General features: G+C 40.9%; 1 protein-coding gene across 3 annotated transcripts; it reads left to right on the top strand.

Annotated features, from left to right (window-relative positions):
- Positions 1-22,033: 22,033 nt before the first annotated feature.
- On the top strand, positions 22,034-88,461 carry FERMT1 (FERM domain containing kindlin 1). 3 transcript variants are annotated; one of them, XM_004276454.3, is made up of 15 exons: positions 22,035-22,370; positions 27,259-27,427; positions 29,278-29,511; positions 39,832-39,978; positions 49,036-49,249; positions 51,274-51,376; positions 61,282-61,389; positions 61,805-61,936; positions 63,820-63,869; positions 77,754-77,878; positions 78,640-78,746; positions 80,213-80,434; positions 81,043-81,167; positions 82,229-82,370; positions 86,038-88,461. In XM_004276454.3, exons 2-15 carry the CDS (start codon positions 27,277-27,279, stop codon positions 86,209-86,211), a joined length of 2,034 nt encoding a protein of 677 aa, XP_004276502.1. In that variant the 5' UTR covers positions 22,035-22,370; positions 27,259-27,276; the 3' UTR covers positions 86,212-88,461. The 3 variants fall into 3 exon arrangements, with proteins under 3 accessions (XP_033296193.1, XP_004276502.1, XP_049555958.1); XM_033440302.2 differs by lacking the exon at positions 39,832-39,978 and having other exon boundaries at positions 22,034-22,370; XM_049700001.1 differs by lacking the exons at positions 22,035-22,370; positions 27,259-27,427; positions 29,278-29,511; positions 39,832-39,978 and adding an exon at positions 40,059-40,180.
- The last annotated feature ends 20,307 nt before the right edge of the window (positions 88,462-108,768 follow it).

The following is a 108,768-nucleotide window of genomic DNA, read 5'->3' as shown; positions in this document are numbered from 1 at the left end:
AGGAGGTTCATCTACTTACTTATGTATAGACAATGGAGTAACATATTATCCTAGTAAAAATAAACCTTCTATTTGCCAGCTAGTAAGACTATGTGCCCATCTTTAGGAAAGTGGATCAATTCCAATACCACATGAAGACAAAACATGGGGGAGCACAAGTGATCCCTCCTAGAGTGCTCTCATTGATAGCTTCATCAGTTGGAAGTTTTGTTAATGCAGTATTAAACCATGGGTCATTTCTCTTGTAGGCTTTCCAAAACCTATCTGTATGGTATTTGATGTAAGGGAGTTGCTGGCATAATTTTCTTGTGTTTTTCTCTTTAAGACATTTGTTAATTAAGTAAGGAACAGAGTGAGGTGTCCTAGGGTAAGTTGTGTCAGGTCTCTAAGGATCATGGATAGTATCAGACAAAGGATAGACAAATTAATATGTTAAAGAATTTGAACCTGAAAGGTTAGGCCAGAGGGAGGTCAGTCAAGGGGGGTGGTAATGTTAGAAACATCTAAAAAGTCATGATATAGGTGTTAGGAGGGGCCAAATTGGTCTTGTACTGATGGAGGAATTTGATGACAAATCCAACAGTCAGTTAGATTGCCTCCAGGAGCTATACTCTGTGACAACTTTACTAAAGAATTTTCTTTCCCTTTTGAACATTGCATCAAAAGTATAGCTAGAAGTAAAACAATAACTTTCAATTTTGATACGGAGATGAGTATTTGGTAAAGAGTACAATTGAATTAATAGGACGAGTCTTACAGGCCCAGTCCAGATTCTTGGGTCAGCTGTCTACCATTGTTGTCATCTTTTTGTCCTGGTGTGGATGTCATCTAAGGTCAGAAGTCCTTTCTATAAAACAGTCAGGTGCAGAGGCTTTCTTAAGACAGAAATATTAATTCAAGAGTCAATTCCCGTAAGTTTCACTGTACATGAGCTACTTAAGAATACCTGATAAGGATCCTTTCATCTAGGTTGGAGTGTCCTTTATATGATGTCTTTTCCAGTAAGCATGATCTCCTGGATGCAGGTCATGTGGCATCTGATCTTCATCCAAAGATAGATTACTGTGATTAGCTTCAGAAGCAAGCTTAGAATATCCTTTCAATAATTCAATAAACTTTACAATAATGTAACATAGCAACAAAGAGGCATCTTGGATGTAGGTAGTAAATAGAAAACCTCGGTATATACAAAACTTCAATATCCACAAAGATATATTATGGAAAAATGATTTTTCTCTCTAAATTATCTTCATTTTTCACCAAATATAGTCAAATTAAGACTGATTTATTTTCAAAAATAAGTCTGATTTCAATAAACTTGGCCTGATTATTTACATAAGTGGAATTGATCGTATAGGTTCTTTTAAATTTGGCTTTGCTGGAACTTTTCAAGAGGAATCTCAAATTGAACTTTTAAAAGTCCTCTCAAGATGAGGAAAGCCATGCCAAGAACTTGCCATCAGATTCTGCCTGCAATACCTACAGATTTAGGTGTATACCTCTCTTCTTGAAGTCTAAAATATCTTGAGGTTCCTGCACCTGCCAGGAAGTGGTCTTCCTTATTCACCTGGAAATGCTGCTGGGAACCTAAGGATTTCCAATCTCTGGAGGGATCAAGTAGAGAGGAAAGATAAATGCTTCAATCTGCTTATAAAGATATAATTTACATAATTGCTGTAAGTTATAATTAGCTTAAGAGGAAAGGTTCCCTTATGTCTGGAAGACAAAAATTAAAAGCCAGTAATATTTCAGACAAAAAGTCATAAAAATTGTATTTACCAGTTCATTCAATCCCATGTAATTAATTTTTGTTCTGCTCAAGTCCAGTTTTTCCATTAGTTTTATTGACCTTGCCTGAAGATTGAAGGTGACAGTGACAGTGATAATTTCAAGAAATTTTCAAGTTTTTTTTTTTAAGACTCATATGATTTGCCCAATGAAGTGAGTGTCTTGATCACTGGGGATTGTGGAAAATATTCTCCAAGTGGAAAATACATTTTCTAACAGTTTCTTTACCATTGTGACATCATCAGCCTTGCAGAAAGAGAAGGCTTTAACCCATCACATGAAAAATGGGGTTCGTCAGAGAACTGGGAAGAATCCAGTAGCCATCTTGGGTTTCCCATAACCCTGACTGTTCAATTCACAGGTATTGCTTACCCACCTTAATATCTCTCATTTAGGAACAGACTGTTGCCTTGTTACAAGGACATCAGGGTGGCAAAATCCTGACAATGAGGGGTCAAATTTCTTGCAGAATTGGAATGGATTTTATCTATACAGATTCTGTTGTTGTTGCCTTTGCATGAAAGTCATCTAGGGCATTCTCCTGATACTTGGGTTCCGTCCCTTTAGCATAAGCCTCAATTTTGATGACAACATAACATTTTATGTCAGGACATATAAGACTTCCAGGAATTTCATATAATTTCTGGAACTCATAATATACACTTATGTAGCTATAACATGAAGAAGACTTAATATTACCTTTTATTTGACAATGCTTCCCACATAATTTAACATACTGAATAAACCTAATTAGTTTAATATCTCTCTTTGAGATGCTTCAGGACAAAAATCACTTTCTTTTCCCTTAGCAAAATGCATTTCCATTCTTCATACTTTCTTTTACTGAAAACACACATCTTATTTTCATTGTATACTGAAATATTTCCCTTATTATTTCTAATATCTTTAATTACCTATATATTATCAATTTTAACCTTTAAAAAAACCATAATCTCTGGCAAAAACCAAGATGCAAGCAATTGTGAACTGTTTGTCATATCAGCATTTCCTGATTGGCAAACTTGTGAACATATTCCATAATCTCTAAAAACATACATTTTCTCATAACCCAATTTCTTCCCTCAATGGGGTACAAGACATCTTTCCAACAAACTCAAGCATCTTTAGTTTTTCTCTAATAAGGAGACAAAAGTAGGTAAAATTAGACTTTCTCAGCAATTAATGTTTTAGTATTTTACCTTAATTGGAAGTGACCTGTATATTCAATGAACTCTTATCATTTAACTTAATCTAGGAAAATTCTAAAGTTTCAAGTCTGGAGAAACTATTTTTAGGTAGACATACCACAAAACAATCATTCTTAAAGAGTTCACTTAAAAACTTTTATCCCATTTATCCTCTATTTATTACTTACAAAAATATCATCTTACCAAGTTAATTTTCTTGTCGACAAATTTTGTAACAGAGATAATATGAGCTTATTGACTTTTAGTAAACCTAGGTAAAAGTATTATAGTTAATGTTTATGACTCTAAAGACATGTCTGTATTAATCAAACCAAAAACTTATACTTGTTTTCACTCATTAAAGATTAATCCTAGATCACATGATCTTTTAAAGATTTGGGAATAGTTTTTTGTTATATTTGGAAATATTTGATTTGGGGGTAGAGTTAAGATGGTGGAGTAGGAGGATGTGGAGTTTGTGTCTCCTCACAAGTACAAGAATGCATCAGAGCAATTCTCGCAGAGCACCTACTGAGCACTAATGAGGGACCTCAGACACCTAAGGGGATGGGAGGAATCCCCGCACAACCGGGTAGGATGTGAGAGAGAAGGAAGGGGTAAAGAAAAGTGGAGGCGGGATGGGACCAGCACCCCTGAGGTGGGACTGGGAGAGAAGAGAGGGGATCACCAGGGACAGAGAGGGACCTTCAGGGGATAGGGGGTTTGGAGGGGAATGGAGCAGTCAGTCAGTGGAGGGTAGGACAGAGTGGGACCTATGCACATGGTCCATGCCACAGCCCTGCACACCCCAGCCTGAGCTGTGTTCCCTGGTAGGGAGGAAGGCTGGGTGCCAGAGAGTGGAATTTGGAGGGTGGACCCAGGCAGGGGATGGCTGTTGGTGGTGGGGAGGAAGCATGGGGCAGCAGGAAGTGAGGCACCATTGATGAGTGGAACACAATTGGCAGGGCCTCCATTGTAGCACCCTTCCCCACCTGCTGGCCCAACCTCCTCGGGCAGTGGCACAGGTGCACACCTGATCTGGCTCATCCTCCCCTCAAGCCAGGTTCTCCCCTGCCTGCTCAGGCCCTGGTGAGCCTGCTAGTGTCCTGGGCCTGAGCCCCACACCAGCCAAAGCCTCTGCAGGCCACGTGGGTACTGGACCTGAGCCCTGCCATCACCAAAGTCTCCTCTGGCCATGTGGGTCCCAGTGGACCCAAGCACCGCACACCCCACAAAGCCTCCACAGGCTGCGTGGGTCCTGGCGGCCCATGTGTGTCCACTGATGGGGCCTCCTCTGGCCTTATGGGTCCAGGCAGACTGAGCACTGCCCACCTTCAAGGCCTGCTCTGGCTTCGCAAGCCCCTGCAGGCACACACATGGAAGCCTGCACCCCAGCTGGTTTACACAGGCACATGTGCTCTGGGCCAGCTTCAGGAGCAGATGCTGGTTGAAAGGAATACACGCAGAGGTGAGGCTGACACAGCAGGTCCAGAGACCTACCTAGAGGTCTTGGAGGGCCAGCTGGGGAGGCAGAGTTGCATGCACTTCACCGTGGGAACAAGGACACTCATAGTGGAGGTACCAGGGAATTGTTTAAAATTAATTAATTTATTTTTTTTGCTGTTGTTGTGTTTTGTTTTGTTGTTTCATTTTCATTTTTTCTAATATATTTTTAACTTTTCTAATTTTGTTTTATATTTTATACTTTGTTATTGTTCTGTTCTTTTTTGTTGTCTTTTTTTGTTGTTGTTTTTTGTTGTTGTTTTAGTTTTGGTTTTCTGTTGGTTTGTTCTTTGGATATTTTTGTGTTGTTTTCTTTCATTATGTTTTTTATTTTCTTTTGTTTTTATGTTCTTTTATTATTTCTTTTTTTATTTTTGTTTTTGTCATTTTTGTGTGTTTGTCTTTTGTTCTCTTAGCTTTTCTTTTATTTTCTTTTTTATTTTCTTTTATTTTTTGTTTTCTGTTTATGTTAGTTTTGTTTTTATTATTGGTTTTGGTTTTGAACTCTCTTGTTTGTTTGGGTGTCTTCTGGTTTTATGCTTTCCTTGTGATTTTTTTTTTCTTGTTGTTGTTTGCTTGTTGCTTTGCTTTTTGTTTGCTTGGATTTGTTTTTCTAATTTGTTTTGGGTTTTATGTGTCTGTTTGTTTTCTTTTCTTTTTTTGTTTGTGTGTTTGTTCGGTTTTGTTTTTATTATTTGCATTGGTCTTTGTCTGTTTTCTGTTTGTTTTTTACTTGTCATGCCATGCAACCTGTGGGGTCTTGGTTCCCAGGTCAAGGGTCAGGTCTGAGCCCCTGTGGTGGGAGCGCCAAGTCCAAGACACTAGACTAACAGAGAACTTCAGGCACCTGGGAATACAAATTGGTGTGAGCTCTCCCAGAGGTCCTCATCTCAGCACCAAGACCTGACTCCACCCAATAGCCTACAAGCTCCAGTGCAGGAAGCCTCAGGCCGAACTACCAGCAAAACAGGAAAACAGCTCCACCCATCAACAAAAATGAGACAATAGAAAAATATGTCACAGATGAAGGAACAAGGTAAAAATCCACAAGACCAAATAAATGAAGAAGAAATAGGTAATCTACCTAAAAAAGAATTCAGAGTAATGATAGTAAAGATTATCCAAAATCTCAGAAATAGAATGGAGTCACAGATCAAGAAAATACAAGAAATGTTTAACAAGGACCCAGAAGAACTAAAGAAAAAACAGTGATGAACAACACTATAAGTGAAATGAAAATACACTAGAAGGAATCAATAGCAGAATAACTGAGGCAGAAGAATAAATAAGTGAGCTGGAAGATAGAATTGTGGAAATAACTGCCACAGAGCAGAATAAAGAAAAAGGAATAAAAAGAAATGAGGAGAGTTTCAGAGACCTCTGGGACAACATTAAGCTCACCAACATTCAAATTATAGGGGTCCCAGAAGAGGAAGAGAAAGAAAAATGGTCTGAGAAAATATTTGAAGAGATTATAGTCAAAAACTTCCCTAAGAGAGGAAAGGAAATAGTCAATCAAGGCCAAGAAACGCAGAGAGTCTCATACAAGATAAACCCAAGGAGAAACACACCAAGACATATATTAATCAAATTATCAAAAATTAAATACAAAGAAAAAATATTAAAAGCAACAAGGGAAAACAAAAATTAACATACAAAGGAATTCCCATAACGTTATCAGCTGATTTTTCAGCAGAAACTCCGCAGGCCAGAAGGGAGTCGCAGGTTATATTTAAAGTGATGAAAGGGAAAAACTACAAGCAACATTAATCTACCCAGCAAGGATATCACTCAGATTCAACAGAGAAATCAAAAGCTTTTCAGACAAGCAAAAGCTAAGAGCATTCAGCACCACCAGACCAGCTTTACAACAAATGCTAAAGGAACTTCTCTAGGCAAGAAACACAATAGAAGAAAAAGACCTTCAAAAACAAACCCAAAGCAATTAAGAAAATGGTAATAGGAACATATATATTGATAATTACCTTAAATGTAAATGGACTAAATGCTCCAACCCAAAGATACAGACTGGCTGAATGGATACAAAAACAAGACCCATAAATATGCTGTCTACAAGAGACCCACTTCAGACCTAGGGACACATGCAGACTGAAAGTGAGGGGATGGGAAAAGATATTCCATGCAAATGGAAAGCAAAAGAAAACTGCAGTAGCAATACTCATATCAGACAAAATAGACTTTAAAATAAAGTCTGTTACAAGAGACAGGAAGGACACTACATAATGATCAAGGGATCAATCCAAGAAGAGGACATAACAATTATAAATATTTATACACCTAACATAGGAGCACCACAATACATAAGACAAATGTTAACAGCCATAAAAGGTGAAATCAAGAGTAACACAATAATAGTGGGGGACTTTAACAGCACACTTACACCAATGGATAGATTATCCAGACAGAAAATTAATAAGGAAACACAAGCTTTAAGTGACATAATAGGCCAGATAGGTTTAATTGATATTTATAGAACATTCCACCCAAAAGTGGCAGAATACACTTTCTTCTCAAGTGCACGTGAAACATTCTCCAGGATAGATCACATCTTGGGTCACAAATCAAGCCATGGTAAATTTAAGAAAATTGAAATTGTATCAAGCATCTTTACTGACCACGATGTTATGAGATTAGAAATCAATTACAGGAAAAAAAACTGTAAAAATCACAAACACATGGAGGCTAAACAATATGCTACTAAATAACCAAGATCACTGAAGAAATCAAAAAGGAAATAAAAAAAATACCTAGAAGAAAATGACAATGAGTACACGATGACCCGAAACCTATGGGATGTAGCAAAAGCAGTTCTAAGAGGGAAGTTTATAGCCATACAATTCTATCTCAAGAAACAAGAAAAAATCTCATATAAACAACCTAACCTTACACCTAAAGCAACTAGAAAAAGAAGAACAAAGAAAACCCAAAGTTAGTAGAAGGAAAGAAATCATAAAAATCAGAGCAGAAATAAGTGAAATAGAAATGAAGAAAACAATAGCAAAGATCAATGAAACTAAAAGCTTGTTCTTTGAGAAGATAAACAAAACTGAAAAACCTGTATCCAGACTCATCAACAAAAAAAGAGGTGAGGACTCAAATCAATCAAGTTAGAAATGAAAAATGAGAAATTACAATTGACACCACAGAAATATAAAGGATCATAAGAGACTATTATAAGAAACTATACACCAATAAAATGGAAAACATGAAAGAAATGGACAATTTCTTAGAAAAGTACCACCTTCTACGACTGAACCAGGAAGAAATAGAAAATATAAACAGATCAATCATAAGTAATGAAATTGAAACTGTGATTAAAAATCTTCCAACAAACAAAAGTCCAGGACCAGGTGGCTTCACAGGTGAATTCTATCAAACTTTTAGAGAAGAGCTAACACTGATACTTCTCAAACTCTTCCAAAACATTGCAGAGGAAGGAACGCTCCCAAGCTCATTCTACAAGGCCACCATCACCGTGACACCAAAACCAGACAACGATACTACAAAAATAAAACATTATAGATGAATATCACTGATGAACTTAGACGCAAAAATCCTCAACAAAATACTAGGAAACAGAATCCAACAACACATTAAAAGAATCATACACCATAATCAAATGAGACTAATCCAAGGGATGCAAGGATTCTTGAAAATGCACAAATCAATCAATGTGACACACCATATTAACAAATTAAAGAATAAAACCCATATGATCATCTCAATCGATGCAGAAAAGCTATTGACAAAATTCAACACCCATTTATGATAAAAAAATAAAAACAACTCTCCAGAAAGTGGGCACACAGGGAACCTACCTCAAAATAATAAAGGTCATATACGACAAACTCACAGCAAACATCATTCTGAATGGTGAAAAACTAAAACCATACCCTCTAAGATCAGGAACAAGACAAGGATGTCCACGTTCACTACTGTTATTCAACATAGTTTTGGTAGTCCTCGCCATGGCAATCAGAGAAGAAAAAGAAATAAAAGGAAAACAAATTGGAAAAGAAGAAGTAAAACTGTCACTGTTTGCAGATAACATGATACTATACACAGAGAATCCTAAAGATGCCTCCAGAAAACTATTAGAACTAATCAGTGAATTTGGTAAGGTTGCAGGAAACCAAATTAATGCACAGAAATCTCTTCCATTCATATACACTAACAATGAAATATCAGAAAGAGAAATTAAGGAAACACTCCTATTTACCATTGTGACAAAAAGAATAAAATATCTAGGAATAAACCTACCAAAGGAAGGAAAAGACCTGTACTCAGAAAACTATAAGATACTGCTGAAAGAAATCAAAGACAACACAAACAGATGGAGAGATATACCATGTTCTTGGATTAGAAGAATCAATATTGTCAGCATGACTATACTACCCAAAGCAATCTACAGATTCAATGCAATCCCTATCAAATTACCAATAGCATCTTTCTCAGAATTAGAAAAAAATATTTTACAATTTGTATGGAAACACAAAAGACCTCGAATAGCCAAGGCAATCTTGAGAAAGAAAAACAGAGCTTCTAGAATCAGGCTCCCTGACTTCAGACTATATTGCAAAGCCACAGTAATCAAGACAATATGGTACTGGCACAAAAACAGAAAAATAGATCAATGGAACAGGTTAGAAAGCCAAGAGATAAATCCACTCACCTATGGTCACCTAATCTATGACAAAGGAGGCAAGAATAGACAATGGAGTAAAGACAGTCTCTTCAATAAGTGATGCTAGGAAAACTGGACAGATACATGTAAAAGAATAGAATTAGAACACTCCCTAACACCATACACAAAAGTAAACTCAAAATGGATTAAAGACCTAAATATGACTGGACACTATAAAACTCTTAGAGGAAAATATAGGCAGAACACTCTATGACATAAATCACAGCAAGATCTTTTTTGACCTACCTCCTAAAGTAATGAAAATTAAAACAAAAATAAACAAATGAGACCTAATTAAACTTAAAAGCTTTTTCATAGCAAAGGAAACCACAAACAGGACAAAAAGACAACCCTGGAATGGGAGAAAATATTTGCAAACAAAGCAACTGACAAGGGATTAAGCTCCAAACTATACAAACAGCTCAGGCAGCTCAATATCAAAAAAACAAACAACCCAATCCAAAAATGGGCTGAAGACCTAAACAGACATTTCTCCAAAGAAGACATACAGATGGCCAACAAACATGTGAAAAGATGCTCAACATCATTAATTATTAGAGAAATGAAAATCAAAACTACAATGAGGTATCACCTCACACCAGTCAGCATGAACATCATCAAAAAAAACTACAAACATTAAGTGCTGGAGATGGTGTGGAGAAAAGGGAACCCTCCTGGACTGTTGGTGGGTATGTAAATTGATACAGCCACTATGGAGAACAGTGTGGAGGTTCCTTAAAAAACTACAACTAGAACTACCATATGACCCAGCAATCCCACTACTGGGCATATACCCTGAGAAAACCATAATTCGAAAAGAGTCATGTACCAAAATGTTCATTGCAGCTCTATTTACAATAGCTCAGAGATGGAAACAACAAACATCCATTGGATGAATGGATAAAGAAGATGTGGCACATATATACAATGGAATATTACTCAGCCATAAAAAGAAACGAAATTGAGTTATTTATAGTGAGGTGGATGGACCTAGAGTCTGTCATACAGAGTGAAGTAAGTCAGAAAGAAAAAGACAAATACCGTATGCTAACACATATATATGGAATCTAAGAAAAAAAATGTCATGAAGAACCTAGGGGTAAGACAGGAATAAAGACACAGACCTACTAGAGAATGGACTTGAGGGGGAAGGTTAAGCTGTGAGAAAGTGAGACAGTGGCATGGACATATATACACTACCAAATGTAAAATAGATAGCTAGTGGGAAGCAGCTGCATAGAACAGGGAGATCAGCTTGGTGCTCTGTGACCACCTAGAGTGGTGGGATAGGGAGGGTGGGAGGGAGGGAGACACAAGAGGGAAGAGATATGGGAACATATGTGTATGTATAACTGATTCCCTTTGTTATAAAGCAGAAACTAACACACGATTGTAAAGCAATTTTACCCCAATAAAGATGTTAAAATAAAAAATCTAGATGGAAAGTGCTTCAATCATATTTGTCTTAAAAAAATAAAAAATAAGAAAAAAATAAAGCAGAAACAAATACACCATTGTAAAGCAATTATACTCCAATAAAGATGTAAAAAAAAAAAAAAACTACAAACAGTAAGTGCTGGGGATGGTGTGGAGAAAAGGGAACCCTCCCAGACTGTTGGTGGGAATGTAAATTGATAACAGCCACTATGGAGAACAGTATGGAGGTTCCTTAAAAATCTAAAAATAGAACTACCGTAGGAGCCAGCAATCCCACTCCTGGGCATATACCCAGAGAAAATCATAATTCCAGAAGATACACACACCCCAATGTTCATTGCAGCTCTATTTACAATAGCCAGGACATGGAAGCCACCTAAACATCCATCAGCAGAGGAATGGCTAAAGAAGGTATGGTACATATACAATGGAATGTTACTCAGCCATAAAAATGAAAGAAATTGTGCCATTTGCAGAGACATGGATGGACCTAGAGACTGTCATACAGAGTGAAGTAAGTCAGAAAGAGAAAATCAAATATCCTATATTAATGCATATATGTGGAATCTAGAAAAATGGTACATATGAACCTATTTGCAAAGCAGAAATAGAGACACATGTATGAAATAAATGTATGGACACCAAGGGGGAAAAGGGGGTGGGATGAATTGGGAGATTGGGATTGACATATATCCACTATTGATACTAAGCATAAAATACATAACTAATGATAACCTACTGTATAGCACAAGGAACTCTACTCAGTGCTCTCTGGTGACCTAAATGGGAAGGAAATCCAAAAAAGAGGGGTTATATGTATACATATAGCTGATTCATTTTGCTGTACAACAGAAACTAACACAACATTGTAAAGCAACTATACCCTAATAAAAGTTTTAAAAATAAAAAGAAATATTTGATTTGGGAATTCCCTGACAGTCCAGTGGTTAGGACACCATGCTCCACTGCAGGGGGCATGGGTTTGATCCCTGGCTGGGGAAATAAGATCCCACATGCTGCGCAGAGCGGCAAAAAAAAAAAAAAAGAAAGAAATATTGATCTGTAAGTGCTAATATTTAAGTCAACTAGTAGAGCTCTTTTAAAAATTAATTTTTATATCATCTGGAGGTAGAAACATCATATTTATAATGTGCACACAGACATACATACATCCAGCTAGACACAGAGATCTCATAGTTTTCCTGCCTGAGTTTTAAAAGGCCTCTTTTCCTTTTTTTTTTTTTTAAGTTTTAGGTTCTACTAATTGAGCCAGGGCTGTAGTCTCAGGCAATGTGGGCTATGTTTACATTTCAAGGACATGATAAGAGTTATAATTTCCAATATTCTCCTAGGAGTGCTTTTGTTCTCTCAGGGTCAGAATTTTAAAAAGATGTTTTATCAAGGCAGCTTATTCTAACTGTGCACACAAAAAAACAGTTTTGGAATTTCAAAAGTGTCCCATCCTGGCCATTGTAGGGCTAGATAAGTACCTGCAAGTATTAGCTCTCTACCAATTGTACATGAACCTAACTGGAGTTCCAGTGGGTGGCTTCCTGTCCAGGAGCTGGTAGGCATTAAAAGCACAATTTCCCGCCCTTAGTTTTGTTTTTTTTAGTTTCAGTTTACTATAAAGGACAAATATTTCCAATATGCCACTTTTTAAAAAGAGGTCAGCCAACTCAGTTCACTCCAAAGTTCCTTCTAGGCTTTTCCTGCCTAGAAATTCCCTCTAGGTTCTCTGCCTAGTAACTTTCCCCTAGGTTCCTTCCACTAGGAAATGTACTGGTTTGTTATCTTAAGACTCCAAGTCTTAAGATAACAAACAGCTCAAATAAAATTCATGGACTGTCACTTAATGCAAGGAGACCCAGATATCAGGAAAAACTCACTGAAGCACCTGAAAGGTGCTGTGAAGCTGGACGGGCTCACGGGGCCCGTTCTTTGTACCAAGCGCTGGTCCAAAGTAGACTCCAGGCGATTTCAGGTGGGTTTCTCTGACATGCTATGGGCTATGCCAAGCAATGTCATTGGAAATAATCAATAAACAATCTATAATAGGAATAGAAAAGTGTTTTATTTGGCCCAAATTGAGGACTATAGTTGGGGAGATAACCTCTCCAATAACTCTGAGAAACCACTCTGGAGAAGCATGGTTTTCAGCACTTTTACATCTTGTCAGAACAAAGAACATCAAACAAGTCAGGCATACATTCTTTCAAGGTTTCAAAACTAAACAGATCAGCACAGCACATACACAGCGAGTCAATAAGTCCTTGGCACCTGGGAAGGGCGTCTTATCATCGAAGGAATACCAGCACTGCCATCCCAGGAAAGGAGGCATTTAATCTTTATTTTTAATATGGACATTCTTCTAATCAATGCACCCTTTAATGATTAAAGCAGATGTTTGGTAGACCACAAACAGGCTGTTTTATCGATAGTTTAGCATAAAGTTTAAGCTAAATCATTTATAAGCCAGAATGATTTCCCCGTACTTCAATATGTGAAAATTTCTTCCATTACAGAGATGACAAGAGGATGGAGATCAGTGGGCAGTGCAGTGTCCTGCAAAAAGCTCCAGCTCTGGGGTCACTTGGATGTAGTATGAATCTCAACTCTGGCATCTATTAGTGGAGCAGCCTAGGGTTAGTCACTTAACACTTCTGAACTTCAGAAAATTTTTAAAAATAGGATCTACAAGGATAAGTCGTTTTTAAATTTAAGATTATGATCTATGTGAGATATGTATGTGTGTGTGTGTGTGTGTGTGTGTGTGTGTCTACACATATTTTCCCTAGGAGCAATGGTTCTTTATTGGCTAATTCAGTGTTCATGGCAACTTTATAGAACATAATTCCCATAAATAATAAGAATCAACTGTATATAATATGTTTCTACTACTAATTCTCAATTTACCAATTTTAGACATCATCTGTGGACTTCCACGTGTAATAGATGAGTATTAAGTTCTCTTATAAAACTCCCACCTCCCAATACAGTTATATTTAGACTTATTTTTATTTTAGTTCTTCTCTTGGTTACTTTTGTTACTTCAAGTAATATACTAAAACCTTGATTACTTGCTTATTAACCATATCTCTGGCATCCCACAATGTAACATGAGGCTTTTAGCACCTCAACATTTGCCTTCATCATTCTTTCTTTCTTCCACCCTCAAATTCTGTCACCTGTGCATTTATTTTTGCATTGTTGATGTTGACTGGAGGGCTTTTACCCCAACCAATTCTCTAGATTCTCTGACATAAATTGGGTGTTCTTCAAGTCAGTACAATTCTGACACTGGCCACCTGGAGTAGCAGCAGACCCCACAGGTTTAAGAACTCAGTCCCACAAGACTGCCCTCACTTCAGATGCCAGTTCCAAGAATTGCATCCCCAAGTTACCTGTACTCTGTCTGACTTGGTTACAAAGTCATGGGTTCCCACAATCCCCCTCCCTCAGTGCCCAATAATTTGCTAGAAAGACTCACAGAACTCAGAAAAAACGCTGTACTTACTACTCCAGTTAATAAGAAAGGATACAAATGAACAGGCAGATAAAGAAGTACGGAGCATGAGGTCCAGAAGGATGGCAAGTGCAGGGGCCTCTGTCCCTGTGGAGTTGGGGTGCACCACCCTCCTAGCATGTGGATGTGTTCACCAATTCAGAAGTTCTCCAAAACCCATCACTGAAGGGTTTTTATGGAGGTTTCAATACATAGGCATGATTGTGGCAGTTAGTGATTAACTCAAACTCCGGCTCCTAATGATTAGAGGGTAGTACTGAAAGTTCCAAGATTTTAATCAAGGCCTGGTCTTTCTGGCAAGCAGCCCCCAGCCTGAGGCTATCCAAGGCCCTGCCAAGAGCCACCAGTTACAATGAAAGACACTCCTGTCACCCTTATCACTCAGGAAATTCCAAGGGTTTTAATAACTGTGTGTCAGGAACCGGTTAAAGACCAAATATCTTTCTTATTATATCACACTGACAATGTTTACATTCTGTTTCATAACTATAATTAAGTCTTATTTGCTTTGTTTATAGATTAATTTTTTAAATTGAAAAAGTTATATTTCCTTTTTCATGTCCATTTGCTTTCCTGAATTTTCTAAATGAGTTTATTTCTTTTTTGCCCTACTTTTCTTTACCATATCCCAAATCTTTTTCCGAATTTCTCATAACATCAGATATTCTACGATGTCTTCTTTTGCCCCAGAGAACTCCTCCCAGGGCAATCAATTCTCCTTTGCTTTTCTGGATTGGATCTACTGTTTCCTGCATCCTAGGTCTTCCTCTCTCTTGATTCACTTCCTTGTTTTCTAGAGCTCATTTTGAGAATGTTTCTAAGACAGATTTTGTGAGAATTAAATGTTCTTTGTCCCAGCATGTCTGAAACATATTTGATGGATGGTCTGACTGGGTATAGAGTGTTCATTTGGGTTCTTTTGTAGATAAGCTGTTTTTTCTTCCTAAAAGCTTTTAGGTTTTTTATATTTCCACAGTGATCTTCATTTCATAATGCTGTACTTTGGTGTAGCTATCTCTTATTTATTTGATGGGTATCCAGTAAACTCTTTAAACTGGAGGTTCATGTTCCACATTTCTGGGCAGTTTCTCACATTATTTCTGTGATAATTTACCCCACTGTATTTTTGCTCTTCTCTTGTATTGACCCTCTAGGTTTCTTATCCTTTTACTCATTTTTTTTTGTGTTAAATTCTCTCATGTCAATTATTTCAATAAAACTGGAAAAAATAAATAAAATAAAATAAAATAAGGATTTTTTAAAGTTTGTTTCTCTCTTATATTGGAGGATTTCCTTAAATGTTTGATAGCATTTGAGAATGAGGATATAGTTTTTTTGATCTATTTGGGAGGTTTCACTGATATGCTTTGCTTTAGGGTAATTGAGTGGGGAGTTGGCCTTAATACCAAGTAACGTTTTCAAAGGAAACATTTAACTTTTTTTTTTTTTTTAATTTTTTTTTTTTTTTTTTTTTGCGGTACGCGGGCCTCTCACTGTTGTGGCCTCCCCCCTTGCGGAGCACAGGCTCCGGACGCGCAGGCTCAGCGGCCATGGCTCACGGGCCCAGCCGCTCCGCGGCATGTGGGATCCTCCCAGACCGGGGCATGAACCCGTGTCCCCTGCATCGGCAGGCGGACTCTCAACCACTGCGCCACCAGGGAAGCCCTAACTTTTTTTTTTAAATAAATTTATTTATTTTATTTTTGGCTGCCTTGGGTCTTCGTTGCTGCACGCGGGCTTTTCTCTAGTTGCGGCGAGCGGGAGCTGCTCTTCGCTGTGGTGCGCGGGCTTCTCATTGGGTGGCTTCCCTTGTTGCAGAGCACAGGCTCTAGGTGCGCGGGCTTCAGTAGTTGTGGCACTCGGGCTCAGTAGTTGTGTCTCGCGGGCTCTAGAACGCAGGCTCAGTAGTTGTGGCGCATGGGCTTAGTTGCTCCACTTCATGTGAGATCTTCCCGGAGCAGGGCTCGAACCTGTGTCCACTGCATTGGCAGGCAGATTCTTAATCACTGCACCACCAGGGAATCCCGGAAACATTTAACTTCTAAGGACCAGAGCCCTCTGGATTTGGGCCCGCAGGGTGGAGATCTGGCAGCCATATATTCACCCTGAATGTGACAGTGAGGGGACTGACTATTCTTTATAGAGACTTTCTATTCATTCCCTTGTTTTTGACAACACATTTCATATCCACTGTCTGTCACACCTGATATTTCCAGGACTTGAGTTTCTCTGAGAATATTCTGGAAAGCCTCACATTCCCATTTTCACTCCTAGACTATGGATTTCACTACTCTGCTTCATTACTAACCATTTCTTCTTCAATTTTCTATCTTCTAGGAAATCTTGAAATCTCTTATTGGCTGATGGCCTTTCTCCTGTTAACCTTTGTCATTGTAAGTTTATACCTTTTTATTCCTATACTATAATTTTAGCAGGGAGTCAATAGGAAGGAAAGATAAGTATGAGTTTTCAATCAATTATTTTTAACCAAAAATCAAAATATGAAGTTATATTTAGAAAAATAAAGGACCATGACCGTTCTCACACTCAGCATTCTGGATTTTTCAAAATCATACCTGCTACTATAATAACAGCTAGTGTTTATTGAACATATATTACAAGAAAGCAGGACAGAAATCATTCCAATATTTCTAGACCACCTTACACCTGCATTGGGATTTGGAAAGAGCTCACTGTGAACCTTTTCCTGCTAACCTGGGTGTAAACTGTCACATTTTCCCTGTGGTGCAGTCTGAAAAAGTTAATAAATTCCTACGGGTTCACCTAAGTGACAGTTCCTCCTCTTCTTTGGTCCCTTACCTCTGAGCAAGAAAGGAGGAGAGGTGAGCACAGTCTTACCTCACTGGGATGAGATGCAACAGCCTCAGAGTCTCCAATTCCTCCTCTTTCCCAGAGAACACCCCCACTCTCTCTTATTTACTTATTACTCTAGTAATAAACAAAGTTATTGAACATTTTCCATGTTTCAGGCTCTGTGCTCTGTGCTTCAGGAACATTCTCTCATTTCACAGCACCTTACGAGATGGGTATTATTACTCCCATTTTACAGAACCAGAAACTGAGATCAGACAGATATCAGTTTCGTCAGAGATCCAGATTAAAACATGCCCAAGCCCTCTGATCTGTTCTGTCAGCAGTACCAACAGGTGAACCCAAATTTGTCAGTTTTTAAGTCCTGAACCTTCATGCTATAAATTCACTGCCGGGGTAAAAATACCAGACATGGGCTCCAAACCCCAAGCCAGTTTGAAAACTCTGGGTTACAACAAACAACCATCTGTACATGGACTTTTCTCCCCCTGCTCACTGGAGGTCATAGCTGAATCCAGAACCCTTAACCCTCCTTATCCTCTTAGTGAGTTGCCTCAGGGTCAGAGCATGCTCCTGCCACCGCCTTCCTCCTCTTCCTCACTTTGAATAATTTTAGACTTATAGTAAAGTTGCAAAAATGGTACACAGAGAACTTGTCTACCCTTGTACATAACCACAATACACTTATGGAAACCAGGAAATTAGTATTGAAATAATACTATTAACTAACCTACTGCCCTGTTCACATTTCACAGGCCTTCCCCACCAATGTCCGCTCTCCATTCCAGGACTAAATCCAGGATCGCACATGGCATTTAGTTGTCACTGAGTCTCCTCTGATCTGACACAGTCTCTCAGTTTTTCTGTCTCTCATTCTCACTTCTGAAGAATATTAACTACTTATTTCATAAACTATCTTCCAATTTGGGTTTGACATTTTCTCGTGATTAAATTGAGGTTGTATATTTTGGGCAAGAATACTACAGAAGAGATGCTGTGTCTTCTCAGGTGTGTGAGGTCAATATGCATTATTACAGATGATGTTCATTTTGATCACTTGATTAAGGTCATAACTGCCAGTTTTCTCCACTCTGAAGTTACCATGTATCTTTCCCTATGTAATTGACAAATACTTTGTAGGGAGATATTCTGAGACTACAAATATCCTGTTTCTCAACATACTTTTACTCACTTATTTTATAATCCATCAATGATTCTTGCCTATGATTATCAGATGGAAACCTCAGGTACATCTTGTCTTTGCATCTCACTCACTTCCAAATTAAAGTTGTGTCTATGTGTGCCCGAGCGAAAGGGTGTAGGTCATAGGCCTGTGCCCTAGCCACAAGGGAGGTTGAGAATTTGAGCTCTGATTTCTAGACTGAAATAATAACATAAGAATTTCTACAAATATGTAAAGAGGACTTTCCAAGGGTGGTAGGCAGCCATGAATATGAATGATGTCCACTACGATAACTAAGATATTTTAAAGTGAGAAAACAAAACACAGAAAAATATATGTATAGAATACTACCATATAAAAGTTAAGTAGTCTATGCACAAAGACTATCTCTGGAAGGTTCAAGAGGAAATAGTAACAGTTTTCTCCAGGGAAGGGAACTTCATTATCAGAAGAGGACGAAGACTTAATTATCAGTGTATATTCTTTCGTACCCTTTGATTGAGATGGATGCTAAGGAAAGAAGAAGAAAGAAAGAAGGAGGGGAAGGGAGGGAGGGAGGCACCATCTTTCTTGCTCCTCTCACTCTCAACAGCAGGGAGCAAGGCCTCCTTTGCTCTTCCTCACACTTCTTCATCCAGTGCCTGTCGATACATCAAGACACACCTCTTTACCCTGTCAGGGAGAACATTTTAGAACTTGCCTGGGCATAGAAAGTGCTCATTATTTGTACAGCTGGAAAGGAGGGTGTAGCTATAATAGGCACATTCTGCTTCTTTGCACTCAATAGAACACGTTGTCCACAAACGTGAACACAACTGCTGAGTCCCAAGGACTCGGTGCAAACAAAAATACATTTTCAGTGACTCTTGTCATTTCTTAGTTGCCAGACTTGCAGAATGCTTATAAGCTGAATGCACAACACAGAAGTTTACATTGGGTAACGGCCTATTTGTTTTGTCAAATAAAAGCATCAATCCAGAAAAAACACCTCTTTTCTCCTTCTAGCAGCTTTCTCATTCTCTCTAAGTTAATTATAAAGAATTTTTTAAACTTTGAGGGCTCATGTGGTGGAAGTAGAAGAAAGTCACTTGTGCTTCACAGGTTGAAGTAGCCAGGATGGTCAAAGGCCCTCTACTGCTGTATTTCCCTTTTCTGTTCAGTGATTAAGAACATGGACACATCTCTCATCCACTCCAGTGTATTTATTACCAAGCTCATACTGCTCGCCACATGACAGGTCAATAAATCGAGAAACAAGCTATTGGTGCAAGGAATAGCGAATTTACTTAGAAATCCAGCAGACTAAGAAGATGGTATACTAGTGTCCCAAAGAACCATCTTCCTGGAGTTAGAATTCAGGCTTTTTTTACAGTAAAAGAGGAGCAGTGTGGCTGGTTGTTTCAAACTTCTTGGTGCTGGAATCCTTTGTGCTTGCAGCTGTCCATGTAAGTCAGGTCACCATGTTCCTGTAAACCTCCAACAAGGTTCCTGTAAACCTCTGTTCCACAACATTTTATCTCTACATGAATGAGAAGTGTTATACCTTTAAAGGGAGGCAGAGCCTTGAGAATGGGCTATCATGTACATTTCAGGTTTGTTCTTTTCTGTTACACACTCATATCCCACATGATAATGCAAACATGACTAACTTACCTATTGAGGGTAATGATTCTCAGGCCAGCTTTGCCATATATAAGTATCTGATAATAGTTACTGTTTCAATATTTGCACCATGAACATGGAAATTTTTAAGATCAGGAAATACATCTCTTGAAGTACAATAACTATCTGCTAACTAAAAAATACCTTAAAACATTTTTCTAGAGACTACAGGTTATTGTAGGCAACTAAATCTTCCAATTCCATCTCAAAACCCATCTCCTCTCTGAAGCCTTTTCTCATACTCCCCACCACACCACACAACTGGGAGAGGTACACACCTGGGAGAGGTACACATCCCTCCTCTGTATTCCTTCGTATCATATTATGATACGAAGATAAAGTCTGTGCCTAATCTGAGCATTCTCAGCACTTGTTTTGGTGTCTAGCTCACAGTTATACAGTGGCTGAATGAATAAATAAGCTTATTCATTGCTTGATGAGTATGTATGGATTAAATAACAGACTCAAAATGTTGATTCTGCTTGTTTTTTAAGAGGGATTGCGGTGAGTATTGCTTGTTTATATATGTATGAAATTTTGAAGTCCAGAATATACTTTTTAATACACTTCTAAACTAGAACCTTAGGGGATGAGTTGGACCTGCATCACAATAATAACTAGGTAGTAAAAAAAAAAAAAAAAGCCTAAGACATTCAATATGGATGAAACTAAAAAATATAATGCTGAACAAAAGAAACCAGACACAAAATAGCATACATCATCCAACTCCATTTATGTATGTTACAAACATCAGCAAAACCCATCTGAGGATTAGAAGTCAGGATGATGGTTACTCTTGGTGAGGGGTGGTAGTAACTAAAAGGTGGGATTAGGGGGCTTCTGGGGACTGGCAATGTCCTGTTTCTTGATTGGAATTTCATTACAACACAGGTGTGTTCAGTATGTGAAATTCACCAGCTGTATATTTATGATTTGTGTTCTTGCATATAAATATATAATATTTCCATTAAAAAGCTTAAAAAAGAATTTAGGCCAAGCAGAAAGCTTAAAACCAGTTAAATTCTTTAGCGCAATCCAGATATTTTCAACTAAAATGGAAAACCAATTTGGCGTAAAGAAAGCCGTTACTGCTTCCTGATCATATCCAAGATCCTGAAGACAGTCTATGGTCTAATCTACCATGCACAGTCTCCAGAAAGCAAGTCTTAGACACTTTCTTCCCCAAATAAGTGCATATTTGCTCAGTCGGTATTAGGCATGTGGGGAAGTCAGATCAGAAGACAGCTGACCACTTTCCTATAGTTGACAAACTCTACCAAATTAGGAAATTCAGTTTCAAATTTTTTAATCATTTTAATTATAAAATCCCATATTTGCTGACGGTTGTTCAACTGACCTTTTAAAATTAAATGTAAAGTACTTTCAAAACCATAATACTGGCTGAATATGGTAATGTCCAAGCAAAACAAAGATTCCATTTCTAAATTTTACAACATCTTAAATTAATATTTAAGTTATCAAAAGCTTTATGTACTTGACAAAAATCGCTAAAGACTATTATACTGCATAAAACTCCTCCATGGACTGAATGCAGTTCTGGTGGTGGGAATTCCATCCCTTTACCTATTTTACAGATGAGAAAACTATAATTTCCTGTCTATTTTATAACCACTGACTGTATCCTCAAAGCTCAACCCCAGGCCTGGTGCATAGTAAACACTCAACAAAAGTGTGTAATTTGGGCGAAGGAGGCTTGGAGAGGTTGTGTAACTTCCCCAAAGTCACCCACCCTTCCTGCTCTCTTCGGATGAATCCCACAGGAGGGTGAGCGGAGCGCTGGGTGGTGAATGTGAGGTGAGCCACCCAGACTTCCGCGAGGGGCGGGGCCTTGGGTTCCCCCAGGGTCTTCCATCGTGCATGTTTGGGGTGCCTCACCCTTCTCAGGGGTTTACACCACCCTCTTACTCAGAGATGAACCGCTTTTGTTTCTTCCACCTGGCGACCACAGGTCCTCCAGGCTCTCTAGAGGGGAGGCGGTTGTTCCCGCCTGAAGCCGGGGCTCCTGGCGCGTGGACGCACCCCGGGGTGTGAGTGACTGGTACACCCTTAGGGCGGGGAAGTAGCAGGACCTTAATCACCGGGCTAGTACTGGGCGGGCCTCGGGGAACCGGGAAACTGGAGGCGGTCTAAGGGAGGGTGGGCAGGATGAGAGGTCGCAAGAGGGGCACGGGGCTGAGCCTCCGCCGGGTTCTCCCCGCCCTCTCGCCGCGCGGTAGCCGGGCGACCACCCTTTGCCCGTGAAGTCTGCGGAGCGCCTCCTCCTCGGGCAGCGGGACCTGGCAGGCGGGGGCTGGGCGTGCAGCCGCCTGCCGCTGTGCTGGCCGGCCTTGCCCCGGGGGCCGCGCGGGGCGGAGACTGGGCGGCGGGGGCGGGTGCCTGTCTAGGTGGCAGGTCCGCGCGCAGCCCTCGCCAGCCGAACCTCGCGGAGCAGCTGCCGCCACCGCGCGCCCCTGGCTCGGCCGCAGTGGCCTCTGGCCGGGTCTCCAGGGGGCAGCGACAACGCACGCTGCAGGCTCCGGAAAGGAGGTGGGTGGCGAGGGGCCGGGACCACGCTGGGAGGGGAGGCTGCGATGGGCGCCAAAGGTTCCCGAGACCCCCGCCCCTGCCTTTCTACAACCCCTTGCACTTAAATGGCTGGTGAATTAAAAACCGCGTCCTCGGCTTGTGACCACCTTCTCCGTCCTTGCGTATCTGGCTGCGCAAAGTAAACTGTGCGTCCAGCCGCGGGGGGGTAGGGGGCAGGTTTATGCCCACCCACCACACTCCCCTGGGCCCCAAGACCCTGCAGAGCTGGCAAAAGACAGGCCAGAGGCCTTTATGGGGGTAGGGGGCAGGTTTTTACCCACCCACCACACTCCCCTGGGCCCCAGGACCCTGCAGAGCTGGCAAAAGACAGGCCAGAGGCCTTCGGACCCACTCACTCTCTGATCTTCCAGGGGAAGCGTTGGGTCTATTTCCCCCCATCTTTCTCTCTGTCTGCCTGCCTGAGTCTGTCTGTCTTTCTTGATTGAGTTTTCTATAAAGGACCCGAGGAAGTGGGCAACTGGGCTTCCCCAGAGGAAGGCAGGTCTGGTGGTGCGCTTTGCTTCTTGTTCTTGTCTTTAACTTAGATGTGCTTTCCTCAACAAGTAACAGCTTGCTGAACGTGAGAAGTTCGCTCAAAAAGGCGCAGAAAAGATAGGAGAGGAATGTGGGGAAACCAGATTGCCTAATTTTAGCCAGAATTTCGTTGTAAGGGAATCACCATTTATTGCCTAAATGAGAAGTGTTTTGATTGCCCAGGTTAGGAAAAGAAAAAACCCTCTGTCTGATTGCTCACGAAACAAGCAGTAAGGGTCACCTTAAAAGTAAGGTTATTTTCTTTATGTACAAAACATTTTAAATAACAAAGCCTCAAATCATAGCATTTTAGAAATTGTAAGGATCTTAAAGTCAAATACTTCAATGGCGTGTTATGAGTTTGTCTATGAAAGAGTTATCTTTATTGTGTCCTCACTGGGAAAGATTTATGTTAGTAGGAATGCTTAGTGAAGGTACTGAGAGTTTAGCTCAGAGTTTTAAGAGTTGTACAATATATCCTTGTAGCTTATTTTATTTTTTTTAAATTTTTTTTATTGGAGTAAAATTGCTTTACAATGTTGTGTTAGTTTTGGCTGCTTATTTATTTTATACATAATAGTTCGTACCTCAATTTCCTACCCCTATCTTGCCCCTCCCCCCTTTCCTCTCCCCACTGGTAACCACTAGTTTGTTCTCTATATCTGTGAGTCTGTTTCCTTTTTGTTATATTCACTAGTTTGTTTTATTTTTTTAGATTCCACATATAAGTGATACTGTACAGTATTTGTATTTCTCTGTCTGACTTATTTCACTCAGCATAATACCCTCCAAGTCCATCCATGCTGTTGCAAACGGCAAAATTTCATTATTTTTTTATGGCTAATATTCCATTCCACATCTTGTCCACTCATCTGTTGATGGACACTTAAGTTGCTTCCATATCTATTGTAAATAATGCTGCTACGAACATTGGAGTGCATGTATCTTTTCTAATTGGTGTTTTCAGTTGTTTTGTTTTGTTTTGTTTTGTTTTGTTTTGTTTCTGATATATACACAGGAGTGTTATTGCTGCGTCATGTGGTAGTTCTATTTTTAGTTTTTCAAGAAACCGCCATACTGTTTTCCACAGTGGCTACACCAATTTACATTCCCACCAACTGTGTAGGAGGGTTCCCTTTTCTCCACATCCTTGCCAACATTTGTTATATGTAGTCTTTTTGATAATAGCCATTCTGACAGGTATGAGGCAATATCTCACTGTGGTTTTAATTTGCATTTTCCTGATGATTAACATGTAGAGCATCTTTTCCTGTGCCTGTTGGCCATCTATATGTCTACTTTGGAGAAATGTCTATTTAGGTCTTCTGCCCATTTTTTTAATGGGCTGTGTTGTTTTTGCTTTTGTTTTTTACTTGAGCTGTATAAGCTGTTTGTATATTTTGGAAATTAACCCCTTGTCTTTCACATCTTTTACAAATATTTTCTCCCATTCCATAGGTTGTCTTTTCATTTTGTTTATGGTTTCCTTTGCCATACAAAAGCTTTTAAGTCTAATTAGGTCCCATTTGTTTATTTTTGCTTTTATTTCATTTGCTTTAGGAGACAGATCAAAAAAAATATTGCTACAATTCAAGTCAAGGAGTGTTCTGCCTATGGTTTCTTCTAGGAGTTTTATGGTTTCTGATTATATTTAGGTCTTTAATCCATTTTGAGTTTATTTTTGTATATGTTGTTAGAGAGTGTTCTAATTTCATTCTTTTACATGTAGCTGTCCAGTTTTCCCAGCACCACTTATTGAAGAGACTGGTTTTTTTCCATTGTATATTCTTGCCTCCCTTGTTGTGGATTAATTGACAAGTGTGTGGGTTTATTTTTGGGCTCTCTGTTCTATTCCATTGATCTATGTGTCTGTTTTTGTGCCAGTCCCATACTGTTTCAATTACTGTAACTTTGTAGTATAGTCTGAAGTCAGAGAGCATGATTCCTCCAGCTCTCTTCTTTTTCAAGATCATTTTGGCTATTCGGGGTCTTTCATGTTTCCATACAAATTTTAAAATTATTTGTTCTAGTTCTGTGAAAAATGCTGTTGCTATTTTGATAGAGATTGCATTGACTCTGTAGATTGCCTTGGGTAGTATGGTCATTTTAACAATATTAATTCTTCTAATCCATGAATATGGTATATCTTTCCATCTGTTTGTGTTGTCTTCAATTTCTTTCTTCAGTGTCTTATAGTTTTCCAAGTATAGATCTTTTACCTCCTTAAGTTGGTTTATTACTAGGTATTCTATTCTTTTTGATGTAGTGGTAAATATGATTGTTTCCTTAATTTCTCTGATAATTCATTGTTCGTGTATAGAAGTGCAGCAGATTACTGTATATATATTTTGTGGTCTGCAACATTACTGAATTCATTGATAAGCTCTAGTAGTTTTCTGGTGGCATCTTTAGGATTTTTTATGTATAGTATCATGTCATCTGCAAACAGTGAGAGTTTTATTGCTTCCTTTCCAATTTAGTTTCCTTTTATTTCTTTATCTTGTCTGATTGATGTGGCTAGGTCTTCCAATACTATGTTGTATAAAAGTGGCTAGAATGGGCATCCTTGTCTTTTTCCTGATCTTAGAGGGAAATACTTTCAGCTTTTCACCATTGGGTATGATTTTAGCTGTGGGTTCATCATATATGGCCTTTATTATGTTAAGGTACGTTCCCTCTATGCCCACTTTCTGCAGACCTTCTCAGAGGTCACCATAGTCCTGGCTTAATAAGTGATCTAGTTAGTTTGAAGGGAGGAAATGAGTCCTGGAGCTAATTTTTCAAGTAGCTATTGCAATTTGAGGGTGTGAGAGGAAGACCAGCATTAGCTGGAGCTTGTTATGAATGCAGGGTTTCCACATCCACCCCAGACCTGCTGACTAGAACCTGCATGTTAATAAGATCCTGCTGAATAGGATCTGCATATTAATAAGGTTCTCAGGGTTCATGTGCACTTTCCATTAGAGAAGCCCTTTCCTGGGCCGTTTGCATGCACAGATGTTTCTCAAAAACAGGCCTTATGAAAACATAGATTTCTCATAAGCTGTCTTTACCTGGAAAAATGAAAAACACTTGTTATCACTTAAATGACTGATTTTTATTTTAAATCTTAAGATAGCCAAGAGAGGTAGTATCATTTGCTTTCTATTTAAGAGAGAGCTGACATTTTTAAATTCTGCCAATTTGGATCCCAGTGTTTCTATTACCCCCACAACACTCAGTTCTGATACTGCTTAGCTTCTTTCATCATAGTTCCTCCAACGAGGAGGACACTATGGGTTTGAAGTTCTCACCCCTAACTGTACTTTGAAGAGTGGGTTTGTATGTCTGTCACTCCTGTTTTAAATCTGTTGCTAAAGGTGTGTCCAAAAACTTAATTGATGCACTTGTTTATCAACCTCTATATGATATAAAACAGTTATTCAAGTAAATCAAATATGTGGCAATAACTGATGACCTGCATCTCTATGTGCTTAAGATAAAACTACGTTATATGACTAAAAAAGAAACGGTTTTGCTCTATTTTTATTTTTTGAATTTTCATACCAGAAGATGTCATCAGTATTTATGGGAGGAATGTAATAATACATATGTATATACATTAAAGATAAATTTTTTTTAATATTTATTTATTTGGTTGGGCTGGGTCTTAGTTATAGCAGGCAGGCTCCTTAGTTGTGGCTCAAGGGCTCCTTAGTTACAGCTTGCTGGCTCCTTAGTTGTAGCATACAAACTCATTGTGGCTTGCATGTGAGATCTAGTTCCCTGACCAGGGATCGAACCCTGGCCCTCTGCATTGGGAGCACTGAGTCTTAACCACTGCACCACCAGGGAAGTACCAAGATAAAGATTTTAATTTCCTTTTTTTAAATCAGTTCTACTGAGGTATAATTTGCATACAACAAAATACATCAAAGTGTACATTTAGATTCAATGCATTTTATTGTATACAAATTATACTTCAATAAAGTTGATTTTTTTTAAGTGTCAAGGATTGCCATGATTTGTTACCTATTGCTAGAATAGTTCAGAGAAGGTCAAAAAGAGTCAGTAGAGAGGGGTGGATGCACTGGGCAGGCACAGAAAATAGCTAGGTGGACCTGGGAGGGTGGAAAAGTGAAGTACATAAATTTAGAAGGCCTGAGATAATTTTATAAGACTTTTTCTCTTTAAAGTTAAGATGCTGAATTTAATATCAGGAACCCTGTGGCATTTTTGAAGAGGGGGCTAAAATGGGGGAAAAAAAGGTTTGCTCTGCAAGGTCTGCTTGGCGAGTCCCACCCTCCTTCTGATCTATCTGCCTTTTTACGCAAAGACACCTGCATTTGCCACAATGCTCTCATCCAGTGACTTTGCGTCTGCTTCTTGGGAGCTCGTGATCCAAGTTGACCATCCAAATGAAGAGGAGCAGAAGGATATCACACTGAGAGTGTCTGGAGACCTGCACATTGGGGGAGTGATGCTCAAGCTAGTGGACCAGATCAGTAAGTTGCTGCTTCTTTATGGTTTCTCTACATTTGAAACCCTCTCTGTTGCATCACCACTAAATGGCTGAACTGGATTGTCTGACCATCTAAATTTTTTTGATCATCCATCTTGTAATGGTCCCTGCCTGCAAGAGGAAGAGAAATGCCTGAAGGAGCCCAAACCACCCCCTGACCCCCAATGTGAAAATTTGAGTCTTTGGTGGCAAACGAAAGCTCCCCAGTAGGTGTAAAAACCTATTTGCACAAGAACAGGACCCCTTCCATGGTGACTTTAGACCACACCTGGGGCCTTAGATTATTGTGTGATTCTCTGTTAATGCTTGATTGCTCCGAGATGCAGGCGGCCTGGTGCCAATATGTCTTTTAACATTGTCCACCATTTGCTACTCACCCTGTTTAAAACAAGGAAAGAAGTCTTCAGGGTCAGAGTCTTCACATCACGAGTCAACATGAGGTACCTAGAATTTAATAATGTTCTATTTTCTTTTTATTTATTTTTTGTCTTCTACTTAAGACCACAGATGTTAGCTTATCATTTACACTAGTGATATAAAGTATTTTTAAGTAAGCTTTCATTGGAGTATCATATATGTACAGAAAAGTGCACTTATTATAAGTGTACAGTTCAGTGAATTTTCACAAAGTCATATAACCACCACCCAGATCAAGAAAGAGAACATTACCTGTTCCCCCACCCAAGTCCCGCACCTAACCCCTCCCAGCCACTGCCCCACCAAGGGTAACCACTGTCCTGAATTCTTACTCCATAGGAGTAAACTGTACAGTAAACTGTATATAAGTGGAATTATACTTATATAATTCTTAGGCATCTGCTTTCTTTCCTGCCACATTATGTCTGTGAGATTTAACCATGGTATTGCATATAGTTTGGGTTCATTGATTCTCATTGCAGTATAATATTCCATTGTATGACTATGCCACAATTTATCCATTTACCTGTTGATAGATATTTGGATTGTTTCCATTTGGGGGCTTTTACAGATAGTACCTGTCTTTTGGTCTATATAGTACATGCATTTCTAATGGGTATATAGCTCAGAGAAAAATTACCGAATAGGACTTTCCAAAATAGTTATAGCATTTATACTTCTAACAGCACTGAGAGAAACATTTTCTAATTTAAATAGAGAGAAAGAAAGAGGGAGAAACTATTTTTTAAGTAAATAAAAATACCGGTGGCTCTTAATTTAGCAAAATAAAAGATTGAATATTGACTCTAACATTGGCAAAGGGGAAAGATTCAACCTAGATACCAAGGGGCATTGAAGAAGGGGAAGAATTCAATGTTGATGCTACCATTAAGAGAGAAAATATTCAGCTCTGATTTCAGTGTAAACACTTTGGAAATTGGGAATATGGTGGAGCTAATAAGAGATGGACATTCCTGAGAAGAGTGAAATGTCAGCTTCCCAGTACTTCTGCGTGGAATTTGATTGGGAGCTGTTGATATTCCCTTGTGGAAAGATTCATTTCTATTAGAGAAATAATCTTGATTAAACAGAGGTGATGCTCCTGGCCTTCCCAGAAAGGACCATGGCACCAAGGGACTTGGGAGAAGATAACTTTAGTATTTCATCAGGAACAAAAATTGTATGTCTCTCTTCCTTCCATAGTATTTAAATATAAAGAAGGTAAGGTTCAGTCTGTCTCCTACCTGCTGTGCCGTAGGGACTTTGACAGGAAGCCAAGAATGATGAAACCTTGGGTTGTAAGAGGAGGTGGGAGCTGAAGACCAGCGTTGGCTTCAGTTTTGCACACAAGAGACTTGACTCTGGGGTGCGAGTGCTCACTCTCACTTTACTGCACTGTGTTCTCCATTCTTGCAGACATAGCCCAGGACTGGTCAGACTTTGCCCTTTGGTGGGAACAAAAGCACTGCTGGCTTCTGAAAACGCACTGGACCCTGGACAAATGTGGGGTCCAGGCAGATGCAAAGCTTCTCTTCACCCCTCAGCATAAAATGCTTCGCCTCCGCCTGCCCAACGTGAAGACAGTGCGACTGCGAGTCAGCTTCTCAGCCGTGGTCTTCAGAGCGGTCAGCGACATCTGCAGAGCCCTGAGTGAGTTTCCGCAGGCGCCTGCGCCCTCTGGACTCTCAGCAGAGGAGGACAGGAAAATACATGCACTTCTGTCCACAAGCAGTTGGCTTTACAGAACATGTGCCTTATTAGGAGCATACTTTTTGAGCCCAGTTCTGGAGACTTTAGCCATTTAAGTGAAGTTAAACCAAACGGAAAATTATTGGAATAAATCAGATTCACTTCCACAAAGCTTAAAACTATTTCAAAGAGATTTGTAAACAGAAGAGACAACCCCATTAAGATTTCCCCCCGCAAAACTCATTTCTCTAAGCCATACTGAAATCATCATTATATTTAAGACAAAAAAAGAGTTCCATTAAATTATTATCACCATAGAGCCAATGTGTCTTTATTGTTTTTGAGATAATGGTGATGCAATGTCTTAATTGCTTCCCTAACATTTGGCTCCAGTAAATAACTCTGTCCGCAAACATCATTTGTGGAGTTTATTTTAAGCAGGAAAGTACACTTAATTATGGATCAGAAACTTTAACAGCCATTAGAGACAACACTGTCCAAACATTTCTTCTTCCTGGGACTTCCATAATAGGAGCAAACCCTGGGTCAGGAAGGTGTTCTTATTTTATATTTTTTGAAAGTGTGTAGGTATATTCTTGAGTTCCAAGGCAAAGATTTAGTATTTGAACACAGTATATACGGTATGTGAGTGAGTGATCTATCTCCCCATTAAACTGTAAACTGCTCATTCATTCCTTCAACAAATATATACGTATTGGTTTGGCAGGCACTAGGATGAGTGCTAGGGATGGGTTAAGCAAAAAAAACAGACCAAAATCTCTGCCCTCCTTGAGCTTACGGTGTAGCATACAGAGACAGAAAATAAATCATGTAAAAAAATAAGATGTTAAAAGGAGATAGGTAGTGGAGAAAAAAAGGAAAAAGTATATAGTGTACACAGGATTGAGAGTGCCAGTGTTGGGTAGGGCAGGTTGGTATAGTATTAAATAAGGTGAAGACAGAACCATTTCTTGAACATGTCTGTGTTCCTAACACCTAGGAGAATGCCTGGCACACATCAACTGCTTAGTAACTGCTTGTTTGTTTTTTTGTTTGTTTGTTTTTTAACACCTTTATTGGAGTATAATTGCTTTAAAATGGTATGTTAGTTTCTGCTTTATAACAAAGTGAATCAGTTATACATATACATATGTTCCCATATCTCTTCCCTCTTGCGTCTCCCTCCCTCCCACCCTCCCGATCCCATCCCTCTAGGTGGTCACAAACCACCTAGCTGATCTCCCCATGCTATGTGGCTGCTTCCCACTAGCTATCTATTTTACGTTTGGTAGTGTATATATGTCCATGCCACTTTCTTACTTTGTCACAGCTTACCCTTCCCCCTCGCCATATCCTCAAGTCCATGCTCTAGTAGGTCTGTGTCTTTATTCCCGTCTTACCACTAGGTACTTCATGACCTTTCTTTTTCTTTTTTTTTTCCTTATATTCCATGTAAATGTGCTAGCATACAGTATTTGTTTTTCTCTTTCTGACTTATTTCATGCTGTATGACACTCTAGCTCCATCCACCTCACTACAAATAACTCAATTTCGTTTTTCTTCATGGCTGAGTAATATTCCATTGTATATATGTGCCACATCTTCTTTATCCATTCATCTGTTGATGGACACTTAGGTTGCTTCTGGCTATTGTAAATAGAGCTGCAGTGAACATTTTGCTACATGACTCTTTTTGAATTATGGTTTTCTCAGGGTGTATGCCCAGTAGTGGGATTGCTGGGTCATATGGAAGTTCTATTTGTAGTTTTTTAAGGAACCTCCATACTGTTCTCCATAGTGGCTGTACCAATTTATATGCCCACGAACAGTGCAAGAGTGTTCCCTTTTCTCCACACCCTCTCCAACACTGATTGTTTCTAGATCTTTTGATGATGGCCATTCTAACCAGTGTGAGAAGATATCTCATTGTAGTTTTGATTTGCATTTCTCTAATGATTAATGATGTTGAGCATTCTTTCATGTGTTTGTGTGCAGTCTCTATATCTTCTTTGGAGAAATGTCTATTTAGGTCTTCTGCCCATTTTTGGATTGGGTTGTTTGTTTTTTTGTTATTGATCTGCATGAGCTGCTTGTAAACTTTGGAGATTAATCCTTTGTCAGTTGCTTCATTTGCAAATATTTTCTCCCATTCTGAGGGTTGTCTTTTGGTCTTGTTTATGGTTTCCTTTGCTGTGCAAAAGCTTTGAAGTTTCATTAGGTCCCATTTGTTTATTTTTGTTTTTATTTCCATTGCTCTAGGAGGTGGGTCAAAAAGGATCTTGCTGTGACTTATGTCATAGAGCATTCTGCCCATGTTTTCCTCTAAGAGTTTGATAGTTTCATTTAGGTCTTTAATCCATTTTGAGCTTATTTTTGTGTATGGTGTTAAGGAGTCTTCTAATTTCATACTTTTACATGTATCTGTCCAGTTTTCCCAGCACCACTTATTGAAGAGGCTGTCTTTTCTCCACTGTATATTCTTGCCTCCTTTATCAGAGATAAGGTGACCATATGTGCATGGGTTTACTCTGGGCTTTCTATCCTGTTCCATTGATCTATATTTCTGTTTTTGTGCCAGTACCATACTCTCTTCATTAATGTAGCTTTGTAGTATAGTCTGAAGTCAGGAAACCTGATTCCTCCAGCTCCATTTTTCGTTCTCAAGATTGCTTTGGCTATTTGGGGTCTTTTGTGTTTCCATACAAATTGTGAAATTTTTTGTTCTAGTTCTGTGAAAAATGTCAGTGGTAGTTTGACAGGGATTGCACTGAATCTGTAGATTGCTTTGGGAATTGAGTCATTTTCACAATGTTGATTTTTTCCAATCCAAGAACATGGTATATCTCTCCATCTATTTGTATCATCTTTAATTTCTTTCATCAGTGTCTTACAATTTTCTGCATACAGGTCTCTTGTCTACTTAGATAGGCTTATTCCTAGATATTTTATTCTTTTTGTTGCAATGGTAAATGGGAGTGTTTTCTTGATTTCACTTTCAGATTTTTCATCATTAGTGTATAAGAATGCCAGAGATTTCTGTGCATTAATTTTGTATCCTGCTACTTTACCAATTCATTGATTAGCTCTAGTAGTTTTCTGGTAGCAGCTTTAGGATTCTCTAAGTAGAGTGTCATGTCATTTGCAAACAGTGACAGCTTTACTTCTTCTTTTCCGATTTGGATTCCTTTTATTTCTTTTTCTTTGATTGCTGTGGCTAAAACTTCCAAAACTATGTTGAATAAGAGTGGTGAGAGTGGGCAGCCTTGTCTTGTTTCTGATCTTAGTGGAAATGCTTTCAGTTTTTCACCATTGAGGACAATGTTGGCTGTGGGTTTGTTATATATGGCCTTTATTATGTTGAGGAAAGTTCCCACTATGCCTACTTTCTACAGGGTTTTTATCATAAATGGGTGTTGAATTTTGTTGAAAGTTTTCTCTGCATCTTTTGAGATGATCATATGGTTTTTCTCTTTCAATTTGTTAATATGGTTTATCACATTGATTGATTTGCGTATATTGAAGAATCCTTGCATTCCTGGAATAAACCCCACTTGATTATGGTCTATGATCCTTTTAATGTGCTGTTGGATTCTGTTTGCTAGTATTTTGTTGAGGATTTTTGCATCTATGTTCATCAGTGATATTGGCCTGTAGTTTTCTTTCTTTGTGACATCTTTGTCTGGTTTCAGTATCAGGGTAATGGTGGCCTCGTAGAATGACTTTGGCAGTATTCCTCCCTCTGCTATATTTTGGAAGAGTTTGAGAAGGATAGGTGTTAGCTCTCTTCTAAATGTTTCATAGAATTCGCCTGTGAAGCCATCTGGTCCTGGGCTTTTGTTTGTTGGAAGATTTTTAATCACAGTTTCAATTTCAGTGCTTGTGATTGGTCTGTTTATATTTTCTATTTCTTCCTGATTCAGTCTTGGAAGGTTGTGCTTTTCTAAGAATTTGTCCACTTCTTCCAGGTTGTCCATTTTATTGGCATATAGTTGATTGTAGTAATGTTTCATGATCTTTTGTATTTCTGCAGTGACAGTTGTTAGTTCTCCTTTTTCATATCTAATTCTATTGATTTGAGTCTTCTCCCTTTTTTTCTTGATGAGTCTGGCTAAGGTTTATCAATTTTCGTTATCTTCTCAGAGAACCAGCTTTTAGTTTTATTGATCTTTGCTATCATTTCCTTCATTTCTTTTTCATTTATTTCTGATCTGATCTTTATGATTTCTTTCCTTCTGCTAACTTTGGGGTTTTGTTTGTTCTTCTTTCTCTAATTTCTTTAGGTGCAAGGTTGGGTTGTTTATTTGAGATGTTTCCTGTTTCTTAAGGTAGGATTGTATTGCTATAAACTTCCCCCTTAGAACTGCTTTTGCTGCATCCATAGGTTTTGGGTCATCGTGTCTCCATTGTCATTTATTTCTCGGTATTTTTTGATTTCCTCTTGGATTTCTTCTGTGATCACTTCGTTATTAAGTAGTGTATTGTTTAGCCTCCATGTGTTTGTATTTTTTACAGATCTTTTCCTGTAATTGATATCTAGTCTCATAGCATTGTGGTCGGAAAAGATATTTCATACAATTTCAATTTTCTCAAATTTACCAAGACTTGATTTGTGACCCAAGATATGATCTATCCTGGAGAATATTCCATGAGCACTTGAGAAAAATGTCTATTCTGCTGTTTTGGGATGGAATGTCCTATAAATATCAATGAAGTCCATCTGGTTTAATGTATCATTTAAAGCTTGTGTTTCCTTATTTATTTTCATTTTGGATGATATGTCCATTGGTGAAATTGGGGTGTTAAAGTCCCCTACTATGATCGTGTTACTGTCGATTTCCCCTTTTATGACTGTTAGCATTTTCCTTATGTATTTAGGTGCTCCTATGTTGGGTGCATAAATATTTACAATTGTTATATCTTCTTCGTGGATCGATCCCTTGATCATTATGTAGTGTCCTTCTTTGTCTCTTGTAATAGTCTTTATTTTAAAGTCTATTTTGTCTGATATGAGAATTGCTACTCCAGCTTTCTTTTGATTTCCATTTGCATGGAATATCTTTTTCCATCCCCTCACTGTATGTGTCCCTAGGTCTGAAGTGGGTCTCTTGTAGACAGCATATATATGGGTCTTGTTCTTGTACCCATTCAGCCAGTCTGTGTCTTTTGGTGGGAACATTTAATCCATTTACATTTAAGGTAATTATTGATATGTTGGATCCTGTTCCCATTTTCTTAATTGTTTTGGGTTTGTTATTGTAGGTCTTTTCCTTCTCTTGTGTTTCTTACCTAGAGAAGTTCCTTTAGCATTTATTGTAAAGCTGGTTTGGTGGTGCTGAACTCTCTCAGCTTTTGCTTGTCTGTAAAAATTTTAATTGCTCAATCAAATCTGAATGAGATCCTTGCTGGATAGAGTAATCTTGGTTGTAGTTTTTTCTCCATCATCACTTTAAATATGCCCTGTCACTCCCTCCTGGCTTGCAGAGTTTCTGCAAAAGATCAGCTGTCAACCTTATGGGGATTCCCTTGTGTGTTATTTGTTGTTTTTCCCTTGCTGCTCTTAATATATTTTCTTTGTAGTTAATTTTTGATAGTTTGATTAATATGTGTCTTGGTGTGTTTCTCCTTGGATTTATCCCGTATGGGACTCTCTGTGCTTCCTGGACTTGATTAACTATTTCCTTTCCCTTATTAGGGAAGTTTTCAACTATAATCTCTTCAAATATTTTCTCAGTCCCTTTCTTTTTCTCTTCTTCTGGGAACCCTATAATTCGAATGTTGGTGCGTTTAATGTTGTCTCAGAGGTCTCTGAGACTGTCCTCAGTTCTTTCATTCTTTTTTCTTTATTCTGCTCAGAAGTAGGTATTTCCACTATTTTATCTTCCAGGTCACTTATCCGTTCTTCTGCCTCAGTTATTCTGCTATTGATCCCTTCTAGAGTATTTTTCATTTCATTTATTGTGTTGTTCATTGTTGCTTGTTTCCTCTTTAGTTCTTCTAGATCCTTGTTAAATGTTTCTTGCATTTTCTCTATTCTATTTCCAAGATTTTGGATCATCTTTACTATGATTATTCTGAATTCTTTTTCTGGTAGACTGCCTATTTCCTCTTCATTTGTTCGGTCTGATGGGTTTTTACCTTGTTTCTTCATCTGGTGTGTGATTTTCTGTCTTCTCATTTTGCTTATCTTACTGTGCTTGGGGTCTCCTTTTTGCAGGCTGCAGGATCGTAGTTTCCGTTGTTCTTGATATCTGTCCCCAGTGGCTAAGGTTGGTTCAGTGTGTTGTGTTGGCTTCCTGGTGGAGGGGACTAGTGCCTGTGTTCTGGTGGATGAGGCTGGATCTTGTCTTTCTAGTGGGCAGGTCCACATCTGGGGGTGTGTTTTGAGGTGTCTGTGGCCTTATTATGATTTTAGGCAGCCTCTCTGCTAATGCATGCAGTTGTGTTCCTGTCTTGCTAGTTGTTTGGCATAGGGTGTCCAACACTGTTGCTTGCTGGTCGTTGAGTGAAGCTGGGTTTTGTTGTTGAGATGGAGATATCTGGGAGATTTTCACTGTTTGGTATTTCGTGGAGCTGGGAGGTCTCTTGTGGACCAGTGTCCTGAAGTTGGCTCTCCCACCTCAGAGGCATAGCACTGATGCCTGGCTGGGGCACCAAGAGCCTGTCATCCACACGGCTCAGGATAAAAGGGAGAAAAACTGTGCTTCCCTGGTGCCGCAGTGGTTGAGAGTCCACCTGCCGATTTAGGGGACACAGCTTCATGCCCCAGTCCGGGAATATCCCACATGCCACAGAGCAGCGGGGTTCGTGACCCATGGCCGCTGAGCCTGCACGTCCGGAGCCTGTGCTCCACAACGGGAGAGGCCACAACAGTGAGAGGCCCATGTTCCGCAAAAAAAAAATAAAGAAAGAAAGGAGAAAAAGAAGAAAGAAAGAACGAGGATAAAATAAAAGTAAGATAAAATAAAATAAAGTTATTAAAATAAAAATAATTATTAAGAAAAAAAATTTTTTAAGTGAAAAAAAATTGACAGACAGAACCCTAGGACAAATGGTGAAAGTAAAGTTTTACAGACAAAATCTCACACAGAAGCATACACATACACACTCACAAAAAGAGGAAAAGGGGAAAAAATAATATATCTTGCTCCCAAAGTCCACCTTAATTGGGATGATTCATTTTCTATTCAGGTATTCCACAGATGCAGGGTACATCATGTTGATTTTGGAGATTTAATCCTCTGCTCCTGAGGCTGCTGGCAGAGATTTCCCTTTGTCTTTGTTCGCACAGCTTCTGGGGTTCAGCTTTGGATTTGTCCCTACCTCTGCATGTAGGTCACCTGAGGGCGTCTGTTCTTCGCTCAGAGAGGACGGGGTAAAGGAGCAGCTGATTCGGGGGCTCTGGCTCACTCAGGCCGGGAGTAGGGAGGGGTACGGACGCGGGTCGAGCCTGCGGCAGCAGAGGTCAGCATGATGTTGCACGAGCCTGAGGCGCGCTGTGCATTCTCCCGGGGAAGTTGTCCCTGGATCACGGGACCCTGGCAGTGGCAGGCTGCACAGGCTCCTGGGAGGGGAGGTGTGGATAGTGACCTGTGCTTGCTCACAAGGCTTCTTGGTGGCAGCAGCAGGAGCCTTATCGTCCCATGCCCGTCTCTGGGGTCCGCGCTCTTAGCCACGGTTTACGCCCGTTTCTGTAGCTCCTTTAAGCGGCACTGTTAATCCCCTCTCTTCGCGCACCAGGAAACAAAGAGGCAAGAAAAAGTCTCTTGCCTCTTTGGCAGGTCCAGACTTTTTCCCGGACTCCCTCCCTGCTAGCAGTGGTGCACTATCCCCTTCAGGCTGTGTTCACGCCGCCAAGCCCAGTCCTCTCCCTGGGATCCGACCGAAGCCCGAGACTCAGCTCCCAGCCCCCGCCTGTCCCCGCGGGTGAGCAGACAAGCCTCTCAGGCTGGGGAGTGCTGGTAGGCACCTGCCCTCTATGCGGGAATCTCTCCGTTTTGTCCTCCGCACCCCTATTGCTCCGTTCTCCTCCGCGGCCCCAAAGCTTCCCCCCTCCGCCACATGCAGTCTCCGCCCGTGAAGGAGCTTCCTAGTTTGTGGAAACCTTTCCTTCTTCACAGCTCCCTCCTACTGGTGCAGGTCCCGTCCCTATTCTTTTGTCTCTGTTTTTTCTTTTGCCCTACCCAGGTAAGTGGGGAGTTCCTTGCCTTTTGGGAGGTCTGAAGTCTTCTGCCAGTGTTCAGTGGGTGTTCTATAGGAGCAGTTCCACGTGTAGATGTATTTCTGATGTATCTGTGGGGAGGAAGGTGATCTCTGTGTCTTATTCTTCCGCCATCTTCCTCAACTCCAGTAACTGGTTGTTGACTGAGCAAATGAATGGAAGCTTCCATTACAAAACATAAGTTCCAGAATTGTCCCTGATGCATGGTGAGCAAATGACAAGCACAGGGCACCTTGTTTTCAGTAATATTCTAAAGAAAATTTGAAAACAGAGTAAATGAGTAAATAAAATTCTACATTTCACACACCACAGTGGACTGGAAGCACACATTGTAGCTGAGGCCGAAAACTTGGAAGTTTTGAAATAAACAGAAACATTCATACATTCTTTTCTTTTCCAGATTACACCTTCATGGTAGTTCTAAAGGACTCAACTTGGCATTTCTAATAAACCCTTTTTTTTTTTTCTTTTTGACCATGTCACATGGCTTGTGGGATCTCAGTTCCCCAACCAGAGATTGAACGCAGTCCACAGCAGTGAAAGGGCTGAGTCCTAACCACTGGACCACCAGGGAATTCCCTAATAATCACTTTTTATATGTGACCAATTGAAACTAAATCAAATTTAGCAATAGGATGATTTTTTCCCTCGAAGAAAAGACAAGACACAAATCTTGAGCTTGGAGATATCGGTGTTTTGTTTTGTTTTGTTTGTTTGTAAAGCTTCCACTGGAAATTTTGATTCATTTCCGGGTTTTGTGTATAAATTATGCATTTGGAATGGTCACAGGTGTGTGTTGCAACCTGACAGTCAGGCTTGGTTAAAGGGAGGGAATCGAGCCCAGTTGCCAGCCTCAGCCTCAGCACCAAGCAGTGTTTGAACTAAGAGGTAGGAGGACCTATGGAATCAGTGCATTTACCTCCAGGAAAGCTGCCCAGAAACTCTAACATCCACATTCCTTGGCTTTTACCTAGGATCCTAGCAGCGCAGTGTGTTTATAAAGTTATCAGTGCTGATTGGAAATGGCAGTTATAAGTATATTTGATTAATGGAGGAAAATGGGGACTATCTTCTTAGTTTGAGTACTCCAGAAGCAGACCTGAGATAAGAATTCCAGTACAAATATTATTTATTTGGAAGGTGATGCCAGGAAATACTGGCTGGGAGTGGGAAACTGAGACTGGGAAGAGAAGGCCACTAATGAGCAAGTATCACTGATCAAGTCACACTTTGGGCAACTGGGGACCTCTGGGAGGCAGTGTGGACATGTCTTGGGGCTGTGCCACCCAAGGGGCAAGGGAACTGGGGTGTTAATACACCATTCTCATCAGTCATTGAGTCATCAAGGGCTGATCTTGGGGAGCATTAATTCACTGAACTCATGTGGCCAGTTGCATCTGTATCTGAGCAGTGTGGACTCTGGCATCCAGAGCAAGCCCTTGGATAGAGAGACACATCCTAGCTGCCATTGGAAGGGGGTCAGAGCTCACTGAAATGATGATGGCCAAGGGGTGGGCGGGGCACCTACCATGTCTGCCTCGGGGATGAAAGTAGCTGTTGGGCAGAGAAAGGCTCTGAAGACCGCTGTTCCATAAAGAAAAAAGATGGGGTCTTTTGTTGTTGCTTAAAAACCTAAAAACAGAAAAGGAAGGAAGGGAGGGAGGAAGGAAAGAAGCAAGGAGGGAGGGGAAAACGTAGTCAATAGATGACACAAGCATAGCGAAATGCTGAGAGCAGTTTAAGCAGAGTGATGATCACAGGAAGGAGCCACTATACTATTCCCTTCACATTGGATATGTTTGAAATATTTTCACAGTAGATTAAAAAACAAATTAGAAATTTTCCTAGACTGAATCTCTCTCCACTATCTGACCCCCACACACACCCATTTTGGGAGTCACTTATCCCCTTCAATTTCTTCAAAAGGAATGCGATTTAGTTCCATTTATCTCTCAGGAATTTCCTGAGAAATGGTTTCAGATGCCCAACATGACTCTTGAGTCTTAGAAGGAATTTTCTTTTTACTTTTTGCATGTCTTCTTTCTTTTTTATATATTTTTTAGATATTAGAAGGGCAGAAGAAGTTTCCTTGTTAAAGCCTTCTGGTGAATATTTTAAAAAGAAAAAAAGAAAAGAAAAAAATAATAAGGAGCCCATAATTGAAGATATTTTAAGCCTGGAGTGTTCTCCAACAAATTCGGGTCCACCAGGTAAGATTTATGATAGGTGTTTTGTTGTTTTAATTCATTATTAAATCCAAGCATTTCTTAAATTCTTAAGTCCCAAGAACTCTCATCCCCTCTGGTCACCTTTCTTCTCTCCCCCAAACAAAGAAGGACTAAAATTGAAGATTCCAGTGATGAGGATAAAATATCCAACTAATTTTAGAACTAACAGAAATTTTTTGACAAGGTATGTTGTATGGCTCATTATTTTAATTGTATGTATTAGGTCACGGATGAATGTAAAACTTTAGTAGAATTGGCCATGAATTTGGGGAGTAAAGGAAATTTGTTAGATCACTCAGATATACTTCTCTTCCTGATCCTACCTTCATATCACTCTTTCCTGAACTCAATTTAAATTTTGAGTTGGGCGTGTAACAGGAGGGGCAGTAAAAATTCTGTAAAGGCATCATCCTTTTATTTTTACAGTCGTACATCAGAGCTATTGCAGACCACAGCAATAAAGAAAGTCACACGAATTTTTTTTGTTTCCCAGCTCATATAAAAGTTTACACTCTAGGGCTTCCCTGGTGGTGCAGTGGTTGAGAGTCTGCCTGCTGATGCACGGGACACGGGTTCATGCCCCGGTCCAGGAAGATCCCACATGCTGCGGAGCAGCTGGGCCCGTGAGCCATGGCCGCTGAGCCTGCGCGTCCAGAGCCTCTGCTCTGCAGCAGGACAGGCCACAACAGTGAGAGGCCCGCGTATGCAAAAAAAAAAAGCTAAAAGTTTACACTCTACTGTTACTATTAAGTGTGCAATAGCATTATGTCTTTAAAAAAAATGTATATACCTTAATTAAAAAATACTTTATTTATAAAAATGCTAACATAATCTGAGCCTTCAGCAAGTCATAACAGTAACATCAAAGATCACTGATCACTGACCCCCATGACAAATATAATAATAATGGAAAAGCTTAAAATATTAGAATTACCAAAATATGACACAGAGACACGAAGTGAGCAAATGCCATTGGAAAAATGGCGCCAATAGACTTGCTCAACACACAGTTGCCACAAACCTTTAATTTCTAAAAAAACAAAAAAACAGTATCTGCGAAGCACAATAAAATAAGATATGCCTATATATAAGAATTAATCTCGGTCGGAGGAAAATGGCGGAAGAGTAAGACGCGGAGATCACCTTCCTCCCCACAGATACACCAGAAATACATCTACACGTGGAACAACTCTTACAGAACACCTACTGAACGCTGGCAGAAGACCTCACCTCCCAAAAGGCAAGAAACTCTCCACGTACCTGGGTAGGGCAAAAGAAAAAAGAAAAAACAGAGAGAAAAGAATTGGGACGGGACCTGCACCAGTGGGAGGGCCCTGTGAAGGAGGAAAGGTTTCCACACACGAGGAAGCCCCTTCGCTGGCAGAGACTGCATGTGGCGGAGGGGGGAAGCTTCGGAGCCGCGGAGCAGAGCACAGCAACTGGGGGGTGGAGGGCAAAGTGGAGAGATTCCCACGCAGAGGATCGGTGCCAACCGGCACTCACCAGCCCGAGAGTTTTGTCTGCTCACCCACCGGGGCGGGCAAGGCTGGGAGCTGAGGCCCAGGCTTCGGTTGGAGCGCAGGGAGAGGACTGGGGTTTGCAGAATGAACACAGCCTGCAGGGGGTTAGTAGTGCACCACTGCTAGCCGGGAGGGAGTCCGGGAAAAGTCTGGACCTGCCAAAGAGTCAAGAGACTTTTTCTTCCCTCTTTGTTTCCTGGTGCGCGAGGAGAGGGGATTAAGAGCACTGCTTAAAGGAGCTCCAGAGACGGGTGCGAGCCACTGCTAACAGCGCGGACCCCAGAGACAGGCATGAGTTGCTAAGGCTGCTGCTGCCGCCACCAAGAAGCCTCTGCGAGCACAGGTCGCTATCCACACCTCCCTTCCGGAGAGCCTGTGCAGCCCGCCACTGCCAGGGTCCCAGGATCCAGGGACAACTTCCCTGGGAGAACGCACGGCACGCCTCAGGCTGGTGCAACATCCCACCCTCCTCTGCCGCTGCAGGCTCGCCCTGCATCGTACCCCTCCCTCCTCCCGGCCTGAGTGAGTCAAGAGGCCCCGAGTCAGCTGCTCCTTTAACCCCGTCTTGTCTGAGTGAAGAACAGACAACCTTCGGTGACCTACACACAGAGGCAGGGCCAAATCCAAAGCTGAGCCCCGGGAGCTGTGCGAACAAAGAAGAGAAAGGGAAATCTCTCCTAGCAGCCTCAGGAGTAGCGTATTAAATCTCCACAATCAACTTGATGTACCCTGCATCTGTGGAATACAAGAATAGGCAATGAATCATCCCAAATTGAGGAGGTGGACTTTGAGAGCCAGATTTATTATTTTTTCCCCTTTTCCTCTTTTTGCGAGTGTGTATGTGTAGTCTTCTGTGTAAGATTTTGTCTCTATAGCTTTGCTTTTACCATTTGTCCTAGGGTTCTATAGTTCCTTAGTTTTGTTGTTGTTGTTGTTTTGGTACTTTTAAAAAAATTTTTTTTCTTAATAATTATTTTTCATTTTAATAACTTTTTTTTTTTTTTTTTGCGGTATGCCCACCTCTCACTGTTGTGGCCTCTCCCGTTGCGGAGCACAGGCTCCGGATGCGCAGGCTCAGCAGCCATGGCTCAGGGACCCAGCCGCTCCGCGGCATGTGGGATCTTCCCAGACCGGGGCATGAACCCATGTCCCCTGCATCGGCAGGCGGACTCTCAACCACTGCGCTACCAAGGAAGCCCTTATTTTATTTTACTTTATTTTATTTTACTATCTTTCTTTCTTCCTTTCTTTCTTCCTTTCTCTTTCTTTCTTTCTTTCTTTCTTTCTTTCTTTCTTTCTTTCTTTCTTTCTAATGTTTCTCCCTGTTATTCTGAGCCATGTGGATGAAAGGCTCTTGATGCTGCAGCCAGGAGTCAGTGCTGTGCCTCTAAGGAGGGAGAGCCAACTTCGGGACACTAGTCCACATGAGACCTCCCAGCTCCACATAATATCAAATGGCAAAAATCTCCCCGAGATCTCCATCTCAACACCAACACCCAGCTTCATTCAACAACCAGCAAGCTACAGTGCTGTATACCCTATGCCAAACAACTAGCGAGACAGGACCACAACCCCACCCATTAGCAGAGAGGCTGCCTAAACTCATAGTAAGTCCACAGACACCCCAAAAAACACCCCCAGACATGGACCTGCCCACCAGAAAGACAAGATCAAGGCTCATCCACCAGAACACAGGCACTAGTCCCCTCCACCAGGAAGCCTACACAACACACTGAACCCACTTTAGCCACTGGGGACAAACACCAAAAACAACGGGAACTATGAACCTGCAGCCTGCAAAAAGGAGACCCCAAACACAGTAAGATAAGCAAAATGAGAAGACAGAAAATCACACAGCAGATGAAGGAGCAAGATAAAACCCACCAGACCGAACAAATGAAGAGGAAATAGGCAGTCTACCTGAAAAAGAATTCAGAATAATGATAGTAAATATGATCCAAAATCTTGGAAATAGAATAGAGAAAATGCAAGAAACATTTAACAAGGAATTAGAAGAACTAAAGAGGAAATAAGCAATGATGAACAACACAATAAATGAAATGAAAAATACTCTAGAAGGGATCAATAGCAGAATAACTGAGGCAGAAGAACAGATAAGTGACCTGGAAGATAAAATAGTGGAAATAACTACTGCAGAGCCAAATAAAGCAAATAGAATAAAAAGAACAGAGAACAGTCTCAGAGACCTCTGGGAAACATTAAATGCCCCAACATTCGAATTATAGGGGTTCCAGAAGAAGAAGAGAAAAAGAAAGGACTGAGAAAATATTTGAAGAGATTACAGTTGAAAACTTCCCTAATATGGGAAAGGAAATAGTTAATCAAGTCCAGAAAGCACAGAGAGTCCCATACGGGATAAATCCAAGGAGAAACACACCAAGATACATATTAATCAAACTGTCAAAAATTAAATACAAAGAAGACATATTAAAAGCAGCAAGGGAAAAGCAACAAATAACACACAAGGGAATCCCCATAAGGTTAACAGCTGATTTTTCAGCAGAAACTCTGCAAGCCAGAAGGGACTGGTAGGACATATTTAAAGTGATGTAGGAGAAAAACCTACAACCAAGATTACTCTACCCAGCAAGGATCTCATTCAGATTTGATGGAGAAATTAAAACCTTTACAGACAAGCAAAAGCTAAGAGAGTTCAGCACCACCAAACCAGCTTTACAATAAATGCTAAAGGAACTTCTCTAGGCAAGAAACACAAGAGAAGGAAAAGACCTACAATAATGAACCCAAAACAATTAAGAAAATGAGAATAGGAACATACATATCGATAATTACCATAAATGTAAATGGATTAAATGTTCCCACCAAAAGACACAGACTGGCTGAATGGATACAAAAACAAGACCCATATATATGCTGTCTACAAGAGACCCACTTCAGACCTAGGGACACATACAGACTGAAAGTGAGGGGATGGAAAAAGATATTCCATGCAAATGGAAATCAAAAGAAAGCTGGAGTAGCAATTCTCATATCAGACAAAATAGACTTTAAAATAAAGACTATTACAAGAGACAAAGAAGGACACTACATAATGATCAAGGGATCGATCCACGAAGAAGATATAACAATTGTAAATATTTATGCACCCAACATAGGAGCATCTCAATACATAAGGCAAATACTAACAGCCATAAAAGGGGAAATCGACAGTAACACATTCATAGTAGGGGACTTTAACACCCCACTTTCACCAATGGACAGATCATCCAAAGTGAAAATAAATAAGGAAACACAAGCTTTAAATGATACATTAAACAAGATGGACTTAATTGATATCTATAGGACATTCCATCCAAAAACAACAGAATACACGTTTTTCTCAAGTGCTTATGGATCATTCTACAGAATACATCATATCTTGGGTCACAAATCAAGCCTTGGTAAACTTAAGAAAATTGAAATCGTATCTGGTATGTTTTCTGACCACAATGCTATGAGACTAGATATCAATTACAGGAAAAGATCTGTAAAAAATACAAACATATGGAGGCTAAACAATACAGTACTGAATAATGAAGTGATCACTGAAGAAATCAAAGAGGAAATCAAAAAATACCTAGAAACAAATGACAGTGGAGACACGACGACCCAAAACCTATGGGATGCAGCAAAAGCAGTTCTAAGAAGGAAGTTTATAGCAATCCAATCCTACCTTAAGAAACAGAAAATATCTCGAATAAACAACCTAACCTTGCACCTAAAGCAATTAGAGAAATAAGAACAAAAAACCCCCACAGTTAGCAGAAGGAAAGAAATCATAAAAATCATATCAGAAATAAATGAGAAAGAAATGAAGGAAATGATAGCAAAGATCAATAAAACTAAAACCTGGTTCTTTGAGAAGATAAACAAAATTGATAAACTATTAGCCACACTCTTCAAGGAAAAAAATGGAGAAGACTCAAATCAATAGAATTAGAAATGAAAAAGAAATAACAAGTGACACTGAAGAAATACGAAAGATCATGAGAGATTACTACAAGCAAGTCTATGCCAATAAAATGGACAACCCAGACGAAATGGACAAATACTTAGAAATGCACAACGTGCCAACACTGAATCAGGAAGAAATAGAAAATATGAACAGACCAATCACAAGCACTGAAATTGAAACTGTGATTAAAAATCTTCCAAAAAATAAAAGCCCAGGACCAGATCACTTCACAGGCAAATTCTATCAAACATTTAGAGAAGAGCTAACACCTATCCTTCTCAAACTCTTCCAAAATATAGCAGAGGGAGGAACACTCCCTAACTCATTCTATGAGGCCACTATCACCCTGATACCAAAACCAGACAAAGATGTCACAAAGAAAGAATACTACAGGCCAATATCACTGATGAACATAGATGCAAAAATCCTCAAGAAAATACTAGCAAACAGAATCCAACAGCACGTTAAAAGGATCATACACCATGATTAAGTGGGGTTAATTCCAGGAATGCAAGGATTCTTCAATATACGCAAATCAATCAACGTGATACACCATATTAACAAATTGAAGGAGAAAACCATATGATCATCTCAATAGACGCAGAGAAAGCTTTTGGCAAAATTCATCACACATTTATGATAAAAACCCTGCAGAATGTAGGCATAGAGGGAACTTTCCTCAACATAATAAAGGCCATATATGACAAACCCACAGCCAACATTGTCCTCAATGGTGAAAAACTGAAAGCATTTCCACTAAGATCAGGAACAAGACAATGTTAACTCACTCTCACCAGTCTTATTCAACATAGTTTTGGAAGTTTTACCCATAGCAATCAGAGAAGAAAAGGAAATAAAAGGAATCCAAAACAGAAATGAAGAAGTAAAGCTGTCACTGTTTGCAAATGACATGATACTATACATAGAGAATCCTAAAGATGCTACCAGAAAACTACTAGAGCTCATCAATGAATTTGGTAAAGTAGCAGGATACAAAATTAATGCACAGAAATCTCTGACATTCCTATACACTAATGATGAAAAATCTGAAAGCGAAATCAAAAAAACACTCCCATTTACCATTGCAACAAAAAGAATAAAATATCTAGGAATAAACCTACCTATGAAGACAACAGACCTGTATGCAGAAAATTATAAGACACTGATGAAATAAATTAAAGGTGATACAAATAGATGGAGAGATATACCATGTTCTTGGATTGGAAGAATCAACATTGTGAAAATGACTCTACTACCCAAAGTAATCTACAGATTCAATGAAATCCCTATCAAACTACCACTGGCATTTTTCACAGAACTAGAGCAAAAAAATTCACAATTTGTATGGAAACACAAAAGACCCTGAATAGCCAAAGCAATCTTGAGAACGAAAAACGGAGCTGGAGGAATCAGGCTCCCTGATGTCAGGCTATACTACAAAGCTACAGTAATCAAGACAGTATGGTGTTGGCACAAAAACAGAAATATAGAATCAATGGAACAGGATAGAATGCCCAGAGATAAACCCACGCACATATTGTCACCTTATCTTTGATAAAGTAGGCAGGAATGCACAGTGGAGAAAGGACAGCCTCTTCAATAAGTGGTGATAGGGAAACTGGACAAGTATATGTAAAAGTATGAGATTAGAACAATCCCTAACACCATACACAAAAATAAGTTTAAAATGGATTAAAGACCTAAATGTAAGGCCAGAAAGTATCAAACTCTTAGAGGAAAACATCGGCAGAACACTCTATGACATAAATCACAGCAAGATCCTTTTTGACCCACCTCCTAGAGAAATGGAAATAAAAACAAAGATAAACAAATGGGACCTAATGAAACTTAAAAGCTTTTGCACAGCAAAGGAAACCATAAACAAGACCAAAAGACAACCCTCAGAATGGGAGAAAATATTTGCAAATGAAGCAACTGACAAAGGATTAATCTCCAAAATTTACAAGCAGCTCATGCAGATCAATAACAAAAAAACAAACAACCCAATCCAAAAATGGGCAGAAGACCTAAATAGACATTTCTCCAAAGAAGACACACAGATGGCCAACAAACACATGAATGAATGCTCAACATCATTAATCATTAGAGAAATGCAAATCAAAACTACAATGAGATATCATCTCACACCAGTCAGAATGGCCATCATCAAAAAATCTAGAAATAATAAATGCTGGAGAGCGTGTGGAGAAAAGGGAACACTCTTGCACTGCTGGTGGGAATGTGAATTGTTACAGCCACTATGAAGCACAGTATGGAGGTTCCTCAAAAAACTACAAATAGAACTACCATATGACCCAGCAATCCCACTACTGGGCATACACCCTGAGAAAACCATAATTCAAAAAGAGTCATGTACCAAAATGTTCATTGCAGCTCTATTTACAATAGCCAGGAGATGGAAACAACCTAAGTGTCCATCATCGGATGAATGGATAAAGAAGATGTGGCACATATATACAATGGAATATTACTCAGCCATAAAAAGAAACGAAATTGAGTTATTTGTAGTGAGGTGGATGGACCTAGAGTCTGTCATACAGAGTGAAATATGTCATAAAGAGAAAGACAAATATCATATGCTAACACATATATATGGAATCTAAGCAAAAAAAATGTCATGAAGAACCTAGGGGTAAGACAGGAATAAAGACACAGACCTACTAGAGAATGGACTTGAGGATATGCGGAGGGGAAGGGTAAGCTGTGACAAAGTGAGAGAGGCATGGACATATATATACTACCAAACGTAAAATAGATAGCTAGTGGGAAGCAGCCGCATAGCACATGGAGATCAGCTCGGTGCTTTGTGACCACCTGTATGGGTGGGATAAGGAGGGTGGGAGGGTGGGTGACGCAAGAGGGAGGAGATATGGGAACATATATATATGTATAACTGATTCCCTTTGTTATAAAGCAGAAACTAACACACCATTGTAAAGCAATTATACTCCAATAAAGATGTAAAAAAAAGAAAAAAGAATTAATCTCTAGCTTGCTTGCAACTCTGAGGGCTTCTTGCATAGTATATTCCAATGAAAAGAATGAAAAGGATTATTTATGCTTTCCTTATGCAAAATAGAGTCAGATGATTTATAAACCGTCAACTAGCTGGTTTCTTAAAATTTTAAATACTGTGATTTGTTTAGGGGATTTGTCAAAAAAATATAGTGTATTCATGCATTCTGCGAGAGCTCCAGTTTTCTAATAGTGCCAGAACTCACTACTGAAATAGGAGAATTTTGAATTATTGAGAAGGAGATAGTCCCACATCTGTCTGGGTTGATTTTGGAAATTTTTACAGCCTATGAGTTCCCAAGCTTCCCAGGAGCTAAATATTCAGACAGGAGTTTTACCTGTGTTTAACTTCTCTCCCCATCACTCATGACTTATCTGATTATTTTCAATGTTAACAAACATTTAACTTCAAAATCCATTTTAGTACAAGCAATATTGGTAATTATTTTTCTAAAGATTCCTACCCCAAATCTCATATCCTAGTTCATTCTCTTCTTTGCTTTGCAGTAAGTCCTGGCTTATACAGTAGAACCATGACCCCCACATATGACCCCATCAACGGAACGCCAGCGTCATCCACAATGACTTGGTTCAGTGACAGCCCTTTGACTGAACAAAACTGCAGTATCCTCGCATTCAGCCAGCCCCCTCAGTCACCAGAAGCTCTTGCTGACATGTACCAGCCTCGGTCTCTGGTTGACAAAGCCAAGCTTAACGCAGGGTAAGGACATGACTTTGTTTTGCGTCTCTGTGAACTGATGTTGATATAGTAAGAGAGATGCTGCAGGGATGGGGGAAGGGGTGTTTCATTTTTAAGTTAGCATACCTAGGGATTGTATACTATTCACAAAAGTCAGTGCTGATTTTAGCAACAAAAGGGAAAAATGCAGCCTTTCATCATTTCAATACATTTAAAGTGTAACAACATTTACTCACTGGGTTAATTCAACAGTTTACTGTATGTGAATACTAATTCTTTGACCGTACACGTGTGCAAAGTGTATTTTATGGAATGTAGAACAGCTTATAAGTGGGTTGGTCCCCATGGAGCAGCAGGGGAGACCCAAGGTGACCTCACTGTCTTTCGTAGAGCACTCCTCCATTCTGTGATCCAACAAGTGAGTCCTTCAGCTTTTGTATGAAGTGGTCTCAGAAAACACAATTTATTTCTCAAACCACCATCTATTTCACTCCCTGTTGTCCACCAAGTCAAGTCAAGTTTGTTAACAGCATTCCACTCCCTGTGAGATCTGGTCCCGAAGATGTCCATCTGTCCGTCCTGCTGTGCTGCCATGCACCCCATCCCCCCACGTGCATGCTCACTCTTGTGTCACCGCCTCACCTCCAGCTTTTCCCCTGCTCCAGAACCCTCTCCTTCCCTCCTCCTCTACCAGCCCGTCCCTGTTTGTCCTTTAAAGCCCAGCCACATACAGTCTCCTTCTGAGATGTCACCATTCAAGATCAGTCACTTCCCTTGAGTTCTGTTCTTTGGCTCCAGTGTTACCTTGTTCCTTTAGTATAAGGCTTGGTTACCCCACAGGACTGTCAATTCCTTTAGGTTGGAGACTGCATCTTGGTTATTCTTATTCTCCCAAAAGGGAATATATAATATGTAATAGAATATTACATATATGAATATATATAATCAATATATATAAACATATATAAAATACTTGATAGAAGTTCAAACCATTTTCCTTCAGTGGTATTGGATGCCCTTCATTCCCACCTTGTTTTGTTGTTAACTTTTCATCACACCTCACCATTGCCAGTATTTATTTTTCAAACACTAGAATTGTGCTACCCGGTACAGGAGTCACTAGCCACATATGGACATTTACATTTATGTTTGAATTTAATTAAAATTAAAATGTGGCACTAGCCACATTTAAACCTTCAGTAACCACATGTGGCTAGTGACTACTCAGTTGGGCAGGGCAATATAGAATATTTCCATCGTTACAGAAAGTTCTACATAGAACTTTCTGTAAGATAGAGTCAGTTCTGGGTTGGACCACCTAGTGTAGAAGTGGTCAGCAGTCAGCAAATACATGCAGAACAAGTACATGCAATAGTCACCAAGCGCAGATTCTAATTCTGGCTCCACCACGAGGCATGTGACCTTGAACATATCACTTAATGTTGCTGAGGCTCATTTTCCTCATCCGTAAAACTGAGAAAATAAGAACTGCCCTGGGGGACTTCCCTGGTGGTCCAGTGGGTGAGACTCTGTGCTCCCAATGCAGGGAGCCCGGGTTCAATCCCTGGTCAGGGAACTAGATCCCGCATGCTGCCACTAAGAGCCCGCATGCCACAACTAAATATCCCGCCTGCTGCAACTGAGTCCACATGCCACCACTAAAGATCCCACATGCCGCAACTAAGACCTGGTGCAGCCAAAATAAATTAAATTAAATTGTAAAAAAATTAACTCAAAAAAAAAATAAAAATAAGAACTGCCCTGGCTCCTTCAGTTGGTTACTTTAAAGTGTCAGTGAGAAAATATATACATACAAAAAAGCACTTGGAAAGCTGTATGATAAAATGGAGATATAAGCTATTATCAAGTCATCTCCCTTACTGAGTTTTGGTTATATTACTAACCCGGACTTTGTCCAAGGGTGTATATATACACACATATACATGTAGATATACATGTATATGTATATAAAAACACATTGTATAATACTATAATTATGTATGTAAAATTGATTGACTTTTAAAACTCATCCTGTTGTTTTCCAGTTGGCTAGACTCCTCACGTTCCCTTATGGAGCAAGGCATCCAGGAGGATGAGCAGCTGCTGTTACGATTCAAATACTACACTTTCTTTGACTTGAATCCCAAAGTAAGATACTTTTTCTGTATTCTGTCTCTCCCTTTTTTTTTAATGTGAATGCATGAAAGTGTAAAATCGAGTTATTTAGTTTTCAAAATTAGGATTAATTTATGTAACCTTCTGTTTAGCTCTGTAGGGTTAGACCAATAAATGTATACTGGTCTCTGGATTTTCATCTGTTTGTCTCTAGCGAGCATGGTAGGCTACCCCTGAGTTAGGGGAGTCTCTAAGGCATGTGCTGTCCCTCTCCATTCACGGTGAAGCAGGAACAAAAAGAGAGTGACTCACAGAGTTGGAGCCCTTCATGCTTAGGAAGGAGGGAGTTGTCAAGGCCCAGGTTAAAAGGGAAGGGGTTTTGGCAAAGAAGCCAGGACCTCATGATAGCACACACCTGGCTCCCCACTGCGGTGCTGAATGAGTCTTGGGTGATGAAACAGAGGGATTATCTGGATAAATAAAGACCCCCAGCTGGTTTCCAACTCTCATTTTAAGTGCACATCTCCCACCTGAAGTTTCCTAGGACAGCTGAATGGTGAAATAAGTCCTCTGAACATCTGCCCCTTCCTTGTCCCAATTCTCCCTTTTGTAGAGTTGTGAATCGGCACTTAAAGTGGCCCAAAGTAGAAAACACACACTGGGTCACCAGTCCTCTGAGTGCACAGCATGATGGTATCCTTCCCATCCCAGTTCCGAGCTGACTGCTATTCTTCAATTATCACCGGGCACTTGTTCAAGGGGCCTGCCTCGGGTCACCTTTTCTGCACCCGTTCCTTCCTCATCCACGGCAGTGTTTCCGCCTCTTGTGTCACTGTTTTCTGCTTGGTCCTCATTTTGTCTGGTCTCCAGAGGCCCATCTGGACTCCCACTGCTTACCTAACTGGCATCTGCTTCAAAATAAGCCCTCTTCCTTGTTTCTGTGGAGCTCTTGCTCAGTCTTTGATTGAGATCCAACTTACTGCCCATGGGCCTAACTTGCATCTGGAGTACATCACTTCCAGTGAATCATGGTAAGAAAGCAAACTTTGGCTCTTCTTTGATAAAATCTTCAGGAGAAATTACTGTTACGGCTTCTCTTAACCAATTGTTTTGATTTTCTTAAGGGCACTGTGAATTATACAATTATTCAGGTTTTCCTTTTTGTGTTGCCTTCTAGAATCAAATCTTTACACTTTCTGTAACATCATTTTTTAGCCTCATTCCTGACTCAGCTTTACTCTTTCCTTGCCTAGTTCCTAGGTAACTTAATCTAACTTGTTGTATGCTATCTATTCTAATAAACTGCCTTAAATTTTTTTCTGAAACTAGATAACACATAAATAAAACATACTTATGCATTTTCTAATTGCTAAGTCAGGAATGTGGCCCCAACTTATCTCTTCAGCCTTGTGCCCCTGTTGTTTTATTTATTCAATTATTTATCGAACAACTACCATGTGCCAAGAACTAAAATAGAAGTTGAGGGCCCAAAACTGCTGGACGTTAGAATAACGTTTTCAAATTTATGAAATAAAATACATAGGATTACAAAATGGAACTATATTGAACTATAGTAACCAAAATATTTTTCAAAATGGATATAAGTAACATATCTGTTTAATTAGTTGATATCAAAGTGATGATGAATGTGAGCATTGTTTGAAAATAGCAACTGTGATGCAATATGAAAAATCTGTGATTCTGGTAGTCATGAAGTCACAAGTGCTCTGTAGTACTGTGGTTTGTGGCCTACATTCACCATGGAAGGAAATGCTAAATTTCCATTAAAAGCCGGTGCAAATGGAGGTGTAGTTTTTTCTAATCCAGGCTTATGGACCACCTGATTTAGACTCCCAAATCCAAGAATCGCAGATTCAGAAACCCTGCCCTAAGATCACATTCCGGTCTTATTCCTTCCAGAAAGGAGCTTTTCTCTACTCTTGGTCACACTGGCCCATCTCTTCTCTGAGCCACAACTGAGTATAATTTCAGGACTCACACCTCTAATTGTACCACATTCATGGATTTTCTCTACAAATAAACTTCAAACTCCTTGGAGTTATGGAGCACTTCTGATATTTCCTTTACCCTCAACCCCTACGTGCTGCAAGGATGCTGGGAGAGTCAGACTTTCCTAGTCGCCTCCTCCAGGATGGGATCAGCTGGTCCTTGGAGACCCTCCTATCAATTTCCTTGCCAAGAGATTCCCCATTAAAACCCTTGCTTTGGCAATTGAGCTCAATGTTGAAAGTAAGCTCAGTCATCTACTGCTTAAAATAATAGTCAGGAACATGTAAGTGACATCACAGTCAAGGAATTCAGACATGGCAGATCATCAGCATAAATATCAAACATGGAGGGGCAGTGTTAAAAATGTGTTGTCTAAAAAGTGGAAGATTAAAAGGAATCATTCTTCCAGAAGGGAACAAGAACCCGGAAGGCAAATGTTACTAGGGCTGTTGTCCTAGGCTCTTTGCCTCCAGCCCCTGCTTGCTTAATTGGTAAGGAGTTCTGTGTCCATAGCCTATGAACAAAATGTATCTCAATCTAATAGCCAAATAGCAGCTGTCAACCCAAAGGTGACAGGAAAACTCAAGCTGGTGAGATAGGACTTTGGGGTGCAGGATGATTCCCCAACCACTCTAGAGTTGTGGCAGCCCTCCCTTCTCTGCCCTCCTAAAGTACAGAGTGCTATAAATGAAACCAAGTTTAAGGCTCCTGGGTAGAGGGATATAGAAACTTAAGATAGAGTTTGTGCTTTCAAAGAATCTACAATCAAATCAAGAAGAGCAAAGATAGCACCCATGAAACCACTGCAAACATACAAGGTACCCTACATTTAGGAGTTAAATCATATAATAGGACCAGGGAGCTTCTCTTCTCTGGCTTTCAGAGGAGAGATCCAAGCAAGCTGTAGAGCTGAGGCAACAGGCACTGATTAAAATCTCAGATGTATGAAAGTACTAGAATACATTTCAAATATGATATAATTTAAAAATGTAAAATCCAGAATCCATAAAGAAAAGATTGGTACATTTTAATTAAAAAATGAAAATTTTATGCATGACAAAAAAACTATAAATGAAGTTTAAAAAAAGTCATTGCAACACATACTACAAACAAAAGGCCAGTCTCTAATATATCAAGAGCTCTTCCAAATCAATAATAAAATACCACCAACCCAGTAGACTAATAAGCAAATGATGTGAGCACATAGTTCATAGAAAAGGAACTACAATGGCTCTTATAAGGTCTTATACTGGCAAAGAATAAAAAGTTTCATGCACTATCTTAGTTAGCAAGAGTATGGGGAAATAGGCTCTCTCATACATACACTGCTTATAGGTCAAATTATGAATTAATCTAGCCTCTATGGAAGGCAATTTGGCAATATCTATCAGAATTACCATTCTGCATGGCTTTGACCCAGAAAATCCACCCCTTGATATTTATACCACAGTTATACTCAAATATGTGGGTTGATATGTCTGTACACAAGAACAGTTATTACATTATTTGTTTTAGGGAAAAATTGGAAACCACCTAAACATCCATCAATAGGGAACTGGTTAAATACGTTATGGTCCATTCATATAGTGTTTTGATTAGGAGGAATGAATCAGCTTTCTTTTGATGGGGAGCATATTCAGGGAATATTACTGAATGAAAAAGAACAAGGTACAAAACAATCGGTAGAGAAACTACACTTTGTGGGGAACAAGGAAGGGAAAGAGACTGACTTTTTATTGTACACCCTTTGTCCCTTTTGAATTCATTCAAAATGAATTCCATCATTATATACTCTTTTGCCCCATTTAAGTGCATTTTAAAATGTGTGCATTTAAAAAAAACAAAAAAACTTTTGTGACTCCTGTAGTTTATAGTATTTTTTTAAATGTTCACTAGAGAAAAGGTACATCAGTTTTAATAAGAGGCCTAGAAGATACTAAAACTTGCTATCCAACTGGGGACTTCCCTGGTGGTCCAGTGATTAAGAATCCACCTTCCAATGCAGGGGACACGGGTTTGAGCCCTGGTCCGGGAAGATCCCACATGCTGCAGAACAACTAAGCCCGTGCGCCACAACTACTGAGCCTGCGTGCCGCAACTACTGAGCCCACATGTCACAACTACTGAAGCCCGCACACCTAGAGCCCATGCTCTGCAACAAGAGAAGCCACCGCGATGAGAAGCCTGCGCACCTAAACAAAGAGTAGCCCACGCTTGCAGCAACTAGAGAAAGCCTGTGTGCAGAAATGAAGATCCAGCACAGCCAAAATAATTAATTAATTTAAAAAACTTGCTACCCAAGTTTTTAGGGAATCACTTAAGAGTGATTAGATCCAAATAGTAATCCTTTCCTGAGAGCATGAAAACTATGGGAGGTAGGTTTTGTTATTTTTTATATTGTTGGTTGGTGGAAGGAGGGAAGGGTTTACTGAATTGACTAGATAGGGAGAAACAGGGATTCAAGCAGTGGAGTTGGCAGAAACCACGTGCTTTGGTGGTTTCTATTTTCTATTTTCAATTAACCAGGAGACAAAGGAAATTGAGGGCCAAGGAGAGGGCAGCAGTAGCCAGTTCCCACCAGGGAAAAATTTGTTTCTGAGTAGCTGAAACCACTGAAAGAGTTCTCAGGAAAAAAGCTTTTGGGACACCTGTTAATGAATGAACCTGTGAAGACCCAGGACCTTGTGCTGTCCCAGAGCCTCAGTGGGAATGTGAACAAGCCTCCAAAGAGGAAAATCCAGAGCTCTGTGGATACCGCAGAGGAATCCAGGTTCCTCAGCAGGAGCCAGGCTGGCCCGGCCTCTTCTCTTGATGTTAGTCTATAAATGCAGGCAACTCTTGTTTAACCAATATTCTGTCAAAGAGTTTTTTTTTAATCTGGCTTGGGGTGGAGGGGAGTTAAGTATTTTTAGGTGAGAAAGCTCTTATTAAATTTTTTAAATCTTTACTGACTGCATTTGAGAGAGAAGCCTTACAGGGTGATTTAACTTACTCTCACTAAAACCCCTACAGCAGACAGAGAGGGAGAAATAGATGATTGATTGATTGATAGATAGATAGATAGACAAATATGACAGTTTGTTAGTCCAATTCAGATTTCGGCAACCACACATACTATTTAGATTTTGTGTTTCAGCTGTGAATTAAAGGCAGGGGCCTCTGGGGGAGTGGGTTGGGGGTTGCTTGCCTGGTTTTGGTGTGCACTGTGTGTGTGGTTTGTTTAGTTGTCATGTCTTTGGATTACAGTATAATTGACATGCCATAAAATTTACCCATTGTAAGTGTACAATGTGATTTCAGTGAATTTATATAGTTGTGCAACCATCACCACAATCTAGTTTTAAAACACTTGTGTCACCCAAAAATGTTTCCTCATACCCATTTGTGGTCAGTGCCTGCCCCCAGCCCCAGCCCGCACCTGGTCTGCTTTCTGTCTTGAGTTTTGCCTTTTCTAGAAATTTCACATATGGAATCATACAGTGTGTAATCTTGTATCTGGACTCTCGGCATGATGACTTCGAAGGTTATCTGTGTTTTTGCCGGAGTGGTGTCCTATCGTGTGGATGGACACATTTGGATACACTTGTTTATCCATTTTCCAGCTGAGGGACATTGGGTTGTTTCTGGTTTGGAGCTGTTATGAATGATGCTACCATGAATGTTTTTATGCGTGTCATATTTTAGTTTGTTTTTGGAGGATTCTGGGGCAAACTCCTGAGGGTTTCCATGACACCTGTCGAAGTTCACAAAACAATGACAGACTTTCTTAAGATTCTTATTATTCCAGCCTCCTGAAAAACCACACCCCTGGATCTGCATTTGCCCTCCTTTCCAAGCAGCTTTAGAAATGTTGAGAAGCAGGGAGCTTATGGACAGGTCACGGTCCCACTGGCCTAAGAGCAGCACCGCTTGCCAGGCTCGGGCTCACTGCGGATTTTGACCTTCCCTGTCACCTTTTTCCCTAGTGTGCATAAAGTTAATGCAAAACGAAAACAAACTCATGCCAGCCAACCCGTGATAAACCTGTTTAGGTACTCTACTTTCTATTTCTATTTCTCCCCCATGTTATCTTTAACAGTGTATCGTTTTTAAAGGATACAGTAAAGTATAGCCTCAATATGAAAAAAAAAAAGAAAAGAAAATCAAACATAGGAGAGTTATTGTTTAATTGGTACAGAATTCCAGTTTTGTAAGATGAAATGAGTTCTGGAGACAGACGGTGGTAATGGTTGCACAGCAACGCAAGTGTACTTAATGCCACTGAACCATACACTTAAAAATGGCTAATACTAAAAAGGAATTATTTAGAGTAAAAATGGAAAATAGTCCTTTACCATGACCTTTCTCCTGAGAACTAGCCACAGTTAACAGCTTAATGATTAATCATTCATGCAGATTTTTTCACATACATTTATAAACGTATTTTTGAACAGATTTTCAGGATCTTTTCTTCCTACATAAATAGGATCATGTATTTGCTGTGTAGCTCGCTTCTTTTTACTTCATAATATGTCACAGCCATCTTTTCATGTCAGCATATGTGTCTGACTCACTTTTTTCAACCAGTACAAAATAATCAGAGGAAAGGCTATAGTTTATCAGGACCTGTGGGTTGCTTGAAATTTTTCCTCTTTCAAAAACTGTGAACATTCTTGTACAAGTGTCTTTGACGAGTGCTTTGCGTTTCTTTAGAATAGTAACTGTGGACATGCTCATGAAAGGGCAAAAAAAAACATTTAAATATCCCACCAAAGTTCTTCCTACTGATCTCATATGTGTAAGTGCCCGTTTGCACCACATCCTCACCAATACCAGCCATTACCAGCACTTACAGCCTGGGTAAATCTCAGAAGAAAATAGAAATTATGTCATCTTGTTTTGGGGGGTTTTTTCTAATAAATTTATTTATTTATTTTTGGTTGTGTTGGGTCTTCGTTGCTGTGTGCAGGCTTTCTCTAGTTGCGGTGAGTGGGGGCTACTCTTCGTTGTGGTGTGCGGGCTTCCCATTGCAGTGGCTTCTCTTGTTGTGGAGCATGGACTCTAGGCGCACGGGCTTCAGTAGCTGCAGCACGTAGGCGCAGTAGTTGTGGCGCACAGGCTTAGTTGCTCCACGGCATGTGGGATCTTCCCGGACCAGGGCTCGAACCTGTGTCCCCTGCATTGGCAGGCGGATTCTTAACCACTATGCCACCAGGGAAGCCCTATGTCTTCTTGTTTTAATTTGAATTCTCTGATTACTAGTGAGGTTGAGAATCTTTTCTAATGTTTATGTGGCCATTTTGTTTTCTTCTGTGAATTGCCTGTTGATATATATATTTGCCCCATCTTCTATTGAACTCTATATTTTTCGTATTTATTTATAGGAGCACTTTGTGTGTAATGGATAGTACCTTTTTTTATTGCAGATATTTCCTTTCAATCTATACCTTATAAACACATAATCTTATTCAGGGGATTTTTCACTTAAAAATGTTTAGTTATTGGGCTTCCCTGGTGGCGCAGTGGTTGAGAGTCCACCTACCAATGCAGGGGACACGGGTTTGTGCCCCGGTCTGGGAAGATCCCACATGCCGCGGAGAGGCTGGTCCCGTGAGCCATGGCCGCTGAGCCTGCGCGTCCGGAGCCTGTGCTCCGCAATGGGAGAGGCCACAACAGTGAGAGGCCCGCGTACCGCAAAAAAAAAAAAAAAAAAAAGTTTAGTTATTGATTGTCAAGTCAGCCTTATACAGCATAACCTAAAGTTTTCCTGTCTTGCTTAGAAAGGGCTTCCTTGCTGAAAAATTACAAAAGATTTTCTCTCATGTTTCCTTCTAATAGTTTTGATTGTTATCTTTAGATTTTTTTATAACTGCTTTTAGATATATAATTCACATAATACCATGCATTTCACATACCAACATTTCACCCATTTAATATGTACAAATCAATGGTTTTTAGTATATTCACAGAGTTGTGCAACCAACACCACTATCTAATTTCAGAGCATTTTCATCATCCCACCAAGAAGTCCATCACCCATTTGGAGTCTCTTCCCATTTCCCTCCAACCCTCCTAATCCTAAGCAACCATCAGTCTACTTTCTGTCTCTATGGATTTGCTTATTCTGGACATTTCATGTAAATGGAGTTATACAATATACAAACTATGTGGTACTTTGTGACAGTTTCTTTCACTTAGCGTAGAATTTTCAAGGTCTATTCATATTGTAGCATGTATCAGTATTTCATTTCTTTTCATTGCCAAATAATATTCCATTATATATATATGTATTTATGCATTTGTCAGCTGACGGACATCTGGATTGTTTCTACTTTTTGGCTATTATGAAAAATACTGCTGTGAACATTCATGTACAAGTCTCGGTTTTGTTTTTTTTTTTGACTTTTTAAAATTAATGTAAAATATACAAAACATAACATTTGCCATTTTAACCATTTTTAGGTCTACAATTCAGTGGCATTAAGTACATTCACAGTGTTGTGCAACTATCACCACTATTTTCAGAACTATTTCATCATCCTGTACAGAAACGCTGTACCCATTAAGCAAAGCTCCCCATTTTCCCCTTCCTCCAACCCCTAGTAACCTCTATCCTACTTCCCGTCTGTATGAATTTGCCTAGTCTAGGTACTTCATGTAAGTGGAATCATACAATAATTGTCCTTTTGTGTCTGTCTGATTTCACTGAGCGTAATGTCTTCAAGGTTCATTTATGTTGTAGCACGTATCAGAATTCCTTTCCTTTTCAAGGCTGAATAATACTCCATTGTATTCCATTGTATGTATTGGATATACATTACATTTTGTTTATTCAATCATCTATTGATAGATATTTTGGTTGTTTCTAGCTTTTGGCAATTGTGAATAATGCTACTATGAACATTGGTGTAATAGTATTTGTTTGAGTCCCGGTTTTCAATTTTTTTTCAGTATATACTTATGAGTGGAATTGCTGGATCATATTCTATGTTCAGCTTTTTCAGGAACTGCCAAACTGTTTCCCATGAAGGCTACACCATTTTACATTCCCACCAGCAATGCACAGGGGTTCCAATTTGTCCACATTCTCACCAATATTTGTTATTATGTCCTTTAGATTAGATTCATCCTAGTGGATGTGAAGTGGTATCTCATTGTGGTTTTGCATGTTTAGATTCTTTAATCTATCTGTAATTTATGTATTTTGGATGTGTAAGATTGTTTTGTGATTTTCAATTTTTGTTCTCCAAATTGCTTGGCATTTTTAACACTGTTATAGTGCTGAATTCTTTCTTCCCCTGCTGATAAAATGCCATTTTCTTTTATATTAAATTATATACATACATAGGTCTGTTGCTGGATATTGCTTTACTGACATTTTGTGAATTGCTATACCAATACCACACTATTTTAGTTGCTGCCACTTTATTATATATTTTAATATCTGGGAGGACAAGTGTCTCCCCAGCATTGTTCTTTTTCAAAATGTTCTTGGAGATATTTGAACATTGTCTCTTCCAGCCCAACTTGATCAGCTTGCATGAAGTTCCACTAAAAACCCCTGTCAGATTCTGATTAGATTTACAGAGTCTACAGATCAGCCTGGGGACCCCTTCTCCTTATACTACTTATCACATAAACCATTTCACTACCTGTGTTTCCCAACAATAGAAGTGTGATAAGAAAGGGAAAATACTGGAATCTAAGATGGGTCAGTTTGGCCCCTTCAAGAAGCTCTGGAAAATATTTTGAGAAAGAAAGTTCTTAATTCAGAAGTAAAATGAGCTGGGGCAGTGGAAAGATAGAGGGGTTTCTTTCCGTTACCTGAACTAAAGTTTATTGCATCTGATTAACAAGGATTGGCCTCAGTTATTCTAGATCTTTTGTACTGTGGAATGTAAATATGCCCCCTCATACATACACACACATATATCTCTTTCTTTCTCTAGTACGATGCTGTCCGAATAAACCAACTTTATGAACAAGCCAGGTGGGCCATTCTCTTAGAAGAAATTGACTGCACGGAGGAAGAAATGTTGATCTTTGCAGCACTACAGGTATGGGAACCTCGGTACCTTTCTCTGAAAGGAGACAAAGCAAATTTGTTCTCCTTAAAGTTTCATTTTCTTCATACTGATTGTTTTTCTTTGAAAAAGAGCTGAAAATGAGGGTAGTAAATTATTTAAAATATTCCTCATAACCCATCCACATGCACATCTTATAAGGCATCAGTCTTGCCGTCCTCATCTCTTCTGCACTACAAGGTCAACCAGTGATGGGAAAGAACTGAGTTGGAACATGACTAACCATAAATCTCAAAGTAATTTAAATTATATTTAGTTTTCCCTACATAGCTGGGGGACCTCCTTCCAGGAGATGTTCAGTATTACAGGGGAATTGTCTTCAAAGAAGAAATGGCTGATGGATTCCCTTGTGTTTATAACATTCCTAAAACCTCTGTTTTTGTTGTAGTATCACATTAGCAAACTGTCGTTGTCTACTGAAATACAGGATTTTACAAATGAGTCTGAGGTCGACGAAGTAGAAGCAGCACTTTCTAATTTGGAAGTGACCCTGGAAGGTGGAAAAGCAGACAACACTTTGGTATGAATTTTTCTGATAACTCAGAATTGTGGCTTTGCTCTGATTGACAAACATAGATGAGTTTTTTTATTATTATAAGGGAATATTTTGTCTGATTTTGAAAAATAGAAAATACTCTCTTCATCTGACAAACTTAAACCTAGCAAGAACTGACTAGCTTTTCTCAGGTCGCTCTGTAAGAGACGGTAAGGTATTTTCATCACTCTCAATGACAATTCTTTCATATTGTATTTCTTCTTAAAGATAAGCTAGCTTGTATGAGGGAAAGACTGCTGAGGGCTCCATTTCACTAGTGTGGAACATGAATTGGCCCTTTAACTTAAGTCTAGAAGAATGAGGTAGCTGTGAAAGTAGAGAAACCATATGATCTGTTGACTTAGTCATACATTTCAACTGGGCAAGGTTGGACATTGTAAAAAGTTCCTGAACCTTTTGACTTTAGTAAATAAAGAAAAACTCTCCAGTAAAACATAAAGAAATAACACTGTTTTATCATCTTTATTGCTCCTTATCCAAGAAATGTGGCTGAATGTCAGCTTTATAATTGCAGTGCCCCTCCTTGTTTGATTCATTCATTGGGAGCCACTCTTTTGTATAACTTCTTCAGTCATTAGTTTAATCACATTGAATCAGAGAGGTAGAGTCATTGTAATTGGCTATAAATAGTAATAGATAAAAATGAGTCATTATATAGTTTTGTATTTAATGTGTGTTCTATTATGGTTAAATTCCTTAAAATAGGAAATTGGTATCATGCCAAAGCAACTACTTCATACAAACTGAATTCCCAGATTCTGTAGAGATTCAGGCCCTGAATCACATTTGTTAGAGACATGGGCCCCATGAAACTGGACTTCTCTTTTGTCTACATCCTCCACTAAATATTTACAATGGAAAAGTCATCCTTCTTAGAATAAATAAAAAATTCCCTTCTCACCTTCCTCAGTATTTTTTTTTGATGCCAAACAATAGTCTTTTCAGTTTGAAAAAAGGTACCAACCTACACTGCAGAATGAACTTTGAACGAGATTCCTTCTGAGAGTTTAATCAGTGAACTAGATAGAGCAAGACTTATCCACTCTGATATAAACATTGTAAAATATTTTGTTTATACATAAAAGTAGTAGTTTTTTTATAAATTTATTTCTTTTATTTATTTATTTTTGGCTGCGTTGGGTCTTTGTTGCTGCACGTGGGCTTTCTCTAGTTGCAGCTATCAGGGGCTACTCTCCATCACGGTATGCAGGCTTCTCATTGTGGTGGCTTCTCTTGTTGAGTAGCATGGGCTCTAGGCACGCAGGCTTCAGTAGTTGTGGCACGTGGGCTCAGTAGTTGTGGTGCACGGGCTTAGTTGCTCTGCAGCATGCGGGATCTTCCCGGACCAGAGCTCGAACCCGTGTCCCCTGCATTGGCAGGTGGATTCTTAACCACTGCACAACCAGGGAAGCCCCAAATTAGTAGTTTCTAACTCAAATTTTTAACTTGAGTGATAGTGTGTGGTAGTTTTTAAAATCTTTTTTCATTTGTGTAATATATGACACAGAAAAGTAAAAAATACAAAAACGTACAGCTTAACAAATTAGTATTAATTTATCACCCAAGTCACCACCCAAATCAAGAACTAGAACTTTACCAATCACCCCAGAAGTCCCACATGTGCCCGATCCTAGTCCTAACCCTCCCCCACCTCACCCTCAAGGTAACAACTGGAAATGTAGCTGGTGTGACTGAGGAACTGAGTTTTTCAATTTATTTAATTTTAATTAATTCTAATGTAAATAGCTACCCATGGCGGGTGGCTACAGTGTGGGGCAGTGCAGGTACAGAGTATCAGCACCACCTGTCTAATTACTGCTTGTCAAATGTTATCTGCTTTTCCTCAGGAGGACATTACTGATATCCCTAAACTTGCAGATAATCTCAGATTATTTAGGTAAGTCACCCTTGAAGAGGAAAGAAGTTACACAAAATCTTGCAGGTAAAGAGTCTAGGAGTTTAAATTGAACATCCATTAGGCAGGTTCATTGTTCAAAGGTAAGAGCATGAGCTTTGGCATCAGGCAATGGATGGAGTCCTAGCTCCACTATGCACATCAGCTGGGTGACCTCAGGTATTGTCCTTATGTCCCTGAGCCTCAGTTTCCTGATCTATAAAGTGGGGATATACCTTCCCTTAGGCTTGTTGGGAGAATTAAATTAGATGATGCATATGAAGCATTGAGCATGGTGCCTAGCTCATTAAATGGTGGTGTAAACACAGCTGGTGTCAGTGATACTGAACACATATGCCAGACTGGAATTCTTTCTATGGTCCACCTGCTCAGGACTCTCACACTATTTGAAAGCTCTTTCATGGTTTAAAAATCAGTTGTCTCTAGAACTTTGATCCTGGGCTTATAGAGAGTAGTCACCTTAGTTTATCTACCTTCACCTGTTAAAGTATTTCTGATAAACTCCCCAGTCACCTCAGGTCAATCTGAAACTGTTAAAAAGGCAGAGACGTTTTTTACCTTCTTCATGGGAAGAAAGGGCTGCCACATTTGTGATGGTGCCAAGGTGGGTTAGGATGAAAAGAGTAGGGTCCTTTTGAAGTTCTATCAGTTACTTTATGGTTTGTTGACTTTTCTTAACAAGCTGACACTTCACTGAGTCAGTTGGCTTGAAAAGAAACACAAGTCGCTTTTTTTAACATATAATGCAAAGAAAGACTTGGAAAGAATGAACAATGAATCAGCTATAAATGAGAAACAAGCGTCTGGAGGTAACAATATTTGTCACTGGGTTTCTACAAGGTTTTTTTTTTTTACTGTGATTTTAGCAGATGGTTCCAAACAATAGGGTCATTCATTTAACTTCCGTGGTATAAATAGTTGCAACCATGCATATTGTTATAGTCAGAGCTACAGAAAAAAAATAAGGATTTGAATCCACAAATATATCTTAATAAATTATTAATAATTGTTCTTAAAAGAAATTCAGTTGCCGTTTTCTCTATATAGAGCAAATTGAGCTCTTCGCAAACCAAATAATGACAATATTCTTCCTATAGATGTTTTTGATGAAGGAAGCGATATCCTGAAACTAAGCCCTGAATCCGTATCACTTTAGGGTGATTATTATGCTAAAACTCACAAAGTTGTCCTCATATTTCACCAGTGGCCACTTTATCTACCAAAGGTTTCAAGGCATTGAATGTATAATATAATATGGTTTCTGGAAGAAAATAATAAAGGAGGAAGTGGGGGGTGGGGATGAAACAGAAAAGGAGAAGGGAAGGGAGGAAAGATGTTGGAGAGTGGAGCTCTGCTGCTAGTGGGTGTGTGACCCTTATAGACCCTTCATTTCTCTGGGCCTCCTTTCCTCAGCAGGAGAAGAGCATTGAACTAACCCTTTGATTTTTAATTTTTTTTTTCTTTGACAGTGAAGCTCTTTTTTTCCCCCTAAACACATCTATTGAACCACTATATAAATAGTGAACTTCACTTCCTAGCAACATGGCCTCTGATCTGATGCAAATCTCAGTCTCACTATAAATTCATTTGAATGTTGGGTAAGATAAAAAGAATTGTCAATACAAAGTTGATCTTGAAGTGAGACTGGGAAATCTCAGCTTGCAGGAAACGAAGAGGGAACTAGTTCTACAAATGAAGCTTCAGCTCCACAGGGGGGTTTGGCCATGAACATTGATTCTCATGGCTCAGGGCTGGAATTTTAATCCCCACACAGGATTCAAGGTGGGGTTGCCTCCTGTAAAGTTATGAGCCAGGACTGAAGCTGCTGCCTAAAGCCAGAAACTTGCAAGAGCTGCCTTCTCTGCTTAACAGGGAGTAGAAAAACTGCCTATCAGTCAAAGGAAGAGTAAGTTCATCCTTGCATAGAGTGCTGTGTGGGGAGATGAAATGTCTCTTGAAAAGTCAGAGCCAAGGTCTGTGCCACACACAGATGTAGATCTAAATTTAAATGTCTTATATGATAAGAGAATTCTGAAAAATAAAACACAAACTGGTCCAGAACCACAAAAGCTATGAAACCCTAGCAAATGTAATTGCAAAAATACTTGGAGGGAAATATTCACAATCTAGCATGCATGGACCTTCTACAGAAAACAGCAACACCCCCAAAACAAACAAACAAACAACCTCCCAATAAAAATTACTAACCATGTGAGTTCATGAACCACCATAAAGAAAAGTCAGTAGGCCCAGTAAATAAGAGGATTAGCCATTTTAATAATTTTAGGTAATAGAACAATCTGAAGAAACCATAAAATGAGTATGTTTAGAATCATTAAGTACATTGAAAGGTAAAAATTGTAATGAAAGGCAGTATTAGAAACTCTAAAAAAGAAAAATATAGTCATAGAAATTTAAAATTGAATACATGTATTAAACATCAAGTTCAAAACACAAAGAGAGGACTTAGAAAGGTAGAAGTGGAAGATATGGTATAGATAGAATGAGAAGGTTCAACTAGGAGTTTCAGAAGGAAAAAAAGGGGAGAAGCAAACATTCCAAAGAGAATGCTTATTTTCCATAATTGTTGAAGACAAACTCCTTAAATTCAAGAATCACAAATCCCAACAAAATAAATCAGTATAAACGTACATCTTGGTGTGGCCAACCATTGGTAAGAGAAAGTCTTTGAAGTCAAAGAGAAAAGATAGATTTCCTATAAAGGAAAAACTGTTCTTGTTGGCTGGAAGATATCTTGAAAGGGCTAAGAGAAGATAACAATCAATCTAGAACTTTATGCCCAATCTCTCAACATTTTACTTGCTACAAACCCTTAAATATAAATCAGGCAAGATACAATCCTAATAGTCAATTACACATTTAATAAAAACAATGATTTATCCCCAAACTGTAAGGTGTAACCACTGTTGGAGAAACTACCTTGGAATAAATGGCTCCACAGCAGGGTTATAGGGAGAGGTTACAAATAAAACTCATTCATGGAGTCATTCATAATCAAGTTACTGTAGCAAAGAAGTTCCAGTCAGACATACCCAATGTGCTATAGAAGACTGTCAGTGTGATTTAGTTCATAAATAAGAGACTCTTAAATTTGGTAGAATCTTTACAGTATTTTTAAAGAGATGGAGGGTGACTACGAAAATCTTTAGTCCTACTCTAAGGCTCACTGGTTATCACATGCAAAATTACCTGTAAGAGTTATACTTAAAAAAAAAGAGGGACTTGCCTGGTGGCTCACTGGTTAAAAACCCACCTGCCACTGCAGGGGACACAGGTTCGATCCCTGGTCTGGGAAGATCCCACATGCCACGGAGCAACTAAGTCCAAGAGCCACAACTACTGGGCCCACTTGCTGCAACTACTGAAGCCCATGCACCTAGAACCCATGTTCTGCAATGAGAAGTCACTGCAATGTGAAGCCTGCTACCGCAACGAAGAGTAGCCCCTGCTCACTGCAACTAGAGAAAGCCTGCGCACAGGAACGAAGGCCCAACGCAGCCAAAAAAAAAAAAAAAAGAAGTTCCAAATCTATGACCTCTCTGTGATGATAAGTGGCCATCAGTAGTGAGCCTCCAGATACTTTCAAAATAATAAATGCACTTAATCTGTCATTTAGGAAAAGGTGATTGTAAAATGAGTGAGAAAATAACCAGTTTTTGAAAGATGTTAATGCTGTGAAGAGAACATTTTGGGTTTTGGGGGGGGATTTTTTGCTTTTGCTTTTTTTAACATCTTTATTGGAGTAAAATTGCTTTACAATGGTGTGTTAGTTTCTGTTTTATAACAAAGTGAATCAGTTATACATATACATATGTTCCCATATCTCTTCCCTCTTGCATCTCCCTCCCTCCCACACTCCCTATCCCACCCCTCTAGGTGGTCACAAACCACCTAGCTGATCTCCCTGTGCTGTGCGGCTGCTTCCCACTAGCTATCTATTTTAGGTTTGGTAGTGTATATATGTCCATGCCACTCTCTCACTTTCTCAAAGCTTACCCTGCCCCCTCCCCATATCCTCAAGTCCAGGCTCTAGTAGGTCTGTGTCTTTATTCCCATCTTACCCCTAAGTTCTTCATGACCTTTTCTTTTTTTCTTAGATTCCATATATATGTGTTAGCATACAGCATTTGTTTTTCTCTTTCTGGCTTACTTCACTCTGTATGAAAGACTCTAGGTCCATCCACCTCACTACAAATCTCTCAATTTCGTTTCTTTTTTGGCTGTGTAATATTCCATTGTATATATGTGTCACATCTTCTTTATCCATTCATCTGTTGATGGACACTTAGGTTGCTTCCATGTCCTGGCTATTGTAAATAGAGCTGCAATGAACATTTTGGAACATGACTCTTTTTGAATTATGGTTTTCTCAGGGTATATGCCCAGTAGTGGGATTGCTGGCTCATATGGTAGTTCTATTTTAGTTTTTTAAGGAACCTCCACACTGTTCTCCATAGTGGCTGTATCAATTTATATGCCCACCAACAGTGCAAGAGTGTTCCCTTTTCTCCACACCCTCTCCAGCATTTACTGTTTGCAGATTTTCTGATGATGGCCATTCTGACCGGTGTGAGGATACCTCAATGTAGTTTTGATATGCATTTCTCTAATGATTAGTGATGTTGAGAATTCTTTCATGTGTCTGTTGACAATCTGTATATCTTCTTTGGAGAAATGTCTATTTAGCTCGTCTGCCCATTTGTGGATTAGGTTGTTTGTTTTTTTGTCATTGAGCTGCATGAGCTGCTTGTAAATCTTGGAGATTAATCCTTTGTCAGTTGCTTCATTTGCAAATATTTTCTCCCATTCTGAGGGTTACCTTTTCGTCTTGTTTATGGTTTCCTTTACTGTGCAAAAGCTTTGAAGTTTCATTAGGTCCCATTTGTTTATTTTTGTTTTTATTTCCATTTTCCTAGGAGGTGAATCAAAAAGGATCTTGCTGTGATTTCTGTCATAGAGTGTTCTGCCTATGTTTTCCTATAAGAGTTTGATAGTGTCTGGCCTTACATTTAGGTCTTTAATCCATTTTGAGTTTATTTTTGTGTATGGTGTTAGGAAATTTTCTAATTTCATACTTTTACATGTACCTATCCAGTTTTCCCAGCACCACTTATTGAAGAGGCTGTCTTTTCTCCACTGTATATTCTTGCCTCCTTTATCAAAGATAAGGTGACCGTATATGCGTGGGTTTATCTCTGGGCTTTCTATCCTGTTCCATTGATCTATATTTCTGTTTTTGTGCCAGTACCATACTGTCTTGATTACTGTAGCTTTGTAGGATAGTCTGAAGTCAGGGAGCCTGATTCCTCCAGCTCCATTTTTCGTTCTCAAGATTGCTTTGGCTATTTGGGGTCTTTCGTGTTTCCATACAAATTGTGAATTTTTTTGTTCTAGTTTTGTGAAAAATGCCAGTGGTAGTTTGATAGGGATTGCATTGAATCTGTAGATTACTTTGGGTAGTAGAGTCATTTTCACAATGTTGATTCTTCCAATCTGTGAACACGGTATATCTCTCCATCTATTTGTATCATCTTTAATTTATTTCATCAGTGTCTTATAATTTTCTGCATACAGGTCTTTTGTCCACTTAGTTTATTCCTAGATATTTTATTATTTTTGTTGCAATGGGAAATGGGAGTGTTTTCTTAATTTCACTTCCAGATTTTTCATCATTAGGAATGACAGAGATTTCTGTGCATTAATGTTGTATCCTGCTACTTTACCAAATTCATTGATTAGCTTTCAAAGTTTTCTGTCAGCATCTTTAGGATTCTCTATGTAGAGTATCATGTCATCTGCAAACAGTGACAGGTTTACTTCTTTTTTTCCAATTTGGATTCCTTTTATTTCCCTTTCTTCTCTGATTGCTGTGGCTAAAACCTCCAAAACTGTTGAATAAGAGTGCTGAGAGTGGGCAACCTTGTCTTGTTCCTGATCTTAGTGGAAATGCTTTCAGTTTTTCATCATTGAGGACAATGTTGGCTGTGGGTTTGTCATATATGGCCTTTATTATGGTGAGGAAGGTTTACTCTAGGCCTACTTTCTGCAGGGTTTTTATCATAAATGGGTGTTGAATTTTGTCGAAAACTTTCTCTGCATCTATTGAGATGATCATATGTTTTTTCTCCTTCAATTTTTAATATGGTGTATCACGTTGATTGATTTGTGTATATTGAAGAATCCTTGCATTCCTGGAATAAACCCCACTTGATCATGGTGTATGATCCTTTTAATGTGCTGTTGGATTCTGTTTGCTTGTATTTTGTTGAAGATTTCTGCATCTATGTTCATCAGTGATATTGGCCTATAGTTTTCTTTATTTGTGACATCTTTGTCTGGTTTTGGTATAGGGGTGATGGTGGCCTCTTAGAATGAGTTTGGGAGTGTTCCTCCCTCTGCCATATTTTGGAAGAGTTTGAGGATAGGTGTTAGCTCTTTTCTAAATGTTTGATAGAATTTGCCTGTGAAGCCATCTGGTCCTGGGCTTTTGTTGTTGGAAGATTTTTAATCACAGTTTCAATTTCAGTGCTTGTGATTGGTCTGTTCATATTTTCTATTTCTTCCTGGTTCAGTCTCGGCAGGTGCTGTCTACAAGAGACCCACTTCAGACCTAGGGACACATACAGACTGAAAGTAAGGGGATGGAAAAAGATATTCTATGCAAATGGAAATCAAAAGAAAGCTGGAGTAGCAATTCTCATATCAGACAAAATAAACTTTAAAATAAAGACTATTACAAGAGACAAAGAATGACACTACATAATGATCAAGGGATCGATCCAAGAAGAAGATATAACAATTGTAAATATTTATGCACCCACATAGGAGCACCTCAATACATAAGGCAAATGCTAACAGCCATAATAGGGGAAATCGACAGTACCACAGTCATAGTAGGGGACTTTAACACCCCACTTTCACCAATGGACAGATCATCCAAAATGAAAATAAATAAGGAAACACCAGCTTTAAATGAAACATTAAACAAGATGGACTGAATTGATATTTATAGGACATTCCTTCCAAAAACAACAGAATAGACATTTTTCTCAAGTGCTCATGGAATATTCTCCAGGATAGATCATATCTTGGGTCACAAATCAAGCCTTGGTAAATTTAAGAAAATTGAAATTGTATCAAGTATCTTTTCCGACCACAACGCTATGAGACTAGATATCAATTACAGGAAAAGATCTGTAAAAAATACAAACACATGGAGGCTAAACAATACACTACTTAATAACGAAGTGATCACTGAAGAAATCAAAGAGGAAATCAAAAAATAACTAGAAACAAATGACAATGGAGACACAACAACCCAAAACCTATGGGATGCAGCAATAGCAGTTCTAAGAGGGAAGTTTATAGCAATACAGTTCTACCTTAAGAAACAGGAAACATCTCAAATAAACAACCTAACCTTGCACCTAAAGCAATTAGAGAAAGAAGAACAAAAAGCCCCCGAAGTTAGCAGAAGGAAAGAAATCATAAAGATCAGATCAGAAATAAATGAAAAAGAAATGAAGGAAATGATAGCAAAGATCAATAAAACTAAAAGCTGGTTCTTTGAGCAGATAAACAAAATTGATAAACCGCTAGCCAGACTCATCAAGAAAAAAAAGGGAGAAGACTCAAATCAATAGAATTAGAAATGAAAAAGGAGAAGAAACAACTGACACTGCAGAAATAAAAGGATCATGAGAGATTACTACAAGCAACTCTATGCCATGAAAATGGACAACCTGCAAGAAATGGACAAATTCTTTGAAATACACAACCTGCTGAGACTGAACCAGGGAGAAATAGAAAATATGAACAGACCAATCACAAGCACTGAGATTGAAACTGTGATTAAATATCTTCCAACAGACAAAAGCACAGGACCAGGTGGCTTCACAGGTGAATTCTATCAAACATTTAGAAAAGAGCTAACACCTATCCTTCTCAAACTCTTCCAAAGTAAAGCAGAGGGAGGAACACTCCCTAACTCATTCTACGAGGCCACCATCACCCTGATACCAAAACCAGACAAAGATGTCACAAAGAAAGAAAACTACAGGCCAATATCACTGATGAACATAGATGCAAAAAATCCTCAACAAAATACAAGCAAACAGAATCCAACAGCACATTAAAAGATCATACACCATGATCAAGTGGGGTTTATTCCAGGAATGCAAGGATTCTTCAATATATGCTAATCAATCAACGTGATACACCATATTAACAAATTGTAAGAGAAAAACTATATGATCATCTTAATAGATGCAGAAAAAGCTTTCGACAAAATTCAACACCCATTTATGATAAAAACCCTGCAGAAAGTAGGCATAGAGGGAACTTTCCTCAACATAATAAAGGTCATATGTGACAAACCCACAGCCAACGTTGTCCTTAATGGTGAAAAACTGAAACCATTTCCAGTAAGATCAAGAGAAGGACAAGGTTGCCCACTCTCAGCACTCTAATTCAACATAGTTTGGGAAGTTTTAGCCACAGCAATCAGAGAAGAAAAAGAAATAAAGGAATCCAAATCAGAAAAGAAGAAGTAAAGCTGTCACTGTTTGCAGATGACATGATACTCTACACAGAGAATCCTAAAGATGCTGCCAGAAAACTACGAAAGCTCATCAGTGAATTTGGTAAAGTAGCAGGATACAAAGTTAATTCACAGAAATCTCTGGCATTCCTATACACTAATGATGAAAAATCTGAAAGTGAAATTAAGAAAACACTCCCATTTACCATTGCAACAGAAAGAATAAAATATCTCAGAATAAACCTACCTAAAAGATCTGTATGCAGAAAATTATAAGACACTGATGAAGAGAACATTTTGAAACAATTTTTTGGAAATGTTTCCATTGCCACAGTGTTGCCAATAATGATACTGCCTATTAAAGCAATATTATCTGCTCACCTTTAAAACCTAGAAACAGAATTTTTCTGTGTTAAAGCATCCAAATTAAGAGTGATAGTGTATTTTAAACCCACTTATTAAAAATATTAAAGAGCAACATATCCTGATCAATTTGCATATGTGAATGATTGACATCAGCGAAGATGGAAATTAGCAGCCTTGTTTCAACAAAAACCTTTACAAACAGGTAGACGGCATTAAAATATGAATAGTGTGATTTAGTAAACACGGCCAACAGTGTGCTTCCTCCACTGGGGTTTGTATAACTGAGCAATAACCTCCCTTCTTGAAACAAACCAAACTTTTCACATATATTTATTTTTAATTTAGGTTTATACAAGTTTTGTAATGTATATATTGTAATATATTACAAATAAATAATTGTAAATATGTTAGGGGGTAGGTACTCAAAATATTTTAAGGATTGGGTGTGCCACATTTTAGTTTGGAGATCACTGGTCTGGAGTTGTGTTTCTCAAACGAGGGAAACATGTTAGGAAAGGTTACTTAAAATGAAGATGCCTGGGCCCGAACCTAGACCTGCTGAATAGGAAGGATTCTCTGGGACTGGGCCCAGGCTTGTATATCTTCAACAAGTTCCCTCCCAATTCTGATGAACACCAGAATTTGAGAACCATTTTTCTAGAAAATAAAGCCCAGCTCCTTAGGTGGACATTCAGAGTCCCACCATGGCCCTCGTCTGCTTGCTGTTCTGGTCCCCATCAGCCCCACACATGGAAATGCTGTAGCCTCAGAAACTGCCTCTTTGCCCATTTCCATGGCTCAGCCCGGCACCCAGCATGAGGCAGATGTCCAAGAAGTGTTGACTCAACTCCTACCAGCAAGATACCAGGCTCTGACTTGTCTCTGCATTTTGCACATGCAGTTGCCTGAACTCTTTTTTTTTTTTAATTTTATTTATTTTTGGCTGTGTTAGGTTTTTGTTGCTGCATGTGAGCTTCCTCTAGTTGTGGTGAGTGGGGGCTACGCTTCGTTGCGGTGTGTGGGCTTCTCATTGCTGTGGCTTCTCTTGTTGCGGAACACGGGCTCTAGGCACATGGGCTTCAGTAGTTGCAGCACGCAGGCTCAGTAGTTGTGGCACATGGGCTTAGTTGCTCCATGACATGTGGGATCTTCCCAGACCAGGGATCAAACCCATGTCCCCTGCATTGGCAGGTGGATTCTTAACCACTGCACCACCAGGGAAGTCCCTGAACTTTTCTTTTTGAAATTTCTTTTCCCTGTTCCTCCCATCAAATTCTTATTGATCCTTCATTCTATGTTTAAATGTTGTGTACTCTGTTACTCACCACTCCTATGTCCTTGTGGTATGACTTACCACATTTTATTATATTTATTTACTTATACATTTCCCTCTTTTAATTACAAGCTCCATGAGTATTTGACACTGTCTCTTTTCTTTTTTTTTTTTTTTGTCATACTTCAGGTAACATTTATTGATTGCTTGTTTTGTTTTTTGGTTTTCTGAAATTTATTTTTATTGAGATAACATTGATTTATAACATTATATGTTTCATATGTACAACATTATATTTCTACTCCTGTATACCCTACAGTGTGCTCACCACCAAAAATTTAGTTTCTATCCATCACCATACAGTTGATCCCCTTTACCCATTTTGCCACCCCTGCCCCACCCCTACCCCTCTAGTAACTACTACTCTGATCTCTGTTATCTAGGTGTTTGTTTTGGTTTGGTTTGGTTTGTTCATTTATTTTGTCTTTTGTTTTTTTATTAGTTCTTTGTATTCCACACATGAGTGAAATCATATGGTATTTGTCTTTCTCTGTCTGACTTATTTAACTTAACATAATACCCTCAAAGTCCATCCATGTGGCCACAAATGGCAAGATTTCATTCTATTTTGTGGCTAATATTCCATTGTGAATATATATGTATATATTCATATACATATACATACCACATCTTCTTTATCTGTTCATTTATCGATGGACACTTTGGTTGTTTCCATATCTTGGCAATAAATAATGCCACAGTGAACATAAAGGTGTATATATCTTTTCAAATTAGTGTTCTCGTATTCTATGGATAAATACCCAGAAATGAAATTGCTGGGTTATATGGTAGTTCTATTCTTAATTTTTTGAGGAATCTCCTTTTTTTTTTCCATGGTGGCTACACTGGTTTGCATTCCTACCAACAGCATATGAGGGTTCCCTTTTCTCCACAACCTCACCAATACTTGTTATTTCTTGTGTTTTTTATAATAGCCAATCTAACAGGCATGAGATGATTTTAACCTTGTAGTTTTGATTTGCATTTCCCTAATAATTAGTGATGTTGAACATCTTTTCATGTACCTGTTGGCCACCTGTATGTCTTTGGGAAAATGTCTATTCAGCTCCTCTGCCCGGTTTTTAATTGGGTTGTTTGTTTTTTGTTGTTGTTGAGTTGTATGAGCTCTTTATATATTTTGGATATTAATGCCTTATTGGATATACCATTTGCAAACATCTTCTCCCATTCAGTAGGTTGTCTGTTCATTTTGTTGATTGTTTCCTTTGTTGTGCAGAAGCTTCTCAGTTTTATGTTATCCAATTTTTAAATGTTTGCTTTTTTTTCCCTTGCCTGAGGAGTTATCTAGAAAGATATTGCTAAGACCAATGTCTTAGCAATGTTAGCAAACATAGGCATACTGCCTGTGTTTTCTTCTAGTAGTTTATGGTTTTAGATATGGTTAAGACTTACATTCAAGTCTTTAATCCATTTTGAGTTGTTTTTTGTGTATGGTGTGAGATGGTGATCTCGTTTCATTTTTTGCTTGTAGCAGTCCAGTTTTTCCAGCACCATTTATTGAAGAGACTATTCTTTCTCCATTGTATGTACTTTGCACCTTTGTCATAAATTAATTGTCCATAACCGCATGGGTTTTTCTGCCAATACCATGCTTTTTTGATTACTATGGCTTTGTGATTTAGTTTAAAATCAGGGTGGGTGATACCTCCAGCTTTGTTTTTTCATTTGTTTGTTTTTTGTTTTGTTTCATTTCATTTTGTTTTGTTTTGTTTTCCCCCTTAGGATTGCTTTTGCTATTCAGAGTCTTTTGTGGTTTCATACAGACTTTAGAATTTTTTATTCTATTTCTGTGAAAAATATCTTTGGGATTGCATATAATCTGTAGATTTCTTTAAGTAAAATGGACATTTTAACAATGTTAATTCTTCCAATTCATGAGCATGGAATATCTTTCCATTTATTTGTGTCTTCTCCAATTTCTTTCAACAGTGTCATCTAGTTTTCAGTGTACAAAAAACTATCTCATTCTTGTGTGCACCATTCCCCACCCAGCCACCTTCTCCACTCCTCCTTCCCTGCCCTGCCTCAGCCTCTGGAACATCATTAGTTTTGAGGATATGCAAAAGCAGCTGGAGGATGAACCAACCTGGAAGAAAATAGTAGAGGGAATTTAAGATCTTTTGATACTCTTAAAGTCCAGTTAAAATAGAGAAGCAAAGTTTCATTCTTAATTCTGAATAGAAATATTTAGATGCCTAGGACTAAACTGAGACTTCACTGTCTTTTGGTTGTAGGCTGTGTCTTTAGATTTTACTTTGAAAATATTAACTTTAGAGAATCTGATTCTTAGACAAGTAATCTTTTAAATATATTCCTTAGAATTATACTACCTACAACTTTCAACATGATAAATACTATTTTAAGGTAGTGATTTTCTAAATCCTAGAAATATTAACTCCATATAATGTTTTTCAGTTTTATTGTGTGATTTTTATATAATAATCTCCTGTAATACATTGGTTTTTTAATGAACATATTCTCCCTTATCCTGGTGTTAAGGATAGCACATGTTTAGCTAATGAAAGACTAGTACTGACATGTTAAAAGACTTACCCTAAATTATATATGAGTGCAGTTAAGCCCAAGCTTCCTCTCTTCCTCTGTTCTTGAATGCAGAAATCTACCCCTCAGACATGAGATACCCTGATGCACCCCCAAGGCTGGGATTGTTCCATTGAACCACATACAATTCCTATTACCTTTTCTCTGTCCATCTGTATCCCCTTCCCTACTCCCCAGCTCGATCTCTTGTTTTCTATTTTGAATGACCCAGCTGAGGCCTGCCATTGGCATTGCCAACCTTGTCTAGCCCAGAGTACAAAGTTTTCTGGCCCCAATGGATATCATGGTTGGAGGTCTTCCCCCAAAATATTTTTAAATTGAAGTATAGTTGATTTACAATGTTGTGCCAAAATATTTTTTAATAAGAGTGAGTCTATGTAGATTAGCTGTAGATTTTGGTGATTTCCATGGCTCACTAGGAATTTTCTCATGGTTTCTCTTAAGGGTCAAGAGGAAAGTACAGAAAAGTACCTTTATAACTGATTTTTATGTCTGATAATCTGAAGATTGTGTTGTCCGTATAGACAGCTTTTTCAGATTCAAGAAGTAAACTGAAATTTTAGATGTCACCAGATTCATGGATGTTTCTCACATCATCATCATAGTAATAATAATAATAATTTGTTGAGCACTTCAGTTTGCCAGATACCTTATAGAGATTACCTCTTTCCATCCTCACAAAAGCCCTATGAACTGGAGGCTGATACTCTCCCATCACACAGAAGCAGTACATGTGGCCCAGAAAGATGAAGTGTCTTTTCCAGGGTCACACATTTATACAGTAGCAGAGCCAGAGTGTAGCCCCAGGTGGTCTAGCTCCTGAGATTTTGTGTTAACTTCTGCATCTCATATCAAAACCCCATTTTCAGTTTTTAGAAATGAGTTAGCAATTTGAAAATTATTTTTAAAAATACAGAGGATGTTGTTTCAAAGGGTCCCTAGAGCATCTTGATCCACTTGAATTTGCAATGTGTCCTACATTTCTGGATGCTTTTTCAAATGCTTACTGTACTTTAATTTGCAGGCCCAAGAAGCTAATATTAAAAGCTTTCAAACAATATTGGTTCGTCTTTAAAGACACGTCTATAGCCTACTTTAAAAATAAGGAACTTGAACAAGGAGAACCAGTAGAAAAACTAAATCTTAGAGGTAAGAGGGTCCAATATCTTGGTATGGCTTGTCATGGCCCAGGAAGCGGATGAAAGCCAAGACTCCCACCAGTGAAGCAGGTTCACTCCCAGAGGAACCTCTTATGTCATGGGTTGTCAGTGACCGCCTGCCTGCAGCTCCTCCTCCCTGTGAAACATGGACCTGAAATGCAAACCAGTGAATGGTTATTTGTGTTATGCTGTCCCTTCTTTCCCAGTGTGTCCAAGTCTCTGAAGTGGTGGTAATTGGTGTCATAAACATAGTACATTAGACATTGTTGGATCCTGAAAAACACTCTGAATTCCAAAACAATTATGTCTAATTCAGTATCACTTTTGTGCCTGATTTCTGAAAGTGGCCGTGAGTGTACTGGTAACTCCATTAACTAAAAATTTAATTAACTAGTGCACTCAATTCCCTTATCATTGTGACAATCAGAGGATTCCCTCTGCTTTAATTCATTTCAAAGCTTATATTCAATAACTGATTATACGAGTTAGAATAGCCAAATCAACCTGAAAAATGAATTCAACTGATGATTATTTAAGAAATCCATAAAAGCAATATTTTTATTTATCCATGTTATGTTCATAACTTATCTAGTTATCCTTTAATTAATGTTATCAGCCTGCTCCTCAGTTTTTCAGAAGAGAACCAAATCTGAGGAGCTTATGTTCAAAGTCTTTATTTTAGATGCACATCTGATATTTGTCTAAGAGATCTCTCAGAACTCAGTTCTGTCCTTGCCTTTTATCACTCAGGCTGTGAAGTTGTGCCAGATGTAAATGTAGCAGGGAGAAAATTTGGAATCAAGTTACTAATCCCGGTTGCTGATGGTATGAATGAAGTATATCTGAGATGTGACCACGTAAGTAAAACCACAAAAATGGTAAGTCACCTCACCTTTATTAAGCCTCAGGACAAACCATCTCAGGTGTTTTCTCAAATGAGGGCACTCATCAGTCAGCTATTGCTTTGTAACAAACAATCACAAAAATCACACAGACACATACGAATAAACGTTCTGCAGGTGGGCTGGGGATTGAATGATCCAGGCTGAGGGCATCTGGGCAGATCTGCTTCAAGCCATCCACCTGGCTCGGCTGGCTCCTTATCGCAGGCTGAGCTCATGGGATTTATTCTGGGTCCCAGGCTGCCTGGGGAGGAGGCTCTTCTCATAGTGATGGCAGAAGTGCCAGAGGGGAACTGGGAATGTGTGAGACCTCCTAAATCTTAAGCTTGCAGTCAATCGGTAGGTACACTGTCATTTCCACCCATGCTCCATTGACTAAAGCACATCCATGGCCAGGCCCAAAGTCAAGATATGGGAAATTACACTCTAGCTCTGGCGGGAGGGACTGTAAAATTACATGGCAAGAGGTGTGGATGCTAAGAGGGTGAAGATTGAGGCCAGTGATTCAGTGAACCACACCTACTGTTGCCCTGAAGAATTAATTCGATTCTGCACCTGCATCCCCTCGGCTTCTGGGACCACTCCCCTTTGCTCCCTGAGGTAACGAATGAGCACAGACATTAAAGAACAATAGAAGCCACCACTAACTGGTTCAGCACCACCAATGGACCTGATTCCTGCTATGGGATTAGAATCTTTACTAAGGATAGGCCAGGGGAGAAATAATATGAGAAGTCAGTTAATGATTTTTCCTCATTTTCTTCTGTCATAGAGATAAGATGTGATATGAAAATGGAAATATGTGTCAAGGAGGCTATCGAGTAGTTTGGGTTTTCACCTGTCTGTGCCCCATGGAGCTCCTTTTTGTCCTTGGTTCATCTTTTTTTTTTTTTAATTTATTTGGTTGCATCGGGTCTTAGTTGCGGCAGGTGGGCTCCTTAGTTGCAGCTCATCAGCTCCTTAGTTACAGCACATGGTCTCCTTACCTGTGGCTCGCAGGCTCCTTAGTTGTGGCATGCAAACTGTTAGTTGCAGCATGCATGTGAGATCTAGTTCCCTGACCAGGGTTCGAACCCAGGACCCTGCATTGGGAGCATGGAGTTTTATCCACTGCACCACCAGGGAAGTCCCTCCTTGGTTCGTCTTTAAATGCAAAGTTCTCCACATGAAATTTCTTAAAGTTGACATTCATATTCTCTAGTCCCGTGGTATCTAGAAATTCAACACAGGACTCAAAAGCTCTCATTGGACTTTAAATTACGTGGTTAACAGTCAGTCTGAATGTGTGCCACTTCATATCTTTCCTTGCTGGGAAGGTGACGGTTTTGTATCATAGAGATGAAAGCCCAGGTCCTGCTCTGTTCCCAGCATGGCTGCTTTGCATTTGAACTTACTTCTCAGCTCTCTGGTGTTTGCTGCAGGAGAGTCAGTATGCCCAGTGGATGGCTGCCTGCATCTTGGCATCAAAGGGCAAAACCATGGCGGACAGCTCCTACCAGCCAGAGGTCCTTAACATCCTTTCATTTCTGAGGATGAAAAACCGGAACTCAGCATCTCAGGTGGCTTCCGGTCTTGAAAACATGGATATGAACCCGGAATGTTTTGTGTCACCTAGGTGTGCAAAAAAGCACAAGTCTAAACAGGTACTGCTAATCTGGTTGGGGTGATTGTCTGCAGCAAATTCTGTATTTTCTGAAATAAAATAAATAATTTAAATGACTGAGATCATCATCATGAAAAATCAGCTGATAGGGAAATTTGACTATGAACTGGGTATTAGATGATATTAAGAAATTATTGTGAATTTTGTTAGCAGTGACTATACTGCTAACTGAACATGGCAATATTCTCAGAATAAACCTAATTTAAAAATAATGATTTAATCCCCACAAATTAAAATTTTAAGTTATGCTTCCATAAGAGTGGGGTTGAAAGTTACACAGATAAACTGATTCAAGTAGAACCATTGTCCATGGAGACCACAGACCCCAGAAAGAACTCAGGACTCTTCATCTACATAAAGCTTAGATATTTATGTGTTGGTCCATCTTCCTGTTTCTCCACAGTGATTTGCATGTATTATAGAAAGAGAGAGAGAGAGTGAATGAATGAATGGGAGGAATTGTCTTTGTGGAGCTGTAGTTGGGCCTTGCATTCATTCCTCTTGTTGGGGACCCGGGGCCAACGGGATGATTGCTGTAGAGAGTCAGTGCCTGCTAAGGAGAATTTGACATCTCCCACTTCTGCTTAGCTGGCAGCCCGCATCCTGGAAGCCCATCAGAACGTGGCCCAGATGCCCCTGGTCGAAGCCAAGCTGCAGTTCATTCAGGCATGGCAGTCTCTACCTGAATTCGGCCTCACCTACTACCTTGTCAGGTGATTACAATGCTCACTTGCCTCTCTCACTTTCTGTTCAATTTTAAGTGGTTTCATGGAGCCCAGTTTATTCTCATTTGGGCTAGAATGTAGAACTCTTTCTTTTTTTTTTTTAATTTTAGAATACTGTCCTTTCACAAATGGCCCAAACACTTTTGGCTGCTCATGACAATCTTCCATACCTCTGTTCACAGTGCCTACCAGATCTCTCTGCTTCTCCTGGGTCCCCTAAGTTTTCAACTTAGCAGCACGAGTGATCCTTTTAAGATCTCAGTCAAACCACGTCAGGCCTCTGCTCACCACCACTGAAGGCATTGTGTCATACTCAGAGTAAGAGCCAAATCCTTACAGTGGCCCTACAAGACCTTAGTGCTGGAATTTCACATCCTCTCCCCTCCTTCACTGTGCCCAGCCACACTGGCGTCCTAGCAGGGCCTTGAGCCTGAGGAAAAAAAAAGACTCTGGCTTTCACACTGGCTGTGCCCTCTGCCTAAGATACTTTTTCCCCAGATATCCACATGGCTCACTCCCTCACAGGCATTAGTTCTTTGATCAAATCTCCCTTCTCACTGAGATCTTCCCTCTCGATTTAAAATTGTAACAACCTCATTGCCAGTATTCCCTGTCCCACTTCTGTGCCTTATCCTCCTTTATGACCTTATCTGGCATGTATATTTCGCTTATTCATGACCCTGTCCCCCAACTAGAACACAAGCTGCATGAGGTCAGGAATCTTCTGTCTGTTTAGGTCACTGCTGTATTCCCAGTGCCTAGAAGGGTACCTAGCATACACAGTTCATGCTAATTTGAATTAACTGACTTGACTGCCTCTTATTTTGCTTTCCTCTGATGTCAGTTTCACTTAAATAATGTCTGCAGGACAGCCTACTCTCCAGCCTTCATATTCTATCCTAATGAAAATGCCCTTCTATAGAAAGTTAATCCCTCATTGTCTGTTCTTCAGAAATGATTTGAAATGTTGGTATTCTCTTTAAGAAGTTGTATGTGAATGAACATCATGTTACAGGAAGCAGTTTCATATTTTAATTATTTTTTTTCAGATTTAAAGGAAGCAAGAAAGATGACATCCTGGGAGTTTCATATAATAGATTGATTAGAATCGATGCAGCTACTGGGATTCCAATTACAACATGGAGATTTACAAATATGAAACAGTGGAATGTAAACTGGGAAATCCGGCAGGTAAAGTGAAAGTTTTTGGTACATTCAGCATTGAGCCTATAAATGTGTGTTCCCTCAGAACTGCAGCTTATTTTGATTTTAAGAAGGTGTTATTATACTTAGAACTCAGAAACCACAAGCATGTGGTAATTGTCTGCTAAAATAATCACATGCAGTTCTAAGCAGTTTCCTAGCAAGCACAGACCAAATGCTTTTGAATTAACACAAGTTGGCTTAGTCTCCATACAGACAGACTCTAAAATTGCTGAGCAGTTTGATTAATTTCTTTCAACTCAGTGTATGATTATGTAAGATTTAGGCTGACAATTACTTAGCTGAAACTACCTGAGACGTAAATATCATACAAAATAAATAAAAAACAGGCGTCATCTGACTGGCTGCCAAGAGGTGTAACTGGTTGAGAACTCAGAGGCTCAACTGCCCGCCTGGAGAGCATTCCAGTCCCAAAGGGGAAAAGTATCAGAGAAGCCAGCGAGGTACACAGGGGTCATGGAGGAAACTTAGCCTCTGAGTTCAGGAGCCCTGAGCCCCCATCGTCCCCGCCCTAGGAACCAGGTCAGGCCATGCCTGCATCACAGGACGTGCTAGACCAAGTCAGACACACCTGAGTGTCCTGATGATTTAAAACATTCTGCTGTTGCTGATATAGGATCTTTATCGCATTCCTTTGGCATTCCCATTTTTCCAGTATAAAGCTGTCAATGTAGAGTGAGGATAAGTGACTCACATTTTTCTTTTTTTAAGAACCATGGATTCCTCTCAGCAGGGCTGTTGACCATCTGGACTCATTTGCAGAACAATGTTCTGAGATTAGATGGCCTCTAAGGCAGTGACTCGGAAACCTTGTTGTACCCTCAAGGTCGTGTAAATCCGACTCTGGGAAATGCAAATCAAAACTACAAAAAATGAGGCACCACCTCACACCAGTCAGAATGGCCATCATTAAAAACTCTATAAATAACAAATGCAGGAGAGGATGTGGAGCAAAGGGAACCCTCCTACACTGTTAGTGGGAATGTAAGTTGGTACAGCCACTATGGAAAACAGTATGGAGGTTCCTCAGAAAACTAAAAATAGAATTACCATATGATCCAGTATCATATGATTACCATATGATCATTACCATATGATCCAGCAATCCCACTCCTGGGAATATATCCTGACAAAACTCTTAATTCAAAAAGATATATGCACCCCTATGTTCATAGCAGCACTATTCACAGTAGTCAAGACATGGAAACAACCTAAATGTCCATCAACAGATGAATGGACAAAGAAGATGTGGTACATAGGTACAAAGGAATACTACTCAGCTATAAAAAAAGAACAAAATAATGCCTTTTGCAGCAACATGGATGCAGCCTGAGATTATCATACTAAGTGAAGTAAGTCAGAAAGAGAAAAACAGGGCTTCCCTGGTGGCGCAGTGGTTGAGAGTCCGCCTGCCGATGCACAGGACACGGGTTTGTGCCCCGGTCCGGGAAGATCCCACATGCGGCGGAGTGGCTGGGCCCGTGAGCCATGGCCACTGAGTCTGCACGTCCGGAGCCTGTGCTCCGCAACGGGAGAGGCCACAGCAGTGAGAGGCCCACGTACCGCAAAAAAAAAAAGAAAGAGAAAAACAAATACCATATGATATCACTTATATGTGGAATCTAAAATATGACACAAATGAACCTATCTACAAAACAGAAACAGACTCACGAACATAGAGAACAGACTGGTGGTTGCCAAGGGGGAGAGGATTGGGGGAGGGATGGAGTGGGAGGTTGGGGTTACAGATGTAAGCTTTTAAATATAGAATGGATAAACAAGGTCCTACTGTATAGGATATAGAGAACTATATTCAATATCTTATGGTAAACCATAATGGAAAAGAATATTTAAAAAAGAATGTATATGTGTATAACTGAATCACTTTGCTGTACAGCAGAAGTTAACACAACACTGTAAATCAACTACAATTTAAAAAAAAAATGATCCAACTGTGCACCTTAAATAGGTCTGTTTATTATACATCGGTTATACCTCAATAACACAGTTTGGAAAAAAAAATCTGACTCTGGGAATTACTGAGATCAGTGATTCTTTTTTTGTTTGTTTGTTTTTAAAATAACATTTATTTTTTTAAAGTTAACATGTGCATAATAGGAAACCGAAAAACACAAGAAGCAAAAAGCAAAGTCATCCATAATCATAAGCAGTTTACCGTTTGATGTGTCCTTCTAGGTCTCATTTGTGTATCTATACAACTAAGCATCCATTTTCATATAACTAAGATCATAGTTATGTACTGTGCTTTTTCAGACATTAGGAATATTTACCATTTCAACGTCCCAAAGCTATTTGAGTATTTTGATAACCAAGAATACACTACACCAACTCAATCTACAAGGAAAAAAATGTAATCCTGCCTTGCTTGGCAACAAAAACTTCATAAAAGACAAAAATGGCAACAGGCTTCTAGATAAAGATATTGGAAGAGTTATGATTAAAATACCACATTTCCTTAATGTTCCATTAAAAATGAGACAGAAAGCAAAATATAAATACAAACACATCCACATACATGCCTCCCTTTATACTTCCTTCTGCCCCTCTGCTGCTAACCTAATGAGCTAGTCCTGACGTACATTTCTCAGAGACGGTTTAACAATTCCATATCCAAGATGCTGCTTTTTTTTATCAGTTGTAACAAAGATATTTACCAATTGGTTAATTCATTAGCTCTACTTTTTATCATACATTGTCACCTCAGGATATCTAAAAGCTTAGATGTTGCAAAATAAAGAATGAGCCTTGCAAAAGACTTTTGCTGGTGTGTACTATTGAACATTTCAACTTATCCATTGCTGTATATGTTACATGCCTTTGGTTTAACTTTACTGTATATATTATGTACATACTGGACAAATGGGTCCTAATTTTATAATATCTAGTCTCTAGATATTAAAGGGGTTGCCAGTGTATGACAAAAGTAGAGTTGGTAAACTAACACATTTTGTACACTTTTGTGTTAAAATTCATTGAAAGGCCGTCTTTTGAAAAGGACCTTTGGAAATGAAATTGTAAATCACATCTAAGTGACACATGTGCCTGTACTCACCCACTGTTGGATGATGGAAAGAAGTAATTGGGAGAAATGAAGGGTTCTAGACTAGAATGTTTCTGTGTAGATCAGTGATTCTTAAAGGTCCCCAGCTGATTCCACTGGGCAGCCAAGGTGGAGAACGGGTGAAGCTTCAGTTTCTTCCAGTGTTAGAGTTTATGACTTCCAGCTGGGAAGGAGTGAGGGCCGTGGCTGTAGGAAAATTCACATGAGCCTTTTTCTCTCCACTAAAAAATCTGCAAAGCACTCTGCCCCTCCACACAGGGAGTGCTTAGACAGTTCTTTCATCTAAACAAGAGCCAGACAGGAAATATCTTTTGTGTTGAGCGTTAGAATGTTTTGCCAGGTGTGCAGCAAAGCTGACACCACAAGAGGGCGCCCAGAGAGCAGAGACGTTTTCTGTAAGCTTTGATGCAAGCAGTGGGTTTTGCAGGGTTTGGGGAAACCCATCTGTCAGCACCTCAGGAGTCCTCAGCTCTGGGACCATCTCCAGCCAAGCGGCTTCTTTCTCATTCGTCTTTGTCAGAGCTTAAGTATACCTGTGCCTTCCTCTTCCAGGTGGCGATCGAATTTGACCAGAACGTCTCCATCGCATTCACCTGCCTGAGCGCGGATTGCAAAGTCGTGCATGAGTACATCGGGGGCTACATTTTCCTGTCCACCCGCTCCAAGGACCAGAATGAAACTCTCGACGAGGACCTGTTCCACAAGTTGACCGGTGGCCAGGAGTGAACAAAGCAGGCCTGCTGGACCTACACAGAGGGCAGTCCTACCCGGACGTTGGGTCAACAGCCTGCACCATGTGTACATTCCAGGCTGACAGCATATATTCACCACCGGACACCCAGACCCTTGCCTCATTTCCAGCACCCTGCCTAGCACATCCCTCTCCTCACTCTGCCCTCTGCTACCCGCTGTGGAAGGGGCCTCAGTTAACCTCTTCTGTAATGCGGGGCAGGAGAGAGGACACTGCTCGGCATTACTCCAAGGCTCCATGTGTAGCTATGACCTGCAGAACCTGCAAGTGCATGGCTAGAAGCTGTCCGTATGCTTATCTGCTTGTTTGCTAAGTCAAAGGAAAGACAGGTTAAAAGCACATGTAGCAAGGACAAATCTTATTCCCCAAACTCAGGTATGAAAAGAAATGTCTTTCCTTAACAGAAGTGCCTTTAACTACCATCTTGTGAAAATGGCAGAGGGAGCCCCCGCATACACTTTTGTCCCATAGGTCAAAGTCTGGGGGTGAAGGTCTGGGGAAAGGTGGAGTTACCTGGTACCAGTTGGTGACAAGGGGTCAGAGTAGTGGCCCTCAGTGTCATCAGTCCCGAGTGACATCTGCCAAGGTGACCATTGACCCATCTGGTCTTGGACATCGGTTACTGCCCCACCTGCAAGTCCCATTCCATTCCTGGGGAGCCTTCAGCCACAATTAAAGGGGATCCCTTAAGTCCTTCTAAAGACACAGTGACACAAGGGTTCATGGAAACCCATTTCTCAAACCCACTCCATGTCTCAACAGCTTCTACTCTGGGTTGAGGCTCAGGAAGATGGGCTTAGTTCTCTCTTCATAAAAACCACCTCCCAGCATCAAGGTTTCCAGTGAGGTCTCCATCCCAACCAGTCAGGGAGAGAAGAACAGGACACAGGGCAGCCCCGTACCCAAAGACCACCAACTTAAGGGCTCTCAGCTTCCCCAGGGGCTTCTGTCTACTTAGGGCCTTTGGCTGGTCTGTGCGGTAGGGAAACCTTGCTCTTATCACTACCCAGTGTTCTGGATTTGTGTCTTGTTTATATGACTCACAGCCTTTCCCCTGAAGGCCTTTGGCTTTGTAAATCAAAAGCAGATAATGGACTTCTTTTTTCCTCTACTTTTTGCTCTGCTGTCTGTGCCTTGAGACATGAATGTGGGCCAGTTAACAGCTGCCTCAATTGTCATTTTCTGTTTTGGTTCATCAGTGTTGGGAGGATTGAGTTTTAAGAAGGTAAAAGGCAGTACTGGGGTTAGAGGGAAATATCAGATGTATTTTAGTATGTTTTTATAAATATTCTTCTGTCACACAAAGGATGTGGGTTGCAAGGGTAAGGCTGAGACTCTGTTTCCATTTTGAAGTTCTTTTAGGATGCAAACCTCAGGGGGCCTGGCTGGACTTCAGATGCCCAAAAACATTGGCTGTTGCTTTATTTTCTAACAAAAGTGTTTGGGAAGAGAGATCTCTGCAATTCTGGGGGCCACCTCGAGACAGCCTTGGCTGGGGACCCTTGGGCCCTGAGCCAGAAGCTGTCACTGGAAATTCCTCTTTCAGCCTCTCCTTAGAGGTGAATGTTATTGAAGAATCTTCAGGCAACTGAACTTCTGAGGCCTAGCTTAAAGCCTGGATGTGGCTTGGGCACTTGGAAAATCTGGTCCATGTCAAAAAGAACTGAGTTTGAAACGTTTTGTACAGAAACCAGTGCCAAGTGAACTGCGTTGAACTTGGTGGTCATTTCTCCATAGTCCTGGGCTCCATTATTTTAGAGCCTAGCTGGGCCCAACATTAAAGTAAGCTCCTTGATGTCACAGTTTCCCTGTCTGCTGTCAAACGCAGCTCTGCCTAATTTACCAAAGCTAAACCTTTGGTTCAACCTTCTGCCTTAGCTTTTCCTGGTTGTCTGACATTTCCATGAAAACACTCAGAAGAGCTGACCAGTTTAACCAGACTTTCAGGGGAGCATTTCTTCCACAACTCCACAGTCACATCCCAGAGGAATAAACAAGCATGGCAGGAAAACCTTAAACACTGCTATTCCAAAGAGCAACTTAAGGACTTTTTTTTACATTGGGTGCAAAGGTCACCTGACTTCCTATGATGAAATTTGAAATGAATGTGTGCCTTTCAACCCTGTTTGATTTCTTATCTACAGTACATGGGGAATTCTGCATTTTTTTGTCTGTTATTTTATATGACTTTTTAAATTAAAAGGTTTATATGGATTTGAATATGGTCTAGTTGTGTCCTCTCCAGTCTGTTGCCTCTAAAAAGGTGAATATTTTCTCCATTATGAAAAAGGAGTACAACTTTCAGGTTTAACATTTGCTTTTCCTCACAATTCCAATATCTGAGCTATTCTCTGCAGTGAGATTGACTTAGAAACCTCACTTAATCATTGGTTTCAACTCTTTTCTCATTGACTGTCACTAGATTTCCTGACATATTGTGAGCTCTTTTTATCCGGGTCCACCTTTTAGAAAAAGCACGATAGAGCAAAAAAGTAGCCAGAGGCAGAGGGACATCAGAGGGCCTCTGATTTGATGACCCAATGTCACGGGCACATCTGATTTAGTGATAGATGGTCCATAAGGGTTAGGAATGTGTAGTGTTTAGATATCCCTTCATGCAATTCTTTTTTTTTTAATTTAACTACAGTTGATTTACAATATTGTATTAGCTTCAGGTGTACAGATTCTTATCCATTATAGGTTATTACAAGACATTGAATATAGTTCCACGTGCTATATAACCCTTTGTGCAATTCTCACGTCAACCCACAGGGAGCAGAAACGGCTTGCCTTATCATTTCACAAAGGAGAAACCAGGCTCCGAAGGTGAAGTAACGTGCCCAAGGTCACACCAAGAGTAAGCAGTGGAACCAAGATTCAGAGCCAGGTCTTAATTCCAGAGACTACTGAGCTTAACCCAGCAAACCCCACCCTTCCATTTCCAGCCCTGCTCAGCCTTGAACTGCCTGCCCCACTCCCAGCCCCAAGGCAGGCCTCTCCCGAGCTCAGTGTCCCCATGTCACACACCGGTGGGGGAGGGCCAGGGAAGTCAGAGGATTGGCTGCCCCAGAGGAGCTGGGGAGGTACAGGTGGATCAAAAAGTTCTGGAAGGGACTTCCCTGGTGGCACAGTGGTTAAGAATCTGCCTGACAATGCAGGCGACATGGGTCCAAGCCCTGGTCCGGGAAGATCCCACATGCCGTGGAGCAACCAAGCCCGTGCACCACAACTACTGAGCCTACGCTTGAGAGCCCATGAGCCACAACTACTGAGCCCATGTGCCACAACTACTGAAGCCCACGTGCCTAGAGCCCGTGCTCTGCAACGAAGAGTAGCGCCCACTTGCCACAACTAGAGAAAGCCCATGTGCAGCAATGAAGACCCAACGCAGCCAAAAATAAATAAATTAATTTTTTTAAAAAAAGGTCTGGGAGCCAGAGAAGTGAGTATTTTGATTCTGGGCAAGTTTCATTTTCAGTCCCATGGTAGAAAAATAAACAAATGAGTCTTTCATTTCAAAACACATCTTTGAGTTGTAGGCACTTGAAGCCAAAACATCCTGCAATATTTGTTTTCTGAAATTGCTAAAAAAAAAAAATGTAATTCACTTGTAAGTAAAGACTTCTTTTTCACTTCAGTACATTCAGCAAAGAGTAAAATAGAAAGGGAGGCTCCCTTCCACACCTCCAACCTCCCTGAGAGATTCTGCGGTGACAGGAGGAAGGGGAAAAGGCAGGAAAATCATGTGAAATAATGAAATACATATGAACTATATTCTTTCATTATTTTCCCACACAAACACATGATTTTTATGAAATCACAGGAGATATGATCATGTGAAATAATGCTATATATATGAATTTTTTTCATTATTTTCCCACACAAACATGTGGTTTTCGTGCTTCCTCCTCTCCCCGCCGCCCCACTATCACCCGAGAATCTCTCTGGATGGCAGGGGTAGGAGGGAGCCACCTCCTGTTCTGTTTCACCCCTTTTTCCCCTTCATGCCCCCTTCCTTCAAGAGCCATTGAACCCTGGAAATCCTGGAAAATCTGAAGGTCAGCACGTGGCCCTTCCTTGTGTTCAAGTTTTCCTGTCCCCTTTCTCAACAGTAGGTACCTTCCTGAAGCCGAGTGGAGTTACTGAGCTCCATCAAAGAGAACAAAACCAGCCTGCACATTCTCCCTCCTCACAAATGCCTGTGCTGCCCTGGAGCTCCCACTGGCCTTGGGGTGATGGGTTCTCAGACTTCTTCAGAGCTGAACACTTTTACTGAGTAAAAGGTCAGATCCCAATGAATTAAGCCACCCTTGAGCCCAGAGCTCCACGGGAGCCACTTCACATAACACCAGATCGGACGATTTAGAAACAGCCTCCGGGAGCCTACCCACATTTGCCCAAACATCCGTGTTGCATGAAGACCCAGTTCCCTCAGAAGAGCCCCTATGAACGCACATAAGCAGAATGGGAATGTGAGGTTTCTCTTCAGGCTCACTAATGCTCCTCACTAACGACTGTTGAAGAGACTTTCAACTAAATGAATTTACTTCCTTCTGACTTGACATGTGACCTTGAAGACCCATAATTCCCCAGCAGGCCTCGGTTTCTCCAGTCGTTACAGAGGAAAAATCCCACAGCCCCTCCTTCTCAGGGGACCCCCACTGATGGTGCTTTCCTGTCCGGGAACCCAGCAGGATGTTGTTTCTCTTCTTGGGCCAGTGAGTTGGGAGGCGGGGACCCTGGCTGCTCTCTGAGATCCCTGGGATGCAGGAACTGCCCAGGGAAGACACGAAGCCCTTTGTGAGGTGACCCAGGGCCTCAGGGGAGGGGAGGGTCCAAAGCCCAAGCCTGTGTCCTCTGACTCAAAGGATGTGTCATCAGGGTCCTTGATGACCACAAGCAGGGCCCATGACAGGGAAGCAGGGAAGGCAAATGAGGTTCCAGAAGGGAAAAAAATCATGTATATATATCTCCTTGAGAAAAGAGGGGGCGGGGAATGCAACAGAGCCTGGGGGGCCCGGGCTCAACAGTAGGGGTTGGTGATGGGATGGCTGGTTTGAGCCCACCACCTGGCTGGGAAAGGAAGCCCCCACTTGTGCCCACCGTGGCTATTGGGAGAGAACAAGTATGCTCTTGCAGGCAACACAATGGAAAGTGGGGGAGCCAGCTCTGGAATAGTCAGGTATCCCAGGAACCAGTCAGGCTTTGGGATGGAGGTCTGATGAGGGGCTTACAAAGGGGCCCTAGATATCCATGCTACCACTTAACTCCCTGCAATGTTCCCAAAGCACCAATATTGGCAGCCAGGTCAGCCCACAAGACCCAGCATTAAAAACATAGCAGAACCAGTGTTCTTTTCTACGACTTACAAAGCCCACGCACCCAGCTTCAAAATGGAAAGCATCCTCTTCACTATTGAGGGTCAGATACCGAGCATTAAACCCACATAGACTGCAACTTGAGACCTTGCTACTCAAAGTGTGTTGCTTGAATCCACAGCATTGGTCAGAAATGCCGAATCTCACAGGGCCAGGACTAGCAAGTTACCCAGGGCACAACATTTAAGGAGATCCTACTATCAGGGCCTCCTTACCTCACCCTAGTCCCAGCTCCAAGGCCCACCCCAAACTTCTGAATCAGACTCTGCATTTTAGCAAGACTCTCAGGTGCTATGTGTACAAAATTAAGTTTGAGAAGCTCTGGCCTAAGACACGTGGCATGGATTTGGTGGAGAGGACACAAAACACTGGAGGAATTATGAGCATAAATGCCATAAACTCTGCATGCCAGTGTGTGGGTTGACTAGTGTCCCCCAAAACTTCATGTTCACCCAGAACCAGTGAATGTGACCTTAATTGGAAATAGTCTTTGCAGATGTAATCAAGTTAGGATGAGGTGTACTAAATTAGGGTGGACCCTAAATCCAGTGTCCTTATAAGAGAAGAGACACACAGAGACAAAGAGAAAGAAGGCCATGTGATGACAGAGGCAGACATTAGTGCGGCGTAGCTGCAAGCCAAGGAATGCTGGCAAGCACCAGAGCAAGGAAGTGTTCTTCCCAAGAACCTTCAGAGAGATCACAGTCCAGCTGACATCTTAATTTTAGATTTTTAGATTCCAGAACTGTGAGAGAACAAATTTCTGTTTGAAGCCACCAGGCCTATGATAAGCTTTTATGGCAGTTCAAGGAAAATAACATAGCCAGAATTTTCACATCTTTAAAAATGGGGTTGCTGCTTTCCCCACCATATCACTGGGCTACTGGAAAGAATATAGGACGGAATGACAGCAAAGATGTTTTAAAAACTATAAAATGTAATACAAAGGTAAAGTATCGTTATTTTTAATGAGGACATACTTTCAGTTATAAAAGTATTTACGTACTTATTTTCAAAGAAGTTCACATGATAATTTGGATACTTGCTCCCCTCCCAGTGTGGGTAGTGCATACCTCCTGCCCCATTGTACGGGCTTGGCCATATCACTTCCTTTGGCCAATGGGATGTTAGTGGTTGATGTGAGTAGAGGCCTCCATGTGCTTGTACAATCTGACTGGCCTCTTGCACTCCTGTCACCGGCTGTGAGAACAGGCTCCCTAAGTAATCACCTGGGCCACAGATGCTGCATGAGACACATGCAGCAGGTCAGAACCTAATCCACAAGTTGGACCCAAGCCTGGCTAGGTCAGCTGACCCTCAGACTATTAGTATGGGAATCAATTCTTGCTATTGAAACTGAGTTTTGGGGTCATTTGTTAAGCAGCATTATTGTGGAATAGCTAACACAGAATAAAGTATCACGAAGAGTAGAAAAAAAATCGATCCTCTATCTATCTATCCACCCTAACGCTATCCAAAGACATACTCTGTTGGCACTTTTGAGTGTCTTTCCAGTCTTTATACTATCCTGTACCCTGGTTTGTTTTTGCTTTTGTTTTTGTTTTTTTATATTTCAATATGGTATCTATTAAGGTATTACAGACTCGTGGAAATTGGTTAATTAATTGATAAGAAATTCATTGGGGAAAAAAAAAGTAGCTATTTGAGTGCTGTCTGAATGCCCATTGTGGGGCTATGATCCTGCCCTAAGCTTACAACTTCTGATGTGGAAACATAATGCTTCATCTTTTAAGACATTATCTTTCTTTTTTTTTTCTTTTTTTTCCCACCTTCACCAATTTCTCCCACCTTCCATTCCCCACCTCTGGCAACCACCAATTTGTTCTCTGTTTCTGTGAGTTCAGGTTTTTTAGATCCACATATAAGTGAGATTATACAGTATTTGTCTTTTTCTGTCTGACTTACTTCACTTAGCATAAAACCCTCCAGGTCCATCCATGTTGTTACAAATGGCAGCATTTCCTTTTTTTCTATGATTAAATAATATTCCATTGTGTGGATGTACCACATTTTTTTTACCCATTCATCTGTCAATGGACACTTGAGTTTTTTCCACATCTTGGCTATTGTGAATAATGCTGCAGTGAACATGGGGGTACAGATGCCTCTTCAAGAGAGTGATTTCATTTCCTTCAGATAAATACCCAGAAGTGGAATTGCTTGATCATATATGGTAACTCTATTTTTAACTTTTTGAGGAACCTCTATACTGTTTTCCACAGTGGCTGCACCAATTTACATTCCCATTTTAAGATATTTTCTCGCTTGCTTTTCTGATTCCATTCAGAAAATTCTCTTACAGATTCTGAACTTGATCTGGTTTTCACCATAATCAAAAGCTAAGAGCAACAGCCTGGTCAAAAATGAAACTGGAAAAACAACAGTAAAGGAAGATCAAGCCTCGGTCTGAGAGTGTTTTTCTCCTCAGCTGTAAGGCAAGGGTTTGGCACTGTGTGGTTTCTTGTAGCCCCTTACGTCCCAGCATTCAGTGATTACAGTCCATTCCTCCCCCTCCCCCCCCCCAATCAGGCCAAGTTGCATCCCCTACTCTGCTGTAACACTCCGGGCCTTTCTACCACGCATTTGTTTTTCTCTCAAAGCTCTGGCATCACTCTCCCAACAGGACCCTGTTATCTGTGTCAGGCCACATAGATGACTCAAATATCAGGACAGGTTGACAGCCTGCCATGGCAGTCAAATATGCCCCAGGGGCAAAAGGGATACTGAGGGGTTAAATGGTTGTGCCATTTTAAAGCCGCTGAAGTCAGCTCCTGCCTCCCCAAAGAACAGTCTCAACAATAATATAGCTAACAGACCACAGCTAAAAGAATTAGGAAGCTAACACGTATTAAGGGCTATCACTTGTGCTTCCCACCAGGTCTTTCAATTCATCCTCTAGGTGAGATAGGTATTATCAGCTCCATTGTACAGATCTGGAAAGTGCAGTGGAGTCCTGGTAAATATTTAATAACTCCATGCGCAGGAGGGAGCCCTGATTTGCCAGTTTCCCTGGTATAAAGACTCCTACTACAGCCAACATGACCCCAAGAGGACATCAGTGAACACAGAGTTGGGAAGAGTTTCAAACACCTGGCTCTCTGACAGGGCTGACCTGACTCCAGCACACACTGGAACTGTATACAGAGAGGTCAAGCAACTAGTCAAGATCACCCAGCTAAAATGTAGGAAGTGAGGATGTGAACCCAGACCTCTGACTTTAGCACAGCTCTTGATATTCCCACGTGAACGGCAAGGCCTTGTGAGCCAAGAGCCATAGACTGTCTTTATACGTGATAATATACCACTGAGGTGACTTTTCCCAGAACATATTAGATCAGGACTACAAAACTCCATAGACATTTTCCCCCCAATTACATTACATCAGATTTCAAATATCAAAATGGTGAAAATTTCCTCTAAAAAAATCTTTAGACCCCAACAGCTGGTCTACCTGTCCAATACGACATTTGACTGCAAATCTGGGTCAGAGGTGGGGTTTAGGAGGGGGAAAGAGTTCTGCCTTCTTCCCAGCACAGCAAACACCAAACCATCACAGGAGGCAACCCTTCCCACCACACAACCCCCCCCACCCCCTCCACCCCCGGCCCCGACAAAGGGTTGGCCTAGCTCCTGCCATTGCATATAAATGATTGATGACAATTCAACCAGGGAGAGGTGACTCTTCTTCATGGACTGAGCTCTGTTTTCAGAGGCTGAGTGAAATGTGTTTATTCTTCCTTTTCTGCCCTTTGTAAATGGTTCTTTGAAACGGGTAAACATCAGGAGAACAAATGGGCAAACACTTTGCAAGCTGTTGAATAATCCATTGCTTATAACCTAGCAGAGTCCACTCTAGGCTAAAGCACTGTAAATGCAAATGCATTCAGGGGTAGGCAGTGTGCATGGGCACAGTAAGTCAGTTATGAGACCACAGGGATTCGTGAGGCATGCCAAGCCTAGTATTCGCATATCTTTAAAATATGTGATTATATATCCAATATATCTGAGAACGTAATGCAGCCTATGGGCCAAGAGTTTTCAAGCCATGCTAGGGTTCAGCCAATTATAATTCAACCAATTTAGTTAAATACACACACACACAATTTTTACACATTTCAGTTAGAATTGTTTAGCTACAAGTGACAGAAAACCCAAAATAATAGTGGCTCAAAAACAAGAAAGTTTTTTTCTCTTCCACCTAAAGCTAAGGCAAGCCTAGGCCAAAAAGACATTATATACCATGTCAGGGACCCACATCCTTTTAGCTTTTTACTCTGCCATCTCATGGTGTGACTTTGATGTCATCTCTAATGTGGCTGCTTTATCTCCAGGCATTATGTCACATGGCTTCATTTAGCTACAAGGCAGATTGAAATATTTGGTCTTTATTCAAAGTAACATGAACTCAATTAAAAACCAGCACTCTTTTTCTGATAAAGGTGAGAATAGTTGTTGGGAGATGAGGAGCTCCCTCTGCCATAAGCTCCTGTTACATGCTACACACTATGCCAGCTGCAAAGGAGAATCTACTGAACAGAGTTTATAATCTAGCAAGAGACAGGCCTCTGAACAAATAACTTTGTAATACTGTATAACATGTACTATTCTTTTTTTTTTTTAGGTACGCGGGCTTCTCACTGCTGTGGCGTCTCCCGTTGCGGAGCACAGACTCTGGACGCACAGGCTCAGCGGCCATGGGCTCCGCGACACGTGGGATCCTCCCAGACCGGGGCACGAACCCACGTCCCCTGCATTGGCAGGCGGACTCTCAACCACTGCGCCACCAGGGAAGCCCCTTATTCTTGATATATAAAACAGACATATGAGAAAAAAAAAGGAGAGAATAGTTTTGTTAGATCAGGAGCAAAGTAGGAAGGATTTCCCAGAGGAGGGGACGTTTAGACTTGGCTTCGAAGGAAGAGTAAGAGTTTGCCAAGTGAGGAGATGGATGGGAATTAGGCCAAGCTTGCCAGAGCAGCCACTAGTAGAGAGAGCCACTGAATGTTCTTATATTTGAGGGGCCATAATCAGATTTGCATTTTAGAAACATAAGTCTGGCAGCTGATGGAGGATGGTTGTAGGAGGGCTACATTGGAAGTTGGAGGGTCAGTTCAGAGGCTTCTGTGATGGACAAGTCAAAAGACACTGAGGACTGGAGCTAAGACAGTGGAGAGAGAGATAGGAAATGTGAGAGCTATCTCAGAACTAAAATCAGCAGACTTTGCAACTGTGACCAACACTATTATTTACCCACCAACACAGTTTTACCTACCAACACAATTTTCCCTTCTTCCTTGCTAACAGAATTGGAATTTGGCTGAGGGAATGTGGCTAGCCCCAGGCATGGATCTTTATTGGTCTGGACCAATCTGACAATCTTGTTCCACACTTCCCAGTTCCCTTTGTAGGTAGGGGTGTCCACGTGACCGGTTCTGACCAATGAAGCCTAAGCGAAAGTACACTGTGGAGATTTCTGGGAAAGCTTTTTCTATACTGATAAAAGGGATATGCAGCTGGCTTCACCTTTCCCATTTTTCCTGCCTTGAATGTGGATGTGTTGCCTGGAGGTACAGCAGCCCTCTTACAACCCAAAGGCAACAAACCTGAGGATGAAAAGATCCCCTTAGATTGTGGAGCCTAAAAACAGGAGTCCATGTCATCATGGGACAACTGAAGGGACACCAACAGCTGCCTAATTCTGGACTTTCTGTTATGTGAGAAAAATAAACAAATGTGTTTAAGCCACTATTATGTAGGTTTTCTATAACTTTCGGCTGAATGTATTCCCAGCTGATTGTAGTTAACAGTAAACAAGTGAATTTGTAGAGTAATGGAGTAGAGGGTTGAGCTTTACCTACAGTTTCTAACTTGGCTAGTTGGGTGGATGGAAACCCAGTTGATAAATATAAAGGATACCGGAGGGAAAGGAGGCATAGATAATAATCAGTGGACATAGACAATGAGTTTGTTTTGGGTGAGTCTGATATCTCTATCATTCCTGACATGATGTAATTCTATGAAGTATGTGTGGACTTTGGCAAAGGTGTATCCTCAGAACTCCCCTTTGGAAATTCTCAGCAAACCCTCATTCACCTTATTTGGGATATCCTGGCTGTAGATGAATATTCATTACTTTCATGGGGGATACAGTTTTTGGAAATATTTAAAACTAAATAAGGTGAGTTATGAGACTGTGATAATTTTTTTTATAAATTTATTTTATTTATTTTTGGCTGTGTTGGGTCTTCGTTGCTGCACGCGGGCTTTCTCTAGTTGCATTGAGCAGGGGCTGCTTTTCTGGTGTGTGGGTTTCTCACTGCGGTGGCTTCTCTTGTTGCAGAGCACGGGCTCTAGGCCCGCGGGCTTCAGTAGTTGTGGCTCGCAAGCTTTGTTTCTCTGCGGTATGTGGGATCTTCCTGGACCAGGGCTCAAACCCGTGTCTCCTGCATTGGCAGGCAGATTCTTAACCACTGTGCCACCAGGGAAGCCCCTAGAACAAGATTGTGATAAAATATTTTGGTGAATGCTCTAATAAATAAAAGTAATCCTGTTGATTGTTTTGTGTGCAAATCATAAACTCCTTCTAAAAGCAATTCCAGAACAAGAATTACAAATATATTTTCAACACTAAAAGCATCATTTGCAAAAGGATACCACCTACCAAGTAACTCTGCTCACGACCAACTCTTGCCAAAGAGTTTTTTAAATTACTCTCAGGAGTTGATGATCCAAATATCCTCTCAAGTAAAACAGGCAGTTATTTTCCATGTCCTCAGTACTCCTAAAAAAAAAGAAATTATCTCAGAGTTCTAATCCTGGGTTCTTTCTCAGACTTACTTTATGAAGTTACTCTAGTTCCTCCAAGCGATAAAGCTGAAATAACAGCACATACCTCCCATCTAAAGGAGTGTGGTGAGCAAGAATTTGTCGTCAACTTCCTAGAATTTGGAGCATCTCTCATATGTTCCATAAATACTTGGCATAATTAACATTCACCAATAAACTGATTTTGTTGTTAATATACTCTTGAGGATTAATAATCATGTACTGGGCTTCCCTGGTGGCACAGTGGTTGAGAGTCCGCCTGCCGATGCACAGGACACGGGTTCGTGTCCTGGTCCGGGAAGATCCCACATGCCGCGGAGTGGCTGGGCCCGTGAGCCATGGCCGCTGAGCCTGCGTGTCCAGAGTCTGTGCTCCGCAACGGGAGAGGCCACAATAGTGAGAGGCCCGCGTACCACAAAAAAAAGAAAAAAAAAGAAAAAAGAATCATGTACTTATGATCTATATTCTTTTCAACAATAACAGAAAGCCATCACTGTTAAACTCTGTCTTTCAAACAAATACCTAATGTTCCTACTCTCTAAAATTACTATGACGTACACCTTCTTTTCTTCTTAACCCTCCTCAACACCTACCCTCCGCTGATGATTTGTAATGTAATGACCTGTACATTATTGGGCATAGTGAAATCATCAGAAGGGAACAGCCTCATCTTTTCACTCTGCATCCGTCCTCACAATGTCCTTCCCTCCTGCCCCAGGGAGAATAGTGCTCAGTCTCCAGCCTTTGAGTATTGTCCCCTCGTGACCTCTGAAGGACTTGTTGATTCCTGAAGTTTCCTCTTCTCTCTTCCACATCATTCACCTCTTTCCATCTCATGGTGCATTCCCATCCAGCCTGCAAACATGTTCTGTATCTGTAGGAGTTTAAAACATAGCTGCAAATTCTCTGACTGTCCTCCCATCAAGAGGTGGGGGCTATGTCCCCTCCCTTAAATCTGGGTGGGCTTCTGGCTGGATTGACCAATAGAATACAGCAGAAGTGATATTCTGTGATGCCTAACCATCAGTCATAAAAGGCCATGTAGCTTCTGTCTTGTCACAGGACACTTGGAGCCCTGAAACCACCATGCTAGAGACGCCACAGGAAGGCACTCCAGTCGACAGTCCCAGTGGAGCCCAGCCTTCCAGCCATGCTCACCAAGGTGCCAGACCTATGAGTGAAGCCATCCTGAACCCTCAAAACCAGCCCGTTCAACAGCTGAATACTACCAGTGACTCCAGTTGATGCAACGTGGAGCAAAAGAATCACCCAGCCAAGCTATCACCAAATTCCTGGCCCACAAAAATCATGGAAAAGAATATAATGACTATTGCTTTAAGCCACTAAGTTTTAGGGTACTTGTTAGGCAGCCATAGATAACTACAACAATATTTCCAACCTTAAAAAGTTTCGAACTCCACCTTATCCCATTTTTCTGCTCCTTCTCACAGCAAAATTTCTTCAAAGAGTTAAGAAGGCTAATACTTCCCCGTTTCTCACGTCCTTAACTCCTCCTTCTCTGGCTTCTGTCCCTTCCTCCTACCCCAAACTCTGCTCTCATCCAGGTCATAAGTGTCCTCCCCTTATTCGGTCTCTCAAAGCCTGGTTGGCTGTGCCCTCCTCACCGAAACTCTCATGATACAGAACTTTCCTGAGTTTTCTTCCCCCTCCCTTGCTGCTCCTTCTCAGCCAGCTAGGCTGACTCCTCCTCCTCGGCTCTACCCGCAGATGCTGGCTCAGCCCCCTCCTTTTCTCTCTCCACACTTTCCCTGGGAAGTCTCAACCAAGCTATTGGCTTTAAGTACCATCTATGTGGTGACACCTCCCAAGTGTAGCTCTCCAGCTCCGACCTCCCCCCCAGAATTCCACAGTCTAGTTATTTCCTCAACATCTCCTCTGAAGTCCAGCAAACATCTCAAATTTAATATGGCCTGAACAGAGCCTGTGATTTTCCTACCCTGAATCTGTTGCTATCTGAGACTTCTCTTTCCCAGTAAATGGCATCTCAATCCATCCAGTCCACAGGCCCAAAAGCCTAGGGATCATCCTTCATACCTTCTTTTCTCTCCTCCCTCATGTATTAGTTTCCTATGGCTGCTATAACAAATTGCCACAACCTCAGTGACTTAAAACAACACATAATATTATTCAGCCATAAAAAGAAATGAGGGGCTTCCCTGGTGGCGCTGTGGTTGAGAGTCCGCCTGCCGAGGCAGGGGACACGGGTTCGAGCCCCGGTCCGGGAAGATCCCACATGCTGCGGAGCAGCTGGGCCCATGAGCCATGACCGCTGAGCCTGCGGGTCCGGAGCCTGTGCTCCGCAACGGGAGAGGCCACAACAGTGAGAGGCCCGCGTACCGCAAAAAAAAAAAGAAAAAGAAATGAAAACTTGATATATGTTACAACTCAGTGGACCTTGAAAACATTATGCTTAGTGAAATAAGCCAGACATAGAAGGGTAAATATTATATGACTCCACTTATATGAAGTATCTAGAATAGACAAATATAGAGACAGAAAGTAGAATAGAGGTTACCAGGAGTTGGGGATAGGGGGGAAGGAGGGGTTATTAATGGGTTCAGCGTTTTTATTGCAGATGATAAAGTCTTTAAGGCAAAAATAATGGTAATAGTTACACAACATTGTGAATGTGTTTAATGTCACTGGCTTGAACACTTAATGAATGGTTAAAATGTTAAATATTATGTTATGTATATTTTACCACAATAAAAACAACAACAGTAGCATAGACATGTATTCTCTTAAGAGTTCTTGAGGTGAGAATTCTGAAATCAGATTCACTGGGCCAGAATCAAAGTGTCAGCTGGACCACGCTCCCTCCAGAGGGTTTAAGGGAGATTCCACATCCTTGCCTTTTCCAGCCTCTAAAGCTGCATTCCTCACTCCAGCAGTCGAGCATCTTCCTTCAGTCTCCACTTTGCCTTCTTCTTCTCTGCAGTAAAATCTGCCTCTGCCTCCCTCTTCTAAAGATACTTGTGATTACATCCAGATAATCCACGATAATGTCCCCATCTCAAGATCATCAACTTAATCACACATGCAAAGTTCCTTTTGCTATATAAAGTAGCATCTACAGGTCCCAGGGATTAAGACATGGATATCTGCGGGGGCCATTATTTAGCCTACCATACCTCACTTTTAATCCATTGACAAATTCTGTGGATTCTACTTTCAAAACATATTTCAAATGTGTATACTTGTCTCATCTTTTATTGTCATCACTCTCAAGCCAATACCATCACCTCCCCCTTGGACACATTCAACAGCTTCCTAATATAACTCCCTAGCTTTGCTCTTGCCTACAACAGACATAGAAAAAGAGTGACCTTTTAACACACCAAGCAGGCCATGCACAACTTACTTGCAAGATAGCGTCCCTAAAAAAAAAAAAAAAAAAAGATAGCATACCTGCCTCTGCCTCTGCTCCCCCACATTCCTCTAGACACAAAGATCTGCTTTCTGTGACTCAAACACAGCAGGCCCTTCCCTGCAGGCTCTTCGCTGCTGTTCCCTGGGACATTATTCCCATGCTCTTGGCATGACAGCTCCATCCCCCACTTGTGTCTCAGTTCAAATGAAGCAACCCCTCTTGATGACCATCTTCTCTCCTCCCCAATTCCATTACATCATATCAGCCTACTTATTTCCTTTATAATTCTTACTGCAATCTGTAAGTCAGATTGTGAATTATTCATGTGTCTGCATGTTGTCTGTATTCCCCGACAGAATGAAAGCTTCTGAAAGAAGAAACTAAATCTGCTCCAGCATTTAGAACACTGGTTAGTGCAGAGCAGAAGCTCAGTGTGTTGAATGAATTAATGAATGAATTAATGAATTAGTGAGTGAATGAATAAATGAGTAAATGAACTTGACACCATAATCAAGACCTGTATCAATGCGAATAGACAAGGATATGCTGCAGTAACAAGCAACCTAAAACTACAAGGTTTATTTCTCACACTATATATGCCTGTGTTCAGCCTCAGGGGAGTTCTGGTCTTCCTAGGGACCAGGCTGATGGAGCAGCCACTATCCCAAACAGTGCCAATTGCAAGAGGGGAAGAGAGATCCCTGAAGGGTCTCATACAGCAATTAAATGCATTGCCTGGAAGTGGCACACACCACTTCCTGTTACAACTCATTGGCTGGAACAAAACATGGAAACATGGTCCCACTCAACCACAAAGGGCCAGGAGTACAGTCTCACCAAGTGGCCAGAGGGAAAGAACCTGAAATATGCAGCAAATAGCACAAATGATGACCACAGGGTCTTTTACAAAATGGCCCAAGAAACCTTCCCATTCTCTCTCCCTCCACTCCTCCTCCATGGCTCCTGCAATCTTTGAATAAAGCTGTTATAAACATTCTTTTGGTGGATATATGCACTCATTTCTCTTGAGAAGAAACCCAAGAGTGCAATTGCTGGGTCACTAGGTAGATGTATGCTTGGCATTCATGGATGGATACTACCAGTTTTCCAAAGCAGTTGTACCCCCTGACACTCTCATCTGCAGAGTATAAGAGTTCTAGCTGCTCCACATCTTCCCCAAAACATGGCACTGTCAGTCTTTTTCATTTTGGCCATTCTGGTGGGTGCATATTAGTATCCTACTGTGGTTTAAATTTGCATTTCCATGGTGAGTATTGACATTGAGCACATGCTTGTATGTCTATTGGATGGCATGCATTCCTTCATCCCACAAAATGTTATCGAACGTCCACATTGCATGTGCATGTGGCTATAGCAATGGGAATAAATAACATTCAAGCTCCATGAAATTCCAAATCATTGCCTTTTTTGTGCAACTCAAACTGTTGATTTTGGAAGAATTTTATTCAACATATTAAAAATCTAAATAAATATACAGGCAAACCCTGACTGTTCTTCTATGTAAAATCCCAAATTAGGAAATATAACTGATCAGAAACATAAGCAGAGGACACAGTTAATAGACACTTATTCATTCAGCAAATATTTCTTAAGTACGTACTGTATGCAGGTACAGCCAGACCCTGGAAACAGCAGTGCATGGGCTAGACGCCCCCTGGGGCTAACAGAGCTCACAGTTCAGCCCTTTGTAATGCAACAGTGCACTCACACTGTGCGAGATTGTTTTCTGTCTTCTGCCCCTTCTAGACTGGGAACTGCTTGAGGACGGGGTCCCTCTTTTATATACTGAGAACCTGGGGCAGGTGCTGGCATGTTCTGAGGATACATGTGCTCAATTGCTAAGCCTGAACCAATTCATTTACTTAAAAATATGAGACAGATAGAAGTTTAAGGATACATTGTACCCAATAAAATATTAGCACTGTTAGGATGCGAACCCAGTATCCTGTCCCAATTTAAGGAAATTTTCACTTGTACGCTGCCTCTGGGCTGTGGTAAATTCGAGAATGTAGTTTATAAGAACAGCCTATATGCTATCTTATCTCCCTACAGCCACATGCAGAATAAAGTGGCATATTCTGACTTTTCAGTTTTAATATTTTCCACTACAGATTTTAACAAGACCCCAAATGGTATATATATTTTTTTATTTCTAAGCATCCTACAAATCCTCATGCTAAAATTTTACTGCCACTGAGTGACGCCTCAATAGAAAAATAAATGAGTCTCAATCCGTTACTATTTCATTCCCTCAAGGTCATTTCCTCACAGGCAGATCGGCCACATCAGTGGAGCCCACTCAGATGTCTTGGGTCCCACCTCTGCTCTGCATACCATTCCATGAGAGCTGATGCCTGGAGACTTGACAACCTGGTACCATCTCCTCCCACAATCACCCTCCCATTCCTCCAGCTTATCTCTGGTGTCAGAGAAGAATGAGCCTTCAAGTTTGTACATTCCAGTTCCAGCACTTGGGGGAAGAACCCTCAGCACAGTTATCTGGCATCTGGACGGCAGAGCAGGGGAGCTGGCTGCCCAGTCACCTGTCATCTAGGCCAGGCCCCTCACCCCACTCAGGCTGCCAGAACTGTGAACAGAGCCAGACAGGACCCCCTTGGAAAGCACAAATTCTGGGTCTCTGGGGCAGCCTGTATTAGGGGTATTTATTTCTGGGGTTCTGGGGGTGGCATCAGGACAGCAGGTGTCAGAACCCCTAGAAACTCTGCCTGGTCACCTGATGAGTCAGATGTGTTTAGTCATGGGAAACTATGGGGAAAGACCCACAATGCTAATGCCAGGGCAGGTGAGACCCGGCTGACTGTGCAAATGAGCCCAGAGCCCAGAACAGAACAGTGAGAATTAGGTCACCCTTCCTTCTCACTGGACTATTCGGACACAACTATGTGACCCCAGACAAGCCAATTTCCCTCAGTGGTGCTCAGTTCTCTCCCTCTAAAATGGACAAGGAGGGGTGGAATCAGACAAGTTCTAAAGTCACGTCTAAGGCTAAGGACCCATGACTCTGATTTTGATCTAAATCCAGAAAAGAACTGTGGCCAGGTGTCTAATTACTGGCTCATTGTTTTTCTCCTGCAGGCTATGGGTTTACTAACACTCTAACCTTGTGATCTTCTTCCAAGAGGCCTTCCCCCCAAAGATCCATGGGAGTACTGGGAAAATGGATTGGAGACTTCTTTGTGACTCAGTTCTCTCCTTCCATTCCTACCCCCACCTGCACCCGCCATGCCCATTTCAACCCTTACCTGAGCCCTTCTCAAAGCTGGGATGCTGGCAGACCTTGGATGCAAATCTCAGGCACTTGCATTTAATGTTTGCTGTTTTGTGTCCTGCCCTATCCACTCCTGGGCACCTCAGAGGACATTCTAACTCACCACGTACTCTTTTCCCATCCATTTGTTGAATGTTTCTCCCAAGTGCCAGACTCTTCTCTGAGCACCTGGGATGCCTAGAAGAACAATGTGGCCCGTTCTCAGGAAGTTGAGTCTTAAATTGGGGAGGAGCCGCATCAGTCCAAGTGACAGCAGTTAACCCCAGGTCACCTGGGAGAGAACACCAAGTGAGGACCTGCCTGAGCGAAACCTTGAAGGTGTTACAGCAGATGCCGTCAGTGCCCACCCACCCCCTAGCCCTCCTTAGAGTCCTCAGGGCAAACCAGATGTGCCAGGCAGTTAGAGCCACAGGAAGAAGCCTTGAGCCAGCAAGCAGCAGAGACTAGCGGGTAAATACCCCACCACCTGGCCACGTGATAAAATAATCCCAAGGCGCCTGGCCACAGCCTCCCAGAGGATCCCAGGGGGACTGAGTGACCTGCTCATTGACACACCTGCAGTGCCTGCCCTTCCCGGGCTCCCTTCCTTACTCCCTCTCCATGTTTCTTAGGATGGTCTCTGGAATAAACTACATGGATTCATGTCTTTACATCAGGGCTGACTTTTGAGGGAAGCCACAGTAGGTCTGGAAGAGTGAGCTGGATTGGAGAGTAAGGTGTTCGGGGGGAGGGCACCCAGACAGAGGAGCTGCTTGGGAACAGCGCTGGAGGGTGGGACGAGGCATGGCATTCGGTATGGGGCAGCATGTGGAGGACACACTTGACCCCAGGACTCTGTTGTGGGACCTTAGCACCCTTGTCCAAAGGGGACAAACACTTCAGTCATCTTTTCCAGATGTGGCTGGAAGAGGAGAAGCGGCTGGAGAAGACAGCCAGGGCTTTCCTGAGAGGTGCCCGGTGGCCCTGCCCAGCCATCTGCCTCAGTCCTGGGTCCACAGGGAACCAGGAAGTCGGCTCTGTTTCTTTGGAGAATGAGCTGCTCAGCTATGAAAGGAAATATCCCAACTGTCCTGGCTTCCTGAGTGATTTGGATCTATCTAAATATTTGGAAGAGTTTCTTTTGTGATTACAGGGATATTACAGCGTCAAATGCTGAGGCCTGTGGAAGGCAATAGAAAGCAGTGGGTAAGCCAGACAGACTAACTGGTAGTGTGCTCCAGAGCCTAGTCAGCCTCTGGGGGCCTCAGTTTCCTTACCTGTAGCATGGGAAAAATCATACCTGGTGAGCATTCAATAAGATAATGCGTATGGCATTAGGCTCTGAGTATAGTAAGTGCTCGGTTTTAAAAGGTGGGAGGTTGCTGGTGACAAGCAGAGTGCACCCCTGGGGCAAGGCCCACCTGCCACCTGGGTGAGATCACAAAGCAAACACTGCCGTGCAGGATCTGCCACCAGACTCCCCGGCTCTAAGGCCCAACTGGGCAGCCCCCCGAGAGGGTGTCTGCTTGGGTTGGGTATGACCAGAGCAACAGAGCAGTCCAAGGGCCGAGCTCAGACGTCGGGTCCGCCTGTCCAGGCCAGGCCCTTGCTGACACTGGTGAGCTAGCCAGCAAGCAGCAGGGACAAGAAGCTAGCTCAGAGGGCCTGGGGCTCTGGCAATGACGCTGGCCAGGTGATGACCTCAGCCAGGGCCTGTCCAGACCTCTTACCCCTCTAGAGTACAGAGGAGCACACTGACATCACGCTCTGGTGTCCTCTTCATAGGCCTCCATGTTTTCTTGTTTTTGGCCATGCCATGAGGCACACAGTATCTTAGTTCCCCAACCAGGGATGGAACCCCTGCCCCCTGCATTGGGAGCGCTGAGTCCTAACCACTGGACCGCCAGGGGAAGTCCCTTTGTAGGCCTCCATGGAGAGCCACTTCCTCCTCAGTCTCAGTTCAAATGGGCATGTTTCAGTGGGTTCGGCTCCCTCTCATCTGGCACCCCTGCCTGAACACCCCAAACCTCTGCTGGCCTCAGGCTGTCAGTCACCTCCAGGGCAGTCCCAGCTGTTACACTCTGAGAGAAGCTGAGGCTTCAGTTGACCTGCTGGGGGCTCTTCTGCCCGTGAACCAAGTGAAGGCAGAGGTAAGGGCCTTACCTGAGGCCGCCCACTGACACCCCCACATTGGTCCTCTCACCTTCCCACCTTCCGCTGACTCCTGCATCCTTCTTGACCTCCCTGTTGTTTATGGCACAGCGTTTCTACCTCTGTGGCCTGCCCCTCAGGCTCCCTGGTAGCAAATGCACTGCCCCAAACAGGGCTGCACAGAACAGACCTCTCCCCACCCCCATGTGGGGCTGATGAAGGTATACTTCTGAGCAGCAAGGCCCGGGGCTAGCAATTAGGCTGAAAGGATATTTTTGAGGCTTTGGGTGGAGAAGGCCTCAAAAGAGATCCCCGGGGATTTGCAACTAACCAATTAAACATGCCAATTCCCAGAGGTCCTGGAGTTCCTCAGCGCTGCTCAGATAAGAACTGACAAGAGGAAGGATGAAGTTGTGGTCTCAGAGGTCTGTGTACACAATGCTGGGGATGATTAACCCCTGGCCTGGGGTGGGAGCTAGGGTGTGCAGATCAAAGGCCCTCAGATGAATGAACAGTCTTGGAATTCTGGGGGAGAAAGGCACTGACTGCTCTAAACAAATGTGCTCTAAGCAAAGCACATTTAGCATCCCCACGGTTTCAGGGAGACCTGGGGCTTTTGGTAACCAGGATTGATCACCCCAGCCACGGGGCAGGAATGATCTTTCTGCATGTCTGCCCTCTTTATTGATTCCCACCCCTTACAAACATCCACGCTGTCACTGAACTGAGTCCCAGAGAAACCAAACCCATCCTTCTTGGGGCTCCTGGATCCGGTCCATGCCTGCCCCTGCTCTCACATTCCACTGAGGACCCCCCACTCCTGCCGCTTTTTCCTTCCTATAGACTGGAGTACCTTCCACTTTTGGGGAAGGGGGCTTCCTCCTCATACCAGCTCACCATTCAGCCTCCAACCATCCCAGGAAATGGGAACCACCTGGCAGGAGGATCAGATTCCTGGGAAGTGATGGGGCTGACTCTGCCCCACTGCCCCCATTATCCCTCAGTGCTCACCTTGTCCCGGAAGAGCGGACTCCCTCCATCTCTCAGGCCTGGGAAAGGCAGCTGGCTGGCTGGCTTTCTGGCTGGAGAAAGGCCAGGTGAAGATGGGGGAGGGTTGGGGGGAGGTGCCATGCCCGGAAAGGGGCAGGGGCAGGCCCAGGAGACAGGCAGTGAGAGTTATTGGCTAAAGACCACAATATCTCGGTAGGGAAGGAGGGGCTGCAGGGGCTGGGGTATCTGAGGATCCCTGGGTGGGTGGGGCCAGGGCCAGGGGCGTCTGGGAAACAGACCTCCTTCTGAAATTCAAAGTTGAGCTGCTAAGCTACTGGCTCCTGGAATCTGTAAGACAAAACTGAAGACTGTAGACCGGCATCCAAGGCTGCCACACTCTGAAAGGACAGCTTCCAGGTGAGTATGACACACTGCTGGACACATGGACTCCTAGCCTCAGTTTCCAGGATCTTTTTCACTGCCTTGA

Source organism: Orcinus orca, chromosome 16 (assembly GCF_937001465.1).
Source record: "Orcinus orca chromosome 16, mOrcOrc1.1, whole genome shotgun sequence".
Taxonomy (NCBI): domain Eukaryota; kingdom Metazoa; phylum Chordata; class Mammalia; order Artiodactyla; family Delphinidae; genus Orcinus; species Orcinus orca.
Note: the sequence above shows the minus strand (reverse complement) of the source record. Positions and strands in the feature narration are given on the sequence as shown.

Bases quoted from the DNA above. Each gene is read 5' to 3' on its own strand.
- FERMT1 (XM_004276454.3), top strand. From the start codon at position 27,277: ATGCTCTCATCCAGTGACTTTGCGTCTGCTTCTTGGGAGCTCGTGATC. The intron at 77,879-78,639 runs GTAAGAGGGTCC...TTTATCACTCAG, and splicing joins AGAAAAACTAAATCTTAGAG to GCTGTGAAGTTGTGCCAGAT. The intron at 81,168-82,228 runs GTGATTACAATG...ATTTTTTTTCAG, and splicing joins CTCACCTACTACCTTGTCAG to ATTTAAAGGAAGCAAGAAAG.